Source organism: Hippocampus guttulatus, chromosome 19 (assembly GCF_054856545.1).
Source record: "Hippocampus guttulatus isolate MCC_2025c chromosome 19, RoL_Hgut_1.0, whole genome shotgun sequence".
Taxonomy (NCBI): domain Eukaryota; kingdom Metazoa; phylum Chordata; class Actinopteri; order Syngnathiformes; family Syngnathidae; genus Hippocampus; species Hippocampus guttulatus.
Genome location: NC_141279.1, coordinates 12,591,432 through 12,717,764, shown reverse-complemented (window position 1 = coordinate 12,717,764; position 126,333 = coordinate 12,591,432). Strand labels below are relative to the sequence as shown.

At 45.2% G+C, this 126,333-nt stretch overlaps 2 pseudogenes; both read left to right on the top strand.

Moving 5' to 3' along the window:
• The first annotated feature begins 23,096 nt into the window (after positions 1 to 23,096).
• LOC147190295 (uncharacterized) lies at positions 23,097 to 86,889 on the top strand (annotated as a pseudogene).
• A 15,848-nt stretch (positions 86,890 to 102,737) lies between these two features.
• LOC147190294 (uncharacterized) lies at positions 102,738 to 103,693 on the top strand (annotated as a pseudogene).
• Positions 103,694 to 126,333: the final 22,640 nt, after the last annotated feature.

Here is a 126,333-nt window from a genome sequence, read left to right as displayed (position 1 = left end):
TCATTGTATTGCCTCACACCGGAAACTTCGCTTGTCTCGAAGCATAAGGCAATTGACTCGCTGCTGCTGCTATCCACCGGTATGGAAGAGTACGACACAATTACTTTGTCAGGCAATTGACCGCACAGGCATACATATTGGATCATTTCCCATGGCACACCTGACAATATCCTTCTGAGGATATTGTCAGTCGCGACCCTTGTGAGGATAAAGCGGTTCGGAAGATGAATGAATGAATGAAAAGAAATGTAAAAAACAATCTGCGGGAATCCAAAACACACCAACCCCAAAACAATGGCAACAGGAAAATGATCCAAGTTTTTTCATACATTTATGCCAATAAAGTGGAGACAGAGAAATTCAAGTTTACATGACAACTCCATACCTATTAATGCTCATTCACATTGACAATAATGTTTGGATTTCAGCTTACCAGCCCAGCAGCTTCCCGGGTCCGAGACGACTGCCCCTCATCGTCAGAAATAGAATTGGAAAAAAGTTGCTTCTGTCTCAAATGTTCGTGCGTTGCCGTCGTGCTGCCTTAAAGGGCATGTTCTTCGCTCTGACGTCTTTGACAAAATATTCCCAAACTTTTGATGTCTGGTGGCAGTTAGCCATGATAGCATTAGCAGACTACTGTTATAATTTCCCAGGGGTGGTCAACCCTCGGCTCGTGAGCCGCATACGGCTCTTTGGCTGGTTCAATGTGGCTGGCGGGCATTCACATGACAAGCATCGAAAACGCCCCTGCGGTGGCACTGCCATTCAAACAACGGCGCTCAGGACATCAGAACTTACGATGTTAGCCTCTCATCAATCCTATTGCTTGATTGACATATCGGACAACCAGTCAGATGACAACTGATTTTGACCTTGACATCACCGCTCATGCGCAAACTACGGCGCTAAGGCAGGACTGCCCAATACGTCAATCGCGGTCGACCGGGGACCTTCGGACTGGTCCCAAGTCAACCACGAGGGGTGGGAGGAAGAAATGGGGAGGGGGGGGGGGTCCCTGTGTTTAGGTTTCATTCAGGTGAGGGAGCGTTCCGGCTGTTGCTCATCGTCACGTGCGTGTTCCGGGGGAGGCGGGGGACATTGAGTCCGAGTGGACCATGTTCCGTGCCTCGCTTGTTGAGGCGGCCAATCTGAGTTGTGGCCATAAGGTGGTTGGTGCCTGTCGTGGCGGCAACCCCCGTACTCGCTGGTGGACACCAGCAGTAAGGGATGCCGTCAAGCTGAAGAAGGAGTCCTATCGGGCCTTTATGGCCTGTGTGACCCCAGAGGCAGCTGACGGGTATCGACTGGCTAAGCAGAATGCAGCTTCAGTGGTCGCCGATGCAAAAACTCGGACGTGGGAGGAGTTCGGTGAGGCCATGGAAGCCGACTTCCGGACGGCTTCGAGGAAATTCTGGTCCACCATTCGACGTCTCAGGAGGGGGAAACAGTGCACCACTAACACTGTGTACAGTGGGCATGGGGCGCTGTTGACCTAGACTCGGGACGTTGTGAGCCGGTGGGCGGAGTACTTCGAAGGCTCTGGATGTTGTGGGGCTGTCCTGGTTGACACGCCTCGGGGCTCAGATTGAGGAGGAGCAGTGTGTGGTTTTTGTCCCGGCCGTGGAACAGTGGACCAGCACTACACCCTTAGCAGCGTCCTCGAGGGTATGTGGGAATTCGCCCAACCAGTCTACATGCGTTTTGTGGACCTGGAGAAGGCGTTTGACCGTGTCCCTCGGGGAGATCTGTGGGGGGTGCTTCGTGGGTATGGGGTACCGAACCCCCTGATACAGGCTGTTCGGTCACTATACCACCGATGTCAGAGTTTGGTTCGCATTGCCGGCAGTAAGTCGGAATCGTTTCCAGTGAGGGTAGGACTCAGCCAAGGCTGCCCTTTGTCGCTGATTCTGTTCATAACCTTTATGGACAGAATTTCCAAGCGCAGCGGAAGCGTTGAGGGGGTCTGTTTTGGTGGCCTCAGTATTGCATCTCTGCTTTTTGCAGATGATGTGGTACTGTTGGCTCCTTCAAGCATGGCTCTCCAACTCTCACTGGAGCGTTTCGCAGCCGAGTGTGAAGCGGTTGGGATGAGGCTCAGCACCTCCAAATCTGAAACCATGGTCCTCAGTCGGAAAAGGGTGGAGTGCCCCCTCCAGGTTGGGGAGGTGATCTTGCCCCAAGTAGAGGAGTTTAAGTATCTTGGGGTCTTGTTCACGAGTGAGGGCAGGAGGGAGCGAGAGATCGACAGGCGGATCGGTGCAGCGTCTGCTGTGATGCGGACGTTGTATCGGTCTGTCGTGGTGAAGAAGGAGCTGAGCCAAAGGGCGAAGCTCTCAATTTACCGGTCGATCTACGTTCCAACCCTCATCTATGGTCACGAGCTATGGGTCGTGACCGAAAGATCGAGATCCCGGATACAAGCGGCCGAAATGAGTTTTCTCCGCAGGGTGTCCGGGCTCTCCCTTAGAGATAAGGTGAGAAGTTTGGTCATCCGGGAGGGGCTCAGAGTCGAGCCGCTTCTCCTCCACATCGAGAGGAGCCAGATGAGGTGGCTTGGGCATCTGATTCGGATGCCTCCTGAACGCCTCCCTGGTGAGGTGTTCCGGGCATGTCCCACTGGGAGGAGACCCCGAGGAAGACCCAGGACACGCTGGAGTGACTATGTCACCCAGCTGGCCTGGGAACGCCTCGGGATCCCCCGGGGAGAGCTGGAAGAAGTAGCTAGGGAGAGGGAAGTCTGGGCTTCCCTGCTAAAGCTGTTGCCCCCGCGACCCGGCCCCGGATAAGCGGTAGAAGATGGATGGATGGATGGATGGATATTTGAGCTAGCTTGTGTTGCCAGTTAATTAAACTTGCTCAGGGCCTTCAGATTAAACAGAGCAGGTCCCTGTGCGTTGTAAGTGAACAGGCACAGTCAGGTTGCAATAGCCAATCAGATCTGAGTCTCGTGATCTGAGTTGTCTGTGTACTAGTGCCAGCTAGAAGGACTTACGTCGAGACTGGCCGTGCGCGTTCGGTGATTGGATTAGCGCCCGCTAGAGCTACCACCATATTTTAACCCAAAATGGCCGAAGGAGAAGACATTGATCTGGTTGCAGAATTACTTTCCACACAATTTTCAAGACGGGCCTTCCACGAAAAGCTGGATATTGTGCGAAGAGGTCGCCCAACTCCTGCGCTAGCTAGCCTGGCCCAGCAACGGGTACCCGTGGCTCACAGCCTCTGAGAAACGCTGCAAATTGTACTGCTGGGAATGCCTATTGCTTGCAACTGACCGATTTGGTGTTTGGAGCCACACTGGATTTACCAATTTAAGTTGTTTTACCAAGGCAGCAAGGAAACATCAGAGCACGGCTGGGCACTTACAAGCTACGGTGCATTTAAAAACGTTTGGAGACACTCGCGTAGATCTGCAGCTCAGTGAACAGGCACTCCATTGGTGAGTAAATGAATTTTATTTTACATTTCTTCTTGTCGTTTTATTTCATTTGTATTAAATTAATGGTAATGAAATAAAATGACAAAGATACAAAAATGTACCAAATAAATTTGCTCACCTGCAATTTATAACGGCGCATTGTAGTCACCTTCGTGCACGAAAGTTCGTTCAATCTCAGCTGATCAACATTTTCAGTTATTTGGTGTTGTATCGCCGATTCTCAAAATGCAAATGATCTGTTTACTTTATTTTCAAAGAATAGTTTGTTTTGTTGTTTGGTTGGTGTCTTATATGAAACTGCGACATTGCGCAATTTATGGGACAGACTTGTTTAAGATCACACAGCGTAATTTGGGTGGCATTTAGTCAGTATTTTTAAATCATCTTTTTGACAATATTTGTAAATTTAGTTTCCTGCTCTTAATTCTGAATGCATACTAGATGGTTTTAAATGCTCCTGAAATTAAGTGCTGCTTGACGAGCCTATATTGTGTTAATGTACAGTATGTGACGTCACTGAAGGCCTAAGTTTGAAATGCACGGCCGCCACTGTTTAGAACTGTGCATCTGGCGGGAAAATTATGTGTCTAGGATGCGGACGCAGAGGTAACGAGATGGCTGAAAATGTAATCACCATTTCAGCAGGGTTTTTTTTCAGACTGGTGTTTTACGTCATGTCTTTGGAAATAAATCAAACGATTGAAGGAACCATATAAACCAGATTTTTCTGATTATCGCATAACTGAAGTGCTTGTAAACGCATCATCTAAACATGGCTGTGGTGATTGTGGCCAAAGATTCTCTCAGAAGGGACACTTAAAAAGGCACACAAGTACACACACTGGCGAGAAACCTTTTGCCTGTTTAGATTGTGGCCAAAGATTCTCTCAGAAGCAAACCTTAAATTATCACAAAAGAATCCACACTGGTGAGAAACCTTTTTCTTGCCTAGTTTGTGGCCAAACATTCTCTAGGAAGAAAAGCTTAAAAACACACACCAGAACACACTCTGGTGAGAAACCTTTTGCCTGTTCAGATTGTGGCCAAAGATTCTCAAGTAAGGAACATTTAAAAAGGCACACAAGAACACACACTGGCGAGAAACCTTTTTCCTGTTCAAATTGTGGCCAAAGATTCTCAAGGAAGGGACACTTAAAAAGGCACACAAGTACACACACTGGCGAGAAACCTTTTTCCTGCAGTTTGAGGTCAAACATTCTCTGTGAAGGCAACCTTAACAAAGCACGTAAGAACCCACACTGGTGATAAACCTTTTACCTGTTCAGATTGTGGCCAAAGATTCTCAAGTAAGGAATATTTAAAAAGGCACACAAGCACACACACTGGCGAGAAACCTTTTTCCTGTTCAGATTGTGGCCAAAGATTCTCAAGGAAGGGACACTTAAAAAGGCACACAAGTACAGTAAATATTCCCATCCCCGGAATTCTATGAAAAGGAATATCCTTCACCCGTAATAAAAACCTATGCATTAACATTTTGACTACGATATTACATGTCACCGGAACTTATGTAAGCGGAAATTCCACTAGCCGTAACCCGGATGGAGGCGTAATGCCGCGGGATCTTAAATACATGCAACGCCCACCCGATGCGACGGAAAAGACACGACGCTGAGACAAGTTTTCACTTTGCGTTTTTCGATCATCAGATTTGAAACGAAGATGTTAAGTGAGTTAGAATTGGTGTGCGTTTTACTGTAATTGTGAATGATTTTAACTTTATTCACTTACGTCCTGTAGAACGTGGCACTAGCTTAAAAGCAGCACCCACTCGACACGACCGAAGAAACGTGTTCGCTTCGCCGTTTTCATTCATCAGATTCGAAAGGAAGACGTGTAAGTGAGTTTTTATTGGCGTGTGTTTTACTGTAATTGCGAAAGATTTTAACTTTATTCACTTACGTCGTGTAGATTATCGCATCGAAACGTAGAAGAACTGTAATGACTGGAGCGGAGCAAGTGAAATGCATCCGTTTGAGCGAGGCTGGACACAAAGTTAAAAAGATCCAGCAGAGACTTGGAGTCGGAAAGAAGCAAATCTACGAAACTTTAAAAAACAAGGCATTGAGTCAACTCCTGATGACAAGCCACCATCCAGCAAGGAAGCAATGCAAATGGCAAACAAAAATCCTTCAGTATTCACAAGAATTACCAGACATCGGTGATCAATGTGACAGTTACTTGCAACTCGCAAGAACTGTATGACACGTACGTAAACATTGTCATCAACCAAAGAATGCATCCAACAAAACAATCCAAAATACACATTTTTTCCCAAGACAGAAAAAAATTCACATTAAAATACTGTACATATTTTACTGTTGTGATTTTTTTGGATACACCTGTATTGCAGTTTTTGTTTTATAAACAGTTTTTCGACAGTATATTTTTGTATTTTATTGATTGTGTTGTTACATGTGCATTTTGTCAACATACTTGCAGGTTCATAAAGGACATGTACCATGCTCATTTCCCAAATGAGGAATTCCTGTTATCAGGACAAATTGGACAGTGCAAACACGAGTCCGTACTAGAGAATATTTACTGTACACACACTGACGAGAAACCTTTTTCCTGCACAGTTTGTGGTCAAAAATTCTCTGTGAAGGCAACCTTAACAGAGCACGTAAGAACCCACACTGGTGAGAAACCTTTTGCCTGTTCAGATTGTGGCCAAAGATTCTCTCAGAAGAAACCTTAAATTATCACAAAAGAATCCACACTGGTGATAAACCCTTTTTAAGTTAAAGATAGTGAGTGAGTGGAAACAAAAGCCACCAGGTCTCATACTTGTCTCATTTTGTAGCAAATAGTTCTAACTTTGTTATATTTTCTATATTTTTTTATATACCTGTACTGTATGCTGCAGTTTTTGTGTTCTAAACAGTTTTTGGGCAATATATTGTTGCACTTTGTTGCTTGTGTTGTCATACATGTATGCTGTGAACATACTTGGACGTTCATGCAGAACATATATGCAGGACATTTGAAAAAAAATATGTTAAAACTTCAATGCTTTTGTTCTGTTGGTGTTTAGTATGGAATGTCAACATGTGCAGTTTTTTATATGTACCGTATCTTGCGCTGACCCGGCCCACCTGTCAAACTTTAGGAATCAATGTGGCCCCGAGCCAAAAAGTTTGCCCAACTCTGATTTAGAGTGCTTCATTAACCTACAGTACACCGCATGTTTTGGGAATGTGGGGGGAAACTGGAGCACCCAGAGAAAACCCATGCAGGCAGGGGGAGAACATGCAAACTCTACACAGGAAGGATTGGGCCGGAATCGAACCTTTCACCCCCGCACTGTGAGGCTGACACGCTAACCAGTCCCCCACTGTCTTGTCCAGGCAAACCAAGACAACGAAGGTATTTATAAAAAATGATGAGATTTATTTAAGAAAGAAAAAAAATGTGGAGGGACACTGTTCACAGATCTGTCAAGGGAGCATCCCCCATGCGTCTTGTGCTCTCGTTTTATCTTGTTGGGAAGTGGGCACAATCAGCATTTTGAGCAGCTACACAGACTGCACACTGGTGCATTAGGAGGCAAGTTCGCTTATCTGTAAAATAACTGGTGAGCATTCAAAGGTACGAACAGTTACTTATATATTTTTTTGCCCTGTTGGAATGTGAAATTCCCATTACACTACCGTGCTGCCGTAAAACAAAAAAATAATGAGTGAAAATTTTGATGTCTTTAATTCTCATGACATTAATTTATTTGACATAACGTAGCACAACGTGATATGCGCTCATTGCCATTCTCTCCATGCATTAATTTATTTTGTCAAATGAATATGGAAGATACAGTATTCTATTAAACAGTATACCTATTAAACACAAAAAAGTGAGGGATTACAGTGATCCCTCGCTATTTCACGGTTCGTTTATCACGGATTCGGTGCATCGCGGATTTTTTCAAAGTTTGAAGTCCGCAAACAACAGTGTCTAAGTGCTGTTTACAATGCGTGCTAGTGTGTGCGCACTCTGCTCAAGCGCGGAAAGTCCACGTGGGGCACGTGTGTGCGCGCACGCGTGCACACGCATGGGCTCGCAGGTGAGTGTATGTGTGTTGCTGAGAGAAAGAGAGAGAGAGAGGAGGCTTATAAGAACAAAAGCAGGTCTCTTTCATCCTTAATTGTCTTAATTGACTAATCATAAACATGTCTGCTGCACGAGCTGGATCGCTGGCCTGTGTGTGTCTGTGTGTGTGTGGGAGAGCGAGAGAGAGAGAGAGAGAGAGAGAGAGAGAGAGAGAGAGACTTATAAGAACAAAAGCAGGTCTCTCCATCCTTAATTGTCGAAACAATCTTAATTGACTAATCATAAACACGTCTGGGGGAAAGTTTAGAAAAAAGAAATGAATTGAGTTTGCCAGAGAACAATTGTGCTTCTTAACAGACCGGGTTCTGATTCGAAGCATGAACAAGAAACATTGGAACTCTCCGAGGTGTTGCTGATGACACCGGTTGCCGTGAAGATAGCGGAAGGAGGGATTTGGACACACCTTTCGCATTGTAAAAAGGTCATCTCAATAGAAACATCCACCGAGCAAGGTGAGCACAGGTCTAGTGACGTAATGAGCGCAGCATTTTAGTAACTGGGAACATCAAACGGCCGGCGGAAAATGTTTCAAGGCATCGACCTCATTTAGAGTGTGTTTCTGTCGATGGTTACGTGTCCCCATTTCTTGTTATATGGCCACACTGACAACTGCACTGATCTTCCACTTTTTCTGGTATTCGTGTTCTCCTTGAGCACACAAAGGTTTTTGTTCTACACTTTGCTAATTGATCTGAACCATGGGTGTCAATCTCATTTTTGTTACGGGCCACTTTGGGGTTACATCTCCCTTCGGCTGGCCGGTAGACAGGGGAACGGAATCAATGTTTATATGTTATTACTTGTAGTGTTGTGTCCAAGGACCGGCAACCCGAGGCCAAGGCCAAGGCCAAGGACTTGACTCCGAGGCCAAGGCCAAGGGCTTGAGAAATTTTCCGAGGCCAAGGCCAAGGACCAAGGACTGATTTTGAAGCTGAGGCCTAGCCAAGGACATATATAAAACAATGCTATCATACCACTTGGCAGGTCTTCATGATTTGCGACGCCCCTCCATCATAACCCCTTGCACTCCCTAACGCTTGAATGAAGTGTTTTTATTCAAAGAGTAGAACAGTCAGGGTACGTGTTATTTATACTGAGAAAAAAAAATAAAAGCATATGATATACATTTATGAATTAATGTTTTAGTGCAGTAGTTTCTTAATATGAAGTAAATCAACACTCAACAGGCATGATGTGGCACGGAAGACAAGTTGAGAAATGACTTTGCATAGAAGTCAATCACTGAGTGCAGAAAAAGCGCTAATCTCTCAGTGATAATTTTACAGTTTACCGGCAGCGAGTCCCAGGGACTCACTGATCAGAAAAGTATGAGTCCCATTATGCATTGAGAGAGTCCCAAATTTCGAATTCTGAAATTGTCTACTGATTCAATTGCATATGATAATAATACAAACGACAACATATACATACATGTATAAACAAATGCTGCAAAAAATTAAATAATTCAGTAGCAGGCTTGAGGATTTCGGAAATTCATGGTCACCGTTTTTCGGTTCCGTCGTATTACCCAATGGGAAACCACGGGAACTAATGTTGGGTTCCGTAAACGTTCATCATGGGAACCCATTTTTCTATTTTGACTGATATTCATAATCAAGAATTCTGATACTCAAAAGTATAATGTTTCAAGGGTAAATGTTTGAAAACGATGTATTAACAATGAACATTACATCAGTAGCTGTGTACTCCAGGTTTATTCCAAAAAATAAATGGATCAAAAACTGGTGTACTCATGTGGCATCATCAGAGTATTTTTTCCAATCTCACACTGCAACGATTAATTGACTGGTAATCATTAATACAGGTAAGTATTGATGTGGCTTGACATCCTCTTCCCAAGACGATGCATGTGTAATCTACTATCAATTTGACGGAAGAATTTAACACACGTCATCATGAGTTCTACCAACAGTTAACATTAGCATTACTTCTTGCTTGGCTCTCGACGAAGGCGGACGCTTTTGCTTTCTGCTCCTGTCCCCCACCCCACCCCGATCCTTCCCTGCTCGCCACTCAGTCCTTGTGCTGTCTTTGTCTGACTTTTCCTAGCCTCCTGTTGTATTTTCATCCTAAAAGCAAACATGGAATTGGTTGGCTGGTCTCTCGATGCCATCGACAACATTTTCTCGATGAGAAGAGCAGGCAGTGGGGAGCCTACTTGCCCCTTGGGGACTTTTGCTGCTGGGTACACCCTAGATCCTTGGAGGAAGCGGAGAATGGTGTGCCTGTCAACACTGTCCGTTGAGGATTTGGACGACATCTACATTTTCGGCCTTCCGATAACAGGTATGCTGCTGTTTGGTGTTAGCAGTTTCCTGATCTATCGAAAATTCAACCGACGGGAGCGGCTCTATTGGACGAGGCTGCCGGTCTAAGGATGGCATAACGCGGATGTCCAACACTCAGACTCAGACTGTGCTCAACCACAAACTGTTGCGGGTTTGGAGCGTCACAGCAGGATGGGCAACAACTTGGAGAAAACTGGAATCCGTGTTCAATTACTGACTGAAATCATGGATTTGGCTGATCGACGCCACTAAAGAGACATAAGCCACGGACTCAAGGCTGTCTTAAATTCTTGGGCAGCCTGCTACCAAAACAACATCTGCTATCTCGACCTTCCCCTGATGAAAATATGCACGGAAGCTAGTCCCCCACGATCACCCCCTCCCTCATACATTCCCTTGATTCACCGTCTTCATTGTTTATGTCTTGTGACCTGTTGTAACTGTCATATGCTTGTGCAGGAGTTTTTTTTGCCTCACTCAAATTATCCTCAAAATGAGGGTAGTTCGAGCGTGGGTTTTTTTTCTCCCTCTCTCCCTCCCCTGTGGTTTCTTTCTGACCTTCGGGTTGAGTGAACCCTGGCGCGTTTTGGCTGCCGCTGCTCAACCCGTATTGTTTTGTGTTTTTTGTTATTGTAAAGTGTCCTTGGGTGTCTTGAAAGGCGCTTATAAATAAAATGTATTATTATTATTATTATTACTACACCTTGTGACGAATGTTTTATTCATAAAGTGACCATGCTACAACCAGTAAATTATAGAATAACCAATACTGTTTCATAATATTTTTCATTACGATTAGCCTACAAATCTAATGACCAATTTGCCTCGTAAATGTGCCTCTCCCGTATCTTGCTCTCGTGTTCTGTGCATACATTCCAGGTGAGTTTCGTGATTTTGGACGATTCATATGAAAAATCAGACTGGCATTCCCATTTTTTAAATGTCGTAATTAGTAGACCTTTGTGAGTTTTTTTTTCATCCACGCGATTCCTCAGTTTGCGGACTAAAATAGCAACCCGCATGCGCACATAACATTATCTGTGCGCATGCGGACAGGTACACTGCCCCCCCTCCCCATACACTGAAAACAAAACGAAAGTAAATTAGAAGAAAGAGACTCACACACCACACCACACCACAAACACACATACAGGCACAGTGAAATCGCGTTGATCACACAGTCAACTCGTGTGCGGTGACTTTTATGGTTAAACTATTTTTCGTACCATTAAAATAACGCCACGGCAACGACACGCTACCGTGTTACCGTGAAATCCTCAGGCTAGACGTATTTTTTTTGGTTTGTTTATTTGTTTTGACTGAGAAATTTCCTTGCGTCCCAAAAATGCACATTTTTTGGAACTTTGCATCCTGTGGGAAAATTATGCGTCGCGGACGCGGGACGCAGAGGTAACGAGATGGCTGAATCTCTCAACATTCTCTGAGTACGACTATTATTCCCACTAATACTACATTAATTAATATCTTCAACTTCACAATAATAATAAATAATTAAATCAGCCATGATTTTCAACAATGTATTATCAATATTCATTATTCCAAACATGAGAAAGCATTCAGCAAACATAACTGGAATCGATCAAAAAGGACTCCAAGTCCCAACGGCCAAACCCGGAAGTGAAGTGCCGACATTATTGATGCCAGCTGTAACGCAAATTACTTGGTTCAAACAAACATTCTCGTGCGACCGCACAAATGTGACGACTGTGCAAAAATAACTAAATAAAAGACCACTGCTCCAGAAAGGCTTTACACGCTATTTAAACTGCCAATCGCGAACGGAACGAACCGTGATTGAAACTAACTGTGATGCCGCTCTTTATACGTTGCGCTAACTGTTACCTGTCAGTGGCAGCCCCGCCCCTCTTAAAGCGCCAGATAAAGTCATCAACGTGAGTTTCCCTGGATGGATTTTGTTTGATTTCTTTATGATTTTTGCGGTCCTCTGGCCCACTTTATACTTGTGGACGAAGGATTAGAGGCTCTAATCCCTCGTTGTGTCGGAGGACCGGCAACCCAAGGCCAAGGACTTGACTCTGAGGCCAAGGCCAAGGACCAAGGACTTGACTCCAAGGCCGAGGACCAAGGACCGCCCTTCGGTCCTCGAGGCCAAGGACCGGCTCGAGGAACACATCACTGGTAATCACAGACAAATAGGCAGCAGGTGTGCAGGCAGCAGAATGAACGCCTGCCACCTGCTGCCAAATACGGAACATGACCATTTTTTGCGATAATACGTTGACTTTTGAGAAAGCCTTGCATCATTGGAAGCAGAGTAAAGAGCGGAGAATTTATGAACTCAAAGACTGAACCATGGGATAAAATAAGAACCTATTGCTCAGCAAATCTTGTCTGCCTGAATTATTTAAAAATTTGCAGCATTTGTTTGTGAGAAATAAACCTATTATCAATGTATATTGTTGTTGTTTGTGTTATCATATGCAATTGAATAAGTAGACCATTTCAGAATTCGAAATACTTTTCTGATCAGCGAGTCCCTGGGACTCGCAGAGCTCAAACTGTAAAGTTATCACTGCTGAGGTGGTCCGTTTTTCTCTGAAGCCAGCTTGATTTTCACTTAATAGCACGTTTCTGCATGAAGTTATCAAGTCTGCATGAAAATTGTTTTTCTAATATTTTGGGGGATTGTGGTAAGAGTGATGTTGGTCTGTAATTTGGAAACAAATGTCTTTCTCCACTTTTCTAAATTGGAATGACTTCAGCAATTTTCATTTTTGATGGAAAGATGCCAGCTTTGAATGACAGGTTTCATATGCATGTGAAAGGTCACACTACAAACTCTAATCGATTTTACGATTGTTCAATCAATATTAAAGCAATCAGTTGACTTTTTATTTTTAAATGTTTTTACAATATTTAATACTCCATATATTATATATAATATTTACAGCACTAAGGAACATTGTGGAAGAGTTTTTTTTCCCTTGTATCTATTTCAAACCAGTTTATTGGCGCAGGACCTTGTTTTGCTATGTTACTGCCGATATAAAGAAAATACTCATTAAATGTATTCGCTATTTCTGCAGTTTTCTCAAACATAGTATTTTGGTCTTTATTTGAAGTACTCTGTATCATCTACTTTTTAAGGACGATTTCTGATTACGTGATTGAGTGTTTTCTATATTTCTTGTGTGTTGCTTTTTTTCTGCTCTAATAATGCATGGAAATGATCTTTCTCACTACTTCTTAGAATATTTACTCACTTATTTTTATAGGTCTTATACTTTATTCCAGCATCTTTAGTTCTCAATTTTATCAACGATTTATATAAATTATTTTTCTTATTACATGCGTTTTCTGTACCTTTCGTTATCCATGGCTGACTTCGGTCTTTGTACTTTCTGGAGACTTTAGTTAATGGAAAATGTTTTTTCATGTCAGGAGATTATGATTCTGAGGTTAAAAAATAATAATAGACTGAAATGCATCATACACAGTATTTGGGTCTTCGTTTGAGTAGACCTCGGACCAGTTTTGTTTTGCAATGGAGCATTGTGTTCTTAGTCTTATTTCATATATGTGAGCTGGTAGCTTTGTTTTTGGATCAAAATAATTATGAAAAACTGCAAAGATAGGTAGATGGTCACTTTTTCAGAAATGAGAGGTCCACTTTCCGTTTTATGGTCAATTTATAACTGTCATCTATTAATGTGGCTGTATCTGTTACCGTTTACGTGGTGGTCGTTGTTGGGAGGACCCCAAAAAACAGTGAGGCAGGGAGGAGCAGAGTGGCTGACGGAGATGTATATCACAAAAATGCATACAGAAGTACATTGGAGAAACAAACTCAAAAAGTCACTCAAAGTCCAGAAAATCTCAGGAACCAAAGTAGCAAACAAATCCGAAAACAAAACATGACCCATGCACAGAGACACATACAATCGCAACAATGATCCGATACCAACTGGTCCGGCAGGGAGTCCTTTCAACACAACACGAACGAATGACACAATGACTAGCAGATGTGCCACTGCAGGAGGAGTCCTGCAGTGCCACCTTTTGGTCACAAACAGAACCACACGAACAGTATCAACTGTTATTCTACTCGGTTTCAGGATTACTGGGAAAAGACTGCTGCTATACATAGTATTTATAAAGTCAGTAGTTTTTTTTAAATGTCTATTTGGGTATTAAGTAAAGCTGTCAGTTTAGCGCGTTTTTTATTGGCATTAATTTAAATGAATTTTAACGGGATTAAATTTTTTCTCGCGAGATTAACGCGGCACACGTCACAGCGGATGTTACGTTGCTCTACAAATAAACCAGAAACAAAACCACAAGCGCGCTGCATAGGTCCACGCACGTTTGTTTTGCCAGCCACGGCAGCGCGAGACACCAAAAATGGACACTTAAAGAGTTTATGAATGGAAAGTTTACTTTTAAAAAATTGCCAGATTACTCCACTGACAAGACCAAAGTTACCTGTATCATACAGGTATACAATGTATGCCACTGACGCGATTGTTACTTGTTTGGAACTATTTTGTGTGGAAGGTTACAGTGTTCCGTGTCCATATAAATAGAGCGGGTGGAGCTTCTCTGTGTTCGTCTGACAGTGACGGTGCGCTGAGGCGGTGACATGACAACGAAAGTTCAGCGGTGCAGTGGTAGCGACCTAGCAAAAATAAAACGTCTCCAGTGTTGTCATCGAACCAAGTGTAGTCATCTGAAATGATGTCTACACAAAACCGTAGAGCAGGGGTGCCCATTACGTCGATCCTGATCTACCGGTAGATCTAAGACAGGTCCCAAGTAGATCCGAGGAGTGTCGAGGAGAAAAAAAACAAACCATTTGTGTGTCTTTGTACATGTTAGTAATATATTTTTTTGTGTTAATGTACGCTGCACCCTAATCATCCTATCAGTCTCATTTTCACCAAAAAATATTTAAAAAATAAAACAAAGCAGGTAAATCTTGAATTTACGGTGGCGCGTGATTACGTCACCGGATGTTGTTAGCAGTCTGCAATTGCAGCTTGTGATCTGAGCTATTGCGCTCTGTCTTTTATCGTCATTATTCTCATTCAGAGTTTGTGTGTGTGTGTGTGTGTGGCACGCGCATATGCGTGTGCCGGTAAGGGTAGATCCCGGGAGGTGAGTTGATCGAAAAGTAGATCTTCGGTCCAAAAACTTTGGGCACCCCTGCCGTAGAGAGACCTCCGCGCAAGAAGGAGCAACAGAATCAACATAGCTTGACTGCTGTGTTCAAAGCAAACTTGAGAAAAACGAAGTATGCCACCATGGCTTAAATCCACCATAGGCTGAGTACTAGTTTACCTTAGATGTGCACTTTATAATTTTATATTGCTCTGTTTTGATTCCATAAAAAGAGCTGTTGAAGCAGCTGTTGTGTGACAAAATATTTTTTTCACTGTTTTTGATGGACAGTAATATTGTGTGAAAGATTATGTGTGAATAACTGCTCCAAGTGAAAAATGTTCATGTAAAATTGAAAATCGAAATTCTTTCAGTAAATATTTGCATTTTGCACATAGAAAACTGATCCTTGATTCCATGTTGATGAGAGCATTAAAATGGGGAAAAATAGGACAAAAAAATATAAAAGGAAATTCAGAAACGATAAAAAAATGAGTGAGTAATCACGATTAATTTTTCGTGAATTTGAGTTAATTATGACAGTTGCATTTTTAATTAGATTAAATATTTTAATTGTTTGACGGCTGTCGTATTAAGTCAATGTTAAAGTCACCACACATTATTCGCGTTCTTATCGTTGGAGCATTTCTGCTAGTTTTTTATTGAATGTGTTGACATGATCCTGGTGTCCTAAACATGCAGTTTATGATGACATTTGCCTTTTTAATATGTATTTCAATAGTCAGACATTCCATGAGATTCTCTATTGTGTTTGTCAGTCTCTCGATTTTACTGCATCGAAGAGCTTTGTCTACATCTATTGCACCCCCACTCCTTTTTTGTTTTCAATATTTATTGTAAACATTTCATATCGTTACATTTCCATTTCACTTGTTTTTTCATCGTCGAGCCAAGTTTCTGATCTGGCAATTATTTTAAGTTTAGTGAATTTATTCAAGTATTCTTTGATTTTGGTTAAGTTTTTCGAGAGACTTCTACTGTGTATCACTTAAAGTACATTTGTGTTGAATTGTACGTCCATGTCAGACTCAAAGTTTGAAATGCTGTGATTATTATTAAAACGCTCGTGCGGTGATTAATCACATTTCGGGTCTCGGTATTTTTTCCCAAATATGGCACTTTTCCAAAATACGACAGCCTTTTTCACTTTTGAATTTTTTTTCACTTTCAACTTTCAAAATGTTCAGTGGCTAATGCCAAGACATACATATGTTTGTTTACTTATTTATATATATTTGGCGCCCTCTATGAGCCACAGCAGCAGGAGTGTGTCAAAAACACAGTAACTATGCTGCATTTGTAAATAAAAAAACACCCAGTCCAAATATTGCATATGACATAAATAGAGCCTTCAATGTCACCAAACCGCAGGAACAGAATTGTTCTTCATGCCTGCTTTTTTCTACAATGGCCATTTCAAAACAATGTGACATAATGTATATTTGTCCCATATTTGACTGCGCTTTGAGGTGTGATAACTAAGTCATTTTAGATTTTTTTTTCACTTTCAACCCCCAAAATGTTCAGTGGCATCAGACCTAGCCATACATATATAGTTTGTATTGCTTTTTTCTTCTGTATGAATAACAAAATGATTATGTGTTATGACTCTATATAAGTCACTCTAACTCTATATGTCCATTATTGTGTATTGCGTGTATATAGATATCAGAGTGAAAAAATGTTGTACATGGTAATTAGAACCTTGAAAAAGTAAGAGTCACAAAAACCATGAAAAATGTTGAAGTACTTTATAACAAACAAACAAAACAAAACAACCAGCAACTAATATACAAACTTGACAACAAAAACAAAGAACAAACACAACACTTAACTTTTATTTTTAACACTCTTGACAAATGGTTGTCGTGTGTTTGTGGCAGATGGCCTTTCCAGATCTGCGACAATAATTTGAAGCGCAAAGTGGTTTCTCACAATAGCTGCATTGCTTTCTCCTTCTTGAGTCTCTTCCCTTAGCTGCTGCCCCGACCTGCTGTGCAGCTGCACCAGGAGCCCTCTTTGCCCTCCTCAGGCATTCGGGCTCGGTGAGGGCGACTCCCACCTCGCTCAGGAAAAGCCTCCTTTTTGAATAGGTTTTTTTCATTCCATTTGCGATTGATAGAAACAAACAAAACAAAAGCATTGAACAACGAAACGTCCAGCATGTGATAAAAGAGGCACATGGGCCACCTTTGGGTTCGCCTCCGGGTAGTGTAGGTGGCGCAGGCCTGCAAAACAAAACAAAGCAAAACATCAGATGACAAGACAGCTTGATAGAACACATGCTGGAGACTATCCCAGACAAAACTTGTACCTACTTGGTCCAGGTGATCCACTGCGCCTTTGCCCTTGTTGTATGCCAGGATGATTTGTGGTTTCTTTTGTGGACCCTCCTCCAGCTGTGGTTCCCGGTGTTTTGTGCTGAGGAGCACAACATTCTTCCCCTTCTTGGGTACATGGGAGACCAGGACCATGGTCTTGGTGAAGGCAAACACGCTGGACTTCACTTGTCGGTGACGAAACTGGAGGACTTGAGCTCTGGCTTGTTTTTTCTTATTGTCCCAACTAGTGCATTTTTTTTCAGCAGCTCAAGAGCTAGTGGGACTGAACAAAAAAAATTGTCCATAGTGATGGTGTGTCCCTCCAGAGAGTCGCACAGTCTGAGGACGTTGTGCATGCCAACATTTTTTGAGCGCTCTCCTCCTGGAGGCTTTCCAACATACACCTCCAGCTTCCAGGCGTACGACGTGTCAACATCGCACAGCGCCCATATTTTCAATCCATATTTTGCCGGCTCGGAGGGGATGTACTGCTTGAAGGAGCAGCGGCCCCTAAAGGCGACCAGCTGCTCATCTACGCACACATCCCTCCCGGGTTGAAGCATTTTTGGAGCAGCCTGCTCCATTTGCCCCACAGCTCGGCAATTGGTGACAATTTGTCGTTATGGTGACGCCGAGGCCTGCGTAATTTGTCGTCAAAACGCACGACAAACACGCGGTTGATGTGACAAAACCGGCCGTGCGTCATGGTTTGAGCAAACCTCGGACGCCCCATTTTCGCGTTCCAGAGGCTCACCGTCGCCTCATTATGGGAGCGATGCACCCCAGCCAAAATTAGCAGCCCCAAGTAAGCCCGGAATTCACTCTTAGACAGGGTTGACCAACCTGTTACGGTCCGGCGTCCCTGTAGGTTGGTGTTTTCGATGATAAGGTTCAGGAATTCTTCCTGGAAAAAAAGAGAGAACGCCGTCTCGGGGCTTCTAATCCTGGCTGTGGCGAACACTGTTGCGCCCGGCGAAGGGATGGAAGACGGGACACAATGCGAGGCAACCCCGTGGCTTGGCGTCCACAAAAACTTGTGGTTCTTGGATGGCCACTTGTTAGGTTGCTCGTCCGATCCGATCCTGGGCAGTCGGCCCCCGTCAGGGACTTGCCCCCACACCTGGCACGAGTCCCGTTGGTGCTTTGCGAGGTTCCCCGCCAACAATTCCTTCCCACACCTCCCGCAAGCCACCCTTCTCCCTCCGCGACCCCACTCCCCAATTGCTCTTCGTCCTCCCCCAGCCTCCCCCACCATGCATCACGCCCGCTTCGTCCCTTCTCCCTCCTCCCCTCTCCTCCTCATTCTCTCTTTCCACTCTTTCACACCCTCTCACGTGTCTGGCATAGTTTGCTTTCGTCACCCACCCTCCACACTGTCTCCTTTCTCCCTTCTCCTCATACGCTCCTCCCGTGCAACTCCTTTCATAACTTATCTTATTCCCTTTCGACCCAAACATCCTCCCACATTTCCCACACTCAAACTTCACCTGTTCCTCGTTCCTGCGGTGCATCCGTGCATAGTTAGACCTGCTCTAGTCCTGCACACTTTTCTGCACCTCTCGTACCTACATTCCAACCCATCATTCACCCTCCTAGCATTCTTCTCCATTTTTTCCTCATTCCTTCCCACCTCACATCTGTGACCCTTCTGATTTTCGCATTTATACAGATGATCCATACACTCACTCACTCTCCGCTTCCATCCTTCTCTGTCGCTCGTTAATCTCTCCACCTCTGTCCAGTCCATTCCTGCATTCCTCATCACTCTCTTCCAGTATAACACCGTCTTCCTTTTGCACCCCATCATCTTCCCTCTTCCTTCCAGTTCCTCCCACCATCCCAATACCATAGCTTTTGTTAGTCTTTCATTTCCCATACGCATCACATGTCCGATTCTCTGCAACACTCGCCTCTCGATTTTCCACACAATGGATTTTACTCTCAGCATTTTCCTCACGTCATACATATTCACTCCTCTTTCTTGCATTTGCCTCAGCGGTTCTCCATTCCTATCACTCCACACATTCATAGAGCACCTATCCATCCACTTTTGTAGTTTTCCCACATCCTTCTTAAACCACGTTCTTACCTCAGAATCAGAATCATCTTTATTGGCCAAGTATGTAGAACACACAAGGAATTTGTCTCCAGTATAACACGCTGCATTAGTATCATCGTAAACAACTAAATCATTGAACCATTTTAGAGTAACCAGTAGCAGTATTTGTAGTACAACAAGAGTGACTACGTCAGTGACTGTTTAAGGAGTTAATGGCTAGAGGGAAGAAGCTGTTTAAGTGTCTACTGGATTTGGTGCGCATGGATCTGTAGCGTCTGCCTGAGGGGAGTAGCTGGAAAAGGTGGTGGGCAGGGTGCGGGGGATCCAGGAGGATTTTCCGTGCCCTTGTCTTTGATTCTTGCAGTGTGCAAGTCCTCAAGAGTGGGTAGGGCGGTGCCAATGATTTTTTCCGCCGTCCTAACTGTCCGTTGAAGTCGGATTTTGTCCTTTTTTGTGGCGGCCCCAAACCAAACCGTGATGGAAGAACACAGGATTGATTCGATGACTGCCGTGTAGAACTGTCGTAGCACCTCCTGTGGCAGGCCATGCTTCCTCAGCAGCCTCAGGAAGTACATCCTCTGCCGGGCCCTTTTCAGGATGGAGATGGTGTTGACTTCCCACTTCATGTCCTGGGAGACTGTGATTCCCAGGAACTTGAAGGTCTCGACGGTTGACACAGAGCAGTTGGATAGTGTGAGGGGCAACTGTGGAGAAGAATGTTTCCTGAGGTCCACGATCATCTCTACAGTCTTGAGCGTGTTCAGCCCGAGGTTGTGTCGGCTGCACCAGAGCTCCAGCTGCTCCACTTGTTGGCGGTATGCAGACTCGTCGCCGTCTTTGATGAGACCGATGACCGTGGTGTCGTCTGCGAACTTTATGAGTTTGACAGCTGGATCTGTTGAGGTGCAATCGTTTGTGTAGAGAGAGAAGAGCAGTGGAGAGAGGACACATCCCTGTGGGGCTCCAGTGCTGGTGGTGCGTATTGATGATGTTGTTGCTCCCAGTCTCACCTGTTGTGTCCGTCCCGTCAGGAAGCTGAGGATCCACTGGCAGATCGTAGGGGACACACCGAGGTGGAGAAGTTTGGGGGTGAGGAGTTCCGGGATGATGGTGTTGAACGCAGAGCTGAAATCCACAAACAGAATCCTTGCGTAGGTTCCTGTGCTGTCGAGGTGCTCGAGGATGTAGTGCAGACCTATGTTGACTGTGTCTTCCACAGACCTGTTTGCCCGGTAGGCAAACTGGAGAGGGTCCAGCAGGGGTCCGGTGACGTTCTTTAGGTGGTTCAGCACAAGGCGTTCAAAGGACTTCATGACCACAGACGTCAGGGCGACAGGCCTATAGTCGTTCAGTTCCGATGTTGCCGATTTCTTGGGAACTGGGATGATGGTAGACTGTTTGAAGCAGGATGGGACCTCACACAGCTCCAGGGATCTGTTGAAGATTTGTGTGAAGACCGGAGCCAGCTGGTCAGCGCAGACTTTCAGGCAGGAGGGGGACACTTTGTCGGGCCCCCCAGCTTTCTTGATCTTCTGCTGCTTGAAGAGCCATCTCACGTCCTGTTCATGGATCTGTAGTGGAGAAAAAGAGGGTGGGTAGGTAGAGTGGTTTCTGGTAGAGGTGGGTGTGTGTGGGAAATGGGGGTGTCCTTTTCAAATCGGCAGAAAAACATGTTTAGTTCATTAGCAAGCCCCTTATTGGGGGGGGGGGGGTGGCATTCTATAGTTAGTGATTGCTTTCAGACCATTCCATACAGATGTAGAGTCGTTAGCAGAGAACTGGTTTCTCAGCCTCTCTGCATAGCTTCTCTTAGCGATGTTAATTTCCTTTGTCAATTGGTTTCGGGCGTGTTTCTACAGTGCCCGATCTCCACTTCTAAATGCGGCCTCTTTCTCTTTCCTGAGTTGCCTGAGTTTGGGACTAAACCATGGCTTGTTATTGTTGAAGGAGCGGAAGGACTTCGTTGGTACACACATGTCCTCACAGAAACTGATGTATGATGTTACAGTGTCTGTGTATTCATCCAGTGTGCCCGTTGAAGTTTCAAAGACGCCCCAATCAGTGCAGTCTAAGCATTCTTGTAGAGCTAGCTTTGCTTCATCTGTCCATTTTTTCACAGTCTTAACAACCGGTTTAACACATTTGAGTTTCTGTCTGTATGTAGGTATTAGGTGGATTAAATTGTGGTCAGAAAGACCCAATGCTGCACGGGCGACCGATCGGTATGAATCTTTGATTGTTGTATAGCAGTCTAGAATGTTGCTGTTTCTCTGGTGAAACAGTCCATGTGCTGCTTATATCTGGGAAGTTCACGGTTAAGATGTGCTCTATTAAAATCGCCCAAAATGATCAGGGGTGACTCTGGGTATTTTAGTTTGAGTTTGTTGACTTGTTCGGCTAGCGTTTGTAACGCCGTGTTAGCGTTAGCTTGTGGCGCAATGTAAACACCGACTAGTAAAAAGGAGGTGAACTCACGTGGCGAGTAGAATGGCTTGCAGTTTAAAGACAGCCACTCCAGGTCCGGGCTGCAGTGTGCGTCGAGCTTCGTGACATCAGTGCACCATTCTTTGTTGATATAGAAGCAAATCCCACCACCTTTCGATTTCCCTGATAGCTCCGTGTCGCGGTCGGCTCGGAGAAGGCGGAAGCCGGGTCGGAATCCGGGTGGCGGTCATGGTTGATCTTGTCTGGTTCCTCATCAGGAGGCACCATTTGGGAGTAAATAACGTTCTCTAGCAATAATGTTTACACCAAGCAGTTTCAAAGTGTTTATCACAGCACACAACTATTCTAAATTAAATGAATAATACCATGTTGTTATTTCATGACAACACTCAAAAAGAAGAAAGAAAAAGAATAATCATTAAAAAAACAGTTAACAGTAAATTCTGTAAAACTGTAACTCTTATGTATTGCCATTTGTTAAACATTTGTTTAAGGCGTATTTTAAAGGCATTGACTTTGGGATGTTCGATTTAACCATATTTAATTTATATACCGTACTCTGTAAATTGACCTTTTGTGAGCTGGCGAGAGCTCAGTGGACAATTTGTCCTGATGTTATCTAGTGGTCAAATTGGATAATGCATCCTTAGGCTGAATTTGAGTCTAGTTTTTAGGTCAATTTCATATTTAACTTTATCAATCGTACCATCACTCCTACCATGAAATGGCGCGCCTTCCGTCAACGACTGATCGCAGACAGACAGACTTTGACAATAGCATGACCTTACTCTGAACCTTGCAACATGACCACCACTTGAACCTTATGATGTGACCTTGACTTAAACTGTTTTAGCAACGAAAAATAATATTAACACCTTTTGCAGGCATAGACCAGACGACGCTGTCAGTGCAACATTTGGCTAGATTGCGGTTTCCTGCTTGCAGATGTGTTCCAACCAAAAGTAGAGGGCCTACGAGCAATGAGGGTTTTCGTGGAAGCCAGCATAAGATGACTTCTAAAAAAATGTTGTAACATTAGAGCACCTGTCATCATGTTATATGAAAACAAATGTCTTTCGAAAACAAAAGCATTGGATTAAGAAGAAAGATTAAGAAATGAAAAGAAGCCGAAAACATAAGAATGATAGAACGGTCATCCAGAAACAGACAGGATGATGTCCATTACAGAAAGGATGTGAGCAGCACGTGCTCATAGGTTTCTTGGGATATGTGATATGTATCTGTATCTGTGTTGATTGGGCTCTTCTAATAACCGTCATTATAAATCTAAACCATAATTCCACACGTGTTTGTCTTCTTGTGTCTTTCAGACATCAGCAAAGATGTTTGTCCTGAGCGGCTGGATGCAGAGTCTTCTCACATTAAAGAGGAAGAGGAGAAAAAAGAGATCTCCCACTTGAAAGAGGAAGTGGAGCAGCAGGTCCAATATATTAAAGAGCAGGAGCTACAGCACCGTTGCACAAAAGTGGAGGTGGATGAGTCCCCTGACATCAAAGAAGAGGAGGAAGAGGAGGAGGTTATCTGCAAGGTGCCATTTACCGGTGTCCTTCAGAAGAGTATAAATGAGGCGGACAGAGAGGCTCCAAGCACCAGCTCATGTCAACACATGACAACAAAAGGTGTTGGAAACCACCAGGAAGAATCAAAAGTAAATGGCATCTTAGCTCCACAATCAGAAAGTGACAACATGTCATTAAATGCAGATGAGGATGAGGAGGATGAAGATAACTCTGAAGGTGATCTGACATGTAACACAGACAACAAATCCTGGAAATGTTCTCACTGTGGGAAAATGTATGCTTGTAAAAGTGCTTTGGAATTCCACATCAGAACACACACTGGTGCAAAACCGTTCACCTGTTCAAACTGTGGCCGGAAGTTCTCTTGTAAGGCAAGCTTAAAGATACACACAAGAACCCACACTGGTGAAAAACCGTTTAACTGCGCAGTTTGTGGCCAAAGATTCTCTCATAAGGGAAGCTTAAAAATACACACAAGAACCCACACTGGTGAGAAACCTTTTGCTTGCACAGTTTGTGGGCGAAGATTTTCTGAGAAGAGACACTTAACAAACCACGTAAGAACCCACACTGGTGAGAAACCTTTTGCCTGCGCAGTTTGTGGCCAAAGATTTTCTGAGAAGGGAAGCTTAAAAATACACACAAGAAAACACACTGGTGAGAAACCTTTTGCCTGCGCAGTTTGTGGCCAAAGATTCTCCCGTAAAGGATACCTAAAAAAATCACACAAGAACCCACACTGGTGAGAAACCTTTTGCTGCGCAGTTTGTGGACAAGCATTCTCTAATAAGGAAAGCTTCAAATGTCACACAAGAAGCCACTCTGGTGAGAAACCTTTTGCCTGCGCAGTTTGTGGACAAGCATTCTCTAATAAGGAAAGCTTCAAATGTCACACAAGAAGCCACTCTGGTGAGAAACCTTTTGCATGCACCGACTGTGGGCAAAAATTCTCTCAGAAGGGAATCTTAAGAATACACACAAGAACCCACGCTGCTGAGAAACCGTTTGCCTGCGCAGTTTGTGGCCAAATATTCTCTCGTAAGGGAAGCTTAAAAATACACACAAGAACCCACACTGGTGAGAAACCTTTTGCTTGCACAGTTTGTGGGCAAAGATTTTCTGAGAAGAGACAGTTAATAAACCACGCAAGAACCCACACTGGTGAGACACCTTTTGCCTGCACAGTTTGTGGCCAAAGATTTTCTGAGAAGGCAAGCTTAAGAATACACACAAGAATCCACACTGGTGAGAAACCTTTTGCCTGCGCAGTTTGTGGCCAAAGAATCTCTCGTAAGGGATGCTTAAAAATTCACACAAGAACCCACACTGGTGAGAAACCTTTTGCTTGCACAGCTTGTGGGCAAAGATTTTCTAAGAGACAGTTAACAAACCACGCAAGAACCCACACTGGTGAGAAACCTTTTGCCTGCACAGTTTGTGGCCAAAGATTTTCTGAGAATGCAAGCTTAAGAATACACACAAGAATCCACACTGGTGAGAAACCTTTTGCCTGCGCAGTTTGTGGCCAAAGATTCTCCCGTAAGGGATGCTTAAAAATTCACACAAGAACCCACATTGGTGAGAAACCTTTTGCCTGCCCAGTTTGTGGCCAAAGATTCTCTCGGAAGGGACACTTAAAGACACACACAAGAACCCACACTGGGGAGAAACTTTTTGCCTGCGCAGTTTGTGGCCATAGATTCTCAAGGAAGTATCAGATTAAGAATCACAAGTGTGATGATGAGACAAACAGTCATCATTGAATTTTTCACCTCTCACCTGAGAAGGTTTCAGGTTTACATGCGCCAAGGCTGGTTGTATTTTATAAACCTATTACTGGGATGCTGAAGTTTTCCTTGAGTGCATTGAAAAGTTTTTTTTTTTTTTGGTTGATGTAATGAATTAGAAAATTTAGCATTTTCATCAGGGTTATACTTTTGGAATCTTCATGGGAGTTAGTTTTCATTTGGTTAGAGTTGTGATTTTTAAATGTAGTTTGTTGTGAGGAGGTTTGGTCATTTGTATTAGTTCTTGGGGTTTTTTCCCCTCCTCAAAATTCAACAGTCCTTGAATCGTATAAAATCTATTCTGTCTTCAGTTTTGCTACATATGCTCATTTCTCCCCACCCACTTACTGTCAATCACCTTTGGAGGTGCTCAGAATTGAAAAGCCATTTGGGAGTTTTTTTTAATGAGCAACGAACCAATATGAGTCTAATCTGTGTACAACATGCTAATTTGTGTTTGTTTGATGTAAATGTTAGTGTCTCTATCCTGTATCATTTGGGCCATGAATAAAATATTACAAATGTCAGTGTCATTACCTTTTACATGTTATGCTTTTTGAAAAATAACATACAACTGAATATTCACTCACTTTGTGTCAGTTTGAACTTTCCTGGGTGCTGTTTAATTGTCTTTTGTCCACACCACTTCCTGGAAAACCCCTGGATTTCTTCTGATCCAGTCTGTGCCACAGTACACAGGAATGAAAATACCTCTGAGCTCAAGGTTCCTTAGCTCCTCTTTCAGAGGCCTCATCATGGTGCGCGGATCACTTTGCCTTGGTCATTGCCACAAGTTTCACACTTTCATCCACTTGCATTTTGTATTCTCCAGCCAGACAACCATCTCCTGTGAAAAAATCTGCAAAGTCTGTTTTTATCTGTTCCATTGTCCTTCAGTGTTGCTCTCAGCCCGTTGTTAGCCCGTTCGCCCGACGTGTAATTACGAGTGACACGGTTTAAAATCAGCCATTTTGGTGCCCTCAGCATAAATGCTTTGTCGTGCCCCCCTCCCGGCTCTCACAACTACCTATCACAAATGAATAATATCTGGGTATTTGGCAGTTTTGCTTTATTTTACAACATATTTAGCAAAAATATCTTACAAAATGGGGCAGTCCTGTGGCCCAGTGGTTAGCTCATCGGCCTCACAGTGCAGAGGTCGTGGGTTCGATCCCGGCCCCGACCTCCCTGTGTGGAGCTTGCATGTACTCCCCAGGCCTGCGTGGGTTTTCTCCGGGTACTCCGGTTTCCCCCCCACATTCCAAAAACATGCATGGCTGGCTGATTTCACACTCAAAATGTCTCCCTATGTGTGAGTGTGAGCTTTGATGGTTGTTTGAAACAGAAAAAAAGTTATACTGGAGATCTAATTCATTTGCAGTGCGTTCTCTGCGCTGGATAGGTTTTCTTGTGCGCTGAGAGTGTGCGACCAGTGTGCAGTTGCACATCTTAGAGGGAACATTGGTGCCGTTGCATCTCTGGTAAAAGTAAATCTAAATGAAAGATACCATTCATTGTATTGCCTCACGGCGGAAACTTCGATTGCCTTATGCTTCGAGACAATTAACTCGCTGGTGCTGCCTTTGGGAGGAGTTTTGTTTCTTGGGTGCACACAATGTCTACTTTTTCTTCACTCAGCAAGTCCTCTCGTAGTGGCAGTTCCTGGTTGATACCGTTTGCATTCCATTGAAGGATACAGGTCTTCGACTGTTTGATCCCTGTGGTCTTGGGGTCAAGTCGTGGCTGAGTTGTTTGGGCGGTGTTGCTTGACGGTTGGGGACTTACGCAGTGGGGGCATCTCCACCACTGTAACTGTACGGCATCTCGAGCTTGGCTGCGGGTGGGCAACATGCAGTTGAAATGGAATTTGCTTTTGCAACTTGAGCAGACCAGTCTATGGGCCCCCTGCCGAACTCGTCTCTGGCACTCAGCACGTGCTCCTTCAAGTATAATGTCTGCATTTGGCTGGGGTGCTGCGTCGGAAGTTGATGGAATAGCGGATGTGGGTGGAGGCAGTGTGGTAGTGTCCTTGGTGGGGACACCGTTACAGCAAAACCTGTACAGTATTATACCTATATTTCGATTTGTGCCTCGTTTTATATGGGATTCTTCTTTCATTAAAAAATGAAAATATATATATTTTTAGCTGTATTTCAATGTTGGTGTTACTGAAACAGTGTTCCTTGCCAATGGCAAGGAAGGCACGAACACGAAGTCTGCAGTGACACGAAGTCTGTACCACGAACTTCGACAAGCGAGCGTGAGTGAGGTCTGGCTTGTTTCGGCAGGTGGCATTGTGTCGCCAGACGCACTTCCTTATAAACACTGTGCGGCGGGCTTTTGCTGCGTCAACGCCCTCTGCACTGAGTCGACACCCCCTGGACTAAGTGGCGCAGCCGGGACTGTGCCAAGCAGCCGATGCAGTCTAAACTGCACCGGTGCAGTTCCCGTGTCAATTAGCAGCCCGGACTGTGTCGACGCAGTCTAAACTGCGCCGGTGCAATTCACGTGTCAATCACGTGACGTAATGAAACAGCACATGCACCGACACGTGGTTTGCTCTGTGAGCCCGGCGCATGCGTCAACGCATCGGTGTCGCTGGACCCATCACTAGTACTAACCTACACAAAAAAAATCCAAAACACGAACAAACATCAAGCAAAGGAGTGTATCTGTAATAGGTGTAAATCTGTGGAATAATTCTGAAACGGACCTGAAAATGAGTAACTCTCTTGCTGAGTTCAAAAATGAATTCGAGAGTAGTACAAGAAAACTACACAAATCAGAATTAAGCTGATAAATTAGATACACTCATGAAATATAGCAATACATCAGAAATACATTGATGAGATTATTTAATATATTAATGAAATGGAGCATCCATTATTAATATGAGAAAATCGACATATAAATATGCTCCAATGAGTATGTACTGTATATACAAACCGAAAGTTGTAAAAATAGATAAGTACAGCATACATAAGGGTAAAAGCATTTGTTGATATGTAGACTCTCTTTTCTATTTTGAAAAATGATCAATTCATATATAAGAAGGGGTAGGACTCGATAGGTTTTTTTACTTCTTTCTACTCCTTTGAACACATATTTGTGATGATGACTATTTTCTTTTCCTTTTTTATATCTTACCTTCACTTTTTGCCAATTTATTACCGAATTGTATATTTTATATGTTCAATAAACAAACACATTTATCAGTCAGTTCAGTCTGTTAAGTGGGTTGGCTGCAGGGATCTTGAAGGTCCAGCAGGTGGCAGTGGTCAGCGACACAGTATCAGCACAGTATCAACACAGTGTGTCGACACACCTCATGAGGCCTCATGGACCCATCACTAGTTAGTACCCCTTAAATTACGACAACTTTCTCGAATTTCAAAAAGCTTCTGGATGTTTTGGCAAAGGAGGTTATTGTGTGCTTTGTACATTAATTGGGCGAATTTGAAGTCAACCGGGTCATGAGATTTCATTGTTTAATTTGATAAACAGTGGATTCGTGGGTTCCGTCTATTTGGAGCCAGTGATTGTTCTGATTGCTTTGTATTGTAGTTTTAAAACAGAGTGTGTTTTACTGGCATTTCCCCATATTTTCACACAATAGGTCAAATATGGAAGTTATAAAAGTATAATGTGTACAAGGATCTCTTATTCAGCACATGCTTAGTTTTCTGGAGGATCCTATGGTTTGGGATATTTTTCTTTTAACGTTATCTATATGTGGCTTCCAGCATGGTTTTGCATCTATTACTGTTCCAAGAAATTTTCATAAGGTCATTCATCGATTTCATTTGATGATGAAGTGTATACAATATCATTCACATTCATGCATTCATATTGCAACATTCAATGTGTTCCAATAATGTGAAAATCATTTGAATGAGGATGCTTGTGGGCTTTGACTTCACACAGTGTTGGTTGGCTGGTCTCTTGATGCAATCGACAACATTTTCTCGACGAGAAGAGCAGGCAGTGGGGAGCCTGCTTGCCCTTGGGACATTTGCTGCCGGGTACACCCTAGATCCATGGAGGAAGCGGAGAATGCTGTGCCTGTCAATACTGTCCGTTGAGGAGGAGGAAGACATCTACATTATTGGCCTTCTGATAGCAGGTATGCTGCAGTTTGTGTCATGTTTCGGTTTTTGGTCTGGCCAGCAGGTGGCATGAGCGGACTTCGGTACGCACCTACTGTCAATCTGTCGGGCTGGTGATCGGCCAACTTTCCGCGAGTCCTGGCGTCCATCCAGACCAGAGCAGCCCTCCGGTACCCGGACCACCAATACCGAGGAGGAGCCTATGCAGCTGGGAGGTGGATGTGTGGGACTGGAGGAGAGATTGCGCCGGATTCAGGAACAAGCCTGCTTCTACTGCGGCCAACAAGGACATCGAGTGGCCGACTGTCCCGCGACCCCGACTCACCGTGCGACGCGCACCGATAAATGTAAGTTCGCATCCCGCACCGTCTCGCTGGAGCCGAGCAGGGAGAAGTCCGGTGGGGGACTTCAGAAGAGACTGGAATTGGACGGTACTATTTACGGTCCTTCGCGGGCTCTTCCTATTCGGGCACTGGTGGACTCGGGGGCGGATGATTGTTTTTTGGACCCTATGTTGGCGAACGAACTGGGTTGTCAGGTTGAGGAGTTAACGGACATTAAAAGGGTTTACGATTTGGACGGACGACTTCTGGCGGAGGTGAAAGGGATCACCTGCCCACTTAAGTTCAGGGTTTCGGGTAACCACGTGGAATACCGGAGGTTTTACTTGATGAGATCCCGTTCCGTTCCGTTAGTGCTGGGGTTGCCATGGTTACGGACCCATAATCCCGTCATCTCCTGGGAACGTCCCGCTATCGAGAATTGGAGTCCGTTTTGTTATGCTCACTGTTTGCAGTCGGGCGCCGACCACCGAAGGCCGGCACGTAACAAACCCCAGGAAACGATTTGTTTGGATAACGTCCCAAGCATCTATCATGATTTACGCCAAGTGTTTAGTAAAGATCATGCTCAATCCCTGCCTCCACACCGACCTTACGACTGTGCCATCGACTTGCTGACTAACGTCCCTCTACCGAGTTCTCGACTTTATCAGGTTTCTCAGCCAGAACAAGAGGCTTTAAGGGAATACATTGACAGCTCACTCTCGGCTGGCCTCATTAGGCCATCTAAGTCCCCATTGAGGGCCGGGTTCTTCTTTATTGAAAAGAAAGACAAGTCGTTACAACCATGTGTAGACAACCGGGGACTAAATGAAATCACCATAAAGAACAAATATCCTCTTCCACTACTAGATTCTGCGTTCGCCCCCCTCCAATCAGCAACCGTTTTCTCAAAACTAGATCTACGCAGTGCTTACCATTTGGTCTGTATTAGGGAGGGGGACGAATGGAAGACTGCATTCAAGACACCATTGGGCCATTTTCAAAACCTAGTCATGCCTTTTGGGTTAACCAACGCTCCTGCCGTGTTTCAAGGTTTAATCAACGACGTGTTGAGAGATGTTTTGAACGTGTTTTGTTTTGTTTACCTGGATGACATATTGATATTTTCAAGGACAATCAAGGAACATCAACACCACGTCAGGCTAATTTTGCAACGTCTAATGGAGAATCGTCTCTTTGTCAAAGCCGAGAAATGTGAGTTTCACGTCGATTCTATTTCATTCCTTGGGTTTATCGTGGAGAAGGGCCAGCTGAGAGCCGATCCTGCCAAGATTAAGGCGGTGGTGGAATGGCCGACACCCACCACAAGGAAGCAGTTACAACGTTTCTTGGGGTTCGCTAATTTCTACCGTCGTTTTATTCGCAATTACAGCCAGAGAGCACTTCCGTTAACCCGATTGACATCCGTCAAAGTTCCGTTTAGGTGGGATTCGGAGGCTGACAGAGCGTTTGCCGAATTAAAGAAATCATTCACAGAGCCACCCGTGTTGCAACATCCTAACCCTGATTTTGCTTTTATTGTAGAGGTGGACGCTTCAGATTCAGGTGTGGGGGCGGTGCTGTCGCAGAGATCTCCAGTTGACTAGAGACTCCACCCTTGCGCCTTCTTCTCACGCCGTCTCAGTCCAGCCGAAGCCAACTATGACGTGGGGAAACGGGAACTGCTAGCTGTCGTTATGGCTCTGCAGGAGTGGCGGCACTGGCTCGAGGGGACTGAGGAACCGTTTACTGTGCACACCGACCACAAGAATCTCTCATACATTCGATCGGCCAAAAGACTCAACTCACGTCAAGCCCGGTGGGCGCTTCTTCTGACCCGGTTCAACTTTACTCTCACTTATCGCCCTGGTTCCAAAAACATACGTCCGGATGCTCTCTCCCGGATTCATGACCCCGCGGAAAGAAGCCACGAACCGCAGAACATTCTTCCCGCCCATCGTATTTTGGGGGTTCTACAATGGGAGATCGAACGGAGAGTCCGGGAAGCCCATAGCGGAACTCCAGTCCCGGCTGGTTGTCCCGCCGGGCAACTTTTTGTGCCCCCACCCCTACGCTCACATACGCCCACAACACCCTCGTCTCGTCTGCCACCGGTCGGTCTCCGTTTATGTCGGCCTATGGTTACCAGCCTCCTCTGTTTCCTTCGCAGGAGGGTCAGGTGGAGCTCCCTTCCATACAGCTCCACCTGAAACGGGCACATCGGGTGTGGAGAGAAACCAGGGCTGCGCTGTCGCGCACGGCCGCAAGGAACCGCCAGATTGCGGATCGCCGCCGTCGCCCTGCGCCAAGCTATCAGGTGGGGCAGAAGGTATGGCTGTCCACGAGGGATCTGCGACTGCCAGGGACTTCGCGCAAGTTGGGGCCACGAGGTGGAGTCCATCAACGGCCCCGTCTCCGTCAGGCTCCGGCTGCCTCCCTCCATGAAGGTGCTTCCACGTTTCCCTGATCAAGCCTGTGACCGACAGCCCCCTGGCTCCTCCACCCACGTCACCTCCTCCTCCGCGGATTATTGATGGCGACCCGGTGTACACAGTACGGAAAATCTTGGACTCACGGCGCAGGGGTAAGGGGTTCCAGTACCTGGTCGACTGGGAGGGCTACGGCCCGGAGGATCGGCAGTGGGTCCCCCGCTCCTGGATCTTGGACCCATCCCTTCTTGGCGCTTTCCATGCAGCACACCCGTTGAAGCCGGGTGGTCCGCCAGGAGGCGTCCGTTGAGGGGGGGTACTGTCATGTTTCGGTTTTCGGTCTGGCCAGCAGGTGGCATGAGCGGACTTCGGTACGCACCTGCTGTAAATCTGTAATTTGCAGACTCGGTATTTAAGGTCTCTTCTGCGGTGCACCTGTGTCGGAGTATTGTTTCTGGTATTTGCTATCTTCTCTGCTGATAGACTATTTGACTATTGACCTCGTCGTGTTTTGCGTTTTGTACTCTGCTTTGTACCCCTGCTTTTTGTAAGTACGCTTTTGGTTTTGTAATTTGGCTTTTCGCTCGCGTGTATTTTGATACATTGTTTTCGTTTGTATTCGCGATCTTTATTTTTCTCCCTTGCCTTTGATGCAAGCGCTTTTTGTTATTCGTTTATGTTCTCTCTGGTCCTTGTTTTGACCAGCGCTTTATGTTACCTCATTATCGGTGCGATTATTAGCATTAAAACATATTTTTATTACGAAGACCTTGTTTACGTCTACGTTTTTGGGATCCAGACTTAGCTCGGCTTGTCCGAGACGTGGCAGTTTGGTGTTAGCAGTTTCCTGTTCTATCTCAAAATCCAACCGACGGGAGCAGCTTTATTGGAAGTGAAGAAGCTGCCGGTCATTCTTGATGGTCTAGCGCAAATGTCCAACACTCAGACTCAAGCGGTGACTGAGCTCAACCGCAATTGCGGTTCTGGAGCGTCTCCGTACGATCGACAACAACATGGAGAAGTTGTTCTCCATGTTGTTGTCGCTTCGAAAAGGAATTCTTCTCGCTTCGAAAAGGAATTGAGGATTTGGCTGATCGCCGCCAGTGAAGGTATACAGCCACGGACTCAAGGCCACCTGAAATTGTTGGTGGCCGTCCCTCCAAAACAAACAACGCTATTTGGACCCCTTTCCCCTGGATGGAAGGTATGCACAGAAGCTAGTGCCCCCACCATCACCCCCTTCTTCTCGGCCATGGACTGATAAGCCAGGACTGTCTTCATGAGCAGACTTTGATGAAGCAGCTGCGGCCTGTTCACGCATACACAACCAGACAATCACACGTGCATACACATCCTTATCATCACCGTCTTCATCGTTCCTATTCTTTTCCCCGCGACGTGGAATGATCTGCAGACCGCTCGGTGGACCGTGCAGCTGGCAGGGATGGCTGGTGATGAAAAAAGCGGAAAGGGGCGTGGCCTGGACGGGGCGACCAATCATAACAAGTAAGACATCATACACGTTCAATCACAGGGCTATTTACAATCGGAAGATGGAAAGACTGATCGGGAGAACTCGTGAAGGTCCAGCAGGTGGCAGTGGTCAGCGACACAGTATCAACACAATATCAATACAGTGTGTCAGTGTATCAACACACCTCATGAGGCCTCATGTACCCATCACTACTAATCTCTATCTGTCTCTTTCTCTCTCTCTCTCATCTTAACAAGAAAATGCTTGAAAAAACAATCAAGATTCTCTATCAAGTTCTGACATCACTGAGGATGAATACATTCCTAAACCTGCAGAAAACATAAGTAACAGCTCGTCAGAAGATGCAATGCAGGGCACAAAGGCACTAAAAGTACCTTCAACCAACTCACGAAAAGTACATGTAAAATCTGAAAAAAGAAGACGTGCCACCTTCATGTTCCCCGAACATGGGTAAACCTCAAGAATCTTCATCTAAAACTTTACCCCTTGCCAATTCCTGTAAAGTAGATGTCCAACCACAGAAGAGAAGACGTGTGACGTTTGCTGATGACTGGGACACAGATTACCCGCAAACATCTTTATCCGGTGGTTCTGCTGTGACGACCATGACTTTAAAGAAGAGAACAGATGGTCGCTGGCTATATAACAAATCTTACTTCTATGTGTTTTGTTCCAAGCCCTACAGAAAAATCGGACGCCATTTGGAAACAAAACACAAATATTGACCTCTAGTGGCAAGATTGCTTCAATTTCTAACTGGGTCCAAAGAGCGAAGAAGACTCGATTTACTCAAAAACAAAGGGAATCGTGCCCATAACAATGATGTTCTTCGAGAAGGTAAAGGAATGGTGATACCTCGTCAGAGGAAGATTTTTATCGCTCCGGAAAAACAGGAAAGCTGTCGCAGTTTAAGGGCAAGAATCAGGATGAAATTAACATTGATCCCCAAGGTAAGAACACATCTGCATATTTTGGGAAATAATTGCACCCATTTTTTTCTCTGCCAACAAGAGTTTTGTTGATATTTTTTTTAATAAAAATGTTTGCATTTTGGTGTTCATATAATCTCAGTTTTATCTATGTGGTTGCTCTGTTCCTCAGAGAATCTATGTGTTGCCAGTGATGCATCAGACACAGATGAGGATGATGAGGCTATGATGAATGCTACTCCTTCTATGTCCTCGCATGGTGGGATGCCTCCAAGTGGCGCGAGCGGGGACGCCGGGGATCTCGAGCCCCTGCTGCGGCTGAGTGCCCACCAGCCGACGGGGAAGGAGGAGGGACCTCACCGGAAAGAGAGACACCCAATGCTCGCCCCGCCGGAACGGAGGGAAGTGGGAGTAGCCGCCCCACAACCCTCCTTAAACAAAAGTCAGGCGAGGGCCCTTTCAGGACCCACACGTGGCGCGACGAGGTGGGACTGAGAAGGTTCCCCAGGGGGTGGGATAGGGATGGTGAGAAGGAAGCGCAAGCAAGTCGGGATGGACAAAAGACATGTGGGAGGATAGGTGAAAGACAGCCTGGTGTCTTTCCCGCCCCCATCCAGGCCCCAGCATTAGGAGGGGAGCAAGGAGCAGAAACGACAAAATAAGGGAGAGGAATGAAACAAGGGGAGACAGGAGGAAAGGAAGGGCGGGACGGGAAGGGGGAAACAGAACTGAAGCTCGGGGTAAGAATGGAGAACGAGTGATAGTTAACATGGAATGTGAGGAGATTGAGTGTGAGAGAAACGTTTAGAAAGAGGTTGAGGAGAGTAGCAGAAAGAGTCAACAAAGAAAAATGGGAAGTGGTACTGATGACGGAACTAAAGGCAGAAGAAGCCGGGGTGGTGTGGTTGGGTGAGGAGGAGGAACAGGTAGTGCTTGTTCATGGGAGGAAAGCCAGAGTGATGTTGAGGGGAGCGGCGTTGAGGACATGGATATAGGAAGGACAACAGAAGAGGCTGGGAGAGAGAGTGGTGGCGGTGGTGCTGGGAGGGCTCAGGCTGGTATCAGTCTACCAACCGAGCTGGGGAACGGATGAGCGAGAAATGGAGAGATGCCGACGAGATATGGGGAGTCAGGTGGCGATGGGAAGGAGTGAAAGACTGGTGATTGGAGGAGACTTCAATGCAAGTGTGGGAACGAATGTGCAGATAGGAAGTGTGTGTGGGAGGCATGGATTGGGGAGGATGAATGAAGCTGGATGGGACTGAATAGAATGGTGTCAGGAGCACGATCTGGCATATGTTAACAGCAATAGGAGGTTTAGAAGGAGGGGGACGTGGCAACACATGGCTAGTGGAAAATGGTATGAGTTGGACGGATTTCTGGTGAAAGGGAATGAGAGGCACCGCATGGTGAAGAGGATGTGGATGATGAGTGAGTACGAATTGTCAGACCATAGGCCGGTGTGCATGAAGGTGAATGGGAAGTGGAAGGGATGGAGGACAGAAGAGAGGATCCAGAGGAGAGTGGTGCAAGCGAAGTGGGAGGTGTTGAAAGAGGAGGAGAAGAAAAGAGAATATGAGGAGAGGACAAGAGAGAAACTGGAGGAGTTGAACAAGGAAGGACTGGTAAAGGAGAGCGGGTGGACGGAGTTGGCGAACATAATGGTGGAGACAGCAGTGGAGGTATGTGGAAGGGAGAGAAAAGAAATATCTAACCCATGGACGGTAGGGGGAGAGTAGGAGACAGAAGAGATGAAGAAGAGGATATGGGAGAGGGTAGATAGATGGAACAAGAAAATGGAGACACTGAATGCGAGGAGAAGGTTGAGAGTGAGGGGAGGAGGGAGAGGAGTGGTGGAGATGGAAGAAGAGCTCACCAGACGAAAAGCGGAAGTGAAGGAAACGCGGAAGGAATTGAAGAAGTTGCTGAGGAGGTTGGAAAGAGACTGGTGGGAAGGAGTGATTGAGGACTGTCAGGAAGCATGTTCTAGAGGGAGGCTTGGCGAAATGTACAAATGTTTGAGGAAGTTAGGAAAGAGGGATAAACCGGCCGCTCGGAGCACGACTGTGACAGCAAATGAGTTCAAGGAGCATTTTGAAAGCGTGTCGAGGGAGAGGTACGAGGAAGAACCGAGAGTGATCGAAGAGGGGTTCAAGGAGCCGTAGATCTAAGGGACGATAGAAGAGCGAGCGAAGCAAACAAGATTATGAATGAGGTGCCTGAGAGGGAGGAAATCATGGAGGCTATGAGTGAGATACGAGAGTCGGCACCGGGAGAAGATGGGGTGAGAATAGGATATATACGGATTGCGTGTGAGGAATTGATAGAAAGAGTGATCAAGATAGTGAGGAAGATGTTTGAGCAGAGAGACCAGTGGGATGGAAGCGTAAAAGTGGGACTGATGGTACCATTACATAAGAAGGGGGACAGGAACGATAGAAATAATTGCAGAGGAGTGTGCCTGCTGAGTATGTGCAGCAGAGTGTTAGGAAGAATGTTTGCGAAGCGACTGAGTCGGTGGGCCGAACACCTGAGGCTCCTTGATGAAAACCAAGCGGGCTTTAGGAAAGGGAGGTCCACAGCGGATGTGACGCAAATGATGGTACGAATACAGGAGGATGTAAAAGATTGTAAGAAGAGAGTTAATAAGGAAGGGGTGAAGAATATGAATGATGATGACTGGCCATGTGCAAGACTTCTAGATTTGCGAAAGGCGTATCCAAGAGTGAGCAAACCAGCGTTGTGGATGTTGCTTGAACGGTATGGGCTGAAAGGCAGATGTCTGGATACCATTATGGACCTGCATGAGACGACAGAGTATAAGGTGGGGGGAAGGGAGGGAGTGAGTGGAGGATGAATGCCAGCAAGAGGGCTGCGAGAAGGATGCTCTACATCACCGATCCTCTTTAATATCTACCATCAGGCAGTGATGAGGCAGGCGCTGGCGGCGAGGAACCGAGAGATAACAGGGAGGAGAAAATGGTGGTGTGGAGGTGGATACCAGGAGGGTCGTTCGCAGGTGAACATGGCTAGGAGAGAGGGAGCTCGGAAACAAAAGAAGTGAGTGTGTCGAGTGCCTTGTTTGCAGACGACACTACTATAGTGGGAACGAAAGGAGAGATACATGAGAGTGTAAGGAGAGTGAAAAGTGTGATGACTCAGTGGGAAGAGAGGAACAATGAGGAGAAGGAGGAGGTGCTGGAGTTTGGAACACAAGAGGGGGAGGAGATCAGAGTGTTAGGAAGCTGGATTGGTACTCAGGCAGATGTGAAAAACAGGATCAAAAGGGCAGGAAAGCTATGGGGGAGTGTGAAAGGGTGGCTGAAAGGGACACGACTGTCAAAGAGGTGGCAAGGGAGAGTAGTAGAGGCGTGTGTCAAAAGCAGCTTGCTGTATGACTGTCAGGGAGCTCGACGCACACTGCAGCCCGGACCTGGAGTGGCTGTCTTTAAACTGCAAGCCATTCTACTCGCCACGTGAGTTCACCTCCTTTTTACTAGTCGGTGTTTACATTGCGCCACAAGCTAACGCTAACACGGCGTTACAAACGCTAGCCGAACAAGTCAACAAACTCGAACTAAAATACCCAGAGTCACCCCTGATCATTTTGGGCGATTTTAATAGAGCACATCTTAACCGTGAACTTCCCAGATATAAGCAGCACATGGACTGTTTCACCAGAGAAACAGCAACATTCTAGACCACTGCTATACAACAATCAAAAATTCATACCGATCGGTCGCCCGTGCAGCATTGGGTCTTTCTGACCACAATTTAATCCACCTAATACCTACATACAGACAGAAACTCAAATGTGTTAAACCGGTTGTTAAGACTGTGAAAAAATGGACAGATGAAGCAAAGCTAGCTCTACAAGAATGCTTAGACTGCACTGATTGGGGCGTCTTTGAAACTTCAACGGGCACACTGGATGAATACACAGACACTGTAACATCATACATCAGTTTCTGTGAGGACATGTGTGTACCAACGAAGTCCTTCCGCTCCTTCAACAATAACAAGCCATGGTTTAGTCCCAAACTCAGGCAACTCAGGAAAGAGAAAGAGGCCACATTTAGAAGTGGAGATCGGGCACTGTACAAACACGCCCGAAACCAATTGACAAAGGAAATTAACATCGCTAAGAAAAGCTATGCAGAGAGGCTGAAAAACCAGTTCTCTGCTAACGACTCTACATCTGTATGGAATGGCCTGAAAGCAATCACTAACTATAGAATGCCACCCCCCCCCCCCCCGCAAACAGTGAACAATAAGGGGCTTGCTAATGAACTAAACATGTTTTTCTGCCGATTTGAAAAGGACACCCCCATTTCCCACACACACCCACCTCTACCAGAAACCACTCTACCTACCCACCCTCTTTTTCTCCACTACAGATCCATGAACAGGACGTGAGATGGCTCTTCAAGCAGCAGAAGATCAAGAAAGCTGCGGGGCCCGACAAAGTGTCCCCCTCCTGCCTGAAAGTCTGCGCTGACCAGCTGGCTCCGGTCTTCACACAAATCTTCAACAGATCCCTGGAGCTGTGTGAGGTCCCATCCTGCTTCAAACAGTCTACCATCATCCCAGTTCCCAAGAAATCGGCAACATCGGAACTGAACGACTATAGGCCTGTCGCCCTGACGTCTGTGGTCATGAAGTCCTTTGAACGCCTTGTGCTGAACCACCTAAAGAACGTCACCGGACCCCTGCTGGACCCTCTCCAGTTTGCCTACCGGGCAAACAGGTCTGTGGAAGACACAGTCAACATAGGTCTGCACTACATTCTCGAGCACCTCGACAGCACAGGAACCTACGCAAGGATTCTGTTTGTGGATTTCAGCTCTGCGTTCAACACCATCATCCCGGAACTCCTCACCCCCAAACTTCTCCACCTCGGTGTGTCCCCTACGATCTGCCAGTGGATCCTCAGCTTCCTGACGGGACGGACACAACAGGTGAGACTGGGAGCAACAACATCATCAATACGCACCACCAGCACTGGAGCCCCACAGGGATGTGTCCTCTCTCCACTGCTCTTCTCTCTCTACACAAACGATTGCACCTCAACAGATCCAGCTGTCAAACCGTCACCACCGGTCATCGGTCTCATCAAAGACGGCGATGAGTCTGCGTACCGCCAACAAGTGGAGCAGCTGGAGCTCTGGTGCAGCCGTCACAACCTCGGGCTGAACACGCTCAAGACTGTAGAGATGATCGTGGACTTCAGGAAACATTCTTCTCCACAGTTGCCCCTCACACTATCCAACTGCCCTGTGTCAACCGCCGAGACCTTCAAGTTCCTGGGAATCACAGTCTCCCAGGACATGAAGTGGGAAGTCAACACCATCTCTATTCTGTCCTACTTGCCCGTGTCTGAGACGTGAACAGATAGACAGATAGCGAACAACGAAAAAAGACCAAGGATCCACAATGTTGAGATGGAGCTTTAGTTTCTTTTTCCTTAGGTTTTTCCTTTTTTGTAAAACTGTACAGAGAAATAGAAACACAAAAAGGGGAATATTTCACACCGTTCAAATTAAATGTCTCTGTGTCATCACTGTACACTGTAAGGTTAACTTGTCAAAACGCAATATAAGCTTGGAACAGAAATAACCAAAATATGCGCGGTTAGCATTGAAAATAGCCGCAACTAGCACGCAGTAGCCCATATGCTAATATGGATAGCCCAAGCGCTAATGTAGCATAGCAAAAACGGACGGAAAATCGTTCTTAATTCCAAAGCTAGAACTGAAGCAACGGTTTGGTAGACATCATGAAAGTGCAGTCTAAACAGGGTTCAACTTACAGACGATGCTTTCCAAGGCATATACTTAAGAAGAAAACGAGAAACGATGACAACAGCTAGCACGAAACCGTGAGGTCTTCACTGCACTAGGTACTTCCGGTTTGTGTTGCCAAAATTAAAGTGCCGTAGAATCTAACCAAAAACGGAACATGACAAGGTACTTCCGGTTTGTTTTGCCAAAATTAAAGTCCCCTCGAATCTAACTACAAATGGAACATGACAATCTCCATCCTGAAAAGGGCCCGGCAGAGGATGTACTTCTTGAGGCTGCTGAGGAAGCATGGCCTGCCACAGGAGGTGCTACGACAGTTCTACACGGCAGTCATCGAATCAATCCTGTGTTCTTCCATCACGGTTTGGTTTGGGGCCGCCACAAAAAAGGACAAAATCCGACTTCAACGGACAGTTAGGACGGCGGAAAAAATCGTTGGCACCGCCCTACCCACTCTTGAGGACTTGCACACTGCAAGAATCAAGACAAGGGCACGGAAAATCCTCCTGGATCCCCCGCACCCTGCCCACCACCTTTTCCAGCTACTCCCCTCAGGCAGACACTACAGATCCATGCGCACCAAATCCAGTAGACCCTTAAACAGCTTCTTCCCTCTAGCCATTAACTCCTTAAACAGCCACTGACGTAGTCACTCTTCTTGTACTACAAAATGGTACTACAAAACTACTGGTTACTCTAAAATGGTTCAATGATTTTGTTGTTTACGATGATACTAATGCAGCGTGTTATACCGGAGACAAATTCCTTGTGTGTTCTACATACTTGGCCAATAAAGATGATTCTGATTCTGATTCTGAAGATCAAAAACCTGTTGATTGCATGGGAGATAATGAATCAATATGAATTGTGTAAACATGATATCCTTTTTAAGATGCATAGATGTGATTTTGACATGTGATTTTAATTCAAGTATTTGCACGATGTCTATCATTGATTTGAGGGAAGATTACGGGTTAAAGCGCGAAAGATTTCTTTACTTCTTCCTACTCTCTTGAACAAAATAACTATTGAATGATGACTGATTTCTCTTTCCTTTTTACTGTTTTACTTACCTTACTTTCCGTCAAATTACTACTGTATATGTTTTATGTTCAATAAACAAACGAAATGAAAAAAAAAAGATAAACCGGAAAGTATCGAATTCAAATAGAAGAGCTGTGAGGGTGTGATAGGACACCTGACTGCACAGCAGTGGAAATTGAAATCTGATCAGCGAGAAAGTGAAAGAAGCCGCCTCACCCTTTGAAGGGAAAAACAGCTGTGAACAGAAAAAAACATAATTTGCAGAAACCGGACCAGCTGTAGGTTGACATAACCACAGGAGCCTATTCAGGGCTATAAAAACCGCAGTCTGGTGGCGCGCGGGTGGACGAGTCAGGGCAAAGCCCTGATCCCCCCCCGGACCAACAATTTCCGGGACCAGACGGAAATAGGATTACCAACATGACTCCTGATCGAGAAATTCAATATTACAATCAACTGGCAGAACTTGAATACAGGTCTTGGGGTGGCTTTTCTCGTACACTCTAGTTTATTCCAACTACCCTTAGTTAGCCGTTGTGTCTGTAAGGAGACATAGACAATATACTACTCTTGCGTGTCGGAAGAAACGAGCCAACCGTATGTATTAAATGTCTCTCAACCAAAATTGTTGTCCGGATAATGTAAAAATAGGATGTATAGAAATGGAACTAAAATATTATGATAAAAATTAATAAGTAAAATCACGGGGCGTTTAAGACCTGATCAATCTTGACTCCCTCAATGATGATAGACAGGTGCTTATTTCATTTATTCATTTTCATTCTTATCATCATTTTTACTCGTATTCATTTGTAATCTTTTTTACCTTACTCTCCTTTTATTCTCATTATAATCACTGTGTTGTTACATAATTCTCATTTGATATTAAGTCAAAAAATATCATTTAAACAATGTTTTTCTTGTATTCCGCAATAGTATTCCGCGTCTTGCGGTTACAATGGTTGATGAATGCATGTTTCACAATAATTGTCATATTAATAAATGTGTCAAAATTCATTATATCGTCCACCGCAGTTGTTTTTATGATTTAATTCATATCACCATTCAACCTTCGTAGATTAATCAAAGGTTTTGTGCTCGCTCACAACGGGCCGCGTGATCCGTCTCGAAAAATGAATAGTTAATTAAAATAGTTTACTCCAGCGCAACGAAACAAATGAGAACGATCCCGACCGGGATTGTTAAATCAATACTAGGTCTGTACCACTTTCTCTTACATGCCCACCCTTCACTCATTGGCGACTGGTACCTGCTAGGGGCGTGCCTTTAGTGTCCTCTTACACGCCCACCCTTCACTCATTGGCGACTGGTACCTGCTAGGGGCGTGCCTTTAGAGTCCTCTTACATGCCTACCCTTCACTCATTGGCAACTGGTACCTGCTAGGGGCGTGCCTTTAGCGTCCTCTTACACGCCCACCCTTCACTCATTGGCGGACTTCCGCATGCCTGTCTCACTCACTCCGCCTGTTCTCTGTATAAACAGCGTGTCGGCCAGAAGCGCTCTCAGTCATGCTTTGAAACTCAGCTCATACAATAGACGCATTATAAGGTGTGCTGTCCATTTTGGAGAAAATTTAAGACTTTAAATGGCGCCTTATAGTCGTGAAAATATGGTAGTTTAAGCTAAACATGCAAATAGATAAATGATGGCTTCAAGAACCATGAGGAAAAGAGCACCCAATGGGAGCTAGCTGACGTGTCCGTCGAATCGACGCCCCTTCCCAGAAAAAAATAAAATAGTTTCCAAAAAGTAAGAACGCAGTCCTCAAGTTCAGGAAAGACAACTGGGAGAAAAGAAATAAAAAGTCCGTTTGGCTCTCTTAAATGCTTTTGACAGAATACAATACATGCTGATTTTTATAGCACTTTCACAACAGCTGCAACTGTAACGAAGCGCTTAACAAAACAGTTAACATAAAGTAAGATAATAGACAACACATAAAACACGGACAGTTGTGCAATCCTAACCACTTTTCCCTCACACGCTTTGTTTAAAGCAGGTTGAGATGAAAGAGGAAAGAATCAACGCATCCTTTCACCAATGTATCAGAGACGTCGCATAAAATGGTTAATAATGAAAGGAAGAAAAGTAGGTCGTGTAAGACCTACTAAAGAACTAGTAATGACCAAACCTGCTCTGCGTGAGCCAAATCGAGATCAAGACTTGTTGAAAACAGCCCCGCTGTCCTCTTTTGCCCTACAAAGTTGCTCCTCGTACTCCACCCTTCCTCTTGTTGTGCACATTTTTAGGGGAAAATTACAACACTTTATATTCACACGTGATCTGTTTTGCAACGCAGCGGCTAGCAAGTGAGGCCAAGTAAGTTGAGCGAAGTAAGCTCAACTCGGCCCCGAAGCTTGAGATATTGATGTTACAGTCCAATAAAGCAATGATGGCCGTCTTGTAGTGATGGCTTCCGCAACACGGATGCGTCGACGCACGGGTCGCGCTCACAGAGCAATCCCTGCTTCGGTGCACGTTCTACTTCAAGACGATCACGTGACCAATACATGAACTGCGTCGACTCAGTCCAGCGGGAGTCGATGGCGCAAAAGCCCGCCAAACTGTGTTTCTAAGGAAGTGCATCGAGCGATGCGATGCCGCCTGCCAAAGCAAGCCAGACCTCACCCTCGCTCGAACAAAAATACTGCATATATTTGGGCAAAAAGGAAAACATACAGGTTTATCAGAAAAACGTGTCCGTCTGACTTCGAGCGTCGTGTCGGCTAGGCTAGCTTAGCTGTTGTCGTGGTTCAAAGCTTCTTTGATATGTGACGTAGTTTGCGTCGGCACTGATTGGTTGAACCAGGTGAGTATGTCCTCGCGCTCACCCGCGCACAGCAGAGAGCAGCTGACTATCGACTGCTGAGGCGCGCTTCACTCGAGTGGCATTGCTACAGTCCGCGCGTATTATGGAGCAGCTCCCGGAGAAACGCAAATTGTCCGCCGTGTACAGCCATTTTGATCTCCTTTTGGAGAATAAAGTATTTCTTCAAATCTCCTTGTCTCACCAAGTGCCTCTCGCATTTTGGACATGTCTTATTCCATCCTAATTGAAATTGAAATGAATTTCAAGGTAACTCTGAGTTCACTATTCACATATTTTATTGCAGGTGAAATGTCGAATTTGCCATACAGAAATATCATATACCAACAAAAGCACCTCTGCAACTACATCTGGCATGTTACTCACCATTGTTAGTTAGTTTTTTTGGAAACTGTTCAAAATGCCAATGTTGTTAGGTTTGGTTTTTTAGATGACCTGTGGTAACATTTGGATGATGAGGTAGGGAGACTGCGAAGAAGTGCAACAGCAGATGCGATACACATGCGATCCACAGCAGGGGAAATAGCATGCAAGAAACGCAACAGACTGAAATTCAAAACACTGGAGCAATTTTTTTTCTGAGTAAAAATTTGTGAAGACAAAGCCCACAAGCATCCTCATTTACATAATTTTCACATTATTCAAACATATTGAATAATACAATATGAATGCATAGGTGTGAATGATATTGTATACTCTTCATTTTCAAATAAGTCAGTTCAGTATGTCAAGTGGGTTGTGAAGTCTGTATTCTGTTCATATTTAGTCTGTACTCTGCACATATTTAGCCATGCTTTATAACTTTCCCATGCCCGCAGTGCATCTTGCCGTACTTGTAACAATCCTCACCTCGAATTGGAATACTCCCTGCTGAAGACGCACAAACTTTGGAATGCGCCAAGCTGAGAATCGGTTTAGGAGAAACGAAGGTTGTGATCTCACACCTTGCGTCCCGGTAACGCCCTTCTGATGATATAAAAATGATGTGATTCTCTTCCTGCTTCGTACTCGTGATCATCGCAGCCATTGTCTGTAACCGCGGGTCCCCGGAATATTCTGTCATTAAAAGCTTTGAATCGATGAAACTGTTCATCGATTCCAGCCTTTATTTGAAGAACCAACATTCACCTCGTCCGAAATTCAACGAATACACGGGGAAGAGGAGGCCACTCTTCCCCCAATAGTTGCCTTCAGGGATTTTGAAAGTCCAGCAGGTGTCAGTGGTCAGCGACACAGTATCAACAGAGTGTGTCATTGTGTCAACATGCTTCATGACGCCCATCACTAGTTCTCTGTGCCTTGCCATGTCTTTTTTTAATATTGTCATCAGTGTGTGTGTGTGGGCGCGCGCGCATGTTTTCACGATCTGACAGTGGAGCTCAGAGGCCATCTGCTTTTGGTTCTTGCTGGTGGTTTCCGACACCTCTCTGTCCGCCTCATTTGCACTCTTCAGGAGGACACCAGTAATGGCCACCTTGCAGATAACCTCCTCCTCCTCTTCTATGATGTCAGGGGGCTCATCTAGACGTAAGATCGGGCCCAAAAAAATCCAGCCCGACCCGGCCCGAGCCCGACCAATTAACTTGATTTGCAGGCCCAAGCCCGAAGCAAACCCGAAATTTGTGAGGACTCGTGAGGAGGAGGGGTGATTCATGAGAACAAATTAAAGCCTGTCTTTTGTAACGAAATCAAAGTTAAATAAGAGTGTATAAACAGTTCCATCTTTTATATTTCTGTTTCTGCAGAGGGTACATTAACCGACAATTTTCCATCATTGACGGATTTTTTTTTTTTTAAGTTGACGGGAAAAATCTAAGGCCGTCCGTCATTTTGACGGGTTGAAAATTGGGACATTATCCACAGCAGCAGTACGTCCTTAAGAATCTAGCGCGGCACTTTTAGGAGAGAGAAGCAGAGAGACAAAAAAGAATAATGATGGGTGGATCATAGACAGAGACAGGAAGGAGTTCTTTGAATTGCCACTGTAAGAGTACAGTACGTGTTGTGATGAGGTGACTTCTGTTTTTTTGCAAAACACAGTCTCTCGTGGCCAAAACTATTCACGGCCTCGAAACGCCTCAGCGCACTGTGTTGTTTGGGAAGCAACATCACAGTGATATTTATTTTTTAAAAAGTCAGCGAGAGAGAAGCCCGGCCTGACCCGACCTGAAGCAATGACGGACATTTTAGGCCCTAAATTCGAGTCGGGCTCAGGCTTTAGATCTTACCTCCAGGCTCCTCCACCTCCGCTTTTGTGCAAGGGTGCTCGAGCTCCTCCTCTTTAATATAATGGTCCTGCTGCTCCTCTTCCTCTTTCAAGTAGGATCCCTCTTTTTTCTCCTCTTCTTCTTTAATGTGAGAAGGCTCAGCACCCAGCCGCTCAGGACAAACATCTTCGCTGATGTCTGAAAGACACAAGAAGACAACCACGTGCGGACTTTGTGGACTGGTGCCAGCAGAATCACCTCGAGATCAACCCCGGGAAAAGTTGGTTGTGGATTTCTGCAGGAACCAGTCCTCACCTGCACTGATGAACATCGAGGGTACGGACGTAGAGAGGGTGACAAGTACCTGGGTGTTCTTCTAAACAATAAACTGGACTGGTCAACCAACACGGACGCCCTGATTAGGAAGGGACAGAGCCGACTCTTCCTACTCAGCAAACTGAACTGATCATGAGAGCCAGTTCTGTCCTGGGCTGCTCCCTGGACACTGTGGAGGAGGTGGGCAACAGGAGGATGCTCGCTAAGCTAAAAGCTATGATGGGCAGTCCCTCCCACACCCTCCAGCCCGCTCTGACAGCACTGCATAGCTCCTTCAGCCAGAGACTGTTACACCCGCGCTGCAAGAAGGAGAGATACCGCCGCTGATTCCTACCGACTGCTGTCAGGCTGCTGAATAAACATACGTGGAAACCTGTAACCACTGTAAATAGCACAGCCACCTTACGCAGTGTTTTCTATGCTATTGCTAATTTATTACATTTATTTTACATATATATTGCTAATGCTATATTTTATATAACACTTATATTGAACTGCGTACAGTTCTTTTCTGAAACATTTTGTCCCCCCCCTAATTTTGCTGCTGCTGACTGCAAATTTACCCAGTGTGGGACAAATAAAGGTTATCTTATCTTAGAATTATGGTTTAGATTTAGAACGAAGGCTATTAGAAGAGCCAGATCAATCAATCAAAGTGAATTTGGATAGCACTTTAACGTGTTAATAAGAGTCTTATAAATAAAATGCCACCAGCATTTCAAGGCAAACACATTTTGTGTTTGATAAAAAGTACAGTAAACATTCCCATCCCTGGAATACTATGAAAAGGAATTTCCTTCACCCGGAATAAAAACCTATGCATGAAAATTTTGACTACGATATTACATGTTATGGGAATTTACTCCACGAGCCGTAACTCGGATGGAGACGGAAGGCCGCGGCCAGCTTAAATACACGCAACGCCCACCCGATGCGACGGAAAGACACGAAAGAAGACACGTTTTCACTTCGCCTTTTTCTATCATCAGATCTGAAACAATGACGTGTAAGTGAAAGAAACTCACAGCACTCCATGAGCGCCAAGCAGCACAAATGAACCAGCTGCTGAGGGATGGGACTCACCCAGGATGGCTAACCGAAGGGCGTACGATCCTGATCACGAAGGATCCCATCCAACTATCGGCCAATAACAGGACCCTAAGAGCCTTCATTGCGAACTCAATGAGGATGTGGAAAACCACACTTGAAGCCAATGGCAAGCCACTTACCCAAGTGTCCATCAAATGTGGCATATACCAAGGTGATGCACTCTCCCCACTGCTGTTCTGCATCGGACTGAACCCCCTAAGCCAAGTAATCACCAAGACAGGCTATGGATACCGCCTCAGAAATGGAGCTACGGTCAGTCACCTCCTCTACATGGATGACATAAAGCTGTATGCTAAGAGCGAAAGGGGCATCGACTCCCTGATCCACATAACCACGATCTATGGCAGCGACATCGGGATGTCATTCGGGCTTGAGAAATGTAGTCGGATGGTGACTAAGAGAGGAAAGGTAGTCCGCACTGAAGGGGTCTCACTCCCTGAAGGAACAAGAGCAGACATTGAGGACAGCTACAAGTACCTCGGTATACCACAAGCCAATGGCAACCTCGAACTGGCAACAAGGAAAGCGGCTACGGCCAAATACCTCCAGCGAGTGAGGCAAGTCCTAAGAAGCCAGCTCAATGGCAAGAATAAGACCGCAATAAACAGCTATGCCCTGCCAGTGATCAGATACCCTGCAGGAATAATAAGGTGGCCAAAGGAAGAGATTCAGACCACGGACGTTAAGACCCGAAAGCTCCTAACCATGCATGGAGGGTTCCATCCCAAATCCAGCACCCTGAGACTGTACGCAAGCCGAAAGGAAGGAGGCCGGGGACGAATGAGTGTGAGAGCCACTGTCTAGGACAGGGGTGGGCAAACTTTTTGGCTCGGGGGCCAAAAAATTTGACAGAAGGGCCAGGTCAGCACGAACTATGGTACATTAAAAAAAGAACTGCATTTGTTGACAGTCCATATCAAACATCAACAGAACAAAAGCATGAAAGTGCTGTATTAATATACTTTTTTTAAATGACAAACGTGTTGTTGATGACCTATTTTAGCCTGTGCATTGCTGCAGATGGGTTGTGATCAGACCAGTAGAAGTAGAGCGATACAGAGGTACTAGGTGGACGAAAAGATCCCCCCCCCCCCGTGTTCTGCAACTTCGTCAATGCCTGTCATTACAAGTCCAATTGAAATGAATGCAATCATTCACATCGAACCTTAATTGCGGATAAACCTTCGGCGGGCCGGATTCGGCCCGCGGGCCGTAGTTTGCCCACCTAGACTCTAGGATGAAACATCCAAGCTCCATGAATACATCAAGGAGAAGGCTCCAACGGATGACGTACTCAAAGAATGTCTCAGGCAATGGGGAACAGAGGATGAGGTGCTGGAAGAGGGACCATCATGGGAGGACAAGCCCCGACACGGGATGTACCACCGGACCATAACTGAAGTGGCTGATCTCAAGAAGTCCTATCAGTGGCTCGAGAGGGCTGGCTTGAAGGACAGCACCGAGGCACTCATCCTGGCTGCTCAGGAGCAGGCCCTGAGCACCAGAGCCATTGAGGCCCAGATATACAGTACCACACCAGACAAGACCCAACGTGTAGGTTGAGCAAGGAGGCACCTGAGACGATCCAACACGTAACTGCAGGGTGTAAGATGCTGACAGGGAAAGCCGACATGGAACGCCATAACCAGGTGGCTGGCATAGTCTACCGAAACATCTGTGCGGAGTAGGGACTGGAAACCCCAAGGTCAAAATGGGAAACACCTCCGAAGGTGGTGGAGAATGACAGAGCGAAGATCCTGTAGGACTTCCAGATCCAGACTGACAAGATGGTAATAGCGAGCCAACCAGATATCATGATCATAGATAAAGGGCAGAGGAAAGCCGTTGTCGTGGATGGAGCGGTCCCAAGTGATGGAAACATCAGAAAGAAGGAACACGAGAAACTCGAGAAATACCAAGGGCTCAGAGAGGAGCTGGAGAGAGCCTGGAAGGTAAAGGTGACAGTCGTGCCTGTGGTGGTCGGAGCACTCGGGGCAGTGACCCCCAAACTAGATGAGTGGTTGCAACAGATCCCAGGAACAACATTGGACATCTCAGTCCAGAAAAGCGCAGTGCTGGGAACAGCAAGGATACTGCGCAGAACCCTCAAGCTTCCTGGCCTCTGGTAGAGGACCGAAGCTGAATGGAGGACGGACACCACCCAAGGGTTGAGACGAGGATTTTTTATATATACATATATATATATATATATATATATATATACACACACACACACACACACACACCGTATTTTCCGCACTGTAGGGCGCACCAAAAAGTCTCCCATTTTCTTAAAAGCTCACCAAGCACCTTATGCTTCCAATGTTATAACTTGCTGTTGGTTCAGTGAACTGTGTCGCTGCTTTATTAAATAAATTTGTGTTGCAGCTTCGAAAAAAGGAGAGCTGTGTTGTTATTTTTTTAAAACAGTCTCAACAAATACAGGTACGGCTTTGTCTGTCTCCGTGCGAATAAGACTCGAGAATCTCTCCATTCGACTCTAGATATGTTCAAGACCGCCTCCGAAAAACGTAAACAAACGATTACTTCAATGAAATGACAAAAATTGAAAATAATACATCAAAACTGAAAAGCAAGTGAGGATATCACAAAATAAATTCTACAGCCCCCCCCCCCGAAGGAATTTATGTTGTGATTTCATCATTTGTGAATTCACAACAAAGGAATAAATAACTACAACTGACATCTTGTTGTGTTATTTTGAATTCAAGATGGCGCCGTGAGAGTGGCTGCCTTTCCAGCAGCTCCTATTTTGTTTTTCTACTTCTTCCTCTCATAACTTTGCTGCTGTGAAGTGGGAATTTCTCCATTGTGAGACTATTAAAAGTTTTCTTATCTTCTCTGGTCGTACTGGTGGAGCTACAATAAAGGAAATGCCAATGCGTTTTTTGGAGGCGGTCATGAACGCCTCTCCTGTTGAACGGAATACAAGAAGGCACGGAGACAGACAAAGACTCACCTGTATTTGTTGAGAAAAGGAGAGCTGTGGTTGTGGTTTTATTATTTTTTTAAACGCAGACTTTATCAATGGTTTTCACAGTCTCAGCAAGTACAGGTACTGTACGTCTTTGTGCGTCTCCGTGCTTTCTTCCGTTCCATTCGAGAGGCGTTCATGGCCACCTACGAAAAACGTAAATTAATTCTTATTCAATGAAACCACGAAGAAAATCAAGCGAGAAAATCACAAAATAAGTTCTGTAGGGGGATATAGAATTTATTTTGTGATTTCCTCGCTTGATTTTCTGTTTTGATGCATTATTTTCAATTAAGTACAGTAATAGTTCATTTACATTTTTCAGAGGCAGTCATGAACGCCTCTCGAGTTGAATGGAAGGAGCGTAGCACCATCTAGTGGACGCATTGTAGAGTGCGCCTTTTAGTTTTATGCCATCACTAATTGACATGTTGCGTTGGGTGTGCCTTAACCTCCATGGCAGAGGCTCCATCAAACCCCCGAGACCGATTCACCAAACCCCTTGGGTTTGATCAAACCCAGGTTCAGAACCACTGCAATAAAATCTGACATTTTGACCTTTTTGCCTGAATTCAAAAAAATGTTATTAAAAAAAGAATTTTAGATACTGTATTCTGGAACCACACAAGGTCTTGGGCACACGAAACGCCAAAATCAATTTTGTTATCTCACAATATCAGTTTTTATCATCTCTAAACCAGAGAGGATAATAATAATGTTAAGGAAATATTCCGCAAGAAGTAGTAGTAGAACATTGTTGAGGAATTTCATCTTGCTATGAGAACTATTGACACTAGTCTCTGTCCTGAACATCTGCTGAAGTACTTAAAACAAAGAATGTAGTGTGAAGTTTAGGTCCTATTTTCACTTGGTTAATTAACAGCCCCCGAGGGTTTTCCTGCCTCCACCACCTCGTATAAATCCCTGAAGGCTGTCAAGTGCCCTCAAAGAGGAACCCTAATCTCAAGATCTGTGACCAACAGCAGTGGTCTATACTTCGTCATCATTTCAAGGTCGAACTTTGCTTGACCTTCTTTGTCTCTAGTTTTTGCTTAGGTAGGTTTAATGGTTATGGTGTTGTTCCTCTCTGCTAGTTGTGTTTGTTCAGGCACTTGAGAGAAACAATGTAGAATGCTGTTAAAGGTATTTTCTGCTCGCTGTGTTTACAATCACCTTTAGTGCCCTCGAACCCCACCGCTCCCAACTTCTTCCAGCCACGCCGGGTTAGATGACATGTTACTTTCTTTGTCTCAGGGATTTGCATGAGAGGCGTACCTCCCCGCCTCTCATTATCATATTGTCTCTATATAATCTCATGAATGTGTTTCTTTGACGCTTCCGAAAGAAATCTGAAACTCTCGGAAGCCCAAATCGATTTGTGCTGTGCTGTGATAAACTGAAAAAGTACGACGTGGTGTTTGGTCTTTATTCCACCTTACAGAGGTATAAAAGGACTTGTGTCCAAGGAGAGCAAGAAGCAAACGAAAAGCTGACTCTCCTCAACAAATGGCGTCACGAACAGGATCCCTCTGGAAAAAGACAGACACCGGTTCCAAGACCTTCAAGATCAGGCAGTAACCAGGGGCCCCGCTAAATAAGGTATGACACACCTGTTCCTGTTATTACGGGCGAAGTGTCAAGATTCGGCTTATGTCCAATCAGGACCGATCAAATCAAACTGCTCTGATCCTGAATGTGTTGAACCAAGTATAGTGATTGGATCTTGTAGGTGGCAAATAACAAATTGATAATGAGTTTTAAGAGATATGTGAATTGATAATGAGTTTTAAGAGATATGTGACTATGGAAAAATGAAGTACTGTACAGGAAAAAGGAATTAAAGGATAGGTGTGAGGTATATTCAAAACAATATACCGTCCAAACTTTGCCACTGAGTAGTAGATAACTGAATTGGCACAGTTATTGAGTCACCACGTAGGCGGTTTAAATTAGGTAGAACCGTTGAGACGTAGGTTTGGCTAGTAGCTGACGAGCAAAGACCAAACTGAGTTAGTAGGCAATTAAAAAATTAGTGGTTAATTGCTGGAGCAGGTCCAGGTAATTTTTATTATTCTGGATGCTGTCAAAATGCAGGACTGCCGACTGGAGATCGGGGCCTGAGTAAACAGCTGTATTTTTAGGGCAAGTTAGGGACAGCTCCATTGTTACAATTGGAGAATTACGTGACGTCACACGGTCCATAAGGGAGTATATTGGACGGTGAGTATGATAAAAACATGGTGAACTGTAAGATGGACGGAAGGCCTGATGGCAAGAAAACGGTTGAAATACCGTCTGGTGGTAAGTAGGAAAGAAAGGAAGGCGAATGCATTGCGCAGAGAGAGAAAAGGGCGAATGCACTGCGCAGAGGGGTAAGTAAAGCGAGAAAACAAGGATTTAAGAATAAATTGTAAGAATAAGACAATAGTTTGAAATATAAAAAGAAAAAGCTAAGTGAAATTCAATTCGAGCTATACTAATAATAATAATAATAATATTACTAATAATACATTTTATTTGTGGACGCCTTTCGAGGAACTCAAGGACACCTTACAACAAGCAGTTAAAATCACGAATACGATGTGAAAACAACATCAAATAAAATAAGGAAAAATACAACAAAAAGAATAATGGCTTTATGGTCCGAGTGAATAGGCTTGTCCAAACAGATGTGTTTTGAGGTCAGATAGGTATGGAGGGGCTAGGTTATGGATGGCTTTGAATGTGAGGAGTGAGAGAAGAGCGGAGCCGGCGGATGTTTCTATGATGATAATGTGCAGAACGAGTGATGTGGTTGATATGTGAGGGGAAAAGAGAGAGTCAAGTTGACAAGTAGAGGTTTTTATATATATTGCATTTCATGGGCGGTTTGACCACTGCCTTCGACATCGGAAAAAGAAAAAAATGAACAAACAAAGTAACTCCGACAAAGTTATGATAAACAAGGCAGCGATGATGCCTCCTCCACCGCATGGGGTGAGGAGCGCTAAATTTATGACCCCACTACAAGTGCCGAGCGGCCATATGAACATAGGCGAGGAAAGGGGGATAACACATACTAGCCATTTTACTGGCCCCCACCCGAATCCATTGTGTGCCAAGCTTCCCCCTGATCTGCCCAGGGTGGTTCATAAACAATTGGTAAAATTAGAAAAATGTATGCAAATTAAACAGGATAATGAGAGCATGAGTGTTTGGGATGCAACCACTTTTATAACCAGGGAGACTGAATTGATGAGGCAAATGTTGCTGGATTTGCCTAAAATTGACTATGACATACAGTTATGGGCAATAGACTGGCTTAAGAGTAAGTATTTACCCAAAGAGATTATGGACCTTTTAGAGGGAATAGCCTCTTGCAAATTGACTAGGTTGAATAATAGAAAATCTGACGCGCTGAGTTCCCTTTATCCAACAACATTGGGTCCTCTACAACAATTGGCGTTTGAATTGTTATCTGAAGTACACCCAATGACTTATTTGGTTAATTGTATAGATGCTTGGGTGACTGCAACTGGGAAGGACCCCAATAGTCATCCATTGAATCAAGCTTTGTTCAGGCAAGCAGTGCTGGGGGGTTGTCCGTCTGATGTGCAGAAAATGATGACTAACTCTCCCACTCTCCCCACTTCAGATGACGTGAACTGGCAAACTCATTTCCTATATTATGTGCAGCAATCTCGAATGAGAACCGAGGAAGAGACTGAGAAAACATCCAAGCTACAGAACAACTCTTTGAACCCACGAGTAGAAGAGGCTAAGAGAGCCACCAGTAATGCATGCAAAAAAGAGAAACTTGGGAGATCTAATCAATTGTCAATCAGTGTCTTTCAACAGGCTCCACCACGGCTGATCACACCCCCACCGCAGGTCCAAGCCCCACCTCAACATTACGACCTGCCCACAAGGCAGGGCCGAGACGCATGGCTGGGGGGAGGTCCGAGACGGGAAGGTGGGCGTGGACGAGGAAGTCACGGGAGCCAAGCTGGCTGTTTCATTTGTGGTGATGTGAATCATTGGACAAGGAAATGCCCGCACCGCCGGCACCCACCTGTTCATCAATCAGGCTATGATCAACAAGCCCCGACTCCTCCTCCACAAAACCAACAACAATGACAGGATACGGCACCCCCACATGGACAATACCCATCTGCTCCATGGGTAACCGAATCCCCAACAATAGGGATCGCTGCTGGCCTCACTGAAAGACTGTCATGAACTTGAACATGCTGGACCACACTTGCTCCCAATGCCTGCTGATACAAGGCTGACTGTTGCTAAAGTCAGCCGATGACCCACCACTGAACTCTGTCTTCCAACAGTATCGGCTTTGGTCTCCTTAGACTTCCTCCATATGACCTTACCATCCACTGATCGGTCCTTCCCACTGCACAATGCTTTTGACAAACTAGAGAATGAAATATATCGCATGGCCTGGTTGGATGAAACACAAGGCAATTTATTTAATGTTCCCTCCTCCTCAATTATTGTAGGTCCTGAAGGGTGTGGCAGCCAGAGTGGACCTGTCAGAGGATCTCATCTCATTGACTGGTATCTATGGCCGCGCTGCACGTACTGTTTTTGCCGTCTACTCAAATATACAATAATTCTCGTTTGTACACATTCTTCTGTAATCGATTTAGATAAGGTTGTTCCATATACCACTTTCAGGATCGTATAGGGACTTTTCTCATTCTCTCACCTTGGAGTTAAATTACGCTACACTCGTTTGCCCCACGTATTCACTTTTGTCTTCTGGAATTTTTATTCAAGTGCTTAAACAGCTACTCTACGCTTTTCGACCTACGGATGGCGTTGTACTTGTTCGGTATGGTAATGTTCTTCTCGATGCATCATCTAAGATTTGCTGTTTGGATGCCGCAAGGTGGTTCCTTTGACGTTTGGCTTTTTGCAGTTTCAAACTATCGCATGGAAAAAATTACAATTCGCTCTGCCTTTAAATTTTAGGGGAGATTGAACACATCAGAAGGTACAGCGATGCCGGTTTCTCTTGTGCGGCCTGATTTAGCTGATTTACTTGGATATTTCCGAAAAAGAAGGCTTTGTTTCTGTAGTTCTTTTTCAGAAAAGAGAGGGAAATGTGGATGACAGGAACATGAACAACAGGGAAGTAAAAGACTAATTTTGATGAATTTTGACATACGTCCGCATGCAATCGGACCCAATTGAACAAAAACATACAGCATGCGTCAGATATGCGGCAGCATTAGGCAAATGTTTGCAAAAAGTGGATCACATTGTGTTGAACAATCCCCTTACGGTCCTTACTTCTCACGCAGTGGCGGCATTTGTCTGTTCTAAAGATTTTACGATGTCAGCAAAACGAAGTGACAAATTGGACAGAATTTTACACAGACCCAATCTGACATACAAATCAGAAGGAATCAATGCGGCAGATGGAATGGTTGAAGGCGCACCCCATTGTTGTGCCGACCTTTCCCTGAATGAAGAAAAGCTCAGAGAAGGTTTGTATGCCGCACCAATATCGGAACCAGATTATAGCGTGTTCACAGATGGCTGTTGCTTTAGACATCCAACAGAAGGGCTGATCTCGGCCTATTCGGTAATAATCGATGATGGCCAACAAACAAGACAATTTAAGATACAAGAAACTGACAGAATAGAAGGGAAACAGTCGGCCCAGAGAGCCGAGCTGGTAGCAGTTATAAGGGCACTAGAGAGGGCGCAAGGGTTAAGGGTTAACATCTACACGGATTCAGCATATGTAGTCGGGGCGATTTTTACAGAGATGCCCCTCTGGCGAAGGAATGGGTACAGAACAGCAGCCGGAACATCAATTAAACATAGTGTGGAAATCCAAAGACTCGGAGAGGCTCTGTTAAAACCAAAAGAAGTAGCCATTGTTAAATGCAGGGCACATACTGGAGGGACTTCCTATGTAGAAGTGGGAAATGACAGGGCAGATAAGGTAGCGAAAGAGACAGCGGGCTACAAGGTGAGCCAGCCAGTGATGGTCGTAGAACCAACAATGGGGAAGATGTATGATCTGGACATTAACCACCTTCTTGCAGATCAAGAGAGGGCATCCCCTGAGGAGAAGAACTACTGGCTATGCACAAACAGGGTGGCCAGGGATGAGACTGGTTTGTATCGGCACAAAACAGACGGACGCCCAGTTCCGTCAGCAGATAAATTGAAGACTCTAATTCACGAGGCACACGGTCCAGCTCATTTGGCAAAAAGGAATGTGGCAGATAAATTAAGATCCTGGTATCATCCTCGCCTTCTGGATATGGTAAATGAGGTAGTTTTGGGGTGTGAGGTCTGTAATCGACATAATGTAAGGAAAAGTCTCAGGACGGTACCTGGGGTGTATCCGCTACCCCGGGGTCCAGGTGAGGAAGTCGTTATCGATTTCACTGACATGATAGATAGGATTAGAGGCAAACGATACCTTCTAGTGATGGTGGACGCTTACACTCGATGGCCCGAGGCTTACGCATGTGGCAAAGAAGATGCGATGGCTGTAATTAAGATTTTGGTAAACCACTATGTTCCAACGCATGGGTTTCCGCGTGTGGTTCGATCGGATAATGGTACTCATTTCAAGAATAAACATCTCCAACAAGTCGAGCAGTTGTTGGGGCTTAAGCATAAATTTGGCACGGTTTATCATCCACAATCGCAAGGACTGGTTGAACGAATGAACCAAACGCTCAAACTAAAACTTTCCAAGATAATGGCATCGGCAAAACTGAATTGGGTCGATGCGCTGCCGATCGCGTTACTTGCTGTGAGGTCCACCATTAATTCTGCCACAGGTTTCACACCTTTTGAGCTGGAGCATGGCCAGGAGTTCCCTGGTCCGTGGCGATCGATGGACCAGGGCACTCTTCGACAGATGGTTCCCCATAAAGCATACATGGACTCATTGAGTGTTCTCGTCTCTCATTTCCAGAAGCAGACTGCACTCGGGTGTGGGCACCCGAACGATCCAGGCGTGAAACCACAGACGTATCCGGAGCAGGTGTATCTAAGGGTCCTCAAGCGGAAGTGGCATCAGCCGAGATGAATGGGACCACGCAGAGTGACACAAAGGACCCATCATGCTGTCTACCGGGAAGGAATGCGTCAGCCCCAAGAAGCATCTCCAACTTCAAAGTGACATTCGGAAGGACAACTGGACGTGAAACCAAGACAAAGTTCTCAGGGGGCCCAGAACTAATAACATATCTTTCTGATTATACTGGTTATTTTGGTCTCTATTTCTCTACTAATGTGGGCACTGGTGTCAGGCTTCACTGAGACTGTTATTTCCGGCTGTAGTTTGTTTGATAATGCTTGCACAAGGGGGAATTTGTTGTTCCGCTTTGACGACGGATTTTGGCACTGAAGTTTTGTGATCACAATATTAATTGTGATCAAGAGAGGGATTTGTTAAGGAAATATTCCGCAAGAAGTAGTAGTAGAACATTGTTGAGGAATTTCATCTTGCTATGAGAACTATTGACACTAGTCTCTGTCCTGAACATCTGCTGAAGTACTTAAAACAAAGAATGTAGTGTGAAGTTTAGGTCCTATTTTCACTTGGTTAATTAACAGCCCCCGAGGGTTTTCCTGCCTCCACCACCTCGTATAAATCCCTGAAGGCTGTCAAGTGCCCTCAAAGAGGAACCCTAATCTCAAGATCTGTGACCAACAGCAGTGGTCTATACTTCGTCATCATTTCAAGGTCGAACTTTGCTTGACCTTCTTTGTCTCTAGTTTTTGCTTAGGTAGGTTTAATGGTTATGGTGTTGTTCCTCTCTGCTAGTTGTGTTTGTTCAGGCACTTGAGAGAAACAATGTAGAATGCTGTTAAAGGTATTTTCTGCTCGCTGTGTTTACAATCACCTTTAGTGCCCTCGAACCCCACCGCTCCCAACTTCTTCCAGCCACGCCGGGTTAGATGACATGTTACTTTCTTTGTCTCAGGGATTTGCATGAGAGGCGTACCTCCCCGCCTCTCATTATCATATTGTCTCTATATAATCTCATGAATGTGTTTCTTTGACGCTTCCGAAAGAAATCTGAAACTCTCGGAAGCCCAAATCGATTTGTGCTGTGCTGTGATAAACTGAAAAAGTACGACGTGGTGTTTGGTCTTTATTCCACCTTACAGAGGTATAAAAGGACTTGTGTCCAAGGAGAGCAAGAAGCAAACGAAAAGCTGACTCTCCTCAACAAATAATGAAAGTAGTCTTATTAGATACCTGGGGTATCTCATTGTGCCATAGATCTGGTGGGGTTGCGGGATAACTAAAACTCAGTTTTTAATGATTTTTTTAAAATCAGGCTAAAACATTAAAATTGCTGATATCCGAGGCCTTTTATTTTGAAATGGGGCATCAGATCTGAATGAAAGTACTGTGGTTGGATACTTGGGATTGCCTCAGACTTGGTCTGGTTGTGGGATAACTAAAATTATTTTTTTAACAACTGGAGTAGAGTTAACAATGACTTTATTTTTTTATCTCAACTTCTGAACGCTTCTTGGTGCTATTCTGGCAGATTTCATTCTCCCTGGGTGAACTCATCGTTGGTTGACCGCCAAGAAATTATTTAGTTACATTCTTTTAAACCCAAAAGAAAAACGTGCATGCATCAGTAGGAAGGCTTTTATTTTGAATGTGGCCAATGTCGCTCCATGCCCCACATTACCGTAATGTAGAGTATTAACAATCGCAGTGGCGGCTGGCTGGACTTCAAATTTGCGAGTGGAGGCGCAGTCCGCAGAGGTGCTTCCGAACGTAATGGCACTCACCCCGGAGTTGCTGAGCTATTTACAAAATCGCCGTGTACCAGAAGACTTCCACATCCCAATGGATCCAGAACATGTTTGTGTATTTAGTCATTGCTCGTGATCGTTTTTCACTCTTTCGTGTTAGCAAGCCTGCTTCAGCTATAGCTAACTCAAGTTAGCGGGAAACTCAGAATAAAGTATGAAGTACTTTTAGCATGATCAAGCAGGTAGTTTATCTGTTGTCGGCATCTTCGCCTAGGGCAGTCCTTCTGTAATGTTTAGTCACCAAAATTGTGTCGCAGACAACTGGCTGGTCAATCAAACGGGAGTCCTCGATTGTCGGTCGGTGAAGGCCCTCGTTATCGAGGAATGCGGCCCCCAGGACAAGGCGACGGCTCCTGGTGCTTGTGTCTCCGATGACTGTGGAGGCCCAGTCTTCCCCGAAAGCCCCGCCCGCAGGATTGACAGAAGTGGGTTGGGGGGCCGGGCGGTTGCCGGGCCCTCTCCTTCCTCCGCGCTCGCCGGTCCTCCTCCGCAGCGACGCGTCGAGTCTCGAGGACCTGGACCCCGCCCCGCACAGCCCCACGCCAGGCCGCCCGATCCGCGGCCAGGTCAGCCCACTGTGCCGGGGGAATCCGGCACCACTGAAGATGACCCTTTAGCTGGTCTTTGAATCGTCTTTTCGGGCCACCGCGGGGACGGGTGCCCTCCAGCAACTCCGCGTAGAGGAGCTGCTTCGGGAGACGGTCGTCGCTCATCCGCTGCACGTGGCCGGCCCACCGCAGTTGGGCCAGGGTGATCATGGCCTCGATACTCGTGAGGCCAGCCCGGGTGAGGATCTCATTATTAGTCACTCTCTCCTCCCAGGAAACGTTGAGGAGAGATCGGAGTCGTCCTTGGTGGAACCTCTCGAGCCTCTTGATGCTGCTCCGATAGAGGGTCCAACATTCAGCGCCATAGAGAAGGGTCGGGAGGACGACAGACTTATACACCATGATCTTCGTGTTGGTGGAAATGGCGTGATTCCTGAAGACCCGACGACCGAGGCGTCCAAAGGCTGTGTGGGCTGCCTGGATACGGTAAGTGAGGTCCTCCGTGAGGCCGGCGTCCTCCTGGATAATGCTGCCCAGGTAAGGGAACGCCGAGACCTGCTCGATGGGTTCGTCGTCTATGGAGATTTGGGGTGGACGATGGTTCAGGTGGAGGGTCTTTGTCTTTTTGGTGTTGACGGAGAGGCCAAAGGTCCTGTACGCCGCGGCGAAGCCGTCCGCGATGAGCTGGAGGCCCCCGGAGGAGTTGGAGACCGACCGCAGCATTGTCATCAGCGTACTGGAGTTCGCTGACGGTCGTGACCATGGTCCCCCGCCTGCTCCTCAAACGGCTGAGGTTGAAGAGCGACCCTTCAGTTTGGTAGCGTAGAGTGATTCCGTGCTCCTGGACAGGGGTGACGTGGTGGATGAGCGCGGAACGTCGGCGCCACCGTGCAGCCCTGTTTGACTCCGGTCCGAACCGGGAATGGGGGAGTCATTTCGCCCTGAGTCAGGACGCAACCCTTCATGCCGTCGTGAAACATCCGGATGAGGGATATGAATTTGGGGGGGCAGCCTTGACGTTCCAGCACTTTCCAGAGTGCTGCTCGGGGCACAGAATCAAACGCTTTGGCCAGATCATAAAAGATGGCGTGGAACTCCCTCCGCTGCTCCCGGCACTTCTCCAGGAGCTGTCTGGCGCAGAACACCATGTCCGCGGTTCCCCTTCCTGGACGGAAGCCCGCCTGGGACTCCGGAAGAACCCGCTCAGCGAGACAGGTGAGTCGGTCGGCCAGTATACGACAGATGAGTTTTCCAGCAGTTGACAGCAGCGAAATTCCACGATAGTTTCCACAGTCGAGTTTGTCGCCCTTCTTGAATATCGTGACGATGACGGAGTCCTTCAGTTCCCCAGGCACCGTCTCCTCGACCCAGCATTGAAGGATGAAGGTGTGGAGGCGGGTGAGGAGATGTGCACCCCCAGCTTGTAAAAGTTCTACGGGGATGTCGTCGACTCCAGCAGCTTTGTTCTTCTTCATCCTCCTCAGGGCTCCGGAGATCTCCCGGAGAGTCGGCAGCTCCGTCATCCAGTGTTGCACGGGGAGCTGGGGGACAGGATCGAGGAAGCCGTCTATTGCGCATGTCGGACGGTTCAGGAGCTCCATGAAATGCTCCTTCCATCGCTGGTGAGTATCCTCCTTTTCCTGCAGGATGGTGCCGTCCTTTGCCTTCACAGCCATTGGAGGACTGTGAGCCGGACCGATGATCTTCCTCGTTGCTTCGATTGATAACAGGGTTGAACGACGTGAACCACGGTCTTATTGAATTTTGTTAAGAAACGACATCTTGTATCCTCATTTCTGTAATGATGTGATGTGTTCTTTATTTTGAACGGATCTGGCAACCCAAGACACTACGCCATATCCGGTCTGTACTCGGCGCGAAATTTTCCTTCTCCCTGTTCAGTGGCGATGAGAAGCGGCTGCTCTCTGTGCAGATGGCAAATAAAACATGTTACGTGTTTGAGTTAAACAAGTAAATTCATCTCTCGTCGTTATTCTCCCAAATACATCCCGAACGAAGCACACACCTCAACAGGTTATGGGCCCAGGAGACGCAGCTGATGTTTGGGAGATAAAAGAGAAGCCAGTGGGTCCAACTGTAGAGGAGCGGTGAGCTAACGTGGCTATCGCTAACCGGCTAAAAGAGCGGAGTAACGCTACAGCAAAATGGATCGAGAACGAGGAGCAGCAAGCAGGCCACTCCGACTGGCATTGGACGGAGATGAAGCTAAGTACGAAATATGGGAAACAAAAATGCTCGGACATTTTCATTTATTGGGACTGAAGAAGACTGCTAGGAGAGCCGGTGACAAGCCGCAAAAGAGTGACTGATGTACAGAAAAATGCCAATGCTTATGCTGAATTAATACAAATGTTAGATGACAAAAGCCTCTCACTAATTATGAGAGATGCGCCTGCTGATGGAAGAAAGTCTCTGAAGATATTAAGAGAGTATTATGCCGGGAAAGGAACACCACGGATACTAAATCTGTACACCACGCTCACGTCGCTTCAAAAGGGAACGATGAAAGTGTTACAGATTACATTATCAGAGCTGAAACCGCCATCACAGCACTGCGTAAAGCAGGCGAGAGTATGGGAGATGGACTACTTGTTGCCATGGTTTTAAAAGGACTACCAGAGAGTTTTAAACCATTCGCAATACATGTGGCACATTCAGATGACCAAATCAAGTTTGCAGATTTCAAGATTAAACTACGAAGTTATGAAGTAACTGAGAAATTAAACACAGAGTCAGGTGACGGTGTGATGAAGACACAGGCCCAGGGTCGAAATGGGCGGCGACCCACAAAGACCAACACCCGTGAATGGATGGATCAAGGATGACACCGATATGATTTGTTTCAAGTGTGGAATCAAAGGCCACAGAGCAAAAGAATGTTGACAGAAAACTTGGTGCAGTCGTTGTAAAAGTGACACACACAAGAACGACACATGTAGGCGCAGGGACAAGGACAATAAGAACAGACGAGATGACGCCAGTAAAGTTTCAGAAGATGGTGTGTTCAAGATGAGAAACAGCGACACCGGGTGCAGAGAGTGGTTGGGCGCCGGCATCCGGGAGAGAGGGCTGATGGTGGACACAGGGGCCACTTCTCACATCATCACAGACGTGACCATTTTTAAGGATTTCGACAGCACGTTCAGGCCGGACAAACACAGTGTGGAGCTGGCGGACGGCACGCGATGCAGCGGGGTCGCACAGAGGAGAGGGAATACTGAGGTTTCTCTGATAGAAAGCAAAGGACTGAGACACAAAGCGACACTGAGGGATGCTCTCTACATTCCTTCATATCCCCAAGATATTGTCTCCGTGAAGAAGGCAACCACCAGCGGAGCTACAGTTGTATTTAAAGAAGGCAAAGACAAATTGATTACTAAAGGAGGTACAAAATATGATGTTCATGTGTAGGGCAAGTTGTATTATTTGCATACTGAGAGTGAGCCTAATGACAAATGTAATACATGACACGACATTCAGAAATGGCACGAGATATTAGGCCACTGCAATTTTGATGATATCCTTAAATTGCAGAATGTGGTTGATGGCATGCAGATTAAGGGTAAAGCATGTAAACCTGAACAAGAGTGTGAGGTGTGTATTCAGGGAAAGTTCACTCAGAGTAGGAACAGGAACCCTGATACCAGAGCTAAGGCTCCCCTAGAGCTGGTGCACACCGACCTTGCTGGTCCTATGAACACTGAATCTATTGATGGTCACAAATATGCAGTATCATTCACCGATGATTACTCGAGTGCAATGTCTGTTTATTTTCTAAAGAAGAAAAGTGACATGGTACAAGCGACGGAGAAGTTTCTTGCAGATGTAACCCCCTATAAAATATGTGAAGCGTATGAGGTCAGATGGGGGAACAGAGTACAAAAGAACCGTATTTTCACGACTCTAAGGCGCCATTAAAAGTCTTAAATTTTCTCCAAAATGGACAGGACGCCTTATAATGCGGAGCGTCTAGTGTATGCGCTAAGTTCCAAAACCTGACTGACAGCCGACACGCTGTTTATATAGAGAAAAGGCGGAAGTGAGTGTGGACAGCCATGGGGCAAAGAAGTCGGCCAATCAGTGAAGGGTGGGCGTGTATATATACTGTACATATATGGAGAGAGAGAGAGAGAGAGAAAAGGCGGACGTGAGTGAGGACAGGCATGCGGCGAAGAAGTCCGCCAATGAGTGAAGGGTGGGCGTGTTTTTTTTAAACTTGACTTTTAAACCTGTTTTTGATCCCAGCAAGCGATTCACAATTCTCGATTCGAGGCGAGGAAGCTAAGAGCAGACTAAACTCGGCCGAGAAGTCCTGACGAGTACCGATACAACTGTAACTGGACACGAAGATTTCACACAAGGTGTTTTTATCTAGAAACACAGTACCACATGTCCTGTATTCGTGGATTTAATACAAATTCAGGGGAATGCAGTGCTGCGGGTGGTTGAGAAAATCAAGTACGACTTGGACACCGATGCTAAAAAAATCTGGGGTTAGGAACCTATGGCTCGCCAGCCAGGTGCGGCTCTTTGGATGATTGCATCTGGCTTGCAGATAAAACAAAATATTTTCACTTGTTTAATCCATCCATAGATTTTTCACTGCTTATGTCCTGTTTAGGGCTGCACAAGCAATTTTAATTGGATGATACTGTTGGCTACTACGTTGGCCATTGCTGGGTCAAAAGGTAAACGCCCCCTTTTGAATCAGTCTGCCATGGTCATTCGCTCAAAGCTAACCCTTCAACAAAGCAGTTGGTGAAAAGGAAAAAAAAGATGACGAGTATGGTCCACTTCAGGACGAATGGACCAAAGGATTCACTTTTGTGAAGAGAACAGGTTCTGCGCTGTGTCTAATTTGCGATGACAAAATACCATCGATGAAACAGTCGGATGTCGCGCGGCACTAAGACACCATGCTACATTCGAATCAAAACACACTGCGGGAGACAGCAGAAAGGAAGCGTGCAAGCTACTGAGCAGGATGCAAGCTGGCCAGCAGCAACTCCGCATATGGACCCGCCGGCAAGGTGACTACAAGTCCATTAGCTTTGCAGGATCTTGAGCAATAGTGAGGAACAGAAAACCATTTATATTAATTGTGATTATTATAACAAAACTATTTCAAAGAATACATTCAGAGGCTTATTATACGGGCATTATGTTGAATTCATTTTTAAAATACACTATATTATATGGCTCTCACTGAAATACATTTCTAAATATTTTGCTTTCATGGCTCTCAGTCAAAAAGTTTCCCGACCCCTGCTCAAAATTGTCCCAAGGTGTGACCGTGAACGCGAATGGTGGTTCATCTTTGAGTGCCCTGCGATTGGTTGGCAACCAGTTCAAGGTGTGCCCCTGCCTACTGCCCGAAGACAGCTGGCACCCTTGTGAGGATAAAGCGGATCAGAAAACGGATGGATGGATGGATATACAGTGTGTGTGTGTGTGTGTGTGTGTGTCTATATATGTGTATATATATATATATATACCGTATTTTCACGACTATAAGGCGCCATTAAAAGTCTAAAATTTTCTCCAAAATGGACAGGACGCCTTATGATGCGGAGCGTCTTGTCTATGCGCTGAGTTCCAAAACCTGACTGACAGCCGACACGCTGTTTATATAGAGAAAAGGCGGAAGTGACTGTGGACAGGCATGCGGCAAAGAAGTCGGCCAATCAGTGAAGGGTGGGCGTGTGTATATACATATATGGAGAGAAAGAGAGAGAAAAGGCAGACGTGAGTGACAGGCATGCGGGGACAAAGTCCGCCAATGAGTGAAGGGTGGGCGTGTAAGTGGATTTGGTCAGCCTGGGTTCTGGTACCAGTTCTCTCGAGAGGGGTTGGACTCTCTTCCACTCTGGAGTTGCTCACGGTGAGAGGCGCAGAGCAGGTGTGGGCATACTCATTGCCTCCCGGCTCAGTGCCTGGACATTGGGGTTCACACCGGTAGACGAGAGGGTTGCCTCCCTCCGCCTTCAGGTGGGGGGATGGGTCCTGACTGTTGTTTGTGTATATGCACCAAACAGCAGCTCAGCGTACCCACCCTTTTTGGAGTCCTTGGAGGGTGTGCTGGAGAGTACTCCTGCTGGGGACTTCAATGCTCACGTGGGCAATGACAGTGACACCTGGAAGGACGTGATTGGGAGGAACGGCCCCCCCGTTCAGAACTCGAGTGGTGTTTTGTTATTGGACTTCTGTGCTCGTCACGGATTGTCCATAACGAACACCTTGTTCAAACATAAGGGTGTCCACATGTGCACTTGGCACCAGGACACCCTTGGCCGCAGTTCAATGATTGACTTTGTGGTTGTATCATGGGATTTGCGGCCTCATGTTTTGGACACTCGGGTGAAGTGAGGGGCGTAGCTATCAACTGATCAACACCTGGTGGTGAGAAGGCTCCGATGGTGGGTGAAGATGCCGGTTAGTCTTGGCAGACCTAAACGTATTGTGAGGGTTTGTTGGGAGCGTCTCGCGGAATCCCCTGTCAGAAAGAGTTTCAACTCCCACCTCCGGCAGAGCTTTTCCCATGTCCCGGGGGATGCGGGGGACATTGAGTCCGAATGGACCATGTTCCGTGCCTCTATTGTTGAGGCGGCCAATCTGAGTTGTGGCCGTAAGGTGGTTGGTGCCTGTCGTGGCGGCAATCCCCGTACTCGCTGGTGGACACCAGCAGTAAGGGATGCCGTCAAGCTGAAGGAGTCCTATCGGGCCTTGATGGCCAGTGGGACCCCAGAGGCAGCTGACAGGTATCGACTAGCTAAGCGGAACGCAGCTTCGGTGGTCGCCGAGGCAAAAACACGGGCGTGGGAAGAGTTCGTGAGGGCATGGAAACCGACTTCCGGACGGCTTCGAGGAAATTCTGGTCCACCATCCGACGTCTCAGGAGAGGGAAGCAGTGCACCACTCACACTGTGTACAGTGGGGATGGAGCGCTGCTGACTTCGACTCAAGACGTTGTGAACCGGTGGGCAGAGTACTTCGAAGACCTCCTCAACTCTACCAACACGCCTTCCTTGGAGGAAGCAGAGTCTGAGGACCCTGAGGTGGGCTCTCCTATCTCTGTGGTTGAAGTCACCGAAGTGGTTAAAAAGCTTCTCGGTGGCAAGGCCCCAGGGGTGGATGAGATGCGTCCGGAGTTCCTCAAGGCTCTGGATGTTGTGGGGCTGTCCTGGTTGACACGCCTCTGCAACATCGCGTGGTCCCTCTTTTTAAAAAGGGGGACCGGAGGGTGTGTTCCAACTACAGAGGGATCACACTCCTCAGCCTCCCTGGTAAGGTCTCTTCAGGGTTGCTGGAGAGGAGGGTCCGTCGGGAAGTCGAGCCTCAGATTGAGGAGGAGCAGTGTGGTTTTCGTCCTGGCCGTGGAACAGTGGACCAGCTCTACACTCTTAGCAGGGTCCTCGAGGGTATGTGGGAATTCGCCCAACCAGTCTACATGTGTTTTGTAAACTTGGAGAAGGCGTTTGACCGTGTCTTCGGGGAGTTCTGTGGGGGGTGCTTCGTGGGTATGGGGTACCAAACCCCCTGATACGGGCTGTTCGGTCACGATACCACCGATGTCAGAGTTTGGTCCGCATTGCCGGCAGTAAGTCAGAATCGTTTCCAGTGAGGGGAGGACTCCGCCAAGGCTGCCCTTTGTCGCCAATTCTGTTCATAACCTTTATGGACAGAATTTCTAGGCACAGCTGTTTTGGTGGCCTCAGTATTGCATCTCTGCTTTTTGCAGATGATGTGGTACTGTTGGCTCCTTCAAGTAGGGCTCTCCAACTCTCACTGGAGCATTTCGCAGCCGAGTGTGAAGCGGTTGGGATGAAATTCAGCACCTCCAAATCCGAAACAAATCCGTCAGTCGGAAAAGGGTGGGCGTGTAAGTGGACGCTAAAGGGACGCTACAAGCAGGTACCAACACCTGTATAGAGTGTGGCTATGTGCATTGTTGCAAAACAACTTCGGTTTCGGTTTCTAAGAACCCCCGAAAATAAATTCTACAAAGAGACACGCCTACGAAGCTCAGTTCAAACTTCAAGCCATCGGTTATGCTTTTGGCATGCGTGCCCATCTCACGGCAGCGGTGAAAAACCAAGTCAAGCAAATGAACTCTGAGCTTGCCGTTATTCCCGGAGGCTTGACTAAAGAACTCCAACCGCTGGACATCGGCATCAACCGGGCGTTCAAAGTAAAGTTGCGAACGGCATGGGAACAATGAATGATCGATGGCAAATACAACTTTACAAAGAGTGAGAGGCAGCGCCGGGCGAGTTACGCCACCATTTGCGAATGGATTGTGGCTGCTTGGACGAACGTGTCTGCTTGCACTGTTGTTCGAGTTTTTGGCAAAGCCGGCATCATTTCTGTGGAGCCACATGGCAATGAGAGTGACTGACAACGAGAGGGAACACGGCGTTTTTGATGGATTACCGGTACTTGCACAATTGTTCAATTCTGATACAGAGGATGAGGACTTTGATGGATTTCTGGGTGATGATTGATCGAAAAACGTGAGTACATTGTACGATGGCTAAATAAAATACAACGGAACTCAGTTTTGCTTCCGTTGCCTTTTTAAAAACGTGTTTTTAGCTTGTATCTGTATGTCTTGGCATGCTACCGTATGCTTCAAGCTAACGTGTTTTTAGCGTGCGCGCATGAATGCCGTATGTTTAAGCTGGCGTAATAATACGATAATCCCAACGAATCAATTCCTGTACCTCACTTGACGAAACCCGGGTTAGAACCAGAAACCTTTAGATCTTCAGTGTATTGCTCCCCCAACTGAGCTATTTCAGCCACTTCCAGCTTTAACCAGGCCCACTTAACTCGTCAATCAATGGGATCTTATTGGCAAAGATCACAACGGTGAGTCAAAGGACACATTGAAGTACAGTAATTGCATGAAAGAAAATGTTTCTGTGCTTTACATGCCAAAAACCGGGGTTGAAACAGAAAACCTAAGATCTTCAGTGGAACACTCTCCCAACTGAGCTATATCAGCCTCTTCTGGCATTAACTAAGCCCTTTTCAACAGTCACTTAATAGGATCTTATGGGCCAAAATCACAACGACGAGTCACAGGACACATCGTAGTACAGTAATCGCAACAAAGAAATGAATTCAAGAAATTTCATCTGTGCTGTATGTTGCATATACAGCACATTTGACAAAGTTGTTAGTTGTTCTTGAGTTGATTTCTGTGTCTTACATGCCTAAAACCAGGGTTGAACCAGGGACCTTTAGATCATCAGTCTAATGTTCTCCCAACTGAGCTATTTCAGCCCTTTACAACTTGAACTAGGCCCTCTTAATCAGTCAATTAATGGGACCTGATCGGCCAAAATCATAACAGTCAGGAAAAGGACAGGAATTGCATGAAAGAAAATGTTTCTGTGCCTTACATGCCGAAAAGCGGGATTGCACCAGTGACCGTATATTCTTCAGTCTAACGCGCTCCGAACTGAGCTATATCGGCCTTTTCTGGCATTAACTAAGCCCTTTTCACTAGTCAATTAATGGGATCTTATTGGCCAAAATCACAACAGCGAGTCAGAGGACACATCGTAGTACAGTAATCGCAACAAAGAAATGAATTCTGTGCTTTACATGTCGAAACAAAGGATCTTACATGCCTAAAACCTGGGTTGAACCAGGGACCTTTAGACGAATGCTCTCACAACTGAGGTAGTTCGGCCACTTGTGGCTTTAACCAACCCCTTTTCAGCAGTCAATCAATGGGATCTTATCGGTCAACTCAGTCGCAAGACACATCATCTTACAGTAATCGCAACTAAGAAATGAATTCTGTGCCTGACATGCCGAAACCCGGCACTGGGCCAGGGACCTTTAGATCTTCAGTCGAATGCTCTTCCAACTGAGCTATTCGGCCTCTTGTGGAGTTTCTTCAGCCCTTTTTACCAGTCAATTAATGGGATCTTATCCGCCAAAATCACAACGGCAAGTCACAGGACACATCATAGAACAGTAATTGCAACAAAGAAATGAATTTAAGAAATTTCATCTGTGCTGTACGTTGCATCCGCAGCACAGTTGACAAAGTTGTTCTTGAGTTGATTTCTGTCTCTCACTTGCCGAAAAGAAGGGTTGAAACAGGAACCTTCAGATCTTCAGGAAAACACTCTCCCAACTGAGCTATATTGACCTCTGCTGGTATTGACTAAGCCCTTTTCCCCAGTCAATTAATGGGATCTTATCGGCCAAACTCCACAGCAAGTGGTCAAGTTGAGTAATCGCAACAACGAAATGAATTCTGTGCCTTCCATGCTGAAACCCGGGGTTGAACCAGGGACCTTTTGGTCTTCAGAATCATGCTCTCACAAATGAGCTATTTCGGCCTCTTGTGCCTTTAGCTAAGCCCTGTTCAACAGTCAATGAATGGGATCTTATCGGCCAAGCCAGCGGGTCAAAGGACACATCGTAGTACAGTAATTGTACTTGTACTAATTAAAAGAAACAGTTTCTGTGCCTTACATGCCGAAACACGGGGTTGCACCAGTGACCTTTAGATCTTGAGTGTAACGCTCGCCCAAACAAGATATTTCAGCCTGTTGTTTGTTGGATGTAGGCCTCTTCACCAGTCAATTAATGGGAAGTTATCGGTAAAATGTCACATATCGTGCACATCGTCGTGCAGTCATCAGAGATGAAAGTTGACTTTTCTGAAAATTCCGGGAAAAAAAAATACAGTATATATATTGTCAAGGTAACGCACCTCGTCAGGCAGAGAATTAAGCACTAAAGATAAAGGAGGAATTGGATGGTTTAAAGTCCTGGCACAAATTCCTGATTCGAACACTAGAGGGCAGAGTGAGCATAAAAGCCATAAGAGCCAGCCCCGCAAATCCTGAACCATGAGTTTAAATAAATTAATAGAATAAGTATCGGTTAAGAATACATACCAGAGTCAATGCTCCTCAAAAAGCCTTATGAGATAATTATGCATTCAGCAAATAATGAAGATTTAGCAAAGCTTAAAGAACGCTTAAGGGAATAAAACATTCCTTTTCTTATCTTAACTTTTTAGTCATTACTAAAGTGACATTATTTAAAGGACCAAAGATATTAATCAAATCTAAAGCAATGCTTATGAAACCGCTTGAGTGAAGAACTTTACCCTGTGAATATTGCTTTATCTACAAGCAATATCATATGATGTGCAACAGATGTTAAGGTTTAAGAACCCAGTGCTTACGGGAGAAAATGTAAGCATTGTGTTGATGTATATAAATGATAACCAAGCTGCAGAATGCTGCATAAAGAGACTGTCTATCATTGGGAGGCTGAACCAGCGCACGGGAGCTGTCCCCGGTTGACACAAGCAGAACATCAACCGGCTCAAACCAGAAAGGATTGTGCAACCTGTCCTGATTCAACCTCGCCTGGGACCTGAGGTCCCCCCAACCGGTTCAAACCAGATGAAGATGGCCCGGGATAACCTCCCTCGGCCTTGCTTGAACTGTGCTCCCTCCTCCTTGCCTGGGAGGACCCAGAACCTCCCTCCTCCCTGCCTGGGAGGAGACAGAACTTCCCTCCTCCTTGCCTGGGAGGAGACAGAACTTTCTAGAACAACATGAGATCACCCGAAAATGAAATCATCATGACTCAACAACCCTGTGCCTGGGAGGAGATAGAACATTCGAGAACAAACATGTGACTTTCGGTTAGGAAACTCCCCTTGCGGGGACCGAAGCTTTAAAAGGAGATGTATTGCGAAATAGGGTGCGGTCCTCCGTAGGCGTTCCGGACCGAGCGGTCCTGCGTGATGGATCGTCTCACTCCCTTTTTCTAAGGCTTAGAGGAACTCAAGGGGGAACTCAATTTTTTTCCAAAGTACTGTATTCAGAAAAAAAATGCCGAACAATTCAGAGGTTTTGTACATGCCTGTACTATTAGGCAACAGGCACTGCCTCAAGGCGCATGATTGGTTTCTGGTGTGATGTTGACCAATGACAGCACAAGTGGATTCATCCTGTGAGCTGATATGCTGGGTATATTCGAAGCCCAGCGTGACGAGACACTTGGGAAGCCTTGTGTGTGTCACGGCATACTGTCTCTTCTATTTGCTTCGTGCACGGCGAGCAGAGAGAGAGCGAGAAAGAGGGGTGAGAGAGAGAGACAGAGAGTGAGAGAGAGAGAGAGAGAGACACAGAGTGAGAGACAGAGAGAGAGAGAGAGAGAGAGAGAGAGAGATTGGTCTTGGGCTTCAACGAAAGCAGCAGCCCGTTTCTGTTTGCCTCCTCCTCATCAAAACCGATGGATTGTCTTATCATAAACACATCGGCAGGAGCTAGCTGGAGGCTAACGGCGGCTACACTGTCAGAGCGGAAAATGAGAGCCACCTTCGACACCACCATCACAAGTCTCTTTACCTGTCTCAGGGGACAGTGCTGATGAATGTTAATGATTGTATCATATTTTATAATTAAATATTTAAGTAAATACATGTACTATAGTAGTCAAATTTGTTAGGTAGAATCACTGTTTTCATATTTTAAACATGCTGGTACCCACATGCACATACCGCATGTCAGGGTTATCAATTAAACCAGTGTTTTCCAATCTTTTTCCAGCCAAGGCACATTTCTTTCATCGAAAAAATCCCACGGCACACCACTGCCTGAAAATGTGAAAAAAGTGTATTTTAACAATTCAGTGTTATGTTACTGTAGCCACCCTAGGTGCAGCTACTAGTGGCACCCTTCTATTAAGTTGTCAGTCAAGGGGAAGTGTGTCAATCTATCAAATCTATTTGAGTTAGGGTGCACTACTTAAGGTCACAGCGAGATTGGCAACAGCAGACTCTAGTTAGAGTCAAGGGGAAACCTCCAACAGGAAGAAGACACACTGACTGAGGTTTTTATAAAAAAATATATTGAGTGAATATTTACAATAGGAGTAGATGGGAAACTGAACCAGAATGCATAAAGATGAACAAGGAAAAAAACATACAGTAAGTTAAATTGTTATCAGTTCTTATCAATTGTTTTTTTGGTATCAGATCTGACCCATAAAAAAAACGACTGAGATCTCAGATTCAACAAAAAAAGAGGGAAATCCTTTCAACTGTCCTACCACCCTCCAGCGGACGGGTGGCTTTGAAGTCCAAGATGTCCTTCACCAACGTCCCACGTGTCATCCAATCTCCAGACTACGTAGTCCAATCTTCTGATGGTCTATGAGTCCCAAAAAAAAAACAGCCTGCACAAAGTGCGCAAGGCATTCACTAAACGTGGCAATAATCGGCTAGGGAAAATAACGATTTTCTAAAATTGGCTCGAACGAAGGCCACAGCGCTATTCGCCGTGAGCACGTTAGCTTAGCTCGATGCTAATACACTTGCTATGGAGCGCACGTGTCGGTACAATGGTTTATCCCTTTTTCTTTCTTTTATAACGGCACAGTTATATCTTATATCAACAGAACAATAATCTCCATTTTCACCAACTTCATTCCTGACTGTTTTTTTATGTTACAAATCGAATGCTAGAAATGCTAATCGGACATATTCAACAAAAAACACTCACCAGGATCTTCTAAACCCTTGCCACAGGATTTAACTTTACTATCTTGTACAGGTAGAGGTTCAAGGAGTAGTTTTCATTGATCGTTCTTTCGTTTCGACCCGCCTGGGAAAAGTGCGAGAATGTTCTGTCTCTCTCGCTAACGGGTCCTCGCTCCGAGCGCTGCGGTGCGTTCATTGTCCCTCGGAAACAGCAGTATCACAAACAAATATCACCCTCCAGAACTAACAATAAAATAACAGTCTTATCAAGGCTGGGTTACACTCTCCCCCTCTAAACGGCATGAGTCCCTTCATGCCCCGTTACCCATCCTGGACATTATGAAGGCAATGCTGCAGCCTTCGAGAACGCAACACATAAAGCTTGTATAAAAGAATTAATGGCTAAGCTCAGTGGCTCTCCCAACTCATCATAGGTAAACTTTTTAGGTCGACGTCTTTCTCTACCAGAGCGTCGCAAGCCTACCGTCTCTACGTCAACATCATCAAGTTCGATAGCCTCAGCAATAGGTCTAGAGTCTGATGGAATGGAAACCCTGTCAGTCAGGGTGTTTGTCATGTGAGGTCTTTGGATATCAACTTCAACCTGGTCTGGACATCTAGCGTCTGTGGATGATAACTCACCACTACCCAAACCAGGAATCTCATGTTGTGAGGCCTTGTCAGATTTTTCAAAGTCAAGTGTCGATCTGTCTGGCACTGCAATATCAGAAGGTGACGCTCTGGGTTGAATATGTGTAGGAGCTTGAGATTTTGGGGGAAACTTTTCAGTTTGGACATAGGGGCCCTTCGTGATTATCTGTGGCTCCCACGAGCCAATATAAGTGTCCTCTTCATCACTCTCTTCTATGTCACTGTACACTGCTTCAGCATCACCGTCGATGGTTTTCATCTTGCTTCTTTTGCTCCGTGTCCAAATCTTTCTCAAATTTCCTCCTTGAGGATCTGATTCACTTTGGTCCACAACAGGTAAGAACCCACAAGGGAGAAGTAAATCCCTGTGTAAAGTGCGGTGAGGGCCATCTCCGGTTTCTGGTTTAACAACATAAACAGGACTGTCTCTGATGCGTCTTACAACTGTGTGAATGGTTCGTTCCCAACGGTCTGCAAGTTTGTGTTTTCCTCTGATGTTAACATTCCTTACCAGGACTCTGTCACCGACATAGAGCTCAGCAGCCCTTATCTTTTTGTCAAACCGTGTTTTATTCTTCTCACCCATCTTCTTCGAGTGTTCGGAAGCAAGAGCGTAGCTCTCCTGGAGGTTGTCACGAAGAGTTCTGACTTAATCTGCATGTGATTTGGGGCCACTTTTACCGGGGTAAGTACCAAGGACAAGATCAATGGGCAATCGAGGCTGCCTGCCGAACATTAGTTCATATGGGGAATAACCTGTTGTGTCATTTTTTGTACAATTGTAGGCATGTGTCAAGGGCTTCACAAAGTCTCGCCAATGGGATTTGTCCTTTTCCTCTAATGTGCCCAACATGTCGAGCAGGGTCCGATTATAGCGTTCTACTGGGTTTGCCCGGATGATATGGAGTGGTACGAATCTTTTTTACCCCGACGAACTCACAAAGCTCCTTGACTAACTTAGATTCGAAGTCTCTGCCTTGATCACTGAGCAGGCGACAAGGGAAGCCATATGGAATGATCAAATTATCCCAAAGAGCTTTAGCTACCGTCTTAGCTCTCTGGTCTCTCGTAGGCACTGCTATGGCAAATTTCGTAAAATGATCCGTCAATACTAACACATTTCTTGTGTCTCGACTGTCTGGCTCAATGGACAAGTAATCCATACACACTAATTCAAGGGGATAAGTTGCATGGATGTTCTCCAGTGGAGCAGCCCTCTGGGGAATCCCCTTCCTCATGACACATCGGGGACATCTTTTGCATTTGTCTTCAATGGACATTGCCATTTTTGGCCAGTAAAACCTAGCTCGTGCAAGATGTAGGGCACGGTCAAAGCCAAGGTGACCAATCTCATCATGTACACCTCGCAAGGCTCTTTCACGGTACTGATGAGGTAATACCAACTGGTAGACAGGTGAATCTTTGTCTTTACACTTGCGATATAACACTCCATTACTGAGCTCCAGTTTGTTCCATTGGTTTAGCATGGCTTTAACATCAGTAGATTCACGCTTCATTTCCTTGGGTCCAGGTTTCACACCTCCTTCTAACAAGGTAATGACGCGAGCAATAGAAGGGTCAGCTCCTTGTTCTGTGCACCAATCGGCATCTGTCATTGAGGGCAAGACGTCTTCCCCATAGGCTTCAGGAACTGCTGAAGGGTCAATAGCTAGGGACTCCACAACAACAACCGGTTCTGATGGAAATGGAACAGAATGGCGCTGACACAATGCAGTGAAAGTTCCATGGTCTACTTGGTTGGATGCCTCAATGAGGCGTTCTTTCATGTCATTAATTCGAGTTCTCTCCTTGCAAAAGGCCTCATCTTCATGAGGTGGCTCTTGTGGCCGCCGGGACAAGCCATCAGCGTCTTTGTTTGCTTGACCTGCCCGGTACTTAATGGTGAAATGATACGTAGACAAGGCAGCCAACCATCTATGTCCAGCTGCATCCAGTTTGGCACTTGTCAAGACATATGTTAGGGGATTATTATCAGTCAGGACAACAAAAGAGGAACCATACAGGTAATCATTAAACTTGTCGCATACGGCCCACTTGAGGGCCAAGAATTCAAGTTTATGTGTGGGATAATTTTGTTCACTTTTGGAAAGCCCCCAACTAGCATAAGCAACTGCTCGAAGCTTCCCTCCCTGCTGTTGATACAGCACAGCTCCCAAACCATCCTGACAAGCGTCAGTGTGTAGTATGTATGGAAGTTGTGGGTCTGCAAAAGCGAGAATAGGTGCTGAGGTAAGTTTCTCAATGATCGAATGAAAAGCTGTCTCACACTCTGGAGTCCAGAGGTCAGCAAGTGAGTGATTGGGACGACGGGACAACTGGAATGGCTCTCGTTTGTAAATCTTTCCTCGTTTCTTTGGTGGATGATAGTTTGCAGTGAGGCGGTTAAGGGGTTTAGTTATCTTGGAGTATCCTTCAACAAAACGGCGATAGTATCCAGCGAAGCCTAGAAAACACTTCAATTCTTTGAAAGTAGATGGACGTGGCCAGGTTTTCAAAGCTGAGATTTTGTCAGGATCGGTATGAACTCCACGTGCATCCACAACATGTCCTAAGTATTTCACTGAATCTCGAAAGAGTTGGCACTTTTCTGGGGACAACTTGAGTCCATAGTCTCTGAGACGTGACAACACCTTCATTAACCTGTTTTCGTGCTCCTCTAATGTGTCTGAGAACACAATTAGATCGTCCAGAAAAACAAGCACTTCGTTGAGGTGGAGGTCACCAACACACTTCTCCACGAGGCGTTGGAAAGTGCCTGGGGCATTTGTGACGCCTTGTGGCATCCTGTTAAACTCATAGAAGCCAAGGGGGCACACGAAAGCCGTCTTAGGCTTGTCCTCTTCGGCTACTTCGACTTGATAATAGCCAGACTTAAGGACCATGACAGAGAACCACTTTGCTCCACTGAGAGCTGCAAAGGTCTCTTCAATATTCGGTAAGGCGTATGCATCTCTAATGGTCCTCATATTTAGCTTGCGATAGTCTATGCATAGGCGAATTGAGCCATTCTTTTTCTTAACTAAGACAATGGGTGAAGCGAAAGGGCTTTGAGACTCACGAATTATTCCAGCATCGAGTAACTGTCTGAGATGCTGCTTCACTGCTTCTCCGTCACTTGGGTGGATAGGTCTTGGTCTTTCTTTGAAAGGTGTCTCATCATGTAACCGGATCTGATGTTTTACAGCAGTGGTGTGGCCATACGACATTTCATCAAGGGCAAAAACTTCAGAAATAGATTGTAGCTTTTTCTGGATGCGCTCTTTCCATTCACATGGGATGGGAGACTCATCAAGACTGAATGGGGGTCTATTGGTTTCCTGTTCCGGTTGACTTGGGGAAAACTGAGCTTGCACAGATTCTAAAGGGGAAACCAGCTGGGCTGCACAAGCTTGAGCCACGACACTAGTTGGCCGCAATGTCACACTATGTTCGCTCACATTATGCACTATGACCGGTACTTTGGTACTGGCCCTAAAGGGGATGTCCACTAAAGTCGATTCGATTAGCAGTCCTCCTGGTAATCTGTACTGGTCATGCTGTTCAAGCACAAATCTTGTGTTCTGGTTCTTCTGTCCTAATCTCACAATCCCCATAAGGCACAATTTTTGGTTTGCAAGGACTGTGATTGGCTTCTTACTATGCAGCATGACAGGGTAGGAATGAGTATCACTTCTCTGTGCCTGGGCAACATGTTGGAGGATCATTGCAAACTGTTTAGAAGGTAAGATCTGAATAAACTTGGGCCCATTTTGCTCCACTAATTGCTCATGGAGTCGCAAAAGCACGTTTGTCCCAATCAGTAGTGGGATTCTACTGTTGAAGTGGCATTCAGGAACCACAAGTGCGAGTACAACCAATTGCTGCTCTTTTCCCGCTATGTGCTGTGGAAACGAAATGTTCGTTTGAATGTAGCCTAAGTATGGGACATTTTGTCCTCCAGCTCCTTCAATCTCAAGAATAGTGTGGATGGGTTGGATGAGAAGATGGGAAAGGTGCTCTTTGTGAAAAGTTTCAGAAATTGTCGTCACTTGTGAACCGGAATCTATTATGGATTCGCATGGCGTACCTTCAACAAGTACAGAGGCTGCACAGCGTGGGCCTATAAGACCTTGGGGTAATATCAATTGAGGGTTAAAAATGTCAACAGGTTGGGTTTGGCATTCAATGCCCAGGGATTTGGGACTCAGAGAATCAAGGGTTTCAACTCCTGGACGTCCCACCGCAGGAGCTGTCACTAGTTTAAAGCAAAAGGAGCTGTAGTTTGTCTTGCAGCAAAGTCTGCTTGTTTCTTCTTTAACTCTGCATTCCTTTCCTTGACAAGCGTGGGATTTGGCTCATTCGTGCAATGGACTGCTATATGATTTCCTTCCCCACACTTGAAACAAAACCATGCACGAGGCATTCCAGGGATTCTTGTAGAGGCCTGTGTTTGTCTCATATTTACAGCCGAGAACTCCTTTGGATTGGGGGGTTCGGATTTGCATGTAACCTTCTGGTTCTGGACAAGTATTTGAACTTGTCTGGTCAATTCAGCAATTTGATTTTCAAGTTTAGCAGTTTCATTTGGGGGTTGCTCAATGGGTTGTGGGGATACAGCGGTGTTTGTCAGTAGGGTGGTGTCTCTCTCTTTTTTGCTCAACTTTTCGACTTGTCTCATGAGTTCATTGATTTTCAAATCAAGTTTCACAGTTTCGTTATCTGATGAAGTGGGGCCTACAAGCGGTACTTGGTCAAAGACTGGAATGCCAAATGCAGAGTGGGCATGTGCAGCAGCCTTTGTTGTACCCAAATGTTTCTTCATACGATCAAACTTGGCTGACCGTCGGTCTTCTTCTGTCCTCAACATGAGAAGGAGGTCAGGGAATGAGGGAGGAGAACCCTTTTTCCCTTCAAGTTGGAGACCTATTATCAAACTCTGGTCCCAGCAACCCCGAATAAATTGTTTAAGGAGCAGCCCATCTGCATTCGTAGCAGCTGCTCCCCCTCTAAAAATTACTCTGGTGAGAAGACTGTGGAGGCGGCTCAAGAAAGCAGAGGATTTTTCTCCGCTGTTTTGGTTCGAGCAAAGAAAGGAAGTGAAGAGTTCTTCTCCATCCTCGACAACACCGAAAGCAGATTCAAGCTGATCGACATAAGTGTTTGGTGACGCAGTGACACCAAGGGGCTTTACAATTTCAGAAGCAGGGCTGAGCAAGCTCTCAAGGATCCTCCTCACCTTGTGTGCATCAGTCAAAGAAGAGTCACTGAGTAAGAGATCGACTTGGCTGCGCCATGTCTCATAATCCACTTCACCGTTGGGCCTAGGACTTCGACCTGAGAAAGTGCGTATTCTCGTGTGTGATGTGTGAGTTGGCTCACTACGTACAATGTGCTCAACTACTACCTTCTGAACATGAGGAGGGTTGTAAAGGCTCTCATCTATGCGGACATTCCTAGGGCTAAAAGCGCTACTGGGTTCCATTGGTTCACTTCGATCGGAATAGTGAGTGGCAGTGTCAACATTCTGGTCGTCATTCGATTGTGTTGCAATCTTTGGTGTGGGGTCTGTCTGTGATTCACTTTGAAGAAAGCTAAGGAAGCCAACCTTCCCACTACTCCCCATAGACTCAAGTTCCCTAAGGTATCGACGGGCCACTTCTTTGCCCATCTCGCCTTGAGTGATGTCTCTAACAGTTTTAGAAGTCCAAACTGAACTTGGATCGACAGGGTACAAGTCCCCCTAAAGTCAATGGATCAATTTTCAGAATAGCCTGTTCTGATTCATCGACAACAAGAGTTCTGCCTTTAGGCTGATGTAACTCATCAGGAACTCGAATGACCTGAGCTATTTTGCCATTTATCACAAACACATCAGAAATGTTATCATCGGTGCAAATTTGTTCAACCCCTGTAACAAACAAGGTTTTCTGACCATCAATTCCAAATCGTTCACAAAGATCCATTTTTTTTCTTTGCAAAGAAAATCAAATAGACTAACCTGTCACCTGTGTCTTAGGGGTTGCGTTGGAGGTAACTAAGCTGCTATGCCAATCTTCTGGCTGGCTCGCCAAATTGTGTAGCCACCCTAGGTGCAGCTACTAGTGGCACCCTTCTATTAAGTTGTCAGTCAAGGGGAAGTGTGTCAATCTATCAAATCTATTTGAGTTAGGGTGCACTACTTAAGGTCACAGCGAGATTGGCAACAGCAGACTCTAGTTAGAGTCAAGGGGAAACCTCCAACAGGAAGAAGACACACTGACTGAGGTTTTTATAAAAAAATATATTGAGTGAATATTTACAATAGGAGTAGATGGGAAACTGAACCAGAATGCATAAAGATGAACAAGGAAAAAAACATACAGTAAGTTAAATTGTTATCAGTTCTTATCAATTGTTTTTTTGGTATCAGATCTGACCCATAAAAAAAAACGACTGAGATCTCAGATTCAACAAAAAAAGAGGGAAATCCTTTCAACTGTCCTACCACCCTCCAGCGGACGGGTGGCTTTGAAGTCCAAGATGTCCTTCACCAACGTCCCACGTGGCATCCAATCTCCAGACTACGTAGTCCAATCTTCTGATGGTCTATGAGTCCCAAAAAAAAAACAGCCTGCACAAAGTGCGCAAGGCATTCACTAAACGTGGCAATAATCGGCTAGGGAAAATAACGATTTTCTAAAATTGGCTCGAACGAAGGCCGCAGCGCTATTCGCCGTGAGCACGTTAGCTTAGCTCGATGCTAATACACTTGCTATGGAGCGCACGTGTCGGTACAATGGTTTATCCCTTTTTCTTTCTTTTATAACGGCACAGTTATATCTTATATCAACAGAACAATAATCTCCATTTTCACCAACTTCATTCCTGACTGATTTTTTATGTTACAAATCGAATGCTAGAAATGCTAATCGGACATATTCAACAAAAAACACTCACCAGGAACGTTATCTCTTCTAAACCCTTCTCTTGCCTTGAGAAGAAAAAAAAGAAAGATTGCCACAGGATTTAACTTTACTATCTTGTACAGGTAGAGGTTCAAGGAGTAGTTTTCATTTATCGTTCTTTCGTTTCGACCCGCCTGGGAAAAGTGCGAGAATGTTCTGTCTCTCTCGCTAACGGGTCCTCGCTCCGAGCGCTGCGGTGCGTTCATTGTCCCTCGGAAACAGCAGTATCACAAACAAATATCACCCTCCAGAACTAACAATAAAATAACAGTCTTATCAAGGCTGGGTTACATTACGATAAGCGTTTTTTAAACATTGAAAATTAACAATATTATAACACATTGGATAGGAATCAAATCAACATCAATCCAATATTTGGTGCATTCGTTTTAATGGCAAGTAAAATATAGTCAATTAAGACTTCAACTTGCTCAGGGTCGAAATTTTTCTGTGTGACGGCCGGTTCTTTTTCTCCCGGTCGTTTATGCTCTCCCGCAATATTGTACCAATCTCTTTTCCCATCTTGAGTCTTTGTATAATTCCAACATCATTCAAATGACTTTTCTGCTGAATTTATCTCTTGTGGTAGTCCGACTCCCATTTAGTCCGCATTTTTCCATCGGAAAATTTGCTTACAGTTTCAGCTTTGCTGCATGCCTTTCCAGCAGCGCCTATATTTTGTTCTTCAGAATCAGAATCATCTTTATTGGCCAAGTATGTAGAACACACAAGGAATTTGTTTACGGTATAACACGCTGCATTAGTATCATCGTAAACAAGGACATGACAAATAGGTATGCAAGGACATTTCGTAATGTAAGTGAACCGTAGTGCGGTGGTACCACCCAGTGACACCTGTGAGACAATGTGCAAAGTATCAAGCAGAGCTGAAGTGAACAGTGGTAAAATACAATACTATGACAGTTTGTACAGTTGGTGCAGAAAATCATTGAACCATTTTAGAGTGACCAGTAGCAGTATTTGTAGTACAAGAAGAGTGACTACGTCAGTGACTGTTTAAGGAGTTAATGGCTCGAGGGAAGAAGCTGTTTAAGTGTCTACTGGATTTGGTGCGCATGGATCTGTAGCGTCTGCCTGAGGGGAGTAGCTGGAAAAGGTGGTGGGCAGGGTGCGGGGGATCCAGGAGGATTTTCCGTGCCCTTGTCTTGATTCTTGCAGTGTGCAAGTCCTCAAGAGTGGGTAGGGCGGTGCCAATGATTTTTTCCGCCGTCCGAACGTTGAAGTCGGATTTTGTCCTTTTTTGTGGCGGCCCCAAACCAAACCGTGATGGAAGAACACAGGATTGATTCGATGACTGCCGTGTAGAACTGTCGTAGCACCTCCTGTGAGGCCATGCTTCCTCAGCAGCCTCAGGAAGTACATCCTCTGCCGGGCCCTTTTCAGGATGGAGATGGTGTTGACTTCCCACTTCATGTCCTGGGAGACTGTGATTCCCAGGAACTTGAAGGTCTCGACGGTTGACACAGGGCAGTTGGATAGTGTGAGGGGCAACTGTGGAGAAGGATGTTTCCTGAAGTCCACGATCATCTCTACAGTCTTGAGCGTGTTCAGCCCGAGGTTGTGTTGGCTGCACCAGAGCTCCAGCTGCTCCACTTGTTGGCGGTACGCAGACTCGTCGCCGTCTTTGATGAGACCGATGACCGTGGTGTCGTCTGCGAACTTTATGAGTTTGACAGCTGGATCTGCCTAGCCGATGTAATGATGGTCAGCAGACAAGGTTTACGTTTTATGTGACTTTTAATAGCAACGTGGCAGAGTCATTAAACATGCGGTGTGCTCACTCGCAGTCACTTTCTGGAACTCCCCCTTATAGGCGGGACCTCTCAATTAACTGGAGTATGCATACCTGTCAACTTTTCGGAGCGCCAACCTGTATAAAGTATGAAAAAAATCCTTATAAAGAGCAAAAAATCCTTATAACATACCAAAGCATTTTATATGTCAAAATAACGGCAGAAAAAAACCCACGAAATTTTCAATGATATTTATTGTAGATCTCCATAATATAATGTCTAGTCATGATTCAACTTAGTGGCATTACTGTGTTCAGAGTTGTATTCCTGCGTTACTTTTTTCACCAACTCCAAATACTGACCCATTGGCTCGAAGTTACAGCATCCATTCATATTTACTTTGCACTGCAATAATGCTGTCAGTGTTTCTGGTGCAAGCGATTTTCGGAAATCTGTGTGAAGAGAAAGTTACCGGAAATGAAAGCATTCGAGTAGACGAGCACCATTCTGGGCAAAAGCAAACGGAACCACCTGTTAGGGGGGAAAACCCCCGGAAATTTTCAGTATCCGTATGATTTGTGCGATACGGCCATATACGTAAGATTCACCACAAAATCCGTATGAACTATGGCTAAACCGTATGATTTGACAGGTATGGTTTTTGTAATTTTTTTTCTTGACGAGTCGATGCTCGTTTTGCCATGAATTTTGTCCTAAGGGGTTTGTCATACAATCTTTGTTCGAATGCTGCAACTGTACTCCGTACGCTAAACTATTACACGGATTTATTTGTGAAAAAAAATGACAAAGAAGACGAACCAAAATGTTCTTCTCGAATTATATCACTTTAGCCTCGACGCAGGACGACCATCGTTTCTTTATTGGACTGTAACATCATTATTTCAAGTTTCTGGGCCTAGCTTAACTGACTTAGCCCTGCTTGCTAGCTGCTTTGTCGTGAAGCAGAGATCAAGTGTGAACGGAAACTGTGGTGGTTTTCTTGAAAAATGCGCCCAGGAAGAACAGCAGAGAACGAGGAGCAACTTTGTGGGGCAAAAGAGGAGAGCGATGCTGTGTTCAAGAAGTGTCGATTTGCCTCACACAGTGCAGGTTTGGTCTCTTCTAGTTCTTACGCTATAAATCCACGAATTACTTTTCTTCATGTCATTATTAACTATACAGCACAACGCTGTATTTTCTGTCTAGAGTGGCCAAGCCAGCTGCCACGATTTTTCATACTTGCACATGTTGCAAAGGCCAGTTTCAAAATAAAAGCCTTCAAAGACATGGATGTACATACAGTATATTCAAAGATTTCTGTGCATTGTGGAGATCCACAGAACAGACATTTGTAGCGAAATCAACAGTTTCTTCAACACAGGAGCTCTCCGGCACACGTTTTTCAGCCAATCATGTACGAACAAGCATACAGTATTTCGTTGACCGGTAAATGTCGGTCTCTTTGGACACACTCACACCATTCTGCAGGTGGAAGCAAGGCTCGAATTTTCATGACTTTGGAGCCTTTTTTTATACGTTCTGAGTTTTTCAGATACATTCAAAATTTCCGGCGTTGTTAACACTCAACTCTGTGTTGCAACAAATGTACTCGTTACTTTTTTTCTCTTAGACTTGAAAATTGTGTCACAGAACGAAATATTCCCATCTCCGGAATTCTATGAAAAAGAATTTCCTTCACCCGGAATAAAAACCTATCCATTAACATTTTGACTACGATATTACATTTTGCCGGAACTTACTTATGCGGAAGTTCCACCGTCCGTAACCCGGATGGAGAAGGAAAGGCCGCGAGAGCTTAAATACACGCAGCACCCACCCGATGCAACGGAAGACACATGTTCACTTCGCCGTTTTCTTTCATCGGATTCGAAACGACGACGTGCAAGTGACTTTTTATTGGCGTGCGTTTTACTGTAATTGCGAACGATTTTAACTTTATTTACTTACGTCCTGTAGATCGCGGCACTAGCTTAAAAAGCAGCGCCCACTCGACACAATGGGAGACACGACGGAAGAAACGTGTTAGCTTCGCCGTTTTCTATTATCGGATCTGAAACGACGACGTGTAAGTGACCTTTTATTGCCGTGCATTTTACTGTAATTGCGAAAGATTTTAACTTTATTCACTTACGTCCTGTAGATCATGGCATCGAAACGAAGAACAAGAACCCAACAAAACAAACCAATCCAAAATAGACTCATTTTTTTCCCAAGATGGAAAAAAATCAACATTAAAATACTGTACGTACTGTACTGTGTTGTGATTTTTTTAATAATCTATACCTGTACTGTATACTGTACTGCAGTTTTTGTTATATAAACAGTTTTTGGACAATATAGTTTTGCATTTTATTGCTTGTGTTGTTTCACGTGCATTTTGTCAACATAAGACATGTACCATTCTCTTTTCCCAAATAAGGAAATTCTGTTCTCAGGACAGATTGGACAGCGCAAACTTGAATCCGTACTAGAGAATATTTACTGGAGTCTTTGAAGCCTTTGTCTTCATCTTTGAAGCTTTGATTTTAGTGGGTAGCACACTATCATACCCAAGAATACAGTTGGACTAATAATTTCTTAAAGGGTCTTAAAAATACAGCATGAAGTCACTAAATATGAACTAAGTACGAAAACATAGTGCCTCATATCATGAATATTTGAGGCCAGGACGGCTTTTGACTTTTCCACCACTCAAAAATGTGCAATGTCAGACTCTGTACGAATCTTTCCGAAAATAACCATGGATAAAACAAAATTAATTCATTTTAAAAAATCACCACTCGGGATAAAAATCCACCACCAGTAAGTGATTCTGCTAATGTCACTGAGCAAGTAGTAATTTGAACTCACTCTCCTTGTAACCTTCATTGTAATTATCAACCATAATTGCATTTGTGTTTCTCGTGTCTTTCAGACATCAGCGAAGATGCTTGTCCTGAGGGGTTGGATGCAGAGACTTCTCACATTAAAGAGGAAGAGGAGAACAACGAGGTACCCCACTTGAAAGAGGAGGAAGAGCAGCAGGCCCCTTACATTAAGAAAGAGGAGGAGCTAGAGCACCCTTGCACGAAAGTGGAGGTGGATGAGCCTCCCGACGTCAAAGAAGAGGAGGAGGAGAAGGGGATCTGCAAGTTGCCATCGACTGGTGTCCCTCTGAAGAGTATATATGAGGCAGACAGAGGGGCGGAGCCTCCAGCAGCAGCTCATGTAAACACATGACAACACAGGGTATTGGAAACCACTGTGGACAACCAAAAGCAGATAGCCTCTTAGCTCCACTCTCAGATAGAGACAACACATCGTCAACCGCTGATGATAATGGTGAGAAACGGTTCACCTGTTCCGACTGCGGCCGGAAATTCTCTCGGAAGGGACACTTAAAAAAGCATGTAAGAACCCACACTGGTGAGAAACCTTTTTCCTGCTCAGATTGTGGCAAAAGACTCTCTCAGCAGGGAACCTTAAATGATCACAAAAGAATCCACACTGGTGAGAAACCTTTTTCGTGCTCAGTTTGTGGCCAAAGATTCTCTCATCATCATTGGCATTTCAATCACAGTGTGATTATCTGTTTGTGCCTGACTGGAAGCACCGTCTGGTATGGCTAAAGAGGCCGATCCGGGAGTGACAGCCCCTGTTGCAATGGATGCACCTGAACACACAGTTGGAGGGGGGCACTTGTTTGTCCTGGCTGTTCTTTCTCCTGGCTCTCTTGTCTTCTGCCGATGCTCTCATCTTCTCCTCCCCTCGGCACAGACCACGTGCCAGTTCTTGTTTCCAGTTTGGGCGGTTCTGGGCCAGTGACTCCCATCCCTTCACATCTAACTCAACAGCCTTCAAGTCCCTCTTGCAAACATCTTTGAAACGAAGCTGTGGGCGGCCCTGTGCTCTCTTTCCAACTGCGAGTTCTCCATAGAGCAGATCTTTGGGGATCCTACCGTCCTCCATCCTGCGGACGTGGCCGAGCCACCGAAGGCGATGCTGACGGAGGAAGGTGTACATGCTGGGGATGTTGGCACGTTCCAAGACGTCTTTGTTGGTGGTGAAGTCGGACCACTTGATACCAAGGATCCGCCTGAGGTTTCGCATGTGGAAGGTGTTGAGCCTCCTTTCTTGGTGTGCATACAGGGTCCAGGACTCGCTGCCATACAGTACGGTGCTGAGAACACAGGCCCTGTAGACTGCCATCCTGGTGTTGGTCGTCAACTTGCTGTTCTCCCACACGCGTTTGGTGAGCCGGGCAAGAGTTGTGGTGGCTCGGCCGATCCTTCTGTTCAGTTCAGGTTCCAAGTCAAGCGAGTCTGTCACCGTGGAGCCAAGGTAAGTAAACTCCTTGACCACATCCAGCTGGTAGTTGTTAATGGAGATGGTGGGTTGGCTCTACGTGTCCTGACTCAAGATGTTGGTCTTCTTGAGACTGATGGTCAGCTGAAAGTCGCTGCACGCCCTCGAGAAACAATCCATGAGATGCTGAAGATGTTCTTCCTTGTGGGCAGTGACAGCAGCATCGTCCGCAAACAGCATGTCTCTGATCAGGACTTTGCGGATCTTGGTCTTGGCCCTCAGCCTCGCCATGTTGTAGAGGCCGCCGTCAGAGCGAGTATGGAGGTGGACACCCTCAGTGGAGTTCCCGAAAGCGTGCTTGAGCATGATAGCGAAGTAGATGTCAAAGAGGGTCGGAGCAAGTACACATCCCTGCTTAACACCGCTTTTCACTTCGAAAGAGGAAGATGTTGCGCCGTCAAATTGGAGGACACCCTTCATTCCGGAGTGGAAGGAACGAATGATGCTCAGCAGCCTCCCCGGGCAACCAATCCTGTCAAGGACTTTGAAGAGGCCGTCGCGGCTCACAAGGTCGAAGGCCTTGGTCAGGTCAATGAAGGCAACATACAATGACTGGTTCTGCTCTCTGCATTTCCCCTGGAGCTGGCGGAGCGAGAAAATCATGTCAATGGTGGATCGTTCCGACCTGAAGCCACACTGTGATTTGGGGTACACCCTGTCAGCGAGCTTCTGGAGTCTGTTCAGGACCACTCGGGTGAAGAGTTTCCCCACGATGCTCAGCAAGGAGATGCCTCTGTAGTTGTTGCAGTCACTGCGGTCACCTTTGTTCTTGTAGAGGGTGATGATGTTACAGTCACGCATGTCTTGAGGTACTTAACCGTCTTCCCAGCACTGGCAGAGTAGGTTGTGTAGGTGGTGCAGCAGAGGTTCTTTGCCGATCTTGATCACCTCTGCTGGGATACCATCAAGGCCGGGAGCTTTCCCGACGGGCAGGCTGTCGATGGCTTTGCTGAGCTCCTCAAGGCTTGGTAACTCGTCTAGCTCCTCCATGACGGGCAGGCGCTCAACACAATCTAGGGTGGCATCGGAGATGGTGGTTTCTTTGCTGTAGAGGTCTGAGTAGTGCTCTACCCATCGCTCCATCTGCGATAGTCTCGCCTGTCTTCGTCTTGAGGGGGGCTGTCTTGCTGTGTGAAGGACCTATGGCTTTCTTGATCCCGTCATAGACGCCTCTGATGTTGCCGGTGTCTGCGGCTCGTTGGATGGCATCACAGAGATCCATCCAGTACTTGTTGGCGCAGCGCCTCGCTGTAGCCTGGACTTGACTTCTGGTAGCTCGGAGAGCCTGCAGTGTGGACTGGGAGGGATGCTGGTGATGTTTCAGCAGTGCTGTGCGCTTCGCTTCCATTACGGCACTGAGTTCCGTCACGTTTGCCTCAAACCAGTCCTGGCTTTTCCTTGTTCTCTTGCCGAAGATGGAATAGGCAATGTCGTGGATGGTGTTGCGGAGGAGGTCCCACCTCTGTTCCGCGTTTCCTTCTGGTGGTTTCTTCTCCAGGGCGTCTTTCAGGTGCCGGGCGAGTGCCTCCACCATGCCCACATGGTTTGCCTTGGCTGTGTCGATGCGGGGCTTGCTTGGTGGCTTGGCTCGGTGCAGCTTCTTGGGCTGGAGTCGGATCTTGCAGCAGACCAAGGAGTGGTCTGTGTCGCAGTCAGCGCTGTGGTAGGAGCGTGTGGTGAGAATGCTGCTTAGCTGCTTGCGGCGGGTCAAGATGAGGTCCAGTTGGTGCCAGCGCTTTGAGCGGGGGTGGCGCCACGACACCTTGTGCTGCGGTTTGCTCTGGAAGAAGCTGTTGGTGACACACAGGTCTTGAAGTGTGCACAGTTTCAGGAGACGTTGTCTGTTGATGTTCATGTCACCCACTCCCCAAGGGCCGAGGCAACTGGGCCATGATATGTGGTCGGATCCAACGCGGGCGTTGAAGTCCCCAAGAAGAACAAGTTGGTCATGGTTGAAACTTTCTGGATGGCTGCCAACAGCTGGTCATAAAACTTGTTTTTCGCCTCCTGCGTGGAGTATAGAGTAGGGGCGTAGACGCTGAACAGGGTGACAGTGCCAACTGTAGTGTGAAGTCGCAAGGTGAGAATCCTCTCAGTCCCTTCTCCACCAGTCTCTATCATGCTCAGCAGGGAGTTCTTGACAGCGAAACCAACGCCGTGCTCTCTGGTCTCGTCGGCAGCTTTCCCGCACCAGTAGAAGGTGTAGTCGTTCTCTCGGAGAGATCCAGTTTCGGCAAGGCGGGTTTCTTGCAGCGCAGCAATGTCAATGCTGAGTCTCAGCAGCTCGTTGTTGATCACTGCTGTCTTGCGGGCATCGCTGATGTCCATTAGGTCTGACGTCAGACCGGTTGTCATTGTCCTGACATTCCATGTTGCAAGTTTTAACAAGGGCTTGCTCCTTGTTGTGTTTCTTTTGTTGTTTCCTGGTGCATCGGTTTTACAGTCCACCTTTCATACTATTCCTGGTCCTAATCCCTACGCACCCAGTAAGGAAAGTGAACTGTGGCGGGGTAGCACCTTACTGTCCGGGGGCTGCCCGGCTTGAAGCGGGCGGTAGCTACCCAGTGGGGGTACGAGGCCCCCTCCCACTGTCAGGAGTGACCCCTAGCGCCTAGCTCTACGCCAATTAAGCACTGACTTATCACTGGTATCTGCCACTCCTCGTGTTGTGTCGTCACACAATGACGCTGGAGTGTCCTCTCCAGGGCACAAGCCTGGGCAGGTGTGTATGGAGGACCTGGCGTTGCCCATGCGCTAGATACCCCCTCTCCACGCCGTTGATGTTGTCCAAGGGAAGGGCGGGGCCCAAGCAGCTTGGCATCGACATCGTCGCAGGAGTTGCCGGGACGCTGAGAGAGTTTCACAACACACCGCCTTAGGGACTCCAACTCCGGATTTGGCCTCTGGGTTTACTCCCGAAGGAAGATTGCAGACCAAGGCTAAGGAGCTCCTACCACCCCACGGGTCGCGGCTCGCGGCAAACGACTCGCCCCATTTGTCGCCTCTTACGAACAGCAAGGGGGTGCTAGGGACCTATTCTACCCCCGGGCCCCCACGGGTCTTCTCTTCTTAAGGTTTCTCTCATAGGGAAACCTTAAAATTACACACAAGAACCCACACTGGCGATAAACCTTTTGCCTGTTCAGATTGTGGCCAAATATTCTCTCAGAAGGGAAACTTACAAATGCACATAAGAACCCACACTGGTGAGAAACCTTTTTTGTGCTCAGTTTGTGGCCAAAGATTTTCTCATCAGGGAAACTTACAAATGCACATAAGAACCCACACTGGTGAGAAACCTTTTTAGTGCTCAGTTTGTGGCCAAAGATTCTCTCAGAAGGGAAACTTACAAACGCACAAAATAACCCACACTGGTGAGAAACCTTTTGTTAGGTTAATTGCTTTTAGTAATGATACATTTGCATAGTATTAATGATAAATTGATTATGCTTGCAATGAAGAATGCTGATGCCTGCAATGATAAATTGATGATGCCTGCAATGAAGAACGCTTATGCTTTTAATAAAGATATAATGCTTTTAAATAATATATACTCACATTGCTTAGTGCTTAGTGCACTGTGTGGCAGTTGAGGGATGCAGAGAGCATGATAAGTATTAAGACTAAACGGGAGCAAGGTCGGACGTGGACGGAGCTGTCAACACTGCAACTTGATGTTTTTGTAACAATTGCACACGTATATGTAATTTACACTCAAATACACGCACATAGTCAAACAAGTTCAGTGTGTCTTCAACATACCCCACCCTTTAGGTTGGACACACCTATGTAGTAGATTCCCAATAAATGAGGGGGTGAGGATGGAGATCCTTGGGTGGCCTGCAGAGAACTGAAACCTAACGCTTGTCCTCATTCCCCTCTGGTACCAGAATTAAGTCTCCTGTCTCCTCCTTGGGTTTTATTTCTATATGTCAAATTGATGGGCCTGACATTTTTGGGTGCTCGTCCGGGATAGCAATATACTTGATGCCTCCAGAAGATGAGTCGATGGCCAGGAAGACCGTGGCCACGGCTGAAAAACCCTTTTCCGGACTGGGTTTCGGCTCCTCCCCTGGGGGCTGAGGGTTGACGCGAAGGAGGTAGGACTGCTCTTGGTGGGTAAGGAACTCTTCAAAGGATGAATGAGTGTTTGCGCGCCGGGGCAGACGGAGTGGTCTTTAAATGTTTCAAGCCCTGAGCCATACTTGCCCCTATCAGGCAGATAGAGTCGAGCATTTAAAACTGTTGAGGGCGGCGGTGTCCTGTAAGTACTTAAACCCCACATTTATATTGAACAATACCTATGTTAAATATACTCAAATAAAACTTGCTTTAAGAGTGACTGTGTAATTGATTTGAGTGGAGGTTCGCTACCTCATCCGAACAGGGAATTTTGTGTGGCAACCGTCTGAGATGCAAGAATTTCCCGCCACCTTGGCGGTGGTCGACGTTTGGAAATTACTTCAGTCTGAGAGATTGTCACCCTGTTCAGGGGAGAAGTCAGCATTGTTACCTTGGGTCGGGGCTCGGCAACACGCGGCTCCAGAGCCGCATGGAAGGACCCCCTCCACAGGACATGTTTAACATCAAAACAGGAACTGCTATCTCAAGTAACTGTGTTGCTGCCGTCACACCAAATGGTGGGTTGTGGTGGTCTGGTCTCACCTCACCACTCCCAACTTCTTCCAGCCACACCGGGTCAGATGACATGTTACTTTCTTTGTTTCCGGGATTTGCATGGAGGGGTAACTCCCCGCCTCTCATTATCATATTGTCTCTATAATCTCATGACTGTGTTTCTTCTACGCTTCCTGACTGAAATCTGGAGCCCAAATCGATTCGTAAATTGCAGAAAAATAAATTAAAAGCTTTGAAGGAAGTGTTCATAGACTCCAGCCTGTCTTTGGATAACCAACATCCTCACCCTCTGAAATTCAACAAACATGCGGAGGAAGAGAAAGGCCTCTTTTCCCCCAACATTTGGTGAGCCCGACGTGATTTCGGACTGAGCTTTTGGCCAACAGATTGAACACCAGGCGCCCAAGATTGACGAGCTAAGAGGACAATTCTTCTCTCAATTAATATTCTGCCTGTTGGCTGAAATCAAGGTAAGAATTGCGTTTTGAATTGATATTCTAAAAAGATAACTTGTGGCTTGATGAACAGTGAAATGCGCAATTGTAATCAAAACACCTCATGTATAAAAAGATCGAGTGCTTTTGCTAAATTAAGGTTCGAGTACTCTTGTTTGGAATTGTAATGAGTACTTTTGAAGGAATAAAAAGGGTCGAGCACAACACAAACCTATTTGTAAAATAATGCCAAACTTACAAATGCTCAGATATTGTTTCTGTGAGGGATGGTACAGGGGTTGGGGGGTCACCACGAAGCATTTGTGCTTTGGGCACCAAAATGGCTGGCTTTTCACAGCAGGGAGGTCGTTTCTGCACATTAGGGGGGCACACAACAAGGAGCGCTGAATAGTAGCTTTTTTCTTGAAGGGCGATGATGCGCACATCGGTCTGCTCACTAGAGATATGCATTAACACCATTCCTATTCTCCTGCCGCCCATATGACGAAAACCCCCCTTGTTGCGTTGTACGAAATCATTTTCCCTGCTCTAGCCTCGCGAACAGATTCACTACAACGAATTCGAATACAACAGCGACCTCAAATGCTTCGTTCGGAAATGGCAACAGCAACCACCACACTGGTTTACACAGCTCCGAATTTCCTCAACGCATCATACTCATAGCTGTTCTGCCATTGGCTTACCGAGCATCATTCTGGGCTCCGATTGGCCAAGAAGGAACTCACTGTCTACGAGTGTAGATACTGCAGCTAGATCCGTGGAAAATAGAGTGGAATGCATCTGATTAGCTGCTCAGATTAAATTGCTTATGGCTCGACGGACATTCAAATAAACGAACGTTTCCTCGAATGCTTTACTTGTTATCATGCTAAAAACCTTACGCTAACTGGAGCGCTAATTAGAAGGCGAGTTCCATCGTGCTAACTATGGCCATCGAGGACTACGAAGTGTCCCATGGCTAGCTTAAAAGTTCATTGCATGACATCAGCTGAGCAACGCTGTCCTCGGTGGCGATCGAGGGGAGGACGAGTTAGAGACAGTGAGGTAGTGGAAAGAAAATAATAATAATAATAATACATTTTATTTGTGGGCGCCTTTCTAGAAACTCAAGGACACCTTACAACAAGTAGTTAAAATCACAAACACAATGTTAAAAACAGCATCAAATAAAATAAGAAAAAAATACAACAAAAAATAAATAAATAAAAATAATGGCTTTATGGTCCGAGTGAGTAGGCTTGTCTGAACAGATGTGTTTTGAGGCTGGATTTGAAATGAGTTAATGAGTCCGTATTACGAAGGTCAGCGGGGAGTGTGTTCCAGAGCTGGGGAGCAGAGCGACTGAAGGCTCTGTTTCCCATGGTGACGAGGCAAGCAGGGGGGACAGAGAGGAGGAGAGAGGAGGAAGAACGAAGAGAGCGGACAGGTGTAGGAATATGGATGAGGTCAGATAGGTATGGAGGGGCTAGGTTATGGATGGATTTGAATGTGAGGAGCAGGATTTTATATTGAATGCGGTGTAAAATGGGGAGCCAGTGGAGATGTTGGAGGACAGGTGTAATATGGTTTATGTATGGTGTGAGTGTGATAATGCGGGCGGCTGAATTTTGGACCAGCTGAAGCTTATGGAGGGTTTTTTGAGGGAGACTGAGCAGGAGGGAATTACAGTAATCGAGTCGCGAGGTGACGAGGGTATGAACAAGTATAGCAGTGGACTGAGGAGTGAGAGAAGAGCGGAGCCGGTGGATGTTTCTAAGAGGATAGTATGCAGAACGAGTGATGTGGTTGATATGTGAGGTGAAGGAGAGGGTGCTATCAAGGATGACACCCAGACTCTTGACCTGAGGGGAGGGGGAGATGGAAGAGCTGTCAAAAGGAATGGAGAAATTGTTTATTTTGTTTAGGGTGGATTTGGTGCCAATGAGGAGGAGTTCAGTTTTATTGCTATTCAATTTGAGGAAGTTTGAGGTGAACCAAGATTTTAATTCCTGCAGGCAGTTGGTTAGGGAGGATGGTGGGAGTATGGTATTAGGTTTGGTAGAGATGTAGAGCTGGGTGTCATCCGCGTAGCAGTGAAAGTGAATGTGATGTTTCCTGAAGATATTACCAAGGGGGAGAAGATAGATTAGAAACAGCAAGGGGCCAAGGACAGAACCCTGAGGAACACCTGAAGTGAGGGGAAAGGGGTGAGATCTAAAACATTTGAGCTGGATAAACTGGGTGCGGTCAGAAAGATAGAAGCGGAACCAGGAGAGGGGGATGCTGGTGATGCCAATGGAGGAGAGTCTGTCGAGGAGGATGGAGTGAGAGATGGTGTCAAATGCTGCACTGAGGTCAAGCAGGAGGAGGATGATTAGTGAACCGGAGTCGACAGAGAGAAGAAGGTCATTGCATATTTTGAGGAGGGCAGTTTCGGTACTATGGAGGGGACGGAAGCCAGATTGAAATTGTTCGTAGAGGTTATTGGAGGAAAGATGGGTGTGAAGTTGAGCAGCTACTGTTTTTCTAGATGTTTGGAGATGAACGGGAGGTTTGATATGGGACGAAAGTTATTCAAGTCGGAGGGATCAGAGCAAGGTTTCTTCAGTATGGGAGTGACAGCAGCAGTTTTGAGATGGGAGTGTACAATGCCAGTAGAGAGGGAAGTTTGAATAATGTTAGTGATGAGAGGGGAGAGGGCCGGGATAGAAGCTTTGACTAGAACAGTAGGGAGAGGGTCAAGTTGACAAGTAGAGGATTTGGACTTCTGGATTAAGATGGAGATTTGGTGGACAGATGGGGAGGTGAATGCAGAGAACAGGTGGGTAGGAACCGGGGAGAATGGAGAAGGAAGGTTGGGAGCAGATGAAGGGGTGAGTTGCTGGTGGATAAGTTGGATTTTGGATGTAAAAAATGAGGCCAGAGTATTACAAAAATCAGTGGAATGGAGATGTGGGGGAAGAGTGTCAGCAGGTTTGGTGAGTTTAGAAATGAGTGAAAAGAGTGATCTGGGGTTACCTTCATTGGAACTGATTAAACCAGAGTAGAAGATTGATTTGGCTTTGGATATTGAGTCCTTGTAATGGAGGAAGCGGGTAGTGTACATTTCTTTATGAATAGTGAGACCAGTTTTTCTGTATAATCTTTCAAGTTGACGGCCTTTTGATTTAAGTTGTCTGAGGGTAGGGGTAAACCAGGGTGCTGTTTGGTTGAAGGAGACAGTTCGGGTTTTGAGTGGGGCAGGGTATTGAGAATGTTATGGAGGTTTGTATTGTAGTGTGTCAAAAACTCATCTGTTGTAGAAAGACAATCAGTACTGGGGAGGTTGTTGATAAGTGATTCTAAGTTGTCCGGGTTAATGTCCTTGATTTTACGGAAATGTATAATGCGTTGTGGGTTGGATTTGACAAAGGACAGGTTAACATTGAATGAAAGCAATAGATGATCTGTGTATGGGAGGAGATCGGTTTTACAGTTTGTTGGTGATAATCCTATACAGCAGATCAAGTCCAGAATATGTCCTTTACTGTGTGTGGGAAAGTTGACAAACTGTTGAAAACCAAAACTGTCCAGACAGGAGGTAAAGTCTTTGGTGAGTGAGTTATTGATATTGTCCATGTGTATATTAAAATCTCCTAAGAGAATCGGTTCTTGTTTGGTTTTGGTGGACGGTAAATAGTGGCAATCAGTGTGGGAGTTGATCCAGAGAACTGTATAACTGTAGCTTCAAAAGATAAAAAAGCAGGCACATTTATTGGTGAAAATTTCCAATCCTCGCGCAGAATCATGGCGAGGCCACCTCCCCTCCCAGTCGTGCGAGGCACAGCGTGATAAACAAAGCCCGGTGGAGTAGCTTCATTAAGAGTTGCATTATACGAAATCATTTTCTCTGCTCCAGCCTTGCGAAGACATTCACTACAACGAAGTCTAATCCAACAGCGACCTCTACTGCTTTGTTCGGAAACGGCCACAGCAACCACGTTTACATAGTGAACGATGTTTATTTCGGTCACAGCTGCTAGTTTCCTGGACTCAACATACTCATAGCTGCTCTGCCATTGGCTTACCGAGCATCATCCTGGCCTCCGATTGGCCAAGAGGGACCTCACTGTCTATGTGTGTAGATACTGAAGCTAGATCCGTAGCATCCGATTAGCTGCTAATGCTAAATTGCTTATGGCTCGACGGACATTCAAATAAACGAACGTTTCCTCGAATGCTTTACTTGTTATCGGTTCAGGGTGTCCCATGCCTACTGCCTGAAGACAACTGGGATCGGCTCCAACAAACGCCCCCCCCAACCCTTGTGAGGATAAATCGGATTGGAAAATAAATGAATGAATGAATGAATATGTAATCACTGTTTCCAAATCTAACGGGCCATGTATGACATCAGCGGGGGACACCCTGAATCGGTTGCCAGCCAATCGCAGGGCACACAGAGACGAACAACCCTCCACGCCCACACTCACACCGAGGGACAATTTAGAGTGTTCAATCAGCCTGCCATGCATGTTTTTCGAACGTGGGAGGAAACCGGAGTACCCGGAGAAAACCCACGCAGGCCCGGGGAGAACATGCAAACTCCACACAGGGAGGCCGGAGCTGGAATTGAACCCTCCGCACTGTGAAGTCAACGTGCTAACCACTGGACTACCGGGCCGCCCACTATATATATATATATATATATATATATATATATATATATATATATAATCATAAAATAGTTCATTTGTATTTAATCTTAATGGTTCAAAGAATGTCAGGCTGAATAGTCGGCCCTTGCATATTTTCACTTTACCAAATCTGGCCCTCTTTGCAAAAAGTTTGGACACCCCTGTTATATACCTACATGTACCGGCAGAACGGTTAGCACCTTGTTGGGTTCCAGTTTCATCAAATTTGTACAACCACAATTGTCACAGTGACCCATGGAGTCGCATCTTCCATCTCCACCAAGAATCAGTTCCTTCTCCTTTAATGGAATGACGTCCACTTATCGGGACACTGAACATTCCAGAATCTGAAAACATCCACCCAATAACTTTCAATAATGCACAATTAGCATGGGAAGAGCAATGCAGATCAATTGAGCTGGAAAATGTACGTTGATAATCTGCACAGCAAAATGCTCTTGTAATTTAGCCTGTTTCAGTCCACTTGTACCTCTACTTACGAACGTCTCTTCATACGACATTTTCAAGTTACGAAATGCCTCAATAGGAAAATATTGCCTCTAGTTACAAAAGAAATTTCAAGATACAAAAGGTAAAAAAAATACAGTATGGGCTGCTATTTGCAGCTCCGAGTTTCCTGAACGCAACATATTTAGAGCTGCTTTGCCATTGGCTATTACCGAGAATCATCCTGGCCACCCATCGGCTAAGAAGAACCTCTACCGTTTTTTTTATACTGTATGTGTGTAGACTGAAGATATCACCTATGTTATATGTTTAGCTTAAAACTTTGTATCATAGACAGGTCGACCTTGACTATTAGGTCTCTGTCCTGAACATCCGCTACTTAAAACAAAGAATGTAGTGTGAAGCTGGGGTCCTATTTCCCCTTGAGTGATTAACAGCCCCCCAAGTGTTTTCTTTTGCGTCTCCCACCTTGGGAAAGTCCCTGAAGGCTGTCAAGTGCCTTCGAAGAGGAACCCTAATCTCAAGATTTGTGGACCAACAGATATGGTCTGTACTTTGTCAAAATGCCAAAATCGAACTTTGCTTGACTTTCTTTGTTTCAGATTTTTACATGAGGGGAAGGACTGCCCGCCCCTAATTAATATAATTAACATACTATGCCTATATGTACGTGTGACTGTAGTTGCTCGGGGCTTCCTGATGAAATCTTAGACTCACAGGAGCCCGAATCGATTCGTGTTGTGCCCTGAACGTTCAGTAAAACATCTTGCAAGAACTTCTCCATTTCCAGCCTCTGACTTTTGCACATCAACTCAGCCCGAATCAAACGAACACGCGGAGGACCTGGGGAAGTGGGGAACGGTCAAGGGATCCCGCCGTGTCAACAACAACACGCTTCCCCCTGTTTGATCATCCTCCAACAAGACCATAGGTGTCAAACTCTGGCCCGCGGTCTAATTATATTTGGCCCGCAAGGCAATACTAAATGACTATTAGAGCTGGCCCGCCGGTGTCATACACCACATGGACCGCTAATACGACAAATCCCATTGCATGGATGGTGTTTTCCGTGATGAAAGTCCTGCGGATTTTCCCGGAACTCCAGATTTTCACATTTAATGAAAATTCCTCTGGAAAATTGCCTAAAATAAATCTGGATATTCGTTGAACGAACACCCGTTTGAGCTCGTTGTTTTGCTTTCACGAGCGTAGCCATCTTGAGGCACTTAATGAAAGAGATTTTCGTTTCTTTGTAGACACACTTGCTAAACGCCAGTGGAACGAAAAAAGATGCCGTGGACAAGACCGTTATTGTAGGATAAAAAAAATATATATTTGGGCAAAAAAGGAAAAACACACAGATTATCAGCAAAATGCGTCCGTCTGACTTCGACAGACGTTCCGAGCTGCATGAGGAAAAAATTGCCTGGACAGCAAAGGGGAAGCCACAGTGGAGCTCTGTGATCCCAAGTTTTTGTGTAAACTGGCCTTTCTGTTTGATATCACAAACCATTTAGATGCGCTAAACCTGCAGCTTCAGGGCAGGGGATGTATCATAACAGATATATACACTGCAATGAGGGCCTTTAATGAAGTGGCATCCAAGAAGAGATGCCAGGCATCTGGCTTGAAAACATCAGTGTGTCGCAAACTGAGCAATAATTCATGTTTTCTTTGAGCACTTTGTTGCTACTCCAAAGCATGGCTTTGAATGGTTGCACTTTCATTGAAGGATATTGTTATTAATGTATTATTAGCCTGTGGGTTAAAGGTTACTGTTGAAATTTAAATCAGAAGGCTGCAAATAAAAAAGGCATATAATTTTCATTTACATTTTATTGAAGGAATAAGTGCCATTGATGTTTTTGTTAAATTTGAAATTCGATTTTGCACATGTGCAATATTAAGCTAAATACAGTTTTGTATAGTGTTACGATATCATTCCTCTCTGTTAGTTGGATTTGAAAGAAAAATGTAGAATGCTGTTGAAGGTATTTCCTGCTTACTGTGATTACAATCACCTTTGGTACCCTCTCACCCTCACCACTTTTAGGACCCCTCCAGAGGACATTTCAACATCAAAAGAGGAACTGTTATCTCTAGTTTCTGTGTTGCAGCTATTGAGGGACTGCACATTACTATGAGTACTATTGATCCCAGTCTCTCCTGAACATCTGTTTGCACACTTAAAACAACGTATGTAGTGTTAAATTTTATCTTCTTCCTCCTTGGTTGATCAACGGCCCCCCAAGTGTCTTCTGTTGTCCCCCCGCACCTTGGGTCGGTACCTGATTGCTAGTAAGCCCCCTGGGAAGACCTGTTATCTTAGGATTGAAGATATCACCTATGTTATATGTTTAGCTTAAAACTTTGTATCATAGACAGGTCGACCTTGACTATTAGGTCTCTGTCCTGAACATCCGCTACTTCAAACAAAGAATGTAGTTTGAAGCTGGGGTCCTATCTCCCCTTGAGTGATTAACAGCCCTCCAAGTGTTTTCTTTTGCGTCTCCCACCTTGAGAAAGTTCCTGAAGGCTGTCAAGTTCCCTAGAGGAGGAACTCTTGTCTCGAGATTTATGGACCAGCAGATATGGTCTGTACTTTGTCAAAATGCCAAGATTGAACTACATTGACCTTTCTTTGTTTCTGATTTTTACATAAGGGGAAGGACTGCCCGCCCCTAAATTAATATAATTAACATACTATGCCTATATGTACGTGTGACTGTAGTTGCTCGGGGCTTCCTGATGAAATCTGAGACTCACAGGAGCCCGAATCGATTCGTGTTGTGCCCTGAACGTTCAGTAAAACATCTTGCAAGAACTTCTCCATTTCCAGCCTCTGACTTTTGCACATCAACTCAGCCCGAATCAAACGAAGACGCGGAGGACCTGGGGAAGTGGAGAACGGTCAAGGGATCCCGCCGTGTCGACAACAACACGCTTCCCCCTGTTTGATCATCCTCCAACAATTGGTGACCCCGACGTGATTCGAGCTGATTGTCGGTCAACAGGCAGAATTTCGGCGCGCCATAATTGATAAGGTAAGAGGACATTTATCCTCTCGATTGATTTTCTGCCCTGTTGACTGATATGATGTGATGATTCACGTTTGATTTGAGACTAAATTAGTTTGGGGCTGGTAATTGAGAAACCCCGTTTAAACGTATTACTAGGTGTATTTCGCTTGAATTATCGAGTTATAGGAGTAATAATTCCTCGTTTTGCGGCTTAAACCAAAGGCCTAAAATAACCGGTAAAGAAGAGAAGTACAAGAGAATAAGAGAATAAGAGAAATACAAGTGAAGTACAAGAGAATAAGGAAAAAGGGAAAGGAAAAACTCGTCTTCAGGGAGGTTGTCTCGTTCTGTTAAGAATCCTAGAGACTAGAATTCCTCGAGGAAGACGAGTTGATTTTAAGACTGATCTTATTTTAGGCGGGGTTGTTTCGTTCTGTCAAGAATTTTAGAAACAGGAATTCCTCAAATTTAATAAGATCATAAAGAGAATACAGGAGAATTCACTTGTACAGAGATTCGCGAATAAAGAGGTTCGCGAATAAAGAGGTTTGCGAATAAAGAGGTTTGCGAATAAAGAGGTTCGCGAATACAGAGGTTCGCGAATAAAGAGGTTCGTGAGTCAGAAGTTTGTGGACAACGAAGTTCACGGATATTAAATACTGCAGTTCGCGAATAAAAGGGGTTCCCGGGAAAAAGAATAAAGGGAGTCACACATTTCAATTTACAGCATAAGGTAGGGCGAGATTGATAGGGAAAGAATTGACCTCAATTTGTGTGACGTTAAATAAATAAATAAGGCCGCTAATAAAATAAAAAGAGGAGGGGAGAAGAGGAGTTTGTAATCTGTGCGTCGTGTCTTTGTTTGTAATCTGTGTGTCGTGTCTTTATTTGTAATCTGTGTGTCGTGTCCTTGTTTGTAATTTGTTTTGTGTTGTTAAAGTATAAAGATGGATGGGGAATTCGATAGGGAGTTGGAGTGGTTCGATACCCGTGTTATTCCAAACCATGGCCGTAGTGTGCTGCTGAGTGATCAAGTGAGAAGTGCATGTAGTGTGTGTGTGGGCGCTTTGCCAGAGAAAAGTAGGGAAGAAAAAAGGGATGAACTGAGAGAGTGGGTGAGAGAATGTTGTGACAAGGGCTGGTTCCCGCCGATGTCTTCGGCTGCGTGCTTGGTGACTCTGATGAAAGAAGTAGAAAAAGCATGTTTGAATAAAAAGGAAAAATTGGAGGAAGATGTGAAAAGAACAAACAAGTTGTCTCCGAGAGGCAGGAAAGTGAGAGGAAGTCTAAAGAAAGTTGAAAAATGGACAAAAAAAATGCCAGACTGTTGGCAATGGGCTATGCTGTAAAACAGTCAAGAAAAGAATCTCAGACAGAAAGTGTGGGAGTCAAGCAGCTGCCCTCTGCGCCGCCATCCTATTGTGAGTCTGCCGTGGGGCGACAGAGCGTGCCTATTAACCCTTTCACCGACTCACCTTATGCAAACGTAAAACAAATGCTTAAAGATACATCTGTACCAGTTTTTCCTATCTTGTCAGTTTATGGAGGCAGCCTACAAGTGGACTGGGATGGAGTTGGCGCTGCGGGTCGACCACCTTCTGATCCGACCAGACAGACAGCTGCGGACTCGCTGGCTGCAGGAGTCACTGCTTCAATCGACATGATACAAAAAGAATTTGACGAACTAATGAAATACAGGCGTGAGCCGCGACAATTGCTAGACAGAGCTATAAAATTTAAAAGTTTGTTGACAAGACATCAGGAAGTGCCGAGGAATGTTAATGACGAGCTACTCGCACTCTTAAAAGACGCAGAGGAGAAAGCACACAGACAGGAAGAGGAAGAGATGAGACGCAACCGTGAGGCTAAAGATGTTATTTTTGAAGAGAGACAGAAGGAGATAGAGGAGGGGGAACGACGGAAGGATATGGCGACTGTGAATACACACCTATACATGTCCCAGCTGCAGAAGGAGATGACTGACATGAAAAGCGAGTTACAGAGCCTTAAAGACACACATCCAGACTCACCACTGAGTACATCGCGACACACTGAAATCGACACCTCATTACATGCAGATGCTTCACAGAGCCCGCGAGGCATGTACACTCGTTCTATGGGAGGGATTGCTTTCCAAGCTCCCATGATATCCAAGGTGGACCCTGTGTTGGGATGTCAAGGCATTAGATGCTTTGTTCCCCATACCCGAGGTTGTTATCTCTGACTTGATGTTTGCTCCAAGTGGAGGATGAGGATGCAGCAGTATTTATTGATCGCGCTCAAGTAGATTTTGCGCTAAAAACAGGTCATCAACCCACTGACTCCTCTTTATTCCCAAGTATTTCGGGCGGCTGTGCTAAAAGGGGTTCCCAAATCCGTAGTCCAGTCCATGGAATCAAACCCTGATCTCCCTGGCGCTGACCACGCTCGCTGGCTGTCTCACCTGAAGCACCATCTACGGAGACATAGTAAAGATAACGAAACAAAAAATGAAAAGCGAAAGAACGTTGAATCCCAATTGACTATAATGCAGCTCCAAAGCTTGCAGAAAAAGGAGGAGCCCGTGACTCCACCAGCTGCTAACACCTCATCACCTTCTGTCTTTTCTGAGTGCATGATGTATCAGTCGGGACCATTCAGGGGTCAGAGAGCGCCCCCTGGTGACCAAGGACAATGTTTTAACTGTGGCAAAATGGGCCACTGGGCACGTGACTGCCGAGCCAGACCACAAGGACAAAGAGGGGGAGGGGGCAGAGGCAGAGGACAACAAAGGAGCTACGACAGAGGAGACTACGCACGGTCACGTGGCAGGGAAGACTACAACCAACAATCCTATAACGAGCCACCACAACAGACTGTCATGCCACCTCTGCAACCTGGCCCTCCTCAACCACCAAACCAACAATACCTGCCACCGACTGCCGGTCAATATTCGCAATGATGGGGCCCTGGATCCACTAGCCGCGGTCTGCAGGAACCGATGATCAACTTGACGGTAGGAGGAACTTCTCTACCTTTCATGGTCGACACTGGAGCACGACATTCCACCGTCATGACCTTACCACCAGAAAGTTCCCTTACTACCGGCGGCATCTCATTAGTTGGATTCAAGGGAGAGGAAACCACCCTGCACATGACTACCCTGGTCCGCACTCAATGTTACTCACAAACGTTGATGCACTCTTTTGTCTTTGCACCAAATTGTCCAGTGAACCTGTTGGGTCGTGATCTCCTCATCAAGACGGCCCCGATCATAAAATGCAGCCCTGATGGACTCACTTTGGAGTTCCCTGATGGGAACTCCTGCCACTGCTCTACTCAATCTGTCCACACGGACGCTCAACTACAGCTATTCGAGAGACAAGTTACCTCACCTGCAATTGCCTGTGCCACAGCTGACATCTACTGGGCGAGAATGGACACAGATTCAACTGATTGGAGGAAGGCGGAGAGTTTCTGGACGAAATGGTCGCCTTGGGTTCGCAACCTTCGCACTTATGATATGGTGTCGGACTGCATGCACTGCACACTCTACTATGACAGAAAAAGTGATGAAGTGTACAGTGAAGCATTTAAGGAAGTTGAGGGAAACACGTGGCAATTGAACATGGGCGATTTGTTTGTAGGAAAGCCAGGAGTAGCCTTTTCGGTTTCTCTAACAGACGAACAACAAAAATGGTACATGATGGCAGGTCCGTCCGACCCGTATATGCCACCCTGCCATCCACATGTCTCGCTGATGGTTTCTCCACAACACACAGCCAAGGATCTTGGTCCATTCGTGAGGGAGTGTACGACGGCGACTGATTGGTATGAAACAATACACGAAAACTTGTTGTATTCCAAATCTCTCGATGCCTACTGGATCCAATCTGATGCATTTTATCCCTTTTCAGTTTTTGAACATAATCTATTGGACAGGCATCATGGCAGAGAAATGACCGATAGTGACCTCGCTGCATCCATGCTCGCACAACTTCCACAGCACTTGTGGGCCACCGACTCAACAGACGTGGGACGATGCGACGTCACTCCAGTCATTTTTCAAATAAAACCCGAGCCGATTTATATTCCACAGTATCCAACTAAAGAATCGGGGCGTCTCGGTATAACAGACACAATAAATGGGTTGCTGAAAGCGGGTGTTCTATGCAAAATTCCGCGTTCGCGATATAACACTCCCATCCTACCCGTAGAAAAAAAGAATACCGGAAAATACCGCATGGTTCACGATCTACGCGCCATCAATGCTGCTGTCTTGACACCTACCTTGCCTGTTCCCAACCCGCATTCAACCTTGTCTCAACTTGCACCATCCCACACTCATTTCACTTGTATAGACTTGGCGAATGCTTTCTTTTGCATCCCGCTTGATGACTACATGATGGAGTATTTCGCATTCACATGGAATGGTGAGTGCTATTCGTACAACCGACTGCCACAAGGCTTTGTTCTCTCTCCAGGCCTGTTCAATGCCTATTTGAAGCAACTTTTGGCGCCACTAATTCTCCCAGCCGGAGTACTATTGATCCAATATGTTGATGACATTCTGCTGGCTGCTCCTTCTGAAACTGTGTGTGTTGAAGCCACACGATCTCTGCTTGCTCACTTGGCAACGATTGGCTTGAAGTGCTCGAAGAGCAAACTTCAAATCGCACGCCCTCAAGTTTCATTCCTTGGGCGGCTCATTTCGAGACACGGGACAGGCATGTCACCTTCACACAAGGATGACATCTTGCACCATCCCAAACCCACCAATGTCAAGCAAATGCTTGCCTTCCTGGGACTTTGTAATTATTCTCGACACCATGTTCCAGACTTCGCTGAACTCACACGTCCTTTGCGCGCCATGGTTAATGACCAAGGCATGCGAAACTTGACTCACTCTCTTACCTGGACTTCTGATGCAGACCAATCGTTTATCAGCTTGAAACAGTTTCTTTCCTCTGCGGCCTCGTTGGCCATTCCAGACTACACCAAAATGTTCTTTCTTGATGTGTCTGAAAAATCAAGCAGTGTGTCTGCTGTGCTTTTTCAGAAAGGGGGAGTTGGTGAACGATACACTTGCTTGTATGCATCCACTCCACTTGACGTATATGAACAACGACATCCTTTATGTGCGGCTTTTGCCTCAGCTCTTGCTCGGCTCGTTCAGAAAACATCGCACATAGTTTTACATCATCCACTCACTATCCGCACATCACACAGCACTGTACAATACATCACAAGCCAGGCATTCACCATGACAGGAGGGAGACAAAGAAAAATCGAGACAATACTAACCCAACCCCACATCTTGTTTACGCACGAAGGCGTCAACATGGCGGAAGGAATGATGGAAGGAAAACCACACTGCTGCACACAGCGGATAGTGGACGAAAACACGCTCAGAGAAGAACTGTATGAGACACCATTGAATAATCCAGACATGATACTGTTTACAGATGGCTGTTGCTTCAAAGGAGAAAAAGGACTCCAGTCGGGATTCGCTGTGACACGAATGACGGATGACGACTTCACGACGGTAGTAGCAAAAAGACTAGCAGGTCCTCAATCAGCACAGAGAGCTGAACTGATTGCGGTTCAAACAGCTTTAATGCTAGCCCAGGGAAAAACTGCCAACATTTACACTGACTCAGCATATGTGCACGTGGTAATACACACGGCTCTGGCTGAGTGGCAACGAAATGATTTTGTGACTGCTGTAGGAACGCCAATTAAGCATCATCAAGACATCCTAGCATTGCGAGATGCCTTAATGCTGCCCAAAGCAGTGGCCATCATTAAATGCAAAGGACATTCCAAACACTCAGACTTTGTAGCAAAAGGAAATGATTCGGCTGATAAGGCGGCGAAAGAGGCAGCAGGCTATCATCTTCCCACATTGCAACTAATGATCAGTGAGAATGAATTAACCGATAGGGAAGAGGTGAATGAGGATACGGTCAAGTTGTGGCAAGAGCAAGCCAGTCCAGAAGAAAAGAGTGTGTGGAAGTCGAAAGGGGGTGCAAAGAGTGATAATGGAATATGGAAAAAGGATGGGAGATGCATCCCACCACAAAAACAGTTGAAACAGTTGATAAGTGAAGCCCATGGAGTGTGCCATGTAGGCGTGGATGAAACACTGAGACGACTCCACACCTGGTGGCACCCTTTCATGAGAACGATTGTAAAAAGTGAACTACAGGACTGTAGTGTTTGTAGCAGGTACAACAGCATGCCCACGACAAAGCCACCACAGGGCACTCACGATCCGGACGTGACTGCTCCTGGTCAATTGGTTTCGATGGATTTCACTGACATGATCAAACCAGTGTCAGGATACAGGTATTTGTTGGTAATAGTGGATTCTTTTTCAGGATGGCCAGAAGCCTATCCATGCAAAACGGAAACAGCGAACGTTGTGGCTAAACACTTGATCAATCATTACATTCCAACTCATGGGTTCCCAAAGAAAATCAGGTCCGATAACGGAACTCATTTCAAAAACAAACATCTACAAGAAGTAGAGAAGGCCCTGGGTTTAAAACACTCTTTTGGTTCAGTGTACCACCCACAGTCCCAAGGTCAAGTTGAAAGAATGAACAGGAACATCAAAGAAAAATTAGCAAAATCATTAGCATCGTCTAAGTTAAATTGGGTACAGGCTCTCCCAATTGCCTTAATGAATGTAAGGATGTCACTAAATTCAGCCAAAGGGTGGACACCATTTGAATGTCATACCAACAGACCGTTTCCGGCACCAACAGCTCCACTGGAGGAATCGCAGGTGGAGGGACCGCCTGGGCTGCGACAGCTGACCTTTACGTTCTCCAGCCTGACCGAAAAACAGGCCGATGCTCCACCACTAATGAATGTTTGTGAACTTGTGTGGTTAAAGGTTCTGAAAAGGAAGTGGTCGGAACCCAGGTGGACGGGTCCATACAAGGTGACGGAGAGGACTTCATCTGCGGTTCGCCTGCAAGGAAATGGAGACACGTGGTTCCACTTGATGTCTACCAGACCAGCTCGAGGCCCCACAGGGATCAGCTTCCATCACATCAACAGCCAGGGAGACCAGCCTGGGACGACTACAACGCCTGACGACTTCGAAACAGCGCTCGACGAATCCCGGACAGAGCCAGACGATTCCAGATTGAACCCGGCAACGGACAACGCAGGAGCAACTTCCACCCAGGAAAACTGCAATCCAACAGCAGCTGAGCTCACATCTTGAAAAAAAAAAAAAAAACACACACAGCATTCCCAGCGACTCACCCTGAATTCAAGTGGTCTGCCCTAAAATTGTCATCACACTCAAAGTATCCACCGACGATGATCGCCAAGTATTTGATCGGTTTGTTGCTTGTGCAACTCGCATCCACCAGGCGAGAAACTCCCCTCTCGTCGAACGAACGCTGCCCCACTCCCAAAGCTACCACTCACACCACCTTGGCATACGGTGGAAGACTCTCCTCCTCAGCCTCCACCAGAGAGGGCATCTGCTTGCATATGATAGGAAACACCCAAATGACTTTTGAACTTGACGCATGCACAATGTTTTCATGATCACCGCCATTTTTGCATGCTGGAATTACACATTAGTATTTTTGACGTTTACGTTATTATTATCACATTTCATATCGTTTTGAATTTATCTCACCAATGTATTTGCTGTTGAAACATCACCTTTACATAATGTTTTCAGATGCATTTAAGGGTTTCGGACTCTTACGAGTCCGAGAGAGGGAAAGCTTTTTCGAGCAAGTTTTCGGACTCGTAAGAGTCCGAAACCCTTAAATGCATCTGAAAACATTATGTAAAGGTGATGTTTCTGGATCCTTAGTAAAGTTTTCGGACTCTTTCGAGTGCGAGAGAGGGATTGAAGATATCACCTATGTTATATGTTTAGCTTAAAACTTTGTATCATAGACAGGTCGACCATGACTATTAGGTCTCTGTCCTGAACATCCGCTACTTCAAACAAAGAATGTAGTTTGAAGCTGGGGTCCTATCTCCCCTTGAGTGATTAACAGCCCTCCAAGTGTTTTCTTTTGCGTCTCCCACCTTGGGAAAGTTCCTGAAGGCTGTCAAGTTCCCTAGAGGAGGAACTCTTGTCTCGAGATTTATGGACCAGCAGATATGGTCTGTACTTTGTCAAAATGCCAAGATTGAACTACATTGACCTTTCTTTGTTTCAGATTTTTACATAAGGGGAAGGACTGCCCGCCCCTAAATTAATATAATTAACATACTATGCCTATATGTACGTGTGACTGTAGTTGCTCGGGGCTTCCTGATGAAATCTGAGACTCACAGGAGCCCGAATCGATTCGTGTTGTGCCCTGAACGTTCAGTAAAACATCTTGCAAGAACTTCTCCATTTCCAGCCTCTGACTTTTGCACATCAACTCAGCCCGAATCAAACGAACACGCGGAGGACCTGGGGAAGTGGAGAACGGTCAAGGGATCCCGCCGTGTCGACAACAACACGCTTCCCCCTGTTTGATCATCCTCCAACAGGATGTATGCACAGTGGGGGTTCTGGAACTTGCCATCACACCAAATGGTGGGTAGTGGTGGTCTGGTCTCACCTCACCACTCCCAACTTCTTCCAGCCACACCGGGTCAGATGACATGTTACTTTCTTTGTTTTCCGGGATTTGCATGAGAGGCGTACCTCCCCGCCTCTCATTATCATATTGTCTTTATATATTATATATATATGTATATATATGAACTGTTCATCGCCTCCAGCCTTTATTTGGATTACCAACATTCTCCTCGTCCGAAATTCAACGAACACGCGGGGAAGAGGAGGCCACTCTTCCCCCAACAATCGTATTCAGCTTTGCTTGTTCCATATTCAATGTTTAAGCAAAACTTGTCTGTGTCCATATCCAGAGGTTCATTATAACATCTGAAGGAAAAATTTAAATGAATATCAATGTTTGCCCTCGAGTTTGTCCAAGTTTTAAATTTTGGCTCACTATGTATTTGAGTTTGACACCCCGGCTCTAAATTGTCCCTGGGTGTTGGGGAGGCGATAGGACTGATTCGTTTAAGGAGATAACTATAGACTAGATGGTGTGCCGGTCAGAGCACAGGTAGGAAGAGACAGGAATTCCAGGGGGTGTTTCAATATTCTTTACTAGGGGTGTTAAAATGAATACGGAGAAATACAAACAATAGGGTGATGTTGGTTGAGGAGGGATGAGGAGGGGCGCTTAGGCTGAAGAGGGAAGATGAAGGATGAAGAGGGATCGAGTAGAGGTTTAGGTGATTGAATAGGGGGGTCGACGAATGAAGAGGAATCGACAAATGAAGAGGAATCGAGTGTTTGTTCATGTACTCGAGGGCTTAGGGAATCGCCGATGAAGTAAACGGCACAAAGGAATTGAAAGGACAAAGGCTGAAATCGATAAGAACGGAATGACCTTGGTCAGGACGCGGACCCGGAACTGGCAGGTGCTCAAATAACGCGATACTTACGAGCGTCAACACGAATGTCTCCCGATAAATAAAGGAATGGGCTGAGCCTTTTCTACACTGGGTGTGATTGTGAGTGATAATGTTTGTTTTTCTCTGTGTGCCCTGTGATTGGCTGGCAACCAGTTCAGCCCCAAGAGAGTTGGGATATGCTCCAGGATGCCGGCGACCCTCGTGAGGATAAGCAGATCAGAAAATGGATGGATGGATGATGTTTTGCTATTAAGTCTTTGTCTACTTGCAGATCCTCTCTGATGAGTGAATTTGGGGTCCTTTTTTTGTTTTTTGCTGACTTCAAAGCTCGGACCTCCCAGTTCAAAGCGGTGTTCAAAAATTCCATTCTGACCTTACTTGATACATGTTATGTTGAAGGTCAAATACAGGATATGTTCCATTTTTATATCTCAATGCAACAAAGTAGTGAATCACCAGTCATAAATGTCACCAATAGTGAGATTGTGATGTTGAAGAAGACTCGGCTGGTCCAAGCTTTTTGAGCAAAGAGAACTTTATTGGCCAGCGAGCACCACACAGTATCAAACAACAATTCGTATGGCTACTTCATGAATTTCATGACACTTTCGAAAATGTCCATTTTATTTAGGATCGCATCCAGTAATAGACCATTAAACACACATCTCGATAAGTGGGGTGCAATGTAGTCAAGGAGGGTTACATTTTTAAAAACAAAAACTAAAGCAAATAACCAAACCTCCTCTGAAAATGAATTAAGACAAACTGTATTTAAAAAAACGCAAGTCAAAGCCAAAAGAAAAAAAACTGCAATGAAGAATCCAAGAATATTATCAACACGATGACATTGTTAGATTTTCTAATTGATGAGTAAAACAACAAAAAAAATTTCAATGCAGTCAAGAAAAAAGAAAAGTACAGTACTTGGCATCTTGTGGCCCATCAAATGCCTTGCCTTTGTTTGTTTGTTTGTTTATTGAACATAAAACATATATACAGTAATAATTTGACAGAAAATAAGGTAGATAAAAAAAGTAAAAAGAAAGAAATCAATCTTCATTCAACACAGTTATTATGTTCAAGGGAGTAGGAAGAAGTAAAAAACTTATCTAGTCCTACCCCGTTATGTGATTGTATCTAATAAATCATTTTTATATCAATCAGAAAAGTAAGAAGAAAGAAGTCTCCATTAAGGCTCATACTTTACCCTTAACCGTGATATTTTTACAACTTTTGGTTTGTATCGGGATTATATACTTCCACACCCTGACACTCTTGTGTCAATTTTCTCTTAAATTCATAATGGATATTTATATACCTTTCTCTATTTATCAACTTAGTTCTGATTTATCATTATATTTAATGTTTTGAATTTATCATTTTAACTCTGATTGATGTAGGTTGTTTGTACTATTTTTTTGAATTTGTTTTTTAACTCAGCAAGCGATTTACTCATTTTCAGGTCCGTTTCGAGATTATTCCACAGATTAACACCTTTGATAGATACACTTCTTTGCTTGATGTTTGTTCTTGTTTTGAGTTTTTTGAATAAGTTGGTACCTCTTAAATCATAGCTGCTTTCTCGAATTTCGAAAAACTTCTGAATGTTTTGGCAGAGCAGGTTATTGTGTGCTTTGTACATTAATTGGGCGATTTTAAAGTCAACCAGGTCATAAAATTTCATCGTATTTAATTTGATAAATAGTGGATTTGTGGGTTCCGTATATTTTGATCTATTAATAATTCGAATTGCTTTTTTTTGTAGGTTGAGAATAGGGAGTGTGTTTGTTTTGCAGGCATTTCCCCATATTTCCACACAGTAGGTCATATATGGTAATAATAATGAAGTGTACAATGTGTACAAAGATCTCTTATTTAGCACTTCCTTGGTTTTGTAGAGGATCCCTACGGTTTTGGCTATTTTTCTTTTTACGTTATCGATATGTGGCTTCCAACATAGTTTTGAGTCTATTACTAATCCGAGAAACTTGGTTTCATACGCTCTTTCTATCTCAATTGAGTTTACCATAATTTTAGCTTGGTGTTTGATTGGTCTTGTGCCAAAAACAATTAACTTCGATTTTTTCAGGTTAAGTGACAATTTATTTCTGTCGAACCAGTTTTTTAATTTGTTTAATTCGTTTTCTACGGTTGTCAGGAGCTGTTTCAGATTTATTCCAGAACAGTAGAAAGTTGTATCATCAGCAAATAGGACACATTTAAATTGTTTTGAGACCTTGCAGATATCATTTATATATAAGATGAATAGTTTTGGACCAAGCACTGACCCCTGAGGAACTCCGTGAGTGATTTTTAGTTGATTCGTTTTTTTATTGTTGAGTTGCACGTACTGATATCTGTTTTCTAAATAACTTTTTATCCATTTATAAGCTACACCTCTAATGCCATATCTTTCTAGTTTTTTCAATAATATACTGTGATCTATTGTGTCAAAAGCTTTTTTTAGATCTAGGAAAACCCCAACAGTAAATTCTTTGTTGTCTATATTAGTGGCTATTGCTTCCACAAACTCCATAACTGCCATTGAGGTGGTCCGCTTTTCCCTGAAGCCATATTGATTCTCACTTAACAGCGCATGCTTTTGTATAAAGCTATCAAGTCTGCGAGAAAATAGTTTTTCTAATATTTTTGAAAATTGTGGTAGTAGTGATATTGGTCTATAATTTGTAAACCGATGTCTTTCTCCACTTTTATAGATTGGAATAACTTTAGCAATTTTCATTTTTGATGGAAAGATACCAGCTTTGAATGACAGGTTGCATATGTGCGTGAAAGGTCGCACTACATATTCTATAATCTGCTTTATTATTGTCATGTCAATATTAAAGCAATCAGTTGACTTTTTATTTTTAAAAGTTTTTATAATATTTGATACTTCTTCTTGTTTTACAGCAGTAAGGAACATCGTGGAGGAGTTTTTTTCTACATATCTATCTATTTCAAACAAGTTTGTTGGATCAGGAATTTGTTTTGCTAGGTTACTGCCGATGTTGACAAAATACTCATTAAATTCAGTTGCTATTTCTGCAGTTTTTTCCAAAATAGTATTTTTGCCTTTGATAAAATACTCTGGATAATCCATTTTTTTAGGACTATTTCTGATTACTTGGTTAAGTATCTTCCATATTTCTTGTGTGTTACTTTTATTCTGCTCTAATAGTGCATGATAATGATCTCTTTTACTGGTTCTTATAATATTTACTAGTTTATTTTTATAGGTCTTATATTTTTTTTCTGCTTCTTCAGTTCTCAATTTTAAAAACAATTTATATAAATTGTTTTTCTTTTTACATGCGTTTTCTATGCCTTTCGTTATCCATGGCTTACTTGGGTCTTTATACTTTTTGGAGACTTTAGTTAATGGAAAATGTTTATCATATAAGGAGATTATGGTAGACTGAAATACTTCAAACGCTGTATTTGGGTCTTCGTTTGAATAGACCTCGGTCCAGTTTTGTTTTTCTAGGTCTTGCTTAAAGGCGTCGGTGGAGCGTTGGGTTCTTAGTCTTATTTCTGTTATGCGAGTTGTTGATTTAGCTTTTCTATCAAAATAATTATGAAAAACTGCAAAAACAGGTAGGTGGTCACTTATGTCATTAATGAGAAGTCCACTTTCCATTTTATGGTCAATCTTATTTATAAATATGTTATCTATTAATGTGGCCGTGTCAACTGTTATTCTGCTAGGTTTCAGGATTACTGGGAAAAAGCTGTTGCTGTACATAGTATTTATGAAGTCGGTTGTTTTTTTGTGTCCATTTGGGTTTAATAAGTCAATGTTAAAGTCACCACATATTATTCGTGTTTTCTTATCGTTGTTGTAACTGAGCATATCTGTTAGTTTTTTATTGAATGTGTCAATACATGATCCTGGTGTCCTATAGATGCAACTTATGATGATATTTGATGCCTTTTTATTATGTATTTCAATGGTTAGACATTCCATTAGGTTTTCTATTGTGTTTGTCAATCTCTCGATTTTACTGCATTTAAGTGCTTTGTCTACATATATTGCAACCCCCCCTCCTTTTTTGTTTTCCCTATTAGTTGCAAACATTTCATAACCTTCTATTTCCATTTCAGTTGTTTTATCTTCATCAAGCCAAGTTTCTGATATGGCAATTATTTTGAATTTATTGAATTTAGTCAGGTATTCTTTGATTTTTGTGAAGTTTTTATAGAGACTTCTACTGTTTAAGTGTATTACTGAAAGTGCATTTTCCAATTTTATATTAGTGTTGAATTGTTCATCCAGGTAATAGTCAGAGTTTGTTACCCTTTGTTTGTTCTGGAAGAAGTTGTTGTCTGGGTCCAAATTGTTCTCGGGATCGAATGGCTTATAGTCAATATCTTCAAAGGGTTGGAAGTCCATGTTTTTGGGATGTGAATTTCCCGCTCCCACGCGGTCGTCGCTGGCTCCCTCGCGGTCGTCGTTGGTTCTCTCGCTGTCGTCGCTCGCTCTCTCGCCGTCATCACTGGCTCCCTCGCGGTTGCTGGCTGGACGTCTCCTGGGTCCCTCGTGGTCGCTGGCTCCCTTGCGGTCGTCGCCGACTCCCTCACGCTCGCTGGCTGGCTGCCTCCTGGCTCTCTCACGCGCGCTGGCTGGTTGTCTCCCGGCTCCCTCAGGCTCGCTGTCTCCCGGCTCCCTCGCGGTCACTGGCTCCCCTGCTGTCGTCGCTGGTTTCCTCTCGGTCGTCTCTGGCTCCCTCGCGGTGGTCGCTGGCTGGTTGTCTCCCGGCTTCCTCGCGGTCGCTGGCTTCCCTGCAGTCGTCGCTGGTTTCCTCGCGGTCATCACTGGCCCCCTCACGGTCGGTCGTCGCTGGCTCCCTCGCGGTCGGTCGGTCTTGAAAAAGTTATTGTCCGGGTCCAAGTTGTTCTCAGGGTCAAATGTCTTGTGGTCAGTAGGGTTGGAAGTCATCAAAGGGTTGGAAGGGTCATCAAAGGGTTCGAAGTCCATGTTTTTGGTATGTGAATTTCCTGCTTCAGTAGGGTCAGAGTTTTTATCTTCGGGTGGTGAATAATTCTCAGTATGCTGCTTGATGGTGTTGAACTCGAGCCTGTTGTACTGCTGTTCGTAGGTCATCCATGCCACCTGTAATCCATATGGGTCTCGACCAGGGGACGGCAACACGCGGCTCCAGAGCCGCATGCCACTTTTTAGCGACACCTAGTGGCTACCTGGAGCTTTATAAAAAAATGTTTGAAAATGGAAAAATATTTTGATAGTAGGCTAATATAGCTCAAATAGATATAAATACATGTTGCAGCTCCGAAAAAGGAGAGCTGTGGTGTTATTTTTTTAAAACGTACACATTATTGATGCTTTTAACAGTCTCGACAAACACAGACACGCCTTCTCTCTTCTCGTTCAACTCGAGAGGCGTTCAAAGGCAGCCTCCGAAAAAGGGAAATTCATGATCACTTCACTGACACTAAGAAAAGCGAAAACAATGCACCAAAACAAAAAAATCAAGCCAGGAAATGAATTCTATGGGGGCGTTTGTGAACACACAACAAAGGAATGAATAACATAAACAATTCTGAGACAGTCCAGTCTCCTACATACATACAACATGTGTTTCCTTCATTGTAAGTTTCATAGAAGGCTTTTATTTTATTGCGGCTCCAGACATATTTGTTTTTTGTTTTTTTTGTCCTATATGGTTCTTTCAACATTTTGGGTTGCTGATCCCTGGATTAGGCACACACTTTTATTGAACAAGCGTATTGCTATAACCATCAATCAATAATTTTGTTGTTTATGAAAACATTTGATTCAAAATATACAAGTATATGGATGGAATACTGTAAAAAAGTTTTAAAAAAGTAATTCCAAAAATCTCTCAAGTACAAGTCAAAAAATGATTTGCTAAAAAGAATACTCAAGTACCGAGTAGGCTAACTGCTTGAACATGAGGTCTGATTTTTTTTATAAACAATTTCATCAGATAGACGAAAACATAAAATTATGTGCACATGCTTGCATCTTCGAATCATAAAAATAATAGCAGCCTATATCTTACCAATCTTGATGGGTCTTGTCTCCATTCCATGTCAGGTCGTCTGGGCACATTGATTGCATCCTGGCTCATTCATGTAAGATCCAACATGTAAAATTCCAACCTCCTCTTCTTCCTCCAACTCTTCAAAAACTTGGATATCCTCACTTCCGCTCGATCTATCGCTTGTATCGCTGTTTGAATCATTGTTTGAAATGCTTTGCATCTCGTCCGTATGGAGCTCCGCCATCGCTGTTCTCCATGTGATTTATCACTTCCCGGTTCCTCCCCTTTCAGGCTCAAACTTTGGAAAATCGATTATTTTGCCAAATATACAACATATAAATTATTTTTTCATGCTTTAAAAATAGTTTACTTTGATACTTTGGAGTCAAGATGGTGCCCGAGTAGGCAGCCGTCGGCAAGTGCTCTCATGAGCCTTGCTTTTTTTGTTGTTTTTGTGTTTGTTTCGTCACTTTGTGTTTGTTGTTACGTCATGTGGACCTGATGTGGACTTTTTTCAGCATTTTTTGGCCACGACATTCATCAAGGAGGAGACTCTGCGCTCGGTGGTTGCGCCTTCTCGGCAGCATGGGCATACCAGCACTGTTTTTGACTGGGAGGAATGTCTGCGCCATTTGACTGTCGTTGCTGGACAGTCCCGGGGCGCTTGTGTCTTGCGCCTGCAATGGGCAGCATTTTTCACAGCCCCACTTTGTTCAGCGGAGAGATCGGTGCTGTTGAACGGTCTGCGGCTGGATAGATGTAAGGCTTGAGGAGCCGACGATGAGAAGAAAGGAGCGTGAGCGCGGAGCGCCCATGTGGATTTGGAACTGGGAGTCGCGGCTTGGAGTTTGAAGCGGATTATGTGGGACAGGAGAAGTGAACTGATCTCTTTTCGTCAATGGACGCGACAGCTTTCTGTTTGCTTTCAAAACTTAGCTTGTAGCAGAAGTGAGCACATTTTCAGCATGACGTCTCTGACCCACTGGTGAAAGGACACTTTGATCCTCTCCTCTTTCATCTATAAACTGGTTCAGACAACAAGTGTATGCAGAAAAGTGGTGAAGATTGCACGACTGTCTGTGTCCTATGTGTTGTGTTGTGTTATTTTTGTTATTTTGACTTCTAAATGGTGCCGCGAGAGTGGCTGCCTTTCCAGCAGCTCCTATATTTTGTTTTCTACTTCTTCCTTTCATAACTTTGCTGCTGTGAATTGGGAATTTCTCCATTGCGAGACTAATAAAGGTTTTCTTATCTTATCTTTATTTGGTGGACAATGTTTAACTCATTTACACCCTTTGACGTATAAATACGTCAATTAGCGCATAGTCAATCACGTGTTTTCATGGGGGAGGGTGCAAGAGAGTCCGATGCTACTTCTCACCACAGGATTAGGCTTGACGGCAATGTTAAATAGCAAAGAAATAACCATCGGGTGGCAGTGGTGCAAAAATCAACCAGGATCACGCGGCAGAAGTAGTAGAAAGGGCGTACAGTGAAGGAGGGGCGTATGTGGATAGTGGATTGGAACATTAGCAACTAGCAACGATGGAGAAAAGGAAATAACTAACTAAAAAGGATTTTTTTCGGTATAAAAGCGTCCTCGAAACAAAACAACAATGGAGATGGTGTTTGTGTGGAAGAGAAAATGACGCTTCGGTCACTAATCGAAAGCGGCACCCGTCAAACGAACGTCGGCCTGCACAAACATGGCGTGCTACACGCGGCCCGCATAGCTCACGCCGAGTTTCGAGTTCATCTGATGAAGGTGAACTTGCTCCACATCAGCGATCATCGCTTGGCAGAGCATTTTGTGCCTCCCGATGCCCCACATCGCCCACAAATCGTCTCCCCGGCGACTTCCAGCGATGACGGCAAAGAGGCTGCATTGCTTTGCATGGCCGACGCCGGGCACACGTCAGCGATTCGTTGGAATCGTCTCGTAATGATGACGGCGAAAACGATGAATTGGAGAGCGATTTGGATCCCGATATGTCGGACGAATATGTGCCTTCGGACATAACGGAAAGCAGCTGAGAGTCCTCGCCAGAGCCGCTGGAACGAGGAGGTAACTGCTGACTAACTTGCAAGTTCCCATTCAAAACTTCATCACTTCTTATGCCTCCTCAGTCATTTTTATGTACCGCTACATTCCCCGCTATACTATAAAGTTGCCAGTAACACTAATCATTTATATACGGTTGATGCGTCTCGTAGATATGGATGAAAATATGCGCTGACTTGCATGTCGCCATAGGTTTTAAAAAAACAAAACAAAAAAAAAACAGGACACATTTGGTCCGCTCAGCTCTGCTAAAACCACTAGTGTTAAATTCATATTCCATTTCATTTCAAAGTGGATGCTGAGCAACGTGGAATGAATGGTGTAAATAGCAGTGTGCGAGCATGTATGTGTGGGTGTGAGAGATGTTGAAATGTAAGTGGAAAGCAACAATAAAAAAAATAGAAAAAATAAAAGTGTGGTAATTGTACATAATTCTATAAATTACAGATTGTCCAACCAGAAGCCAAAAGATGATGACTCCTCGCTTTGGTGGCAGATAGAAAGGTAAATAAAATTATTGTACCTCACTCTGCAGCAAGATATATTTGCAACTTTTTATGTTTCTATAATTTATAGGTCGTGCATCTGGACGTGGTGGGATGAATCGATGGTGACAAACTGGATGGAAGCCAAAAACCATCCTCTCCACAGCTGCACTTTTGTTCATAGTTCAATAGTTTTGTTGTGTGCAAATAAATTACTTTGCTACAAAAACATTATTTGTAATGTTCTTTTGTAGGAGGAACACATTATTGAGGTATTTGAGTTGCCACAAAAGCAAAAAATAGTGTAAAACTTGAAATGATGCTTGAAATGCATGCTTTTACAAAATGCTCATTTTCTCTGGATTTCTGCAGAAAATCGGCCTTTCCCATAAAACTTAGCAGTTTTCTAATGCTGATTGCCAACGAACGGAGAAAGATAGAAACAAACTTTTTTTTCTGCTGAAAGAAGAGAGTCTCACCTTTCTTTTGACAGGTTGCATGTATATATAGCCTTGCAAATCAGTCAAGATTCAGTAAAATGTGAGGGATTGAGGGGGTTGCTCCAGTGATATTCCAGTGGTATTCAATGAGTTAAGTACCTTCCTTTTGACCCTATTTGACATTTCATGAAATTACTTCACACTTGGCTTTAAAATCTCCAAAATCCAAAAACTAATGTATGTACTCCAAATAAACTTCTACTTTAGTATGAAGTGTCAATTTTATATGCAACTAGAGGATGGTATTTCAACAAAAAATGTCAAATTTGTTGATAAAATTCATGATTTTAAGGCTTTAAAATCTCTAAAACCCACTAGCTTCCAGTGGCTTTGCCCCCTGGGTCCCCATCCGGGGCGTTGCTCCCACCCCCCCGGCTGATTTTCTGATTTTTTTCTTCAGTAGGCACTCTCATCCCTGTGTCTGGTTGGCCACCCCTGCTCTATAACTACTGTCACACATTGTTCGCTCATAAATAATGTAAAACATGTCGTTTAATATAATAAGAATCAGAGTCGGCTGACCTTGGAGATGCATGAAAGAGCCTCCTTCAAAGGGCTTGGATACTATGTCCATATTTGGACTTCCTGAATGGAGCGGGTCGGTGAGTCGCCTGCAGCCTCTCGTCTGCATTGGGTCTGAGTGAATGTTTGTCAATGTATGCATGAACTTAAAAATGTTGTTTGTGCGTGGTGCGGGCCAGCCGGTGAAAGAAATGTGCAATTGTTCACGCGCACAGCTTCGAGGGAACATTGCTCATCATTCATGAATCTCATTTCTTGTCCAGGGAAGCCAAGACAACGAAAGTATTTATAAAAAATGATTAGATTTATTTGAGGATGAATAAAAAAATTCTAAATCTGACTCACCTGGCTGGCGACGTGGGTGACGCAGCTGATGCGAGCTGGTTAGACCAGTGACCTCGCTGCCCACAGTTGTAGCAGACATCATTGTTGTTGTCTTTGGGGTCTGGATGGTCATAGTTTTGGAAGGGGCGTTGTTGATGTGGTCAGTTATGTAGGCCACCAGGGGGCGCCGGGGAACGAGGGACCACCGCCGCAAGTCCATCTTGATGATGATGGGGAGATGCCAACTGAGCCAAGGCCAGGTCAGCCTGAAGTGAAACAGTTTGACAGCGTTGAAGATTGACATCAGATATTTCTCCCCCTTCCCGTTGGTGTTCCATTCTTGTCATCGCAGAAAGGTCCTGATGTCTGGGATTCCTGTCCACCACTCCTGCTATCTTGGAGAACCCTTCAGATTTAAGATGCAGCAGGTGTAGTTTGCGGGACTCACCACCAGTCGGTCGCCATGCTCAACAGAAAGCCTCCAGGGCCGTAGGCATCGCTTGACCTCCCTGTCCTGGGGGTGGCCAATCTTTCGCTGCCTCACGCAGTTCAGTGTCCATGTTGCACAGCATTAAGACTGAAGTCCCATTTGGTCCTGTGAATTCGATCGTGTTCCTGTGTAATGCACTCACCAAACTGTTGCCCTGACCTCGTGTGGCGAGGAGAGTTCATCATAGCTTTCGTCACCAGTCTTCTCAAGACCAAAAATGAGATCAAATAAAATACAATTAATGCACTCGATGAAATTCAAGGTCGAAACAAAAATAAAAGACTCAACGATAAGAATCAGAGTAACAATCAAGCCCTTCCATGAGCCGTCAACTTACCGTGGTGGAGGTGTTTGTGTGCCCCAATGATCCTAGAAGCTCAGTTGTCTGGGGCTTTGTGCCCCTGGCAGGGTCACCCATGGCAAACAGGTCCGAGGTGAGGGTGGGGGGACGGGTCCTGACCATTGTTTGTGCAGATGCACCAAACAGCAGCTCAGCGTACCCACCCTTTGTGGAGTCTTTGGAATGTGTGCTGGAGAATACTCCTACTGGGGACTCCCTTGTTCTGCTGGGGGACTTCAATGCTCACGTGGGCAATAACAGTGAGACCTGGAGGGGCGTGATTGGGAGGAACGGCCCCCCCGATCAGAACTCGAGTGGTGTTTTCCACTCCCACCTCCGGCAGAGCTTTTCCCATGTCCCGGGGGAGGCGGGGGCATTGAGTCCGAGTGGATCATGTTCCGTGCCTCTATTGTTGAGGTGGCCAATCTGAGTTGTGGCCGTAAGGTGGTTGGTGCTTGTTGTGGCGGCAACCCCCGTACTCGCTGTTTTTTTTTTTTTTTTTTTTGTGAAGAAGGTTTCACAGTCCAATTCTCGTCCGTCTTCTCCTCAAGCAACTATTCGAGGTCCCATCTGGGGTGCCAGATTGTCTTGTCCAGGGAAGCTATGACAATGAAAGTATTTATAAAAAAAATGATGAGATTTAGTTGAGAAAGAAAAAAACCATGGAGAGACATTGTTCACAGATCTGTCAAGGAAGCCCTCTTCCCCCGTCGTTTCATCTTATTTTCTTCTATTTGGTCAGCACAATCAGCATTTTGAGCAGCTACACAGAATGCAGTCGAATGCATGAGCAGGCAACTTTGCTTATTTGCAAAATAACTGGAAAACATTCAATAGTACGAACAGTTACTTCCATTTTGCACTATTGTATGTCAAATTCCAATTACCGGTACACTCACAAATATTGTGCCGGTGAGATTGAAAAAGACTGTGCTATTACAAGCTTTTTAGCAGAGAGAATTTTATTGGCCAGCAACCAACACAGTCTCAACCAACAATCCAACTGGCAACATCATACATTTCACAACAAAATGGAGAATGTCTATGAGCACGTCGACCTCACAGTGCAGAGGTACCGTGTTCAATTCCAGCTCTGGCCTCCCTGCGTGGAGTTTGCATGTTCTCCCCGGGCCTGCGTGGGTTTTCTCTGGGTACTCTGGTTTCCCCCACATTCCAAAAACATGCATGGCAGGCTGATTGAATGCTCTAAATTGCCCCGAGGTGTGAGTGTGAGCACGGATGGTTGTTCATGTGCCCTGTGGTTGGCTGGGTGTCCCCGCCGACTGCCCGAAGACAGCTGGGATAGGCTCCAGAACCCCCCCCCCCCCCCCGCGACCCTTGTGAGGCTCAATTTTCTCATTCATGACAAAAGAAAAAAAGCAATGCAGTCAAGGAAGAGTACACAAAATATAATGCACCTTGGTGCATGAAATCAAGAAGCCTGCTCAGATGAGAGGTGAAAACTTTATTGACAAATGTTCGTCTCATCATCACACTTGTGCTTTTTATTGTGAAACATGCATGAGGATGTTTTTTAAGACTGTCTTCCAAGAGAATCTTTGGGCACAAACTGAACAGGAAATAGGTTTCTCACTCGTGTAGGTACTTTAGTGCCTTCTTAAGTCTCTTTTCAGAGAGAATCTTTTTTCACAAAATGTGCAGGAAAAAGGATTCTCAACAGTATGTGTTCTTGTGTGTATTTTCAGATTCCCTTCCAAGAGAATCCTAGGCCACAAACTAAGCAGGCAAAAGGTTTCTCACCAGCGCGTGTTCTTGTGTGTATTTTTATGCTTCTGTTATGAGAGAATCTTTGGCCGCAGATTGAGCAGCCATAAGGTTCTCACCAGCGTGTCCATGAGTGTATTTTTAAGGTTGGCTTCCTTGAGAATCTTTGGCCACAAACTGAGCATGAAAAAGGTTTCTCACCAGTGTGTGTTCTTGTGTGGCTTTTTAGGTGTCCCGTGGAGGAGAATCGTTGGCCACATCTGGGCAGGCAAATGGTTTCTTCACCAGTGTGAGTTGTTGTATGTCTTTTTAAGTCTGCCTTATCAGAGAATCTTCTGCCACAAGCTGAGCAATAAAAAGGTTTTTCACCAGTGTGTCTGCTGATGTGTCTATTTAAGCATCCCTTCGCTGAGAAATTTTGGCCACAAACTGAGCAGGCAAAAGGTTTCTCACCATTGTGAGTTCTTGTGTGTATTTTTAAGCTTTCCTTATGAGAGAATCTTTGGCCACAGATTGAGCAGGCATAAGGTCTGTCACCAGTGTGGGTTCTTGTGTGCTGAATTAATTTTCCCTTCTGAGAGAATCTTTGGCCACAATCTGAACAGGCAAAATGTTTCTCACCAGTGTTGGTTCTTGTGTGACATTTTAAGCTTTCCTTCAGAGAGAATCTTTGCCCACACACCAAGCAGGCAAAAGGTTTTTCACCAGTGTGCCTTTCAAAGTGATTTTTTTAAGTATCTCTTCTCTGAGAAACTTCGGCCACACACCGAGCAGGCAAAATGTTTCTCACCAGTATGGGTTCTTGTGAGACATTTTAAGCTTTCCTTCCGGGAGAATCTTTGCTCACACACCAAGCAGGCAAAAGGTTTCTCACCAGTGTGTAATCTGATGTGTCTTTTTAAGCATCCCGTCGCTGAGAAACTTTGGCTGCAAACTGAGCAGGCAAAAGGTTTCTCACCACCATGTGTTCTTGTGTGTATTTTTAAGCTTTCCTTCAGGGAGAATCTTTGCTCACACACCAACCAGGCAAAATGTTTCTCACCACTGCGTGTTCTTGTGTGTATTTTTAATCTTTCCGTATGAGAGAATCTTTGGCCACAATCTGAACAGGCAAAAGGTTTCTCACAAGCGTGAGTTCTTGTGTGTATTTTTAAGTTTCGCTTCTCAGAGAATATTTGGCCACAAACTGAGCAGGCCAAAGGTTTCTCACCAGTGTGTGTTCTTGTGTGTATTTTTAAGCTTTCCTTATGAGAGAATCTTTGGCCACAGATTGAGTAGGCATAAGGTTTCTCATCAGTGTGGCAAATCATATGACTCTTCAAACTGCTCGCATAAGCATACGTTTTCCCGCATTGAGGACATTTACAGCGTTTGCCAGTTTCACATGTCACATCAGGCCTAGATGATTTATCATCAGTCTCAGTAGAGTGTGGCGTTATGTCATCACCACCTGATGGTGGAGATTGGAGGCCGTCTGCTTGTGATCCTCCATCAACCTCTGATGTCACATGTTGAAATGAGCTGCTGTCTGGAGGCCTCGCCCCTCTGCTCGCTTCACTTTGGCCCTCATCTTCACTTTTTAAAAGTCCACCAGTCAATGGCAGATTGTAGATATTTTGCTCCTCCTTCTCATTGATGTAAGGAGAATTTCCTTCATTCCCCTTGGTGTGAAGGTTCTCTTCCTTCTCCTCTTTGATGTGAGTGTGCCCTTTGTCCTCCTTTTTAATGAGAGGGGGGTCTGGCTCCTCATTTCCTTGAATGCAGGGACGCACTTCATCCTCCACCTTCATGTGGGGGGGGGGGGGGTGGTCTGGCTCCTGCTGCCCAGGACCAGCATCTTCACTGACGTCTTCAAGACACATGAGGATAAACACAAAAGGTTTGGTCATATCAATTCTCATGTTTAAACTTTGAATTTGCGCAAGATTGTTTATATTCGTACCTATGGTTGATTGGTGTTTAAAGCTGTGACAATAAAAGGGTATAAAAGGTGTTAAGGGTTTTTCCTGCGTTTTCCTGCCACCCCCAGCCAGGCCAATTGACAACACTCAACACAGCATAGAGCACCAGCTGTGCTGATTGAGCGATCGATGTCCCTCTGCGGCAGCTCTGTATTTTAACTGCAGTTGCAGCACTGCACAACTATCGAGGCGCTACATCAACAGCAGTGCACAGGAAAAACCTGAAGCAACTACCAAAGAAAAAAACTCATCGAATCGTGTTCCCCGGATTATAAAGAGAACAAAATAAACCTGTGACAAAATGTGACAAGAGTGCAGCACAAAGACACTCACATACTCACAACTCACAATGACCCAACAAAGACTGACAGAATTCAGGGAGCTAAATACAAGCAAAGTGACGAGACAACGAGAAACACCTGGACAGGACCCAAAGGGTTGAGGGAGCTGATGACGAGAACAGGTGGCGACAAAAAGGGCATATAAAGGAACAAAACGAAACATAACCAAACAGAAATATAACAATTACTTTTTAAAATCCTTCTTACCAAAAACACACAAGCCAGTTGAAAACAAATAATAGGATCCTAAAAAGAAACCTAAAAAGGATAGTGGGCCAGTGCAGGGATATCAGAGGAGGAATTGTGTGCTACTGCTTCCGAGTACCTGCCAAGAGGTGAATAGCAGAATTCGGGACCAACTGGAGACAATTAATGGAGGATTGGCTGACTCCAAAGTAAAGCGCATTACAGTAATCCAGGCGGGATGTGATGAAGGCATGAATTATTGTTTCAAAGTACTCATGAGAAAAGGAAGGTTTTATTTCAGCCAGCGGCCTAAGATGAAAGAAGGCACCAATTTGCCGGTCCAATTTAAAATCACTGTCGAGTTTAAGGCCCAATTTCGAGACTGTTGGCTTAAGATATGAAGCCAGGGGGCCCAAGTCTACAGGATGGGATGCACAAGGGCCACTGGGACCAAACACTATCACTTCTTCTTCCAGTCAGGTTTCAAGACGATGCATAGCACGGAGTCAGCCCTGTTACACGTTTCTAATGACATCCTCCTGGCAAATGACGCTGGAGACCACTTGTGTCTCGTTTTATTGGACTTAACTGCAGCATTTGATACAGTGGATCACAGTATTCTGCAGACTCGTTTGCAGCACTTGGTGGGCATTGGCGGCAGTGCTCTGGAGTGGTTTAGGTCCTATTTAGCTGACAGAACCTTTTGTGTCAGCCTTGGCTGCTCTGAGTCACGCACTGCTCCCCTGTCATGTGGTGTTCCACAGGGCTCAATACTGAGGCCTCTGCTGTTCTCGTTGTCCATCCATCCATCCATCCATCATCTACCACTTATCCGGGGCCGGGTCGCGGGGGCAACAGCTTTAGCAGGGAAGCCCAGACTTCCCTCTCCCTAGCTACTTCTTCCAGCTCTCCCCGGGGGATCCCGAGACGTTCCCAGGCCAGCTGGGTGACATAGTCTCTCCAGCGTGTCCTGGGTCTTCCTCGGGGTCTCCTCCCGGTGGGACATGCCCGGAACACCTCACCAGGGAGGCGCTCAGGAGGCATCCGAATCAGATGCCCAAGCCACCTCATCTGGCTCCTCTCGATGTGGAGGAGAAGCGGCTCGACTCTGAGCCCCTCCCGGATGACCGAGCTTCTCACCTTATCTCTAAGGGAGAGCCCGGACACCCTGCGGAGAAAACTCATTTCGGCCGCTTGTAACCGGGATCTCGTTCTTTCGGTCACGACCCATAGCTCGTGACCATAGATGAGGGTTGGAACGTAGA